This window comes from Schistocerca americana, chromosome 8 (genome assembly GCF_021461395.2).
Source record: "Schistocerca americana isolate TAMUIC-IGC-003095 chromosome 8, iqSchAmer2.1, whole genome shotgun sequence".
Lineage (NCBI taxonomy): Eukaryota > Metazoa > Arthropoda > Insecta > Orthoptera > Acrididae > Schistocerca > Schistocerca americana.
In genome coordinates, this window is record NC_060126.1 from 120,051,231 (window position 1) to 120,195,409 (window position 144,179).

At 39.6% G+C, this 144,179-nt stretch overlaps 1 protein-coding gene and 1 long non-coding RNA gene across 2 annotated transcripts; one reads left to right on the forward strand and one right to left on the reverse strand.

The window, feature by feature from the left end:
- Positions 1-13,193: 13,193 nt before the first annotated feature.
- Positions 13,194-72,910, reverse strand: LOC124545133. Its single transcript, XR_006967592.1, has 2 exons — positions 72,724-72,910; positions 13,194-13,562 (listed from the first exon to the last, which is right to left on the reverse strand). It is a non-coding gene; the product is annotated as an uncharacterized LOC124545133 (long non-coding RNA).
- A 2,056-nt stretch (positions 72,911-74,966) lies between these two features.
- Positions 74,967-109,878, forward strand: LOC124545134 (39S ribosomal protein L46, mitochondrial). Its single transcript, XM_047123959.1, has 6 exons — positions 74,967-75,126; positions 75,254-75,443; positions 76,495-76,631; positions 101,418-101,560; positions 105,648-105,776; positions 109,626-109,878. Exons 1-6 carry the CDS (start codon positions 75,057-75,059, stop codon positions 109,773-109,775), a joined length of 819 nt encoding a protein of 272 aa, XP_046979915.1. The 5' UTR covers positions 74,967-75,056; the 3' UTR covers positions 109,776-109,878.
- Positions 109,879-144,179: the final 34,301 nt, after the last annotated feature.

The window sequence follows — 144,179 nt, forward strand, 5'->3', positions numbered from 1 at the left end:
CACTCTCCCCCTCCCCTCCCTTCGTCGCCTTTTGGCAGGTCCCCGAACTCGCAGATGTCACGTCAACATTAGCGTGCTTGAAGGTCATCTCCATCAGTTGTGTGTGTGTACTGTCGTGTTTGTGCTTCAGTGTTTTTCGCCACCCACGCTCCATCGTTCACGTGTGTTGTCTTAATCATCAGTGTTTGTGTACAGTGCTAACAGTTTCTTTGTTTTTCTTTGCGTGTGAACGGCTTCGTGTTTTTTCGTTACTGCATCTACTGTTATTTGTCCACCGTTACGTTATGTGAACCATGGACGTCGCCGTTGGTGGGGAGGCTTGCGTGCCTCAGCGATACAGACAGCTGTACCGTAGGTGCAACCACAATGGAGGGGCACCTGTTGAGAGGCCAGACAAACGCGTGGTTCCTGAAGAGGGGCAGCAGCCTTTTCAGTAGTTGCAGGGGCAACAGTCTGGATGATTGACTGATCTGGCCTTGTAACACTAACCAAAATGGCCTTGCTGTGCTGTACTGTGAACGGCTGAAAGCACGGAGAAACTACAGCCGTAATTTTTCCCGAGGGCATGCAGCTTTACTGTATGGTTAAATGATGAAGGCGTCCTCTTGTGTAAAATATTCCGGAGGTAAAATAGTCCCCCATTCGGATCTCCGGGCGGGGACTACTCTGGAGGACGTCGTTATCAGGAGAAAGAAAACTGGCATTCTATGGATCGGAGCGTGGAATGTCAGTTCCCTTAATCGGGCAGGTAGGCTAGAAAATTTAAAAGGGAAATGGATAGGTTAAAGTTAGATATAGTGGGAATTAGTGAATTTCGGTGGCAGGAGGAACAAGATTTTTGGTCAGGTGAATACAGGGTTATAAATACAAAATCAAATAGGGTAATGCAGGAGTAGGTTTAATAATGAATAAAAAAATAGGAGTGCGGGTAAACTACTACAAACAGCATAGTGAACGAATTATTGTGGCCAAGATAGACATGAAGCCCACACCTACTACACTAGTACAAGTTTATATGCCAACTAGCTCTGCAGATGATGAAGAAATTGATGAAATGTATGATGAGAAAAAAGAAATTATTCAGGTAGTGAAGGGAGACGAAAATTTAATAGTCATGGGCGACTGGAATTTGGTAGTAGGAAAAGGGAGAGAAGGAAACATAGTAGGTGAATATGGATTGGGGCTAAGAAATGAAAGAGGAAGCCGTCTGGTAGAATTTTGCACAGAGCATAACTTAATCATAGCTAACACATGGTTCAAGAATCATAAAAGAAGGTTGCACACATGGAAGAATCCTGGAAATACTAGAAGGTATCAGATAGATTATATAATGGTAAGACAGAGATTTAGGAACCAGGTATTAAATTGTAAGACATTTCCAGGGGCAGATGTGGGCTCTGACCACAATCTATTGGTTATGAACTGTAGATTAAAACTGAAGAAACTGCAGAAAGGTGGGAATTTAAGGAGATGGGACTTGGACAGACTGATTAAACCAGAGGTTGTACAGAGTTTCAGGGAGAGCATAGGGGAACAATTGTCACAAATGGTGGAAAGAAATACAGTAGAAGAAGAATGGGTGGCTCTGAGGGATGAAGTAGTGAAGGCAGCAGAGGATCAAGTAGATAAAAAAATGAGGGCTAGTAGAAATCCTTGGATAACAGAAGAAATACTGAATTTAATTGATGAAAGGAGAAAATATAAAAATGCAGTAAATGAAGCAGGCAAAAAGGAATACAAACGTCTCAAAAATGAGATCGACAGGAAGTGCAAAATGGCTAAGCAGGGATGGATGGCTAGAGGACAAATGTAAGGATGTAGAGGCTTATCTCACTAGGGGTAAGATAGATACTGCCTACAGGAAAATTAAAGAGACCTTTGAAGAAAAGAGATCCACTTGTATGAATATCATTAGCTCAGGTGGAAACCCAGTTCTAAGCAAAGAAGGGAAAGCAGAAAGGTGGAAGGAGTATGTAGAGGGTCTATACAAGGGCGACGTACTTGAGGACAATATTCTGGAAATGGAAGAGAATGTAGATGAAGACAAAATGGGAGATACAATACTGCGTGAAGAGTTTGACAGAGCACTGAAAGACCTGAGTCGAAACAAGGCCCCGGGAGTAGACAACATTCCATTAGAACTACTGACGGCCTTGGGAGAGCCAGTCCTGACAAAACTCTACCATCTGGTGAGCAAGATGTATGAGACAGGCGAAATACCCTCATACTTCAAGAAGAATATAATAATTCTAATCCCAAAGAAAGCAGGTGTTGACAGATGTGAAAATTACTGAACTATCAGTTTAATAAGTCACAGCTGCAAAATACTAACGTGTATTCTTTACAGACAAATGGAAAAACTGGTAGAAGCCGACCTTGAGGAAGATCAGTTCGCATTCCGTAGAAATATTGGAACATGTGAGGCATTACTGACCTTACCACTTATCTTAGAAGAAAGATTAAGGAAAGGCAAACCTATGTTTCCAGCATTTGTAGATTTAGAGAAAGCTTTTAACAAAGTTGACTGGAATACTCTCTTTCAAATTCTGAAGGTGGCAGGGGTAAAATACATGGAGCGAAAGGCTATTTACAATTTGTACAGAAACCAGATGGCAGTTATAAGAGTCCCGGGACACGAAAGGGAAGCAGTGGTCGGGAAGGGAGTGAGACAGGGTTGTAGCCTCTCCCTGATGTTATTCAATCTGTATATTGAGCAAGCAGTAAAGGAAAAAAAAAAAGAAAAATTCGGAGTTGGTATTAAAATCCATGGAGAAGAATTAAAAACTTTGAGGTTCGCCGATGACATTGTAATTCTGTCAGAGACAGCAAAGGACTTGGAAGAGCAGTTGAACGGAATGGACAGTGTCTTGAAAGGAGGATATAAGATGAACATCAACAAAAGCAAAACAAGGATAATGGAATGTAGTCGATTTAAGTCGGGTGATACTGAGGGAATTAGATTAGGAAATGAGACACTTAAAGTAGTAAAGGAGTTTTGCTATTTGAGGAGCAAAATAACTTATGATGGTCAAAGTAGAGAGGATATAAAATGTAGACTGGCAATGGCAAAGAAAGCGTTTCTGAAGAAGAGAAATTTTGTCAACATCGAGTATAGATTTAAGTGTCAGGAAGTCGTTTCTGAAAGTATTTGTATGGAGTGTGACCTTGTATGGAAGTGAAACATGGACGATAAATAGTTTGGACAAGAAGAGAATAGAAGCTTTCGAAATGTGGTGCTGCAGAAGAATGCTGAAGATTAGATGGGTAGATCACATAACTAACGAGGAGGCATTGCATATAATTGGGGAGAAGAGAAGGGACCAATTGGTACGACATGTTCTGAGGCATCAAGGGATCACAAATTTAGCATTGGAGGGCAGCGTGGAGGGTAAAAATCGTAGAGGGAGACCAAGAGATGAATACACTAAGCAGATTCAGAAGGAAGTAGGTTGCAGTAAGTACCGAGAGATGAAGAAGCTTGCACAGGATAGAGTAGCATGGAGAGCTGCATCAAACCAGTCTCAGGACTGAAGACCACAACAACAACAACATTATGTTCATTCTGTGTCTCCATTGTTTTCTCTTGTACTGCCTGTGGCTGAAGAGCGGCGTACTGTTTCGCTGCCAGCCCACCTTGTATAAGGTGTAAAATGACAATAAAGAAAAAAAAAAAAAATAAGCTCAGCCTGCCAGTCTAACCTTGCATACATCTCAGGATATATCGCCTCGCATTAGACAGTGTTTTTACTTCTGTGTTTTCTTTACGAGTGGACGTGGTTGTCTTTTTTGGTTTTCTTGACTCTGTTATCCATTCTTCTTGTTGTCGTGAGGTCCTTCATTGGTCGTGTCTGTTCTCTCCCGTTGTGTTGTTATTCGCGGGCTGCTCAGCGGGTCCCACTGTGTTTCCGTCACTTCAACCCTGTGACTGTTCCAGTTGCCGTTACAACAAAGTCACTGAAAAACGTTCTTAGTACTGCCCAAGAGTCGATACCATGACGTCTGCACCTGTAGTGTGCTATTTAGCTACTGAAACTACAAATATAACAGTCCCGCATATTACTTTTGAACATATGTGGGATGCTACACTAATATGAAAGAAAAGTGTACAACACTTAAGCATGACAGCTGTAAACACACCGCTACTACAGGAAGAAATATTGGTGTTTAATGTCCCTTTGATGAGAGATGAAGAACAAGTTCCAGCTGAGGAAAGTTGAGGTTGGAAATTAGCAGAGGCCTTACTAGAGCAACAACACCAAAAGTGTCTTAAAAGTTTAAATGTGGTTATGTGACGGGAAATTTAGCCACCTCCCCCCCCCCCATCTCCCCCCCCCCCCCCCCCCCAAATGCAATAATAGTTTGCTACCACTTCACCAGTAGTGGAACAAGGGCGGCGTCACCCCCCTCTGCATTGTTGCCAAATTTATTCAAAATGGCGGCGATAGATATGGCAACATTGTAATGACATCATGGTGGGAAGTTCAAATTTTTGTGGGAAAAGTACGTCAATTGAGCTACCTCCGTTAACCTAACCTTTTTCCCCTTCTCCCCCATAAAATGCTGTACCTAAGAAAATTGCTGGAAAAGTTTGGCAGGAAAATAGGCCACCTGGGCTACCTCCACTAACCTAAGTCACTGGACCACCACCTCTTCCTTGGAATTGCCGGGAAAAGGACTCATCCTGCACTGGGCTGCTGGAGAGGAAAGACTGTACTTTATTTATTTTCAGTGGGAAGTTGGAACAATTTATTTAGGGATGGATTTCACGGAGTTTATTTATTACACTGATGTGTTTGGGGTCACAATACACAGCATACAGAGCTGCAAACTACATATAAATCATGGAAATAATGCAGTATATTGATGTACAGACACACAACTCATAGATTGTCAAAGTAATGCATGTAAAACGCTCTGCAGACATGCTCACTAATTACAAACAGTTGAAATAATGCATTGCCCAGCCTACAGACCTGTTCACAAAATAATGCAACAGACACATTCACTACACATAAAATTGTCAATGCGTATATAGAACTCAGCCCACATGCTCACAACACTTAAACAGCTGAAAATAATGCAGTGCGCAACCACTCACTGCACGTGAAATCACTTTCGAACTATTGTTAAGAAATTCGACTGCAGTATATCAGTAAATTGTTCCCTACAGAGGTCCAATGCGCTTGTGCACCAGTATGGCCTGACCTGCAAAGTGACGATGTAACCATCAGCTGATGGGCCAATTGGTGTCCATTCGGGTCCTGCAAGCATTAGGTTCTGGCATCCCTTTCATAAATGACACTTGCGAAATTCCTGTCAAAACACATATTTACCTGGCCACTGTGGCTGATGCATAGCTGCAGGTCCAGTGCCGAGCAAGAGATGTTTGCATAGCAGTTCACATTCGCAGGTGCAGCTAGAAGATTGTCAGGGTTACACTGACATCAGGAGTCTATGTAAATAACAGCCAAATCTCCCTCTGGATGCACTATAGAAATCTGTTGCAGTGCTTTCAGTAACTGTTTATGAAAATATCCCACAATAGCACAGGGTGCATTCTTCCTAGTGATCCTAACGGGACATCTGTCCCACATACAAGACACCTCCGGCTACATACGTGTTTACCCAGCCACCGTGACTGAGGCATCACTGTGAGATGTTTCTCTAGCAGTTCACCCGTGCAGGCGCAGCTAAAAGATTGTCTGTGTCATACTGACATCTAATGTCTTTGTAAATAACAGCCAACTCTCCCTCTTGACGTGCTATAGAAACCTTTTGAAGTGCTTCCCAGAATAACATAGGATACATTCTTCCTAGCAATTCTAACAGGGCAGCTGATCCATTACATATCAGTCCCTGCACGTAAATCGTAAAGTGTCACAGAAACAGTTAACAGTCGCTATTGTTGTAAGAGCTTTCGTGATGTCTGAGCTTGCCTGCATGGAAATTCTTGTTCTAACAGGACCTGGTTACGAAAATAGCTCGGAATAATACCAACTGCATTCTCACTGATGGTCCTAATGGCACATCACGTGTTCCCTTCCTGGAAATCGTGACGTCCTGATTTCAACATGTCTCAGAGACAGTAAACATTCTCACTGTTAAAAGCATTCATCATGCCTGTGCATGCTTTTGAAAACATTGTTAATCATAAAAGCATTCTTGTTATTTGGAAAGAGAGACAATGGTCGCATCAATCCCTTCCAGGAAATAGTGACATTCCATAAAAGCTTCTCATTATCTACCCATCCAAATGAAGCTCTCTCACTGGTCACCTCAGTCTATATATAAATCCACAACCAACCACACACCTCTGTGTGTGCGTGTGTTTTATTCTCCAAGATGAAGAGTGTAGCGGCAAGAGGCGTAGAGTTCTAGAGACAGGATTACCAACTGAGTAAATAAGTGGTATTTTGAGTGTAAATTTTTGTGTGTATGTTAAATTTGCTTTATTAATTCCATCTCCTTGTTATAGTACAGCTCCAGGAATTTATCTTGGAGTGTGAGGAGAGACAGGAGGGGGCTGGACCTTGGCAGACTCTCAACGTCCAGCCATCCATGGTGGGTTCACAGCTAGCATTGCCATATGAGTATAATTTTCCTTGTAATTTGTTCTTGTATAGTAGTGATTCAAAATCTTCTTATTTCATACTTTTTTTTCAATTTATGCATCTTGCTTTTTGTTGTTGTGAGCAAGACAAACCAATTGCCTGATGCCGATTCTGACAAGGACAGTGATATGCCTGAATGGGACAGACAAAGGGTCATTGAACCAGAGGAGGATGTAATCTGGCCCTGCTAAATGATGATGACGATGATGATGATGACTTCTTTGAGGGTGTGGTGGAGATTTCCGATGAAGTGTTAATGCCTTGCAGCAAGAGTGACAAATGTAATCACTCACTCTGCTTATAACCTTGAGATCGTCAGTATTCTTTCTTTCACTGTGCCAGCAGCGGTAAGCAATGTACTTAACTATTATTTTTTTATTTCTTCTTTTACAGCAGTCCCATCTTCACAGCCACAACACAGTGTGGCACACATACCAATGGTGGCTAAATCTTCTTCATCCCCAAAGCGGCGCCCCGTAAGGCACGCATCACCTATAAGGATGCCGCTAGTTGCCGCGAGGGAACTGCAGCCACCGCTGCCCAAAACACCACCGCTCTGGTGTCCATGAGCCAAGCAACGAGCCACCACCCCTCAAGTTATTGGGTCAGTTCTGCAGCAGCAGCAGCAACAACAGCATTGAGAACCATCACCGCAGCCTGGCTGTTCCCATCAGTCTGACCTGGTAACACTGCAGCATCCTCCTCCATCATCATCATCATCATCATCATCATCATCATATGAGCCTTGTCAGAATCGGCGTAAAGGCAAATGGATTGGTGAATACCGACTGGCCCCTCCCCAACACCATCATCAACAGGATGGACTCAGAATGAAAATGCGGGGCATGTCAATTGCCGGGTGGTTTCGTAAATCCACCTTGAGTGCTATACTGGCCCGGTTTTCCGAGATGGAGGTCGGAGGGTCAGCTAAAGCACTCAGCTGAATACTACACCTGGACATCCATATAGATGTCTATGATCTGGTAAATGGAGGGTCAAGCTATATCAAGCTCCCTAAAGATATAGCTAACAAGAGAGCATGCAATAATGTTGAAAATAAAATCAACCAGGTTTGTTTCGCATGATCAGTCCTGGCTTGTGAGAGAAATTACAATTACATAGATCATCCTCAGTATCCCAGTACACACCATGTAGGTGATAATATTCGTGGGTGTTATAACTTTGATGGTATCGATTTCCCCATCAAGATGCAGGACATACATAAATTTGAGGCACAAAATACTGGAATATTGGTTCATGTTTATGGCCTGGAGAAGAAAAGCAAGTCAGATGAGCGAGACAAGCACATTGTTGTCAGGCCCTTCCATTTCTCAAAATTTGCAGGTGAGCGTGAGCTGCATGTGAACATGCTGATCTTCTCTGAAGGTGATAATTATCACTACGTTTGGATCAAAGACATGTCTCGACCCCTTTACAGCCAGTTGTCGAAAAAGTAACATAAAAAGTGTATTTTCTTAAGGTGTCTGAATTATTTCTCCTCAGACAAGTTATTAGTGGCGTACCTAGCAGACTGCATTTCCAATGGCCCGGTAGGTGCTATCACGCCTACTGAGGAAAACAAATTCAAAAAGTTTAAGAATGCTCACCACCAGGAGCAATGCCTGTTTGTAGTGTATGTCAACTTTGAATGCCTCCTCGCTCCTGTGACGCACTGTGGAGGTAACCCTACAGCCTCACACGTCACATTTACAGAAAAACACGTACCATATTTGGCAGTGTATCAAACTGTATCGTCATATGATTCCAGTCTTAACTGCTACAAATGTTATGCCAGGTATAATCCTGAAGTTTGGCTGCTCACTGAGCTCAAAAAACTTTCAAGGGAAGTTGATAACCTTTACAGCGACAACATACCCATGACCAAATCGAAGGAGAATGAAAATTTGTATAATAATGAGGAGGAAAATGACTACTTTGAAAAAAGAAAAAGAAGAAATGGGAACTGCTTCTTCCATACATTAATTAGCTAGTGTTTTAATTTAACTCTTCAAACAGAGCATTTCAGCAACTTTATACAGACCACAACCAGCTGCCTACATACTTGCAAACATAAACACAATATATATTCTTGAGTACCCTTGAGTACACTGCACATAGAATGGCTACTACATTCTTTTATTTCAACTTTAAATATTTGGATATTTTCAGTTTCTTGTCATAAGCCAATATATAACCAATTATAACGTTTTGCACCAGAATAAATAAGCTCCATTCTGAAAACTAGAGATTTATATTTAATCTATATCAAAATTATATTTAATTCTAATATTGTGTTAGTGAATTTATGAATTCACCCTAAATTCACTTTTATCATCAACCAGAAATACCAGTATGGAGCATATGACTGACATGTAAGTAAATGAAATCTTAGCTCCCTGAAGAGGCTTCTTCAAGATATTTACTTGTCAACTTGACAAAATGTTCTTATTTCAACTTCTGTAGCAATCATATTTTTTTTTCATTTAAACTTCAACAAGTTGCAGATTATACCATAGGACAGAACTGAGTCAGACAAGTGCATGCAATGTAGTTGTAGTTGCAAATATGGAAAAACATTAGCTGTATAATGGAGTGACAACAAAAATTTTTTTGTGCTGGACCTAGAATTGTGGCAGATTTCTGGCTTATTGATAGCTGTCAGTTTACCATTAGCTACCTGTGTATTCTCCATGTATGTCGCCAACCTGCACTTGTACATCTGTTATGTATATTCCCGTACAGGAGAGATATTTTAATTGAAAGTCACTAGCCCAGTATTGGTGGATAAATAAAATACTGCAGTGGCTTTGTTGTTCTGAAGTACAATGCAATGTTCCTTTAGATGTGCATCCATGTGGAAAGGAACAGGCACACATTGGACAACCGTCAATTGTATAACTGAATGACAATAATGAAAATTTGTGCTGGACCAGGACTCAAATGCGGATTTCCCACTTATCGCGAGTGGTCACCTTACCATTAGGCTATCTGAGCCAGACCCAAATTTCCGTATGTTGTCAACCATGCGTCTGTAACCAGCATTCATATGTTAATTATGTATATTGCCATACAAGAGTGACATTTTTAATTGAAAGACACTTGCTAATTGTTGGTGGATAGTTATAGTATTGCAGTGCGTGTGTTGTTCATAATTATGATGCAATGTTCCTGAAATTTGAATGATCACATAGATAATATTTTGAGGGAGGCAAAACAAAGACTTCATTTTACTGGCAGAGAACTTAGAAGATGCAACAGGTCTACTAAGGAGATTGCCTACATTATAATTGTCCATCCTGTGCTTGGGTATGACTGTGCAGTATGGTACCCTTACCAGATGGGATTGACAGAAGACACTGAAAAAGCTCAGAGAGGGGCAGCTCATTTGGTATTATCAAAAAATAGGGGAGAGAGAGATGGACATGTTACATGACTAATGATGCCAGCTATTAAAACATACCGTTTTTCAGAGCAGTGATATCTTTTCAGCAAAGTCCGTTTTTCCCATTCACTGTTACAGAGTGGAACGGTAGAGGAATAGTAAAAGTGTTTTGATGAACCCTCTGCCAGGCACTTAAAGGTGACTTACAGAGTATTCATGCAGGTGCAGCTCAAGGTGACACTACCTCAGAGGTGCAATGAGATTTATTGTTACTTCAACTGATGTTGCTAAATAAAATGATGTACTATCGTGTAGGAGATGTGATGAGATGAACGAAAATTTTGTCATACTCCCGTGTCATCTCTCACTACAGGACCGGTACATAGAGCTATCATCACTATCTGACTGCGTATGGGCTATTCTGATGTTGTGGTAGATAATTGCAGGTGGCCTAGTGATTGTGATTGAGTATGGAAACATAATAGCAGTGTAGAATCTTACTGTGAATGGTGTTTTGCACTATCGTCAATATCTTGGCTATTTGTGTGTCAAGTCATGGCAATACAACTGTTGTGCAAACCTTATGGACAAAAAGTTCATGATTTTCACAAGATGTGTCTCTGCCAAGTAATATGGTTCAATGAAATGTGGGCCATTCATAGAAAGAATTGCTACAGTGTATTAGAGAAGGTTGCTGAAAGAAGTGCGCAATGAGAACAGAAATAACTTCATTCAAAGTCGAATTACACTAAAGTGTCCGCGTTTCATGATGGTCCCCTGGTATTACAAATGGCGGGACATGGGTCTTAATGGAATGTGTTATCACCACTGATGACAGTGCATGCTCTGTTGCATCCTCCTATGCTGACCATACGTTTGGTAATAAGTTCTTGTGACAGTGCGTTTGATTCATCTACCAGCAGGACTGACAGCTGTTGGATGGTCATTGGTGAATGTGGATATGCTGAAATATGTTTTCCTACTGGATCTCACACATGCTCGATGAAATTTACGTCACGGGACAGGCCAGCCCATTTGCCAAATATCCTCCTACTCCAAGAGCACCTCCAACAGAGCTGTTCGATGCGGCTGGACATTATTACTCATCAGGAGCCCTGTACGAAACTTAAGTGCTTTCATAGTTTTAAATAATGACAGTATTTGGGATAAGAACGTAGTTGGGATACAGATGGTTTGTGAACTGATAAAAATTCTTTAAAAATAAACCAAAAAAGTGAAATAATAATCATAAATTTATGACACACACTTTTATATATATTTCCACACAGAAAATTTGAACGAAATTGTTTCCAGAGCTTTAGTATATCTAATTGTAAATGATATATCGTATAAGAATTTGAGCTTCATGAACTTTTTATTTTTCATTTTCCTTAAGGGATACGAAAATGTTGGTTGATTTAGTTTGTCCTGAAATGGCTACATGCGACTGCCTGTAAGTAAAGAATGGATATGGTAAATACGATTTGAAACTTTGTCCCCGTAACTTGCTTACAGTGACAGCAAATGCAATTTTAATTCGCTTCTTACCTGGTATTCACTAAGACCTCAATAAATTCTAACTGTATTTCAGGATTCTGATTGCATTTCGTACTTCATGTAAGCACGTTAGGCCATAGCAGCAATACGTAAATCATAATTTATGTTGGCAGTGGCTAATATTTTTGTCATTTCGACAGGCATATTCGTATAGGAATGTCAACCTGTACAACAGGCAGAGATAATGGACTACTGCAGTGGTCTCCGTTATAGTCTATGACACTGATGTATATAAATTATCCAGTTAATAAGAAGTAATTTGTAATAAGATAAAATGAAAAGTGAGTTTCTTGTTCGTGAGTAAGAGGTTAGCTTCACAAACTACAGGTATGATGCCGGACATCTATGATGCCCTTTTGCCTACGATAGTTCAAAATTTTCGACAAATAGTAAGTCTTAGCACAAAACCGGTATGCAGTATGAGAAATGATTAAAAATTTTCTAATGATGCCTCATTCATCTCTGTATGATTAGCATGTCTTGAAGAAAAGGGATGTTGACTTGAGAAGTAATATATATGAATAAAACTGAAGCCAGTGCCGAATGCACCTTTGGAAAGACAAACGTGGGGAACAAGTATAATGTCGCAATAACATTATGCCTTTGCCCACCATTAACACCTGCACTATGAAAACAATCATGTTAGACAATGTTCCAGGATGCATTAGCTATTACCACCTCTCACCACTTGGGGGAAGATTCAACTTCCCAGAAATAGTGTTTTGGTACAGCAGTGGATATCTACTATGTGATGTGCAATACCTGACATGTATTTACATTCCCCTAAAAGCTAAAGGTATCATTTTGCTACAATGGAAGAGTAAAAATAATGTGTTTCACTTTCTGACTTTCAGTAATAGAAAAAGATCAAAAAACGTTGTGTGAAAGAGCTGTTGGCTGTGGTCCAGCTCAAAACACTGTGCTCTAGAGTTTTCCTATGTCACACCAGACTCTGGCCACCAATTGTGGAAGTTGGCTGATAGGGGCCGATGGCCAGTCATGTGACTGTGACACGTCATTTACTGAACCAATGATTTATGCTGGTGCACTCGCTCTGCCAAGCATGAAATTATTTCCTTTTTATTTTGACTTTTCATGTGAAATATCTGTGATGAAGCGAATGAATACAGTGTGGTAACTTAACTGGTGTGGCCTTTCTCAGGCAGAATATGTCAAGAGGGATGTTTAAGTGTTAAGATTTCCATGGGAAAAAAGTCAGGATTATTAGTTTGTAGCTGTGTCTGTGACGACCACAGATAAATTCTTCTCTATTATAAGTTTCTTTTCTCAGGCATTATCTCTCGATCTAGGACTGTTATACTCTGAAGATGGCTTCGAAAACATGAAGCTCTGGAAACTTTGTCTGTATTGAGAGTTCTGCCATGAAGAAATTGTGAGGTTGATGACGCATAATATACATTGCTACAGATAGGCTAAGTGGTTGGCAGTGAACGCCTTCAAGAATGCTGTTAAATTTCTGATGGAACAAGATGCTGAATGAAAGTGAATAGGCCAATGCATGTATCGTCGTGTAACTAACGCTCTAGTACAAAGCTAAAACAGATGCCCTACACTGATCTCAGTGAAGGTTGTTACGCGAACTATTAAACAATGATACGTTACTCTCAATGAGTATTCTCATGTTGCTCAAATAATTTGTTTATTGTAAACAAAAATCAGTTTTAAATGCCAGGTAAACATTTCTGACTGTACTGATGTAGCCTCACAATGATGTAATGTTTCTGTTGTGGTAACAGCAGAGCCACAGCGTCTCCAGCCAATAGGTGATGTCTTCTCTGTGCCCGTGACGTCGGCACGTGGTGCTGCTAGTGTGTTGGCTGTGCTTATAGTATGCGGATGCCCACCACAATAGAAAAAGAAAACATCGTCGATGATGAGCTGCTGTTCTCGTTGCCTGGAAGGTGGGTGTCCACCCCGATACTAATGAGTTTGTCGCTGCTGGCTGACCTGTCACAGGGGACATTAGGAGTGTCCAAGACAACCGAGCACACCTGTGGACAACAAAGACACTGATTTAAGTGCTGGTGCCTATGCCACATAAGAGAAATGTCAAATTTCAAGTTTTATGCCAAAACACATAGACCTTACACATAAAGAGTAGAGGGAGGTGCATATCACAAGGAACAGTTCATCAAAAGGAGTCAGTTTCCAAGTATGAAACAAATTTTAAACTGGAAACAATTATTACATTTTAGAAGTTTCGCCTCTTTAGCTGTTACCACGGATTTCAAATGTATAAGCTACAGTTTCTACATTTTATAGTTATATTAGGGGCATCCTCACATTTTAATCTTGTCATGTGGCTTTATGGTTAATGATACTTTGACAAAGGTAATGATATAAATTAATTTTTGCCTAGTGAAGTTGCTAGTGCCTATATTTTGTTAATTTTTGTTTGTTTCATTGTGCTCATAATGTTTGTTACTGTTTATACCATTAAGCTGCACCATAATATACAAGAGTGTGAAACTAACTATGGATGAAACTGGCTAATCGCCTAACATCTTTCAGTACAATCTTCTCGTACTTCCAGCCATGTCAAGAAGTCATACTTCCATGTGTTTCTGGACAAGTTGCTATTAGCCCACAGTGAAGCAGTAACCGACTGTTGCCTGGTTGCTGTCCTCATCTTTACTTAGCCATGGAACCAGCTGCAGCTAAGGCCATCCACATAAGACTTTGAGGATATAGCCTTGGATACAACTCGCAGAAAGTCAAGTTGCTCTTACTACCTTTTCTACAACTCATTCGCTGTCTGTTTCTTTTACAGCAATTTACAAATTATCAAGGTCCAATCTTTGAAAGAATATTGGTCTACAGCAATTCAGTGAGAACTGCTCATACATTTCTGGATCGAAGACTAGTTCAACCTGTCCAGGGCACAATGAAGGCAATCTGTAAGTACTGATGTGGGGTGGCTGTACAGTTGTTGTTGTGGGTATAAAACTTTTGTTACCATTCTGTGTTTGGTGAGAACTTGTAGCACCACTCCATGACAATTACGAGAATTATGAACGTTTTCTTGAAAGAGTCTAATATTCTCATGGCCCTTACAGTACAGTGCAAAATATAACACAGGAGCTGCGGGAAGGTGGAAGACTCGTGCCACTTATGATGATGTGCACGGCAAGCAACAGAATTTCAATCATTCTGATGACCAGTTTTAAGTAGAAAACTGGCAAGTAATAGTGAGGAACATAAATAAAGTGTATATAGCAGCTGCCACAGGTGGCCTTGGTGGGGAGGAGGTGCACTCAGTGGGGGAACAAGATTGCTGAATAGCTTGGTTGGGCAGCTGATGGGAAGTTCTATTGAACTTTGTAAGAATGGAGACACTAATGAGTGGGGGAGACATTCCTGCACCACTGAGTGTGTGTGAAGAGTCACCTGACTTGCACCCCAGTTATTATTATGACATAACTGACGGATTAAATGCTGCTGGTACTATTGGGATAGTGTGACAGTTTGACAAAAAGCAACTGACTGGAACAGGAACAATAAGAAGTAAAAATTCGTTGATGTGGCAAGTGTGAGGACTTCAGGCTCCAGAACAGTATATGAAATACTGCAAGGAAGCAAGCACTTCTGAACTGCAAGGGAGAGAATTCAAACAAGAATGTTCATTACGAAACACAAGAGTGCCTCTGGACAGCACTAATATGATTTATAAATTCGTATTTGATGGAGATGCCAAATATGACTGCCATCAAGGTTGGACAGCACTCATGCAGTGTGCTTTTAGACTCCCACACTCAATGGTGAATAGGAAGAGCAAAGATAGAAATTCGATGCCTGTGACTGAGTTGGGTAAAAAAAAAAATCCAAAATAAAAGAGTTGTTTTGTGGGGGGAGAGCTGGTGCCCATTTCAGCTGATGTCAATCCGATTGTAAAAGTAGCAGTAGGTGGCTTAGAAAGTGAGGTACTGGTTGACAGCTGTTCACAGATTTCAGTGACTTCACCTAGCAAAATGAACACAGTACTACTGCTGACCTGTAACGTTAAAATTTTTGGTGCTACAGGGATGGTGTCCAAAAACAATCCAACATGAAGTCAAACTACTCTTGCAGTTCAAAGTTGTGGTCACAGAATTGCACACGTTAGAGAATTCAGAAACTGTGTTAACATGATCATAGGTATCAATTCTTTAATATAAATTGTTGTGATGTAAATGTCGAGCGGTGTTGTATAATAATGTACATGCAGTGCTAATGTTGGTAATACGCACCTGTGTGTGGTTTTTCTGTATATTGTTTTTCTTGTTGTACGTACTTTGTGTTGAACCGGTACCTAATAAACCATATGTATTTCCAATCATCATCATCATCATTTAAGACTGATTATGCTTTTCAGCATTCAGTCTGGAGCATAGCCCCCCTTATAAAATTCCTCCATGATCCCCTATTCAGTGCTAACATTGGTGCCTCTTATGATGTTACACCTATTACTTCAAAATCATTCTTAACCGAATCCAGGTACCTTCTCCTTGGTCTGCCCCGACTCCTCCTACACTCTACTGCTGAATCCATGAGTCTCTTGGGTAACCTTGCTTCTCCCATGCGTGTAACATGACCCCACCATCTAAGCCTGTTCGCCCTGACTGCTACATCTATAGAGTTCATTCCCAGTTTTTCTTTGATTTCCTCATTGTGGACACCCTCCTGCCATTGTTCCCATCTACTAGTACCTGAAATCATCCTAGCTACTTTCATATCCGTAACCTCAACCTTGTTGATAAGGTAACCTGAATCCACCCAGCTTTCGCTCCCGTACAACAAAGTTGGTCGAAAGATTGAACGGTGCACAGATAACTTAGTCTTGGTACTGACTTCCTTCTTGTAGAAGAGAGTAGATCGTAGCTGAGCGCTCACTGCATTAGCTTTGCTACACCTCGCTTCCAGTTCTTTCACTATGTTGCCATCCTGTGAGAATATGCATCCTAAGTACTTGAAACCGTCCACCTGTTCTAACTTTGTTCCTCCTATTTGGCACTCAATCCGTTTATATTTCTTTCCCACTGACATTACTTTCATTTTGGAGATGATAATCTTCATACCATAGTCCTTACATTTCTGATCTAGCTCTGAAATATTACTTTGCAAACTTTCAATCGAATCTGCCATCACAACTAAGTCATCCGCATATGCAAGACTGCTTATTTTGTGTTCACATATCTTAATCTCACCCAGCCAGTCTATTGTTTTCAACATATGATCCATAAATAATATGAACAACAGTGGAGACAGGTTGCAGCCTTGTCTTACCCCTGAAACTACTCTGAACCATGAACTCAATTTACCATCAACTCTAACTGCTGCCTGACTATCCATGTAAAGACCTTTAATTGCTTGCAAAAGTTTGCCTCCTATTCCATAATCTTGTAGAACAGACAATAACTTCCTCCTAGGAACCCGGTCATATGCCTTTTCTAGATCTATAAAGCATAGATACAATTCCCTGTTCCACTCATAACACTTCTCCATTATTTGCCGTAAGCTAAAGATCTGGTCCTGACAACCTCTAAGAGGCCTAAACCCACACTGATTTTCATCCAATTGGTCCTCAACTAATACTCGCACTTTCCTTTCAACAATACCTGAGAAGATTTTACCCACAATGCTGATTAAAGAGATACCTCTATAGTTGTTACAATCTTTTCTGTTTCCATGTTTAAAGATTGGTGTGATTACTGCTTTTGTCCAGTCTGATGGAACCTGTCCCGACTCCCAGGCCATTTCAATTATCCTGTGTAGCCATTTAAGACCTGACATTCCACTGTATTTGATGAGTTCCGACTTAATTTCATCCACCCCAGCTGCTTTATTGCACTGCAATCTATTGACCATTTTTTCCACTTCCTCAAATGTGATCCTATTTCCATCATCATTCCTATCCCATTCTACCTTGAAATCTGAAACATTACTGATCGCATTTTCACTTACATTGAGCAACTCTTCAAAATATTCCCATCCATCTGCCCAAGGCATCCACAGGATTCACCAGCAGTTTTCCTGACCTGTCCAAAATACTTGTCATTTTCTTCTTACCTCCCTTTTGAAGACTGCTAATTACACTCCAGAATGGTTTTCCAGCAGCTTGACCCATAGCGTCCAACCTGTTCCCAAAGTCTTCCCATGATTTCTTCTTGGATGCTGCAATTATCTGTTTGGCTTTGTTTCTTTCTTCAACATAATTTTCTCTGTCTTCCTGGGTTCTGGCTTGTAGCCATTTTTGATACGCCTTCTTTTTCCTTTTACTGGCTGCCTTGACTGTATCATTCCACCAAGCTGTTTGCTTCATCCTACTTTTACACACTACTGTTCCAAGGCATTCTTTAGCCACTTCTAGTACTGTGTCCCTGTACCTTGTCCATTCCTTTTCCAATGACTGTAATTGACTACATTCAACTAACTGGTACCTTTCTGAGACCGCTGCTATGTACTTGTGCCTGATTTCCTTATCCTGAAGTTTCTCCACTCTTATCCTCCTACATATGGACCTGACCTCCTGCACTTTCAGCCTCACAATCGCAATTTCACTGCAGATTAAATAATGATCAGTGTCATCAAAGAATCCCCTGAATACACGTGTGTCCCTCACAGCCTTCCTGAATTCCTGATCTGTTATTATATAGTCAATGACAGATCTGGTTCCCCTGCCTTCCCAAGTATACCGGTGAATGTTCTTATGTTTAAAAAAGGAGTTTGTGATTACTAAGCCCATACTGGCACATAAATCCAAGAGTTGTTTCCCGTTCCTGTTGGCCTCCATATCCTCTCCAAATTTACCCATAACCTTTTCATACCCTTCTGTTCGATTTCCAATCCTGGCGTTAAAATCACCCATGAGCAGAACACTGTCCTTGTCCTTTACTCTAACAACTACATCACTGACTGCCTCATAAAAACTATCCATCTTATCTTGATCTGTCCCTTCACAATGCGAATATACTGACACAATCCTAATTTCTTGCTAGACACTGTCAAATCTATCCACATCAGTCGTTCGTTTACATACCTTATTGCAACTACGCTGGGTTCCATTTCTTTCCTGATGTAAAGCCCTACACCCCATTGTGCTATTCCTGCTTTGACTCCTGACAGGTAGACCTTGTATTCTCCCACTTCCTCTTCTTTCTCACCCCTTACCCGAATGTCACTAACAGCTAAAACGTCCAGCCCCATCTTACTTGCAGCCTCTGCCAGCTCTACCTTCTTCCCAGAGTAGCCCCCATCTCATTACCATTTGTTTGCCAAGTTGTATCTTTGGAGTCCCTGGTTTGTCAGTTAGAGGTGGGACTCCGTCACCTCCAAAGGTCCGAGGCATTTTGCTCTGATTGTTGCCAGCATCATATTTAAAGTACCAGGGAAGCAGGTTGCTAGCCTTACTTGCCCCGAGTCCCATTGGGTTTTACCCCTAACGGCTGAGGGACTAACTGGTGGATTTAGTAGTCTTTGCTGTATGAGCACAAAGGTGACCACGACTCAGAATATGTCCGAGATGCCCAGCCTTATTCCAAAGTAACTGGTATCCCGACTGTCGGGACCACTTACTTGGCCACTCATACGTTCCCCGTGGTTCATGAACTAGGACATGACTACAGGAACCCACACCATGAACCACATGTATTTCCAAATATGCAAATATTTATTTTTCTAAGAAAATCTCAGCAGGTTATGGACCCAGGTGTGTGTTAAAAGGACACTTGTACAAAAATAATAACGTAGCTCTGTGCAAAAGGTTTTTAAAGTTATCTCCAAGAAGCCGTTTCTGAAGTTGTTAATTCCATGCAACCACGATGGATTCAATGAGAATTATCATCATCGGAGTTGTGGAAGGCAAAACAAATTGGGACATTTGGAAATACAAAATAAATATTTGTCTATGAGGAATTCCTGGTGCACTTGATGTTGTGGAAGGCAGGACAGTGAAACCTAGTATCATTTCAGAAAGTGCTACCGTTGAACAAAGGGCGATCTATAAAAGTGCTTTAGAAGCTTTTAACAAAGCAGACAGCAATGCTCTACTTGTTTTGACTACAAATATGTTGGAAAAAACTTAGCAGAAAATAATGCATCTAAATACAGCGTATGAAGTGTGGACAGAATCTCACAAAATATTTGATGGTGTCTCTGAAGACAAAGTGTACAACCTTTGTTTGGAGTTCTTTAGTTACAAAAAGGCTCCTGAAGATGATATTGTGACACATATTTCCAAACAGAAATATTTGTGGAGTGAATTGAAACCAGAAATGACCAAAGATATCGTAAATAATTCAGAAATGCCTGATTTGTTTTTGATTTGTAAAATATAAGGTACACTACCAGAAGACTATTTTTTGTTTAAATCTAGTTGGATGCTAACATCTAGAGATGACAGAACAATTGATAATTTAACAAATCAATTGTGTGCATACGAAAAAGCTCTGAGTACAAAGGAGGGTGATTTTAGTAAACAAGAAGCCCTCACTACAGACTCATCAAGGCTGTCATTTCAGCAAGTAAATCCAACAGAGAAAAAGAAATTAATATGTAATTACTGCATGAAACCTAACCATACAATTAAAGTGTGCAGAAAGTGGGCAGCGGATGGCAAACCTCCAAAACCAGCTACCACAGATACAAATATGCTACTTCTTGCTATGACATCTTCTGTGATGAACTCTGAATGTAGAAATGATGACTGGTATATAGACAATGGTGCAACAAGTCATATTACAAATGACAGGAATTGTTTCAAAACATTTCAGCGTTTTCTAACAAAACAGTCAGTTACTACAGCTAATGGTGACATAATTGAAGCAATTGGAAAAAGGTTCAATAGACATTAAAGCAGCAGTTGGAGGAAAATGGAACAGAATTACCTTGACAGATGTATGGTATGTACCTCAGATTCACAACAATCTATTCTCTGTTCTTGCAGTAAAGGATAAACATCCAGAAAGTAAATTCACATCAACTGCAGAAATTTGTCATCTTAAGATTGATAATGTTACTAGATTGGCAGTTGTCTTTGATTGCTTTGTAGGCCTTTTTAAACTTGCTGTAAGAAATGTGAAACCTAGCTCCCTCAGTGCAGTTAATACCACTAGCAGAGACAATATGTTGCAGCTTTATCATGAAACATTTGGAAACCAGAACAAGCCGCCATGTGAAGTCTGTACTTTGTAGCGAGTTAAATAATGAGGTGGAAATGGACAGTGAACTTTGTGAAGGCTGTATTTATGTCAAGGCTCTTCGTTTACCATTTGGCAACAGAAAGAGGACAGCAGAACCAGGTGAGCTTATTCACGCTGATGTATGTGGTCCATTTCAAGTACCTTCTGTGTCAGGGCACTGGTATTTTGTTCTTTTCAAAGATGATTATACAAAGTTTAGGGCAACATATTTCATGCAAGAAAAGTCTGGAGTTGCAGAAAAGTTAAGGCAGTTAATAGCTGAAGCAAAAGCTGCTGGACATACCATCAAGGAACTTCTGAATGATAATGGAAAAGAATTTGACAACAAACAAGCAAAAGAGATTCTTCACAAAGAGGGTGTAATTCAACGCCTCACAATGCCTTACACTCCAGAACAAAATGGGTGCAGTGAAAGAGAGAACTGCACAGTTGTGGAAACTGCCAGGGCCATAATGCATGCACATGCAAACATTCCACAGAAACTTTGGGCAGAGATGGTGAACACCACAACCTACATTCCAAACCGAAAAGGGCCTTCCAGTATTCCAGGAACATATCCATATGAATTGTGGTATGGAAGGAAGCCAAGCCTGAAACATCCGCAGGTGATAGGATCCACTTGCTATGCTCATATTCCAAAACAACAGAGGAGGAACATGGACCGAAAAGCACTGAAATGTGTCCTTATTGGATATGATCACAATGAGGGTTACAGAATTTATTGTGGAGAGGTGTGCACACTCATTAGGTCATGAGATGTCATCTTCGAGGAGAGGCCACTGAAGAGTGAGAAAAGTTCAACTCTTCCAGTGAATGTTTTCAGTCATCAGGATCCAGTACCTCAGACTGAAGACCAATGGTATTGATAGTGAGAGTGAAGAGGATGGCAGTTCCTTGGGTGTAGATGAAGACCCTCAGGAGGAAGATCAGGAAGACACAAGTGCAGAAGCTTTACCATGTCTGCGTGATCGGTTAACCCTCAGACCTCCACAAAAGTTTAATGATTATGTAATGAACCTCTCAATATCTTTCCAAGAACCAGAAACATACAGCGATGCCATGAAGTTTGTGCAAAACGATTTCTGGAAGGAAGTTATGGATTCTGAAATTAAAGCTCTTCAAGAAAATAAAACGAGGGATGTGGTTGACCTACCATAGGCAAAGATGTCCATTCCTAATAGATCGGTGTATAAAGTCAAACAAATGCTGATGGCTCAGTCAATAAATTCAAGGCAAGATTGGTGATTAAGGGTTATTCGCAGCAGAGAGGAGTTGACTATGAGCAGACATTCAGAGCATGTTCAGAGCTCTGCTAAGTGTTGCTGCAAGGGAGAGCATGAAACTTTTACAAATTGATGTTTCAACGGCTTTTCTTTATATTGATTTAAAAGAAACCATTTATATGCAACAACCTCAAGGATGTGATGATGGGTCTGGGAGAGTATGTTGCTTGAAGAAAAGTCCATACAGACTGAAACAGGCTCTGCGTTGCTGGAATTAGAAGTACAGTAATCATCTCACTAAACTGGGCTTTCTGAGGAGTGAAGCTGATCCTTGTCTTTTTGTGAGACAGTAAGGCTGTAAGAAAATATTCCTTGTGCTTTATGTTGATGATGGTCTGATTGCAGCTCACAGTGAACAGGAATTTGAAGAGATTGTCAGTGATTTAAGAGAAGAGTTTAAAATTACTTCAGTGCCTGCATCATTTTTCTTAGGTCTGGAAATTGACCAACAAGAACGTGGAACTGTATGTGCAAGTCAGACTCATTACACAGGAAAACACCAGAGCGTTTCAACATGAAGAACTGCAAGGCTGTAACTACACCCATTATAAATGACAATGATACAGAAGAAAGTCCTTGCAACTCTGAATTTCCATACAGCCAAGCTGTTGGAGTACTGATGTTTCTGATGTGTGGGAGACGTCCTGACATTGCATATGCTGTCAGTGTTGTATCATGAAATCAACAGATTGTGATGTAGTGAAAGTTAAAAGAATCTTACAATACCTGAGAGGCACAACAAATTATGGACTTTTATATAAAAACAATTCTAAGAAGCAGGTTTTAGAGTGTTCTAGTGATGCTGACCACATTGGAGGTGATCTTGGCTCTGGGCTCTCAACATATGGTGTCCTTTGTCTGTACTCTGGGGTACCCATCACCTGGATTAGTCAAAGGCAATCTTCTGCTGCCATATCCACAACTGAAGCTGAGGTTGTGGCTGCCAGTGAAGCTGCTCGGGAAATTGTCTGGATCAAGAAGTTTCTGACAGAATTGGACCAATTGGAGGCAACACCAGTTCTGGAGGTTGACAATGAAGCTGCTATCTGGCTTGCCCAGAATCCCAAGTTTCACTGAAGAATGAAGCATATTCATATAAGGCATTTCTTTGTTTGTGAACTATTTAGTGCTTATGAAATCATAGTTGCAAAAGTAGATACTGTAGAACAACTTGCTGATATACTAAAAAAGCCTCTGTTTTCGATTAGATATCAGTATTTATGTAATAAGATTAGACTTTGCAAGTTATTAAATAAGGGAGAGTGTTAATGTATTTTACATCTTTGGTGTTCTTTAATAACTAAAGTCAGTATTTCATGTTCAGTGGTTAGTAATATGCACCTGTGTGTGGTTTCTCTGTATGTTGTTGTTGTTGTACGTGCTTTGTGTTGAACCAGTACCTAATAAACCATGTGTATTTCCAAGTATGCAAATATTCATTTTTTAACAAAATATCAGCATGCAGGAAAAGGCAGTCATCAGATCAGCGTAGTTAAACACTGTCAGAGTGAGCTAGAACTTGGACGGTCTGTTGAGCGCTGTTGGTAAGTGGGGTGTATTCAGCCCTTGTGAGGCAAACTGAGGAGCTACTTGTTGGAGAAGTAGCAGCTCCGGTCATGTAAACTGACTAACGGTCAGGAGTGCGATGTGCTGACCACATGCTCCTCCACATCCATATTCATTGATGCCTGTGGGCTGAGGATGACAAGGCGCCCATTTTGGTACCACTAGAACTTCATAGCACCTGTTCATGCTGAGTTTACTTAGGAAAAGGTAGTAGTAACACAATTTTTTTAGTAAAAGGAGCCATTTCTGGGAAATTTTGAACTTCCAAGTAGGACCAAAGGTTGTAGCAAAAAAGAAGTATGAAATATAAGTTATATAAGTTTATATTGTTTTGGAGTTCAAAGGGAAGCAGAAAAAGGATGTAAGAGTTATCCTCTGGAAGGAGGACCAGAAACAGATCCGTGGAAAGTTGATGAAGGGATGGTGGATGAGGCACATTAAAAAGGGTATGAGGTTTCCTGCTCTATGGGAAACTTCACAGTGAGGCTACTGTGCGTACTTGAGCTGGGTAGAACAATGCATTCTTTCCTTCTTCTATTCTCTTCCTCTTTTGTTTAATATATTGTTGATAATCTTCAGTATGTGCATATAGACAATTGAAGTGGGGAAGTCATTAAAATGGCAAGAGAATATGTGAAGTAAGTCAATGGTTGGATACAGGATGTCATGAAGATATCATGATAAACGTAAAATCCCAAAAGTAGAACAGTGTGAATAGAGTTTTGAAATACAGAGAAAATAACAAGGGGGACATGAAGTGAAAACAAGACAGAATTCTGGGTAAATAACAACATTGGAAGTAACACTCTGATATACAAGTATGAACAGTGTTTTTATGGTTTAAGTAAAATAGGTTACAAGAGGAATAAAAATAATACAAATGTTACTTGGAACTAAAGTAACAGTGCGGAATGTGTAATATATACGATTGCAAGGATGTGATGTTAAGAAGATGAGTGATTTGTGTCACAGACAGGTGTGTGACCTGTATATTTTATGTGATTGGCTAAGGAAATAAGAGACTGAGCAGTGTGGAGCACCAGAATAGGTGGACTCAGGAGTGTAAATATAAAAAGATCTAGTGATTGAGTAAGTGTAGCAAATGCAATCAAGAAAGTATCATTTTCAGTCTATGAAAAACAAAAAAGTACATTAATGGACAGGGAAAAAGGTCTATGGAGTCATGAGTGGTATTCCTTGGACAGAGTAAATCATAATGAGCAATAATGGTAAGCTTCCATCACTAACGTCATGACTAAAATTATTCTGAAAATATTTGGAAAAAGCAGCATAACAAATTAAACTGTGTGTAGTTAGAAAACAACCTTTGTTACATGGTGTGGAAAATGGTACCATTCAGGTGTCATTGTGAGGCTTATATTCTAAGATATATGAACCTAGCTCACATCTTGAGAAAGAGGGCTCTGGAGTAGCAATTGAAGTGGACCATGGTGTTGATGAGAAAGAAGGTGTCATGGCAGACCTGGTGGACAGCAATACTCTCTTTTGTCCCATGCCTAGGGTTAGATCTCAAGGTGGAGGAGCATAATCACTTACCTCATATCTTATAGGTTAACACACCAGCACTAGCATGTGAAACTGTGTGGTGAAGTTAGATGTGAAGTGTTAAGTGGTACGACAAAGTAACTGTGATAACTCTACATACATAGCATAAAGAGATACTCTTACTGAAATTTGTTGTATTAGAATTAACTGGTGTTACTATCAGTGCATATTTTCTTAAAATATATAGTGTTAAATGTTGGGGGGTGTTCTAAAGACTGGTAAGACTTGGTAAAGGAAATGAAAATGCCAGAATTGAAGGCTGTGAACAGTTGGGGCCAGGAGAAAACGTGAGAAAGTAAAATATACCTACACGATGTAGAAATAAAGGAAAGAGAAGTTATTCATGTACCGATATTCAGAGCTCATGGAAGTTTCAAAAACAATGTGAGAAGATTGAGACATGGCAGTGGTAGATTCTTCCACTTTGCATGCTCAGCAAACTCATAGCTAATCTCTCGATAAATTAAAATAATGAAGGAGAGTGATAAGTATATGCAGTCACAGGATGATGGACATACAATTTGATTACAGTAAGTTTTGTGAAAACATGCTTTGTGATTTGAGAGTTAGATCTCAAGATATATCAGTTTCAACTAAGCACTGACATTAGAATTTGTAGGACCACCTGAAGGCAAGAAGCTACCATTGTTGCATAGGGTGGAAAGGGAGGGGGAAGGGGGGACAAGGGCACCACGTCATTAGGGCTGGCAGGAGAGCATAGTTGCTGAAAGTTTCTGGAGAGCTGACATAAGGTTTCGCTAAGGCACAAACAATTAGTAAGACTGAATTTCTGAGGACAGATATCCCTTGGAAATTAGTGAACAGATGAGTCCAGGGAAAGGACAACCAAGGAAAGAAAAATAGTACATCCGAAAAATGCATTTTAAGACAGTAAAAATGAAACGAAAATTTTTCAGAGAGTTTTGCTAAAGAGTATCCACTGGAGAAAACAATATAAGACACTGCAGTTTTGATAGACAAATAATTGATAAATTAGCTTGTCTGCTGTCACAGCAGCCTCATATGTTCTAAGTAAGACAGACAGGCCATTGAATGGAAGAAAATGTCTTGGGGCTTGGCTGATGTCGGACCTACTTCAGACTGTAATCTGCCTTGGTTACATCATCCACATAGGCAGTCTTTTTAGTTGCCGTTTCAATATTTATTTTTCCTGGTGGCAATATCTACAGGCTTAGATGGAGGTAGTTTAAGTGAACAAAGCATATGGGAAGTCATACATCATGACTCAACCAACTGTCGGTCAGTGGGTAGAGACCTTCATTGGTATACTGGCGCATTGTTGTAACAGGATGTTGATGATGGCCGTGTGGTTGAGTCCAGGTTGTTAGTGTGATTTTTGTTCTGAAGAAATCATGTGATTTATTAAAGGCAGAGTCCAAAATGTTCCTAAGAGCCACATGGCACAACATCAAAGGGATTATCTATGAGTAACTAAATACGACACAATGGGATTGTTTTGTATCCACATTAGTTTGTCTCCCAAACTCCCTGAATTCAGATAAGTACTGTTCTCAATTTTGGATAAATGTTGTGCATTCTTAATGTCAACCTCATTGGCAAGTAAGGGGCCTCAACAAAAAAGTTAATTTTATCAGATAGTTTGTTCTTTCTGTGTTGGTACACTGACCCTTTTCCGAGTGTTATTGTAGTCATGCAAGATTCAGTGATGTGTGCAGACTGGAGTGCAGCATAAAAAGAACTGCCTCATAAGTAGGGATTGTGTTGCTGGACTTAAGGCATGCAGTCTCTTAACGTAGGTCTATGATAAAATGAAATTCTGCACTCCTGTTAGATTGTCAATTACCGTCACATGCAAGTTGTTCCATATTATGTTACCGTACTGTGTATTGCCTTGGTTGTTTCTCTCTGTGCAGTCCAGTGTACTTATTTGTATTAACATCAAATTGATAAAATATGTTCACAAAATAACCGAGAGAAGGTCAGTTTTTAGTTCTTAACAAGCATGAAACAAAAATTTGTTTAATTCACATACTGTGTAAATTCTCTTATGTCTGTAAATAAGTAAAAATCTGTTCTTATTTTTAAACACACCCAGTGTTACATTAAACTTGTTGAAACTGGCGAAATTTTCCTGTTTGTAAAAGTTAACTTCTTGAAAACTAGCAGTCATAAAGCTTTGGGCAGCGGAAATGATAACAGTGGGATATGACAATGCCAGGCTCCAAATGGTGCGCTGGAGGCGATGCCAGTGCAGCATGCTGGTTGTCAGCAGCCAACTGCTTTAAACTTGACCATATATGCCTTCTTGCCTCTATACACCCAAGATCCATATAGCATGTAGGAAGGTAGGAGATGAGGTACTGTTGGAAATGGTCCTATGAGGGGACATCATGAGTTGTGCTTGCATAGCTGAGTCAGTAGAGCACCTGCCCACAAATGGCAAAAGTTCCAGGTTCAAGTACTGGTCTGGCACACAGCCTTACTCCACAGGAACTCTCAGATCAGTTCTTGCTCTCCTGCACAGTGAGAATTCATTATGTCCTCTCCAAGGCAGGCCTTTCTCACATGTGTCATAAGGCCTATAACCTCTATCCCTCAAATAATAGTTACCAATAGGTGCTGACGTAAAGAAGAAATTGGTGCAGGATCAGCTCTTCATTGTGTCATTGTGCCCCTCATCAATAGTACTCCATGTCCCAATATATTAGGTATATATTATACAACTGTATGTTTTACATGTAATCTCACTGTGTCACTGCATTTACACAATTAAGGTTGCTGGGAACAAAACATGAGACAAACCTGAGCAGTATACAATAAAAGCATATGGGTGATACTGCAAGAATGCATGTATGCATGTTGACATCAGCAAATACTACAGGATAACTTTGGCAGTTTCTTTACAAGCCTTTAAGATTTTCCACAGTAGATGCATTAGCTTTGCTGTGAATGTATTTATTGTAGAACATTTGACAAAGGCAACTGGAACAGCATGCAAAAGAAAATACTCTGTAATGAGTCACTAGATACCAATGATTGCTTATATCAAAACACTCACTGGATAAAACTCATTGATCTTTGGAAACTTGTCAGCATAGACAGGATTCAAACCACCTAATTGTGTTTCATTGGAGAGCTGGTCACAGAGGCCATGATAATAATTAAGAATCTATTCTCTGCAAAATGGGTTTTTATTATTTCAGAGCCTCATTGCTCACTATTTTTTTAATGAGACAGAAATTAGCATCATCAACAATTTTACAAACATTGATTGTTTGATATTTATTAATGCACACCACTGCTGCTTCTCTGAGGCTTTGCAGAAATGCAGTGTCTGCCATAGACAGAGGTCATATTGGATGTGGTATACAATGAAATTAGTTAAGGCTTTCACTTCTCTGAGAGACAGATGTGCTTGTCTTGCACTGAATGACTTTTGAAATTTCTTACATGGTTATGCATTCAGAGTTAATGCCCTACACCGATGCTAACAGCATGCATCCCAGTAACAGCAATGCATTCATGTGTGAAGTCACATAAAGTTGATAACCTATTAGTGTCATTTTGATCAGGGGTATGGAATTTGGGATTCTGGTCTGCTACTCATTTTGTTTACTTAGTAGCATTTCACTTGCAAGTGCTGGAATTTTCAACACTTAATGCAACATACAGAGCTGAGAGAGATCATGGAAAAACAATGTAGAATACACTAGATGCTGAAGAAAGATACCTTTAAACAAAGGCAAATGCTTTTACTTGAGGTTGACAGATGAAGTGAATGTGTCATTGCTTACTAGGCCATTCATTCTTTTCATTGTGTTTATACATGCTGTACTGAAATAAAACTTTCACAGTTGTGAAACAACTTGAGGTGCTCATAAACAACAAAAGTACATGAGAAATTGACACTGCACACTTATTGAAAATTACCTATCAAACTATTAAGTTCTATTTGTGCTTGCACAGGTTAAGATGAACATTAAAGATTAGCTGGAAAGCTTCTACTTTATGGGAAGAAACCACTGTTAATACCACAGTTCTCTTATTACTGCTTCTTGCTTTGAATTTACAGAATTCTAGTTATAATTATCACAGAACAAGTCTGCTTTCAAGTAACACTTTTAATCACTTTTTCGCAGAAGAAGCTGACTTGCACTGTGGTGTAGTGGTTATTATACTAAACTATTGAATGGGGGGTGCTGAGTTCAAAACTCACCTGCAGTATACCATTTTAATTTCTATATTCAGTTTGAGTACATTCTAGAAGTATCCACAAATGTCAAGAATCATCGTACTGGAATGTTCTGTATATGTGTGTGTGTGTGTGTGTGTGTGTGTGTGTGTGTGCGAGTGTATACCTGTCCCTTTTTCCCCCTAAGGTAAGTCTTTCCACTCCCGGGATTGGAATGACTCCTTACCCTCTTCCTAAAAACCCACATCCTTTTGTCTTTCCCTCTCCTTCCCTCTTTCCTGATGAAGCAACAGTGGGTTGTGAAAGCTTGAATTTTGTGTGTGTGTTTGTGTTTGTTAGTGTCTCTATCAACATACCAATGCTTTCATTTGGTAAGTTACATCGTATGTGTTTTGGCCAAAGACTCTGTGCTCTTGTACGTGCAAGTGCTGAATAAATCTTCTTTAAGTGAAGTAAGTGTCCATCATTCATCTAAGTACACCTTCTTCTACATGACATTATTCTAGTGGAGATGCTGGGTATTGTGACGACACAGTTGCTCCCATCAGGCCACAACAGAGCCACCGTTAACGTGGCGAGAAACCTGAGTTTGGGCCATATTCAACAGATTGCAATCTACCGGAGACAGAAGAAGAAGAGGATATTACAATGACAGTGACTGTGTGCCACCACATGAGACATCCTTCTGGGTTCTCTGGTGATGATGGCCAAGATCCAAACAAGTGGCTGAAGGTATATGAGCGTTTGGCCAAATTTAACAAATGGGATAACACCGTGTGTTTGGCTAACGTATTTTTCTACTTGGAGGGTACTGCCAAGCAGTGGTATGAGAACAACGAGGAGAAGTTAACAAGCTGCGAAGTATTCCGGGTGGAACTGCGCAAGTATTTCAGTGACACACAGTGACAGAAAGGCAAGGCTGATGATAAATTAAAGTGCAGGGCACAGCATCCACAAGAAACTACTGCATCCTACATTCAAGACAGCTTCGAGCTGTGTAAAATAGTGGATCCTAGAATGAAGGAGGAAGATAAGGTTGCACATATCATGAAGGGTGTTGCTGAGGACACGTATCAAGCCCTACTCCTGAAGGAGGTTTCGACAGCAGACGACTTTATAAAATGGTGCCAGTATATTGAGACAATGCATCAAAAAAGAATTACATGCAAGAAGTTTGAACGGCCAGATTAGCACTGTAGACTATCAACCAATAAGCCAGAGAGCATACCATGTGTCAGCAACTGAACGTCAAATAATTTGCGATGAGATAGAGAAAATGACGAAAAATGACTTCATTCAACCTTCACAGAGCCCATGGTCATCACCTATGGCCCTTGTCAGGAAGAAGGATGGCAGTTGGTGCTTTTGTGTTCATTACAGGAAGCTTAATAAGATAACTAAAAAGAACGTTTACCCTCTTCCACAAATTGATGATACACTAGATGGTCTGAAGGAGGCTAAGTTTTTCTCAACCATGGACATGTACCTGGGATACTGGCATATTGAAGTAGATGAGGCTGATCATCAGAAAACTGCATTCATCACCCCTGAGGGCCTGTATGGGTTTAAGGTAATGCCATTTGGTTTGTGTAATGCATCAGCAACTTTTGAATGGATGATGGATAATCTTCTACGTCACCTGAAGTGGACGATTTGTCTTTGTTATTTAGATGACATTATAGTGTACTCAGAGACATGTGATGAACGTATCAAAAGACTGAGGGCTGTTCGTAAGTGTCTCCAATAAGGCAGACTGAAAGTCTGTCTTTGGAGCAAAATAAATCAAAATACTTGGACACCTAGTGTCAAACTACGGTGTGTGGCCAGACCCAGAAAAGGTGAAATCTATAATGGAATTTCCTATTCCTAAAAGTATTAGAAATGTGGGAAGCTTCCTCATATTATATTCTTATTACCATTGTTTTATCAAAGACTTTTGTATCAAAGCCAGGCCACTCCATGAGTTGTTAAAAGCTGATGCTAAATTTTTCTGGGGTGGTGCTCAACAAGATTCTTTCAATGTGCTGTGAAAAGCTCTGAAGACTGACCCTGTAATTGTTCTGTATGATGAGAGAGCACCTACAGAACTACACACAGATGCCAGCGGTTATGGGCTTGGTGTTGTTCTGGTGCAAATTTCGGATGGAAAAGAGAAGGTTATAGCCTATACTTCTAGGGCACTTACAAAAGCTGAGAGAAACTACTCAACTACAGAAAGAGAATGACTTGCTGTGATCTGGGCCATGTGCAAATTTTGACAGTATCCCTATGGAAGGCCATTCACAGTTGTTACACACCATCATTCATTTTGTTGGTTGACAGAATCGAACAGGACGACTCGCCAAGTGGGCACCATGTTTTCAAGAGTATGACATTACCGTAGTGTACAAAAGTGGAAGAAAACACCAAGATGCAGACTGCCTCTCAAGAAACCCTGTGCAAGACCATCAAGGCTTGGTGAAGATAGTGACTGTCTCACTACACTTCAGGATCTCTCTGCTTAGCAGAAGGAGGACGCCAATATATCTCAAATTATGCTTGCCCTAAATCAGTCAGAGGATGTGAAAGGACAATTTAAGGTAGTTAATGGATTACTTTGCAAGAAAAACTTTGATCCGTTTGGAAAGAGGTGGCTACCAGTGGTTCCTGAACACATGTGCTCAGATGTTCTACAGAAATTCCATGACACACCTGAGGCTGGACATTTAGGATTTGTTAAGACATATGATAGAATCCGCAAGAGATTTTTCTGGCCAGATTTATTTAGGAGTGTCCGTCACTATGTATCGTATTGCAGAGAGTGCCAGAGGAGAAAGGAAGTGTGCTCCCTGCCGCCGTTGGATAAGCAGCTGCAGCAGCAAGTCGTATACTCCTAGCTCACTCATTTGTTACATAGTTTAATTCTTAATTTCTTTGCGTGTTTTTGGTACTTGCATTGTTTAATTGATAAATTTTGAGCGTATTATAGTATTTGAGAGTTGTAGCGTCGCGTTTTAGTACCTGAATAGTGTAAATTCGCGTAGTCGTTTGTCTACTGTTTTGTTTTGAATGGCCAGTGTCGGTTGGTCGCAGTCAGTGTGCTCCCTGCCGCCGTTGGATAAGCAGCTGCAGCAGCAAGTCGTATACTCCTAGCTCACTCATTTGTTACATAGTTTACTTCTTAATTTCTTTGCGTGTTTTTGGTACTTGCATTGTGTAATTGATAAATTTCGAGCGTATTATAGTATTTGAGAGTGTAGCATCGTGTCTTAGTACCTGAATAGTGTAATTTCGCTTAGTCTCCTACCGCCGCCGAGCAGTGTCAGCAGTGCGCAAGTAGCAGCATTACTGCATTTACTAGGCAATCTTGTATTTTAATAACCGTTTAAATTTTGTCGATTTGTTTGCGCTCTCTGTAGATTAGTTCAGACGTTCTTAGCAAAACAGTTTTTAGAATGGATAGGAACTGCAACTGCTGTGTTCGGATGCAGGCTGAGTTGGCATCCCTTCGCTCCCAGCTTCAGGCAGTGTTGGCTTCGGTCACACAGCTTGAGGCTGTTGCCAATGGGCATCACTGTGGGGGTCCGGATGAGGGTTTGTCGGGGACGGCCAGCTCGTTCCACGCATCCCCTGATCGGACTACGACTGTGGTTGCCTGGGATACTGCCCGCATTGAGGCTGATCCCTCACCTGTGGTAGAGTGGGAGGTCGTTTCAAGGTGTGGCAGGGGGCGAAAGACATTCCAGAGGGCTGAACGGAAAGCCTCTCCAGTTTGTCTGACGAACCGGTTTCAGGCTCTGTCTCAGGCTGATACTGATCTTCGGCCTGACATGGCTGCTTGTCCTGTTCCAGAGGTTGCCCCTCAGTCTGCAAGATCCGGGCAGTCGCAGAGGGTGGGCTTACTGGTAGTTGGGAGCTCCAACGTCAGGCGCGTAATGGGGCCCCTTAGGGAAATGGCAGCAAGAGAGGGGAAGAAAACCAATGTGCACTCCGTGTGCATACCGGGGGGAGTCATTCCAGATGTGGAAAGGGTCCTTCCGGATGCCATGAAGGGTACAGGGTGCACCCATCTGCAGGTGGTCGCTCATGTCGGCACCAATGATGTGTGTCGCTATGGATCGGAGGAAATCCTCTCTGGCTTCCGGCGGCTATCTGATTTTGTGAAGACTGCCAGTCTCGCTAGCGGGATGAAAGCAGAGCTCACCATCTGCAGCATCGTCGACAGGACTGACTGCGGACCTTTGGTACAGAGCCGAGTGGAGGGTCTGAATCAGAGGCTGAGACGGTTCTGCGACCGTGTGGGCTGCAGATTCCTCGACTTGCGCCATAGGGTGGTGGGGTTTCGGGTTCCGCTGGATAGGTCAGGAGTCCACTACACGCAACAAGCGGCTACACAGGTAGCAGGGGTTGTGTGGCGTGGGCTGGGTGGTTTTTTAGGTTAGATGGCCTTCGGCAAGTACAGAAAGGACAACAGCCTCAACGGGTGCGGGGCAAAGTCAGGACATGCGGGGACCAAGCAGCAATCGGTATTGTAATTGTCAACTGTCGAAGCTGCGTTGGTAAAGTACCGGAACTTCAAGCGCTGATAGAAAGCACCGAAGCTGAAATCGTTATAGGTACAGAAAGCTGGCTTAAGCCAGAGATAAATTCTGCCGAAATTTTTACAAAGGTACACACGGTGTTTAGAAAGGATAGATTGCATGCAACCGGTGGTGGAGTGTTCATCGCTGTTAGTAGTAGTTTATCCTGTAGTGAAGTAGAAGTGGATAGTTCCTGTGAATTATTATGGGTGGAGGCTACACTAAACAACCGAACTAGGTTAATAATTGGCTCCTTTTACCGACCTCCCGACTCAGCAGCATTAGTGGCAGAACAACTGAGAGAAAATTTGGAATACATTTCACATAAATTTTCTCAGCATGTTATAGTTTTAGGTGGAGATTTCAATTTACCAGATATAGACTGGGACACTCAGATGTTTAGGACGGGTGGTAGGGACAGAGCATCGAGTGACATTATACTGAGTGCACTATCCGAAAATTACCTCGAGCAATTAAACAGAGAACCGACTCGTGGAGATAACATCTTGGACCTACTGATAACAAACAGACCCGAACTTTTCGAATCTGTATGTACAGAACAGGGAATCAGTGATCATAAGGCCGTTGCAGCATCCCTGAATATGGAAGTTAATAGGAATATAAAAAAAGGGAGGAAGGTTTATCTGTTTAGCAAGAGTAATAGAAGGCAGATTTCAGACTACCTAACAGATCAAAACGAAAATTTCTGTTCCGACACTGACAATGTTGAGTGTTTATGGAAAAAGTTCAAGGCAATCGTAAAATGCGTTTTAGACAGGTACGTGCCGAGTAAAACTGTGAGGGACGGAAAAAACCCACCGTGGTACAACAACAAAGTTAGGAAACTACTGCGAAAGCAAAGAGAGCTCCACTCCAAGTTTAAACGCAGCCAAAACCTCTCAGACAAACTGAAGCTAAACGATGTCAAAGTTAGCGTAAGGAGGGCTATGCGTGAAGCGTTCATTGAATTCGAAAGTAAAATTCTATGTACCGACTTGACAGAAAATCCTAGGAAGTTCTGGTCTTACGTTAAATCAGTAAGTGGCTCGAAACAGCATATCCAGACACTACGGGATGATGATGGCATTGAAACAGAGGATGACACGCGTAAAGCTGAAATACTAAACACCTTTTTCCAAAGCTGTTTCACAGAGGAAGACCGCACTGCAGTTCCTTCTCTAAATCCTCGCACAAACGGAAAAATGGCTGACATCGAAATAAGTGTCCAAGGAATAGAAAAGCTACTGGAATCACTCAATAGAGGAAAGTCCACTGGACCTGACGGGATACCAATTCGATTCTACACAGAGTATGCGAAAGAACTTGCCCCCCTTCTAACAGCCGTGTACCGCAAGTCTCTAGAGGAACGGAGGGTTCCAAATGATTGGAAAAGAGCACAGATAGTCCCAGTCTTCAAGAAGGGTCGTCGAGCAGATGCGCAAAACTATAGACCTATATCTCTTACGTCGATCTCTTGTAGAATTTTAGAACATGTTTTTTGCTCGCGTATCATGTCATTTCCGGAAACCCAGAATCTACTATGTAGGAATCAACATGGATTCCGGAAACAGCAATCGTGTGAGACCCAACTCGCCTTATTTGTTCATGAGACCCAGAAAATATTAGATACAGGCTCCCAGGTAGATGCTATTTTTCTTGACTTCCGGAAGGCGTTCGATACAGTTCCGCACTGTCGCCTGATAAACAAAGTAAGAGCCTACGGAATATCAGACCAGCTGTGTGGCTGGATTGAAGAGTTTTTAGCAAACAGAACACAGCATGTTGTTATCAATGGAGAGACGTCTACAGACGTTAAAGTAACCTCTGGCGTGCCACAGGGGAGTGTTATGGGACCATTGCTTTTCACAATATATATAAATGACTTAGTAGATAGTGTCGGAAGTTCCATGCGGCTTTTCGCGGATGATGCTGTAGTATACAGAGAAATTGCTGCATTAGAAAATTGTAGCGAAATACAGGAAGATCTGCAGCGGATAGGCACTTGGTGCAGGGAGTGGCAACTGACCCTTAACATAGACAAATGTAATGTATTGCGAATACATAGAAAGAAGGATCCTTTATTGTGTGATTATATGATAGCGGAAGAAACACTGGTAGCAGTTACTTCTGTAAAATATCTGGGAGTATGCGTACGGAACGATTTGAAGTGGAATGATCATATAAAACTAATTGTTGGTAAGGCGGGTACCAGGTTGAGATTCATTGGGAGAGTGCTTAGAAAATGTAGTCCATCAACAAAGGAGGTGGCTTACAAAACACTCGTTCGACCTGTACTTGAGTATTGCTCATCAGTGTGGGATCCGTACCAGGTCGGGTTGACGGAGGAGATAGAGAAGATCCAAAGAAGAGCGGCGCGTTTCGTCACTGGGTTATTTGGTAACCGTGATAGCGTTACGGAGATGTTTAATAAACTCAAGTGGCAGACTCTGCAAGAGAGGCGCTCTGCATCGCGGTGTAGCTTGCTCGCCAGGTTTCGAGAGGGTGCGTTTCTGGATGAGGTATCGAATATATTGCTTCCCCCTACTTATACTTCCCGAGGAGATCACGAATGTAAAATTAGAGAGATTAGAGCGCGCACGGAGGCTTTCAGACAGTCGTTCTTCCCGCGAACCATACGCGACTGGAACAGGAAAGGGAGGTAATGACAGTGGCACGTAAAGTGCCCTCCGCCACACACCGTTGGGTGGCTTGCGGAGTATCGATGTAGATGTAGTAGATGTAGAAGTTCCTCAGAAACCATCTGGCCAACTCATACCAATTCCACCAGCCGAAACACCTTACCAGCATGTTGGGATTGACCTCCTTGGATGATTTCCAACGTCTGCTAGTGGAAATAGATGGATTATTGTTTGCACTGATTATCTGACACACTATAACATTACAAAAGCTGTGAAAACAGCTGAAGCATCCGAGGTAGCCAAATTCATTGTGGAAGACACTGTATTAAAACATGGTGACCCAAGGTCGTTAATTACAGATCGAGGGAAAGTTTTTCAATCGAATCTTGTGACAGAGATAAGCTGTCAGTAACATTAATCATCACATGATGACTGCCTACCATCCGCAAACTAATGGGCTTACTGAATGCCTTAATAAGACCTTGGACAACATGCTATAAATGTTTGTTAATGTTGAGCAGAGCAACTGGGAGGGGGTGCTACCTTTCATGATGTTTGCCTACAACACCGCAAAACAAGACACCACAGGATTTACGCCATTTTTCCTGGTGCATGGGCGTGAGGCGACTATGACAATGGACACTGTGTTTCCATTACATCTTATGGTGTGGACGATGACCACATCAGCCACGTGTTAACCAGAGCTGAGGAAGCTTGGCAGTTAGCTCAACTCTGCATGTTGCAGGCTCAAGAAAATGATCGCTGAAGGTATGATGTGAGCTACCGCCCTGTTGTCTACCAGCCTAGTGACCTCGTTTGGATCTTCACTCCGTTTCAGAAAATTGGTCTCTCTGAGAAGCTCCTCAGGCCCTAATTTGGACCTTATAATGTTGTAAGACAGTTGTCTGATGTTACTTATGAAGTTGAAGATTTTGACCCTGACACAAGATTAAGAAATATCAGAGATACAGTCCAGGCCCTTCAAATGAAGCCCTACAAGGATCATGCTACCCAGGGTAAATTCAAAGTTCTGGTGACAGGCAACAAGCAGAAACATGATGAACAGCAGAGTGGCAAAAGAAGTTCTAAGAAGATCACCGCCAGGGTAAGCATCAGTCATCGAAGGTCGGGGTGTGCAGTATCGATGACTCGTTCCCGGACTAGGACAACGTAACACAGAGATGCAGTTCTCTTAAGGAGTGAGCAATATCACAGAACAAGCTGAGTAGTACTGTGGTGTAGTGGTTATGATACTAAACTGCTGAAAGGAGGGTGCTGAGTTCATAACTCATCTGGATTGTACCATTTTAATTTCTATATTCGGTTAGAGTACATTCTAGAAGTATCCACAAATGTCAAGTATCACTGTACTGGAATGTTCTGTAGTTGTACATATACTGTATGTGTTCTAGCTGGAGGCAGTCCTCTCCCCACTCTTATATGTGGAAGTGCTGAATAAACCTTCATTAAGAGAAGTTAGAGTTCATCATTCATCTAAGTTCACCTTCTTCTATATGACAGTATTGTTCTGAACAGAAGTTTTTAATCTACACAGTGGCAATGACTCACTCAGTGATTTGCACCCCACAAAATTACCAAATGTTAATTATGTGATATGTGAAGATAACCAGAAAGTCAAAACTGATAGTAAATAATGAATTATTTATCAGTAGCTCTCAGCAGTTTTGTGAGTATAATTTTTTTCAAAGGCAGTGCAAAAGTTACAGTACAGCTGGTGTATGACTGCCACACTAGTGGCTCTGCCTCAGGTAGGATAAGGTATGCCTGGGAAGATAATGGGAAGTTATGTGCTAGGTAAGAACTTAGAACTGATCTTGCACCTGGGTTTTTTGAAGGAACAGAATCCATTTGGAGATGGGTTGTATTTAAAGTAGAATAATGATGGAGCAAGATATTTTCTAGCTGTGGTGGATGGTGGAATACCACTTTGGGAGGAGTGGGAAAGAATACAGGTAGAATGTATATCAATCCCGAAACCAAAGATGCACTTTTAATAATGTTAATCAACAACATATTTATATTTCAACAGTGCCAATGTCAGTTCCATGCTAAAATTAGGACGCAAAATAGAAATCTCACATTCAGTCTGTGTTGGGAAAAACCAAGTTACATCAACTGAATATTACAGCACCACACATTAGCATACGACCTGATACCAAATGTCTCACATCACTGTATACTTTACGTAAGTGTATTACAACAAATTATATCCATCATTGCAACAATAATGACACCTGTAAAGCTTTGATTAGCTAATTAAGTAACAGAGTGGTACTTCGAAAGTAATTTCTTGAACAAATTTTAAACAAACAACATAGTTTCATATTTTGATACAACCTATTTATTTAATAAAGAAACAACTTAACGTTAATACCAAGTAATGTATTTGAATCTTAAGGAAATGTTAACTACAACATCTGAATTTTAATTAAAAAGTAAATCATCATTATATATTTTCAGTTATCGTATCCAACATAAAACACTATTTTGTACAGAAAATCACAAAATCCAAAACAATCATTACTATTTACGGATATCAAGCAACACATTGGAGTTCATGAAAACATTATTAACAAAAGCCAATTTGTAATTAAGAATAAGATCAATATTTTATATTTTGCATTATTGGGTCAGAAATAAAAGATTAAAATAATTCACAATTTCAGCCACAGAATATCTATCTGGCAATTTGTTTGATGTATAACTGTTGCAGCAAGAACTATTGTAATTAATTATTTTAGCTTTAAGTATTGTATTTGACTGTTTCAATAATTACTATTTTGTTTACTTGATTATTAAGAATATGTTTATATCTGTCAGCTGCAGAGGCAGGAGGAGAGAGATATTAGTTGTTGAGAGTTTTGTTATTTACTGTTGTGGAGTGGAGGAAATTCACAATAAATACCAAGGAGATGTAAAATGGTGTTAATTTTTAGAAAGCCTGGATTACAAAAATTATGATTATTCAGGCTGCAAAGAGAGATTTACACCCTGCATTCTACATGGAGGGTTGCCAAACATGGGATAAGTATTCCATTCTACTAAATTACTCATAGCAACAAATACCTGTTTGAAAGTTCATTGCTGGCCATATTTAGAGTGTAAAGATTCATGCTTGATTAGTAGATGGTATGCTATAAGTCCTAGATAAAGTCCTTGCAGTGGTGGTTCAATCTTGTCTCCCATTGACTTGAAAAGGAGGCTCAAAGTTAGCATCTGCATCATATGAGTTACTATCATGAATCCTAAAACAATACATAATTGGGTTTTTGTTGTTATGAAGGAGTATGTTTGAGTTTAGAAGCCTGACTGCCTCCTGGCTTGGTGTGGAAGACCAACACAGGAACAAGGTGGAGTTCCATACACTTGATCACTATAGGATGCTGAGTACGAAGCTAGGCTACTACAGGAAGTGGACTGAAATTCCTGAAAGGATTGTGGTGTTTGAGCCAGCTATAGATATGTGGCTGACTGGTGAAATGTCACTTTCCAGTGACAATATATTATTTATGAAAATTACATACAGAAGTGGTAAAAATAAAGTACATGAGGAAATCAAACTGTGCATCTTGATGACTTGAGTTCAGTGGAGTACTGCATGATATGGCGAAAACTTTAATTTTTAATGGACTTAGATCTTTATAGGTAATGATTACAAAACTTTTTAAATTATACTACTGGTAAACCAAAAATACTACTATCATAAACAATATGTCATATAAGGGCTGAACTGCAAATTGAACATGTATTGACATTGTTTGTCTGAAACTTATCTGGGTCTAGAGTATCAATGATTTGATTAAAACCACTTAAATTGAACAGAATCTTATAATGTCAACATGTGTTACTCTGTGCCCTAACCGTTCATGTAAGTGTATTTGCAATCAGATATGCAACATATTTCTGTGCCAAATTAAGTTTATATTGTTTGATTAGGTTAGGCCTCTAATTAAATCAGCTATGATTCACATGCGGTGTGCTGTGAGAAAACCAAGAGCACCATATAAATGAGCAAGAAACTGTGCTAAGTTTTCATATGCAGTGCTTATGTATGTAGAAACATTTGCTTGTGTTTGCTTGTTTTAAAAGTTTTTCATGATAGCACCATATCATTTTTTTTTTTTTTTTTTTTCATATCCAGTGTAAAAAATAGTCTCGAGTCCATATGGATGAGCCTTATTCATCTTCTCCAGAGCTAAGTTATTTTAAATGAATTTTTGTCAAGAACCTCTGAGGAAAGGTTTGATGTGACAGACAGATTCTTTAAAAAAGTAACAATGCTAGTCGCAGCAGTCAACCTGCAGTAAATCTAAATGTATTTATTTATTCAGTTTCAGAGTCTGATACTTGCCCACAGGTAAAATGAATGCCATTCAATATCTCCTTTTGAGCTGAATAGAAACTGATGGGGAGGCTGAGATTTGGAATACAATGCTCCTACTGTTTCAGTGATGCAAAATATCAACCATCATTCCACTATTGCATCAAGAAAGACTTAAAAAAGGAAGTAACTGACCAGGGTGTCTGCTAAAAACCCAACCCTCCATTCACCCCAAATGATATTCTGCATATGCATGACTACTCTGGAATTCACACTTCAGTACTTGCTCAAAGCGTTCAGTTTACAACTTTCACACGCCATCTCTAATGTTTCACTATATAACAGTGCATGGGAAAATCGAACACTTAAATCTTTTCATGCGAGCTCTATTTTTCTTATTTTGGTACAATGATCATTTCTCCCTCTGTTGGTGGGTGTCATCTAAATATTTTCACACGTTGGAGAGAATGTTGTAGATTGAAATTTTGTCAAAAGATCTCAAATCAGTGAAAAATGCCTTTGTTTTAACGATTGCCAAGCCAACTCGCATATTATACCCATGACACTCTTTCCCCTATTTTGCAATAATACAAAAGGAGCCACTCTTCTTTGAACTCCTTGATGTCCTCCATCAATACCATCTGGTAAGGATCCTATACTGCACAGCAGTACTCTTAGCAGAGGATGAACAAGCATAGTTAGGCAGTCTCCTTAGCAGAGCTGTTGCATCCTCTAAGTGCTCTGCAGATAAAATGCAGTCTTTGGTTTGTTCCTCACAACATTATCTATGTGATTATTACAATTTAAGTCATTTGTAAGTACTTAGTTAAATTGACAGCCTTCAATTTTGTCTCTTTTATAGTGTAACCGAAATTTAACTGATTTCTTTTAGTAATCATGTCAATACTTTTTATTACTTAGGGCCAATTGCTAGTTTTTGCACTGTAGAGATATTTTGTCTCAACCATTCTGCACTTGATTTTGATCTTCTGACGACTTTACTAGACACTAAATGACACTATCACCTGCAAACAGCCCAAGAGGGGCTGCTCGGATTGTCTCCTAAACTGCTTGTAAGAATTAGGAACAGCAGAGGGCCTATGAGACTTCCTTGGAGAACACCAGAAATCACCACTGTTTCACACTATGACCTGCCATCAGTTAAATTGATCTACAATCTTTCTGACAGGAATTCACAAATCCAGTCACACAACAGAGACGATACTCCATAGGGACACAATTTGTTTAGACGCCACCTGTGAGGAACAGTATCAAAAGTCTATTGGAAATCTAGATATATGGAAACAACACTTGAGATTCCCTGTTGGTAGCATTCATTACTTTGTGAGAATAAAGACATAGTTGTGTTTATCAAGAACGGTATTTTCTGAATCTGTGCTCACTGTGTGTCAGCAGATTGTTTTCCTCACAGTAACCTTCAAATGCAGTATATGTTACAGAGTCCTACTGTAAATCTATGTCTGTGATACGGACCTGTAAGCCATTGGATTACTCCTTCCTTTCTTCAGTAATAGTGTGACCTACACAACTTTCCAGTTTTTAGGAATGTATCTTTCGCATTGTGAGCTATTTTACATGGTTGTTAAGTAAGGAGCTATTATATCAGCATACTCTGGCAGAAATCTTATTGAGATACAGTCTGGACCAGAAAACTTATTAAATGATTTAAGTTGCTTCATTACACCGAGGATATCTACTTCTAAGACACTCATGTTGGCAGCAGTTCTTAATTCGAATTCTAGAATATTTACCTCATCTTCTTTGGCAAAGAAATTTTGGAAAACTGTATTTAGTAACTTAGCTTTAGTGGTGCTTTCATCGGTAACATTACCATTGTTATCACAAAGTGAAAGTATTGATGGTATATTGTCATTGGTGAACTTAACATGCGACTAGAATCTCTTTGGATTTTCTACCAGATTTTAAAACTGAGTTTTGTTGTGGGAACTATTAAAAGCATCTGCTGCTGAAGTCTGGATGAAATTCAAAGAGTTTGTAAAAGTTGGCCAAACTTGTGGGTTTTATGATTAAGGAAACTGATGTCTACATAGCAAGACATGGGTTCCAACAGCCCGTGCTCCTTATATGAATGACATGAAGTTACATCGGTTGACCTCTGTCTTTGTGGAAAACTGAGACTTTAGACATGAATCAGCATCATTAGTTGCTTATCTGATTCAGCAGACTATATGATTACAATTAATTATAGGTCTCATGACATACGAGTAGAAAATTAACCGGCAAATGACGGAAATGAAAAAATGCAACCATGTAGAAATATTTGACAACTTCTAAAATGAGAATGTGTAATATGGAGAAAACAGCTGTATATTGAAGTTAAATGACCCTACCCAACACTGGAAATAAGTCAAATCGATGAACGAAAATGTTAAGGGGTTGACACAACCAGCGTGCTCAGCTAATAAAAAGGGCATACCCAAAGCTGAGTTATGAACATCCCTGTCATTATCAAATCGGATTTTCTCTTCCAAAGTGTGGCCTACTGAGGGCCATAAACCACAAGCACCTCATACTGATGGGCCTTCTTGCCCAAAAATGGTCCCATGCTCAAACACAATTGAGTGCCCATACATGGTTTACCAGTGCGTGCGAGCAGCTGCACTGATGGCTGATTGCAGTCCCCCACTGGAATCCCCTCCTGTTGCCAGAGAGGCAGGACTCTGTGTCTCTGCAGGGAGATCAGTGCATACATGGCAAATTCACATTGCGCCACAATAGTTAAACAGTAATGAAATCCTAAACTCAGATTGGAATGTATACCGCAGAGACAGGCTGGACAGTGAAGGGGGAGGCGTGTTTATAGTGATTAGAAGTGCAATAGTATCGAAGGAAATTGACGGAGATCCGAAATGTGAAATGATTTGGGTGAAGGTCACAGTTAGAGCAGGCTCAGACATGGTAATTGGATGCCTCTATAGGCCCCCTGGCTCAACAGTTGTTGTGGCTGAGCACCTGAAGGATAATTTGGAAAATATTTTGAGTAGATTTCCCCACCATGTTATAGTTCTGGGTGGAGATTTTAATTTGTGGGATATAGACTGGGAAGCTCAAACGTTCATAACGGGTGGCTGGGACAAAGAATCCAGTGAAATTTCTTTAAGTGCTATATCTGAAAACTAACTTGAGCAGTTAAACAGAGAACTGACTCGTGGTGATAACATATTAGACCTTCTGGTGACAAACAGACCCGAACTATTTGAAACAGTTAACGCAGAACAGGGAATCAGCGATCATAAAGCGGTTACAGCATCGATGATTTCAGCCGTAAATGGAAATATTAAAAAAGGTAGGAAGATTTTTCTGTTTAGCAAAAGTGACAAAAAGCAGATTACATTGTACCTGATGGCTCAACACAAAAGTTTTGTCTCAAGTACAGATAGTGTTGAGGATCAGCGGACAAAGTTCAAAACCATCGTACAATATGCGTTAGATGAGTATGTGCCCAGCAAGATCGTAAGAGATGGAAAAGAGCCACAGTGGTACAACAACCAAGTTAGAAAACTGCTGCGGAAGCAAAGGGAACTTCACAGCAAACATAAACATAGCCAAAGCCTTGCAGACAAACAAAAATTACGCGAAGCGAAATGTAGTGTGATGAGGGCTATGGCGAGAGGCGTTCAATGAATTCAAAAGTAAAGTTCTATGTACTGACTTGGCAGAAAATCCTAAGAAATTTTGGTCTTGTGTCAAAGCAGTAGGTGGATCAAAACAAAATGTCCAGACACTCTGTGACCAAAATGGTACTGAAACAGAGGATGACAGACTAAAGGCCGAAATACTAAATGTCTTTTTCCAAAGGTGTTTCACAGAGGAAGACTGCACTGTAGTTCCTTCTCTAAATTGTCGTACAGATGACAAAATGGTAGATATAGAAATAGACGACAGAGGGATAGAGAAACAATTAAAATCGCTCAAAAGAGGAAAGGCCGCTGGACCTGATGGGATACCAGTTCGATTTTACACAGAGGACGTGAAGGAACTTGCCCCCCTTCTTGCAGCGGTGTACCGTAGGTCTCTAGAAGAGCGTAGCATTCCAAAGGATTGGAAAAGGGCGCAAGTCATCCCCGTTTTCAAGAAGGGACGTCGAACAGATGTGCAGAACTATAGACCTATATCTCTAACATCGATCAGTTTTGGAATTTTGGAACACATCCTATGTTCGAGTGTAATGACTTTTCTGGAGACTAGAAATCTACTCTGTAGGAATCAGCATGGGTTTCAAAAAAGACGGTCGTGTGAAACCCAGCTCACGCTATTCGCCCATGAGACTCAGAGGGCCATAGGCATGGGTTCACAGGTAGATGCTGTGTTTCTTGACTTCCACAAGGCATTCGATACAGTTCCCCCCAGTCATTTAATGAACAAAGTAAGAGCATATGGACTATCAGACCAATTGTGTGATTGGATTGAAGAGTTCCTAGATAACAGAACGCAGCATGTCATTCTCAATGGAGAGAAGTCTTCCGAAGTATGAGTGAATTCAGGTGTGCCGCAGGGGAGTGTCATAGGACCGTTGCTATTCACAATATACAAAAATGACCTTATGGATGGCATCGGAAGTTCACTGAGGCTTTTTGCAGATGATGCTGTGGTGTATCGAGAGGTTGTAACAAAGGAAAATTGTACTGAAATACAGGAGGATCTGCAGCGGATTGACGCATGGTGCAGGGAATGGCAATTGAGTCTCTCAATGTAGACAAGTGTAATGTACTGCGAATACATAGAAAGATAGATCCCTTATCATTTAGCTATAATATAGCAGGTCACAACTGGAAGCAGTTAATTCCATAAATTATCTGGGAGTATCCATTAGGAGTGATTTAAAATGGAATGATCATATAAAATTGATCGTCGGTAAAGCAGATGGCAGACTGAGATTCATTGGAAGAATCCTAAGGAAATGCAATCCGAAAACAAAGGAAGTAGGTTACAGTTCGCTTGTTCGCCCACTGCTTGAATACTGCTCAGCAGTATGGGATCCATACCAGATAGGGTTGATAGAAGAGATAGAGAAGATCCAAGCAATTTCAAAGACTTATCAACACAGTAATGGCAAAAAGGTGCAACAATCCAATGATCTTACAAAACATAGAGGAGCAGGCATTAACTGCCGAAGTTTTACGTGTAGTCCATAGAGTTTCTACAACACTAGCATGCTAGACTGCACTCAAGATAAGTCTGTGAAATTTAGCAGCATTTACAGTTTTCTATGTGCGAAAATATTTGTAAGGTTCTTGTAAGAAGTCTGTATGTTGTTTCTTGAAACCAGCTGCCACATGCATGGGCAGATGACGGATTTTAATTTAGGATGCATCAGAGTGTATCATTCCCATCCCAATGTTTTTGTTGTAATCCAATGGAAAGGAAGGCAGATCACAATTTAATGGCCTGTCAACAGTGAGGTCATTGGAGAAGGAGCACAAGCTTGGACCACGAAATGATGGCAAGGAAATTAGCCAAGTCCTTTTCAAAGGAACCATCCCGGCATTTCCTGGAGCAATTTAGGGAAATGAGAGAGAGCCTAAACCTGGATGGCCGAAGGAAATTTGGACCGTCATCCTCCAGAATGCAAGTCCAATGTGCTGATCACGGCACCATCTCATTTGGCGATGCCAGCATTTATAGTTTAATATATGATATGATATGAGATACATGTATACAGTATTACCTGCACATGCTAAATAGTGTATGAAGTATTTTGATTAAAGGATTTACAAAAGAAACGTAAAACAAGAATAGGGACTGTAAAAAAAGCTAAGACATGTAGTTCGCTCACAAAGGCGTCAGGGCCTCTCATCAAAAAAGGATCCCACGCACATTGGCAAGTGAGTGCACTATACAGAAGTGACAGGCAAGGCTGTGGTTTTGCCAGTGCCTGGGAGCGGCCGTACTGGGAAGATGATGTCACTAATGGCTCGATGTAGTCCCCAGTGCCAACTACTCCTCTTGCCAGAGAGGACTCTATGTTTCTGTAGAGAGATCAGTGCACATGTGGGACTTCACACCGTGCCATAGTAGCTATCCTGGGAAAGCTAGTGTCTAAGCTGTGTTAACCAGAAGTTTCAATAATCACCTACTCCATAAAACATTGCAGCTATCAGTTGTATTTAACTATTTACGTGGGACACTAGATAAGATGCAAAACTTGAAAAGAGTTATTGGACACTCAGTTCATTGCTTCCCAAAACAGATGGTAGGATAACATTGAGACAAATTTGTGTTCTTGTTCTGAATACAGAATGGAATCTGTCAAAATGTTGCTCACAGCAACAGGTATGTCACAGACACCACAAACCGGCATATCTCATTCATGCTGGAAAGGGTCATGTGCTATGGGATGCTGCATAATGTTAGTTCCATTCCATTCCCTTAGACAGATTGGAAAGATGTCCACTATTGCCTAGTAACAAGTCTTCCCCTGGCGCATCTCGCTGGTTTGTATGCCCTATCATTCGTTCTTGCACTAGCATAAAAGTGTTCTTCTGAGGTACGATATGGTAGCATGTAATCTGTCTGGTTGCTGAAAAATAACTGAAATACATGATGTGGAACATCATATTTGTTGTACTCTGTCAAATTCAAATACAATGTTAATTATTTTAAAAGCCATGAGAGAATAGCCATGGGGGTTATTAATGCCATCTCTGGATTTGGACGTTCATCTCCATCATGCCTAAGTTTGTGTGGTGTCTGTTTGACTGAATTTGAAAGGGTCTAGTTCCTGCTCCATAATCTATTAAGGCATGTCCAGCTGATATTCAAGGAACTAGATTAAATACAAATAACTGATGGAACGTCATATTATAAGCGTGTTGGAACTTTCAAAGAGCAGAGAGTGATGGCTCGCCAGCTCTGGTACTTAATGCTAAATGTATGGCTAGTTCTTCAAGCACGTGTATCTCACCAAATGCCCCATCATAGATTCTATGTAACGTTGTTAGATATGGTCTATGTTGATCCAGAGTCACACAGTGGTGGTGCACCTGGGGGTGAAGAAAGGCTGTACAAAGCAATAAAAGGGAAAACATGACTGTACCCCTTGTCTTGCCACAGAGGAATTCAACACTCAGAACCTTAACTTTTTTAAGAATTTTAAGTTTATTAACTAGCTTGGTTTCTCATAAAATGTGGAACTGAGGAATAGCTCTTATACTCTGAAACTGAGAACGGTGTCTCCCAGACTCATATCCTGTACATTATAAAGACGACGCATATAGTTAAAATTCATACACACCTATTCTTAGTGGAGAACTAAAACCCTGTAGCTTCCGTCACCAAAGTCTTTTGTCTCCTCAGCTTGAATTATATTTGATAGGTAGCGCCTGAAAGAGAGGAGCCAGGGGGGAGGATTGTTCAGTTTTCCACAACTATAGGCAATATCTGCAAAACAGAAATCAGAGTTTTCTATTACATATTGTTTTATAAAATCCGGAAAAATTCATGGTGTTAAAGCCATCACCATCTAATGGTTTCTGCTGCAGTCTTTTATTGAATTTTGAAACACTGATGAACGCAATTTTTCTTACTGATGAAATCTGCGATGCTATGTTATTTTAATCTCAAGTGTAATCTCACATTGACGACTTTGTGATGCTACCTCAATAGCAAATTCTAAGTGATCAGTTGCCATGATATTTTAAACTATAGATCCATTTCATATGATCAGTGAAAAATTTTATTTTTGTTATCGTTAGAAGTGGCTATGTTGGTTTGAGTCTAGTCTCAAACTTGAGAGCCAATTGTCTAGAAAATATCACAAAAAATCCAGAATAAAGATTTAATATGAGATTCTCTCACATACATTTTATGTTTTGTTATTACTCTTGCATGAATATCAAGAGCCCGGATGGAAACCCAGATCTAAGCAAAGAACGGAAAGCAGAAAGGTGGAAGGAGTATATAGAAGGTCAATACAAGGGTGATGTTCTTGAGGACAATATTATGGAAATGGAAGAGGATGTAGATGAAGATGAAATGGAAGATATGATACTGTGTGAAGAATTTGACAGAGCACTGAAAGACCTAAATCAAAACAAGGCCCTGGGAGTAGACAACATTCCATTAGAACTACTGATAGCCTTGGGAGAGCCACCCCTGACAAACCTCTACCATCTGGTAAGCAACATGTATGAGACAGGCGAAATACCTTCAGACTTCAAGAAGAATATAATAATTCCAACCTCAAAGAAAGCAGTTATTGACAGATGTGAAAATTACTGAACTATCCGTTTAATAAGCCATGGCTGCAAAATACTAACATGAATTCTTTACAGATGAATGGAGAAACTGGTAGAAGCCATACTGTTGGAACACGTGGGGCAATACTGACCCTACAACTTATCTCAGAAAATAGATTAAGGAAAGGCAAACCTACATTTCTGACATTTGTAGGCTGAGGGAAAGCTTTTGACAATGTTGACTGGAATAGTCTCTTTCAAATTATGAAGGTGGCAGGGGTAAAAAACAGGGAGCAAAAGGCTATTTACAATTTTTACAGAAACTAGATGGCAGTTATAAGAGTCGAGGGGCATGAAATGGAAGCAGTGGTTGGGAAGGGAAGTGAGACAGGGTTGTAGCATATCCCTGATGTTATTCAATCTGTATACTGAGCAAGCAGTAAAGGAAACAAATGAAAAATTTGGAGTAGGAATTAAAATCTATGGAGAAGAAATAAAAACTCTGAGTTTCACCGATGATACTGTAATTCTGTCAGAGACAGCAAAGGATCTGGAAGAGCAGCTGAACAGAACGGACAGTGCCTTGAAAGGAGGACATAAAATGAACATCAACAAAGGCAAAATGAGGATAATGGAATGTAATCGAATTAAATCGGGTGATGCTGAGGGAATTATATTAGGAAATGAGACCCTTAAAGTAGTAAATGAGTTTTACTATTTGGGGAGCAAAGTAACTGATGATAGTCAAGGTGGGGAGGATATAAAATGTAGACTGGCAATGGAAAGGAAAGTGTTTCTGAAGAAGAGAAATTTGTTAACATTGAGTATAGATTTAAGTGTCAGGAAATCATTTCAGAACGTATTTGTATGGAGTGTAGCCATGCATGGAAGTGAAATGTGGATGATAAATAGTTTAGACAAGAAGAGAATAGAAGCTTTAAAAAGGTGGTGCTACAGAAGAATGCTGAAGATTAGATGGGTAGATCACATAACTAATGAGGAGGTATTGGGGGAGAAGAGAAATTTGTGGCAAGAACTTGAGTAGAAGAATGGATCAGTTGGTAGGACGTATTCTGAGGCATCAAGGGATCACCAATTTAGTATTGGAGGGCAGTGTGGAGGGTAAAAATCATAGAGGGAGACCAAGAGATGAATACACTAAACAGATTCAGAAGGATGTAGGTTGCAGTACATACTGGGAGATGAAGAAGCTTGCACAAGATAGAGAAGCATGGAGAGCTGCATCAAACCAGTCTCTCGATTGAAGATCACAACAACAACATTACTCTTGTTCCCCATGTAATTAAAGTGAACTGACAGCTGGTTTTCCCATGGAAAGTTCTGAATCATGTGGGCAGTGTGAGTGGATAATGAGGAACATGTGCTGCCATCATTTAGCACTGCCACAGATCGGGATGTGCACACCGTCTGTTCTGACTGGTTCAGTCACATTAGGAAAATGTTCAGCAGTATGATGCAGATAGTATAATAGAATTCCTCTTCAGTCTACAAGATTCACTGTGCCTGTACCTATGTTTTATCACAGCTATGATGCAGAGACAATTCTCCCTGTTGTGTTTCTTATATAATTTTAAACCGTATCGTCATGAATGAAGGGCCGAAAACCTCATTAAGTGAGAGTTTTTTGTACTTAGTGGACGACAACTACGAATACCAAGTGGATGCACCATACAGAAACTTTTTATGTTTACTGCTGTACTTTCTCCCCTCCCAGTTTTAATCCCACAGGATGCTACATTTCTGAGTAACCAGGATTTACTGTGAAGGCAATGAAAATTGTCTGGACTAGAGTCTGGATTAAAATATATTTTGTAACTTCTTTGCTTCTGCATCTTTTTGAAATAATCTTTCATGTCTGTGATTTCTGTTAAAGTGTTTAGTTTCACTGTTGTAACACATTACAAAAGTGAAGGCATCCACATCATGACTTATGGTACAGGTCTGCAAGCGCTTAGCATGTTGGTATCATTGGGAAAAACTGCAAACACACATATCATTCTTTCACCTTTTTGACAGTCTGTGAAAATTATTCCACTTGTGTAAGAAACAGTTTCTGACGAATCAAGTCCTTGGTAAGATTTCAGTATGGCTTAAGTGAAATAGTACAACAGTTTGACAGACTGTTATGTGATGATCCTACGTTGGTATTCACTCTCATGCCCAGCATGTATTATGTCTGATCACTGGGACTGTTGTAAGTCTTCTAATCATCCACATTTCCTACTGATGTACATCATACAACTGTGACAGACCTTTGATGCTATGTGGCGTGTAGAATGTACAGAGCTTAATATGGAAACACTTCAAGGTATGCATATTTGAACACAAATGCAGATTGTAGTGAAGCCTGCAGACTGCAATACTGTATTTGATCATGAACTGCACCTGTGCAATATCCTCCATTCATTACAAGATTCACAGTCTGGTGCATTATGTCAGAGCTAACTAAATTCAAATGTGGTAACATTGTTGGTGCTGTTATGTTGGGTACTTCCATAACCAAAGGAGGTGAAGTGTTTGGTGTTTCGAGAGGCACCGTATCAAAGATATTTTGTACCGAATACAGGGAAAGTGAAAAAACGCCTTCTGCTAAGTCACAACGTGGACAAAAGTGTGTGGCGAGTGATCATGATGTGTGGTCTTTGAAGGGGATTTTGAAGAAAAAATAAGAGGATGACAGCTGCAAAGTCAATGCAAAACTGAATGTCACCCTCACGAACTCTGACAGCATAAAAACAACATGATGGAAGTTACATAAGCAGGGAATTGGAGGGCAAGCTAGAATTTCAAAACCACTCATAAGTGATGCAAATGCCCGTAGCATGAACATTTGGTGTCAAAGACATAATACCTGGATTATGGAGCAACGGATAAATGTCATTTTGTCTGGTGACTCAGATTTCACATTCTTTCCAACTTGGCTGAGTTTACTTCCCAAGAATGAACATGATGGGCATATGGTGATGATATGAGCAGCCATATTATGGTATTTCAAGAGCCCTATAATTACTTTGCAAGGTCTCGTTACTGCCATGGATTATGTGACCAGTTTGGCTGATCAGGTCCAAAAAATGTTCAAATGTGTGTGAAATCTTATGGGACTTAGCTGCTAAGGTCATCAGTCCCTAAGCTTACACACTACTTAACCTAAATTATCCTACAGACAAACACACACACCCATGCCCGAGGGAGGACTCGAACCTCTGCCGGAACCAGCCGCCAGGTCCATGACTGTTGCGCCTTAGACCGCACAACTAATCCCGTTCAGCTGATCAGGTCCATCACATGGCAAAATGAGTGATGCTGTGTTGCAAGACAACAGCGCCCCTGTTCTCACTGTTTGTGTAGTCCAGGACTGGTTTTATGAGCATGAGAATGAAACTTCTCTTGCCACCAAAGCCACCAGATCTCAGTATTATTGAGACTTTGGGGTCGATTTTTGAGAGAAGGAAGTTTGATTGCTATCCACAGCTATAACGATTTCCTGAATTTGCCACAATTTTGCAGGAAGGATGTTATAATATTTCCTTGATACCCATACAGGACCTGTGTTTGTCCATTCCAAGATGAATGGAAATTTCTTTCGAATGCCACCAGTTTTCTGACACTGGTGTGGTAATGTGTTGTATTTTCAGTATTTTCATATTTTTGTTCACCTCTGTACAGTACAGAAAGTCTTGATGTAAATTTTCTTGAGCAAAATAAATGTTAATTACCACGATGTTTTTATTACAATGTATTCATACGTTGACTTGAAAATGGTACTTCCTGCAGAAAGTAGTCGACAAAAATGCATTGTTCACTGCAAGCAACTTCTGGCGGTAACATGTATTTCGAGGAATAGATTAGTGCAGTGGAGAATGCTTTACAAAAAGAAATAAAAGGTTTTGTATTAAAAGGTGGTGACTGAGCCTGTCCACTACTGATATTCAAAGATATCAGGACCGCGTCGCTTGGTAATGTTTACCCCAGCGGCCTTCTAGGCGGGGTGGCAAGGCATGTGATGAGGCTTTAAAGTCCTGTATGTGCATTGGCTCGTGGTCTTGGCACCTCCACAGAATGCAAAGGTGAGTGAGTCTTTGAGTCTTGTGGGACAGCGAGGGAACTGTTCACATGTGAAGCTGACACACGGTGATACCTCTAAAGCTCGGCAGCAGCATTTATGGTAGATGTTCACAAGGTCATCTGCATGCGACGTGGAGTTCAAGCAGTACTTTCGAGTTTAAACTGAGCATTGTCTGGAAGGTGTTATGTTTGCCGGCTCAACTAATTCACCATCGAGATAATGAGCAGGTGTGTGCGCGCACGCTTGAATGAGCTGCCTGCTTCAGTTACAGGACAATGGGCACAATGAGTGCAGCTAATATCATCTGATAAATTGCCAGAATGTCATCATATTGCCTGTGGGATTTCACAGTGAGAAGATGGAAGGATCATGCAGATGAATAATCAGTGAGCATTACAGTTTGATATGGAAATATTTGTCAGCCTTGATATGAAAGTAAACAACTGATTCAGTTCATTTAAGGGGGTACACAAGAGTAGAAATTTTCTTTTTAGCCTAATTTCAATTTGCTTAAAATGTTCCCCAGAGAGTCTGTTTTTAAGATTCATTCATATAAAATGTATCATAAATGTTAACATACGTTAAAACAGTGATTTATTGCATGGCCGTCTCGCCCATCCAAGTCCTTAGCAACTGATGTAACACAGCAATAGTTACTGATGGAACAGGGGTCATGGTAGTTGTAGATAGTGCCACATATGGCATTAGTATCGACTAAAATACTGTTCTCAATGTGATTTTTCTTTGTAAAATGGTTCGTTTTGGTAAAAAGTCTGAGAGCACGTACTTGTCTATTATCTGCTTAACTTGTCATTTTGCTTGTTTTTCTATACAATGTAAAATGTGAGTGCCTGTAAATGACAAAAAAGTTAATTATACAGATAACAAAGGTTCTAAAAGTAATACTAATAGTGCAAAAAAAAGAGTTATGATTTTTGTAAGTGGATGGCAGTTAATCGATATAATTTGGCAAAATGAGATTGTTTCGACATCAGCAGAAAAAAAGCCAACTTGTACGATGTTTTGTTCAGTTTCATTATTAAAAAAGATATGTTGAAACTTTAAACACTTGTTTTTTTTTTAAAACAACATTTTTCAAGTTGGTTGGAGCTATAACTAATGGAATATACATGCAATTACACTATACCTTTTTGTAACTTGTCAGTAGTTTTTTCTACTGTAGTGCATACGATATTTGAGATATTTTTAATTTTGATTTTTGGTTCACATTTAATGACTTTTTTTTTTAAAGAATTGACTTTTATTTCAAGGTGCTGTCATTTAGTTTAAAAAAAAATTTAAAAATATCCCTATGTATTACATACTATGTCAGTTTCAAAGTAGCTTTTGAAAATTTGTTCTAGGTTGAAATTTGTGGCATTCAGGGCACCTTTTACTAATGTTGTGCTGCGTCCTCTGAGTGCAAGTTTGTTTTCTTTAAAAATGCATTATACAATTTTAAGGCTGTACAATAAAGGTCCAAAGAAAGTTATATAATCTGTTTGTTATTTTATTTTTTTAAAATCATGATTATAGGTTCCAAAATAGAGTGTCACCCTGATCTAGCCCTTAGGTGTCTCAAAGTATTTGTGAGCATTCAGTTTGGTTGTATATTGTGAGTGGTATGTTCTATATCCAGATAAATCCCTGTTTTTTGCATTTTGGTTTTGGCTGGGTGGTGTTAAGTTTGGTGTATGAATGTTGATGTTCATTGGTCCACTCTTTGTAACAAAATATACATATATGAAGAGGCTCTTTGCCTTGCTAAGCATTTCTCCTTTAAACTGTTTTGAAAGACGATATAGTTTACAGTTCTGCTCTTTGTTAAGATCAGTGATTTGTTGCCTTTAGAGAGAGAGACAGAAAGAAAGAGATTTTGGCTAACCTGTGATTCAAGTCTAGCAAGGTGTTTCTGAAATGATGTGACAAAGTTGTTTTAATCTTTTAATGCCTGGTAAAATCTTGTTGTTTAAGTCATAGTTAAGATTAGCATTTTATTCAGTGGGGCATCTGATTTAAGAGATGTTTTGGTTCTGATACTTGGTTTTCAGATCACATTACTAAGAAAGTGTTCTCCTTTTCTTATACGAGGTGCATTCAAGTTCTAAGGCCTCCGATTTTTTTTCTCCGGACTGGAAAGAGATAGAAACATGCGGATTGTTTTAAAATGAGGCCGCATTCATTGTCAATACATCCTAGAGATGGCAGCACCGTACAGCAGATGGAATTTTACCGCCAGCGGCAAGAATGAGAACTGTTTAAATACTTAAAATGGCGATGTTTTCCTTACTTGAACAGCATGCAATCATTCGTTTTCTGAATTTGCATGGTGTGAAACCAATTGAAATTCATCAACAGTTGAAGGAGACGTGGTGATGGAGTTATGGATGTGTCAAAAGTGTGTTCGTGGGTGCGACAGTTTAATGAAGGCAGAACATCGTGTGACAACAAACCGAAACAACCTCGGGCTCGCACAAGCCGGTCTGACGACATGATCGAGAAAGTGGAGAGATTTGTTTTGGGGGATCGCTGAATGACTGTTGAACAGATCGCCTCCAGAGTTGGCATTTCTATGGGTTCTGTGCACACAATCCTGCATGACGACCTGAAAATGCGAAAAGTGTCATCCATGTCGGTGCCACGAATGCTGACGGACGACCACATGGCTGCCCGTGTGGCATGTTGCCAAGCAATGTTGATGCGCAACGACAGCATGAATGGGACTTTCTTTTCGTCGGTTGTGACAATGGATGAGACGTGGATGCCATTTTTCAATCCAGAAACAAAGCGCCAGTCAGCTCAATGGAAGCACACAGATTCACCGGCACCAAAAAAATTTCGGGTAACCGCCAGTGCTGAAAAAATGATGGTGTCCATGTTCTGGGACAGCGAGGGCGTAATCCTTACCCATTGTGTTCCAAAGGACACTACGGTAACAGGTGCATCCTACGAAAATGTTTTGAAGAACAAATTCCTTCCTGCACTGCAACAAAAACGTCCGGGAAGGGCTGCGCGTGTGCTGTTTCACCAAGACAATGCACCCGCACATCGAGCTAATGTTACGCAACAGTTTCTTCGTGATAACAACTTTGAAGTGATTCCTCATGCTCCCTACTCACCTGACCTGGCTCCGAGTGACTTTTGGCTTTTTCCAACAATGAAAGACACTCTCCGTGGCCGCACATTCACCAGCCTTGCTGCTATTGCCTCAGCGATTTTCCAGTGGTCAAAACAGACTCCTAAAGGCCTTCGCCGCTGCCATGGAATCATGGCGTCAGCGTTGTGAAAAATGTGTACGTCTGCAGGGCGATTACGTTGAGAAGTAACGCCAGTTTCATCGATTTCGGGTGAGTAGTTAATTAGAAAAAAAATCGGAGGCCTTAGAACTTGAATGCACCTCGTAGTGTAAAGCACATACTGACTTCTTTCATTTTAAGACATATATTGCAACTGGTTCTTACATGTGTTTTAGATTACTGAAGAATGAGATTCTGTGTGTATCATAATTAACCTGTTTGAGACAGCCCACTGTGATTTTGTGAGGCTGGAATCTGAGGTTATTTGGAAGCTATTATGAGCAGTTAGATTTTACAAAGGAATTGTATTTAATTTAATGTTTACATTGTGCACATATTAAAGGGCAATTACTGTTATAAATTTTTATTTTTGGGACATCCACAAGTGTTCTGCAACATGTTCATGACAAACAAATCTGTCAAAGTTGTAAAATATTTTTATTGATCGAAGTCTTGCATGATGGAAGTCACTGTACACTACCATGGTGTTGGGCTCTTAGCTTCATCAGCAGCCGTATCTGAAATACAGCAGTAGCAGGACATGTCCATGTCCATACAACAAGTAGATAAATATCTACTATAGGAGGACCACCAAATAATATCCCAAAGTGTGGCTGCAAAGTGCCCCAACTTTTAATCATGGCCTTGGAAAATGCCTCTTGCAGGAAAATTGCGACCAGGAATGCAGGCAATCAAATTCAGGTACACAGCGCTTGTATGACCCATTCGCGTACGGGAAGCAGAGTACATTGACATAAGGTTTCTTTTTGTATAATTAATTGATTTCCTTACATAAACGTCAAACCTTCAGACTCTTAGCATACACTGGTTGCTGTTTCTTCGAATGTCTGAACATCGCATCTACATACTTGGGGATGACCTCAAATTCCAAACATTTTTTTTAAAACTTTGTTTCCGTACATTTGACTAATTTATAACATAGATTGAAATACTCTTCCCATAGCCCCATGGGTCACACAGGTGCGCTGTTGTCAACATTTGGCTTCATGCATTCCTGGTGACAATTTTGTGACAAGAGGAATTTTCTCAGGCTGCAATTCTTCGTAGGCACAATTTGGGATGTTATTTGATGGTCCACCTAGTAGTTCTTTGGGCATGGGCATGATGTTGTTCTACTGATAGATTTTCTGATACATCTGATGGTAGGGCTAACACCCCGAATCCATGGCAGTGTATAGTGTCTTCTGTCATGCAAGACATTGATCAATAAAAATATTTTACAGGTATGGATGAATTGCTTATCATGAACATGAAATAATTGTTATCCCTCATTATTTTTTTAAGTTGACCACTTTAATTAGAGCTATTTGATGAAATAAAATTTTGTAAAATATTGTACATGTTATTTCTTGGTGAATGCATCTGGCTCCTTCCACAACCGAGTTAAATGTTCTATCTTGGGATAATTTTGAGATAGCTAACAGTAAGAAACCTTGTATTAGAAGGTGGTCACCTGCAGTTGTAAATGACAAATGAAATACAGTTTCAATCAGAACCACAAAAAATTCGGCCACCCTTAATACAAACAGTAGTTGCAAATTGAAAATTATCAGCTAAAACAAATAAAATTAAGCAATTAAGTTTTTGATTGTTTGCAAGGACTTGTCAGCATCTCCGTGATGCAGTATCATGGCAATACTGTAGTGCAACCAAAAGAAAATAGTACCCATCTCCACTTTTATCACTGGGCTGCACCATGTTGGCTTGGCTCACCTAACTGAATGATAAGGTAGTGTGGCATGTGGCTATCAGTATGGAACAGATCTGGAGACATCCAGGAGACAGTGTTGTACCTTGGCACAATTTATAGATTTTCCCATCTATCCAGCACTGTAATAGAAGTTCAGTGTATTTCCTTATTTCATTTTGGTATGTTGGCATTCACCCTGTGCCTGTTGCAGTCTTTTTTCTGAAATTACAAAAATCACTCCATAGAATAAGGTCACTCCAGTTGTGAAAATCTGTTCCCAGGTACTACATGGTCATGTACCTAGGAATAAATAATCTACTCAAATTTAATAGTCTTTCAGTCAAGAAAATCTTGTCTGTACTAATTTAATACATCGCAACCTGGCACAGGTTCCTTACCTTTCTTGGTGCAATCAGAATGTTAATATCATTGTGTGTTAGTTTGCTGTATTATGAACCTTTAGAGCAGAGATGAGAGGGAGAAAATCTCCTGGGTTGTAGGGGGCTAGGTTACAGAAGATTGATAATTCTCGTGGATTTGGTAGAGATTTTTGCTGCAGAGGCAAGATATTACTCTTTTTTAACCAATTTGTTGTTATAACGAACACATTTGCTCAGTGAGGTGTTGGACCAAAACCACTTATCAGAATGTCAGATGCTTTCAATAATTATTAGAAAGGATCTCTCTCAGAGACAAGTGTTTGGTTGTCACTCAGTCTGCTAACTGCTGGCCACTCGGTCTAACTAATCAACACTGGGAACTGCATCACTAGTACTTACAGGCCATTTCACCCACTGTACAAGTGACAGGTACCAAGCAATAACTTGGTCCTGGTATTTGATGAAATTCCACTAGTCTAACTTTTTGGGACAGAGAGAGAGAGAGAGTGTCTCTGTTCAGCACTATTCCAATGAATGTTGTACAGCGCTACTTAACTTATATTTGCTGTGTGTTCACCAGAGTCTGTCACTATCTTCTCTTACACTTGATGAAGTGTTTACCGGTGCTGGTACAGAGCATTCCTGCCCCCTGAATGCTCTGTACTGACACTGAGAACCTCCCTACTCACTGCTGCATGACTCTTTTATAACGTTATTAACTGACTCTGATTGCACACAGCTCTCTTTAATTTCTTTCTGGATCATTCCTTTGAAACCTTCCCATGACATGTGATCTCCTTAGTTCTTGACTGTCTCTCTATATCGTACGCGAGGTTCTTCCATTACGTGTTGTGGAAAGTTCTGTACGATTCCATTGACAATGACCCTCTGCACCGTTGGTAAGATGTCAAGTATTCTGCTTGTTCACGTGTTTGACCAGCCTCAAAAAAGCAAATAGTGTGCAGCTCCTTTGTGGAGTATTATTTGCTCTCGATATACCATTCAGCTCTCCTCTATGATGCACGCAGGCTGTCTTGCATACGGTATCCAGCTAACTTCTCTTGTTATGATCTGACATGTAATATAATTTATTAAACTCTTCTAAGGTCACCACAAATAGCTTGTATTACATTATTATTATAGTGTACACCAATAACCACTAAGTGATACCAAATTAAGAAGTATTATCGGAAACCATTTTCAAGTCAAAAACTATTTTAAATAGAGCCTATTGGCAGTTAAAACGTATTTCCATTTTCAAGACAGGGAAAATTGTTATGAAATCAGAGGGACTCAGCTAGTTTACAAATATTTTGTGTTTCATTGTTGAAAAACTTCTTCTGTTTCAGTTTACTATATAGTGTACGACTGACCAAGTATGGCTTCACTGCCTACACATTACGTAACTAGTTTCAAAATTACACTGAATTTTACGAGCAATGAAAGTATGTAACTGAATAATTAAAATACACTCCAAATAGCTTAAATGTATTTCACAGCCCTTAATGTGCAGATCTTGTAATACTGGCAAATGCTGCTCAAACATAGCCTCATGTCTCACTCCAACAAAAACTGTAGAAAATGACGGAAACTGCTGATAGTGCTTCCTACTGTGTATACCTTCACATGATTCTAAAATCAGTCACAGTCACCGACCAGTCAGGTGTACTATCCTTCAGCTACAACTCTCTTCCCTCCTTGTATTGTCTATAGTGTTGATATAGTAAGTGACAAAAGGTGAAGAGATTTGTGACACAAATTGCACCATGGCATCAGGATTGTCAGAACAAAAATCACTAGGCACATTGCTTCCAACGTAGCTGTGTAGTGTCACAGGCCAATCATGATATAAGGGAGATAGCCACACACATATGTGGAGTGCAGCTCAACTGAACTTCAGAGCACCAGGCAGATAACTAGTCCCAGGAGACATTATGTTAACACTGTGTGATACTGCCTCTAGACTTGATAATGTCCTCAATTCAGCACAGAAGAGAGTCAACAAGTTTTCTCAGTTACGCCATGTCCAGGTGAAACCCCTGACGGATTAGGTTCCATAGAGTCAAGGGTATGCAGGGATATTGATCCTTCGTTTCACCTTTTTTATCCAGCCAGCCCCAGGCATTTTCAGTGGAACTAAGATTGAGTTATTTAGCTTTCACCTGGACACGCCGTAAGTGAGAAAAGTTGTTGACTCTTTTCCGTGCTGAATTGGGGACATTATCAAGCCTAGAAGCGGTATCACACAGTGCAACAGTGCCTCCTCTAATTATTCTTTACATATTATTGAACTTATTGATATATGATTATGAACTTTATTCATTTTATAGTGTTGTAACATTTCTGCCGGTGTGTACCCGGTTTGGTTTGGATACATGGGTCAGTCCACACATTGTAAGCATAAGCCCTAATATTTTTCATTATTTTCTCTTCTCATGAGCCAACATATCCTTACATACTCTGGTTTATGTACCTGATTAATTTTGTGCTATACTCCTACTTGTGATCAAGTATATTCTTCTGGGCAGTACCCATCATTGAGAGTTTTTGAGCTGGCTCACTCATCATACACTTAGACTCCGAAATTTTTTCTTCTCTTTTGATGATTTTGAAGGTGTAACTTCATAGATGTAAACTTGCAATTTTTAATTCTAGTACATCAAGTTGTCTCTGCACTTATTTCTATAGTTTAGTGTTGCAATGTTGCAGTTTTGACTTTGTTTAATTTGTTATGGAACAGAATGTTCCATAGGTCTGAAAATTTGAATGCAATGTCCTTACATAAGTATAGATTGTGACGTGCATAGTAGATATTTTTGTTATGTTTTGCGCAACTTCATGTGAATTTTGCCCACAATTTTGGAAATTGTTGCCATATGTTAATTTTACCATTTCACTACTCAGGTTTCACACTTATTTGGACTATAGACAAATTGTATGCAACAAGAACTCTGTTTATTGTAAGCAGAAATTTGTCAGATGCCTTTTGCAGTTTTTTGTAAGCTAACCTATACTTGTGTTCATAGGGAAGTGATGATCATTCAACCTTAAATTTTCTTGTAATTTCAGAATTTAACTTTGAGAATCTGTATTCTACCTTTTGGCATTATTTTGCGCACCATTTGGCAAACCTTACAGTAGGTCACAAAATATTGTAAACACATTATTTCCATATTATATCAGGGGGATGTTGTAATGGCAACTACTGCTGTAGATATACTTTTCCTCAACAGTAGTTGTTGATATAAGTATTATTTTTTGAATTTTGGACAGGTCAATAATATCTCAGCTGCTTTTCTGAAAACTTCCATATAAGTTTATACACAGTAGCATACCATATGTTATAGTTCAAGATAAAATTTAAGAAAAGGAATTACTTAACAAAATATTTTAGTTTTGATGTTATAACCTGTAAGTACAGTTGAAATTATTTTCTTTGAAACATGCGAAATTACGAATTATTGGCACACTTAAAATTTGTATTATTAATTACACAATCCTGTACTGTTTAGTATGTTTATTTCTGGATTCATTTATGATATAATAATTGAAATTAATAATGTAACAGAAACTAATAGAAATTCATTTGATAAGAAAAACTGTAGGCCCTTTGGAATATTTTTATTTCCACTCAGTGTGAGAGTCCTAAACATGTCTCTGAGGTGCAATCAGATGTATTTTTGCGCGAACAATGTAATTCCAGCTCTGTTAACATGAAAAATAAAAATACTGTATGGTATACTAAAATATGAGAAAATATATTTACATAAAAAAGCAGCAACAACAATCTTCAGATTTATTTAATTCAAACAAACCTTGAGGACCTGAGGGGTTTTTTTCAGTTTCAACAATCAGAACCCTAGACAAGAACAACTGGAGCCAACTCAACATGACAAGCCCTCTCAAACCATCATAAAAGACTTTGATGGACATTGTTTAATGTTGAAAATAAATTGGAATCAGGAAGGAGGCAGGGGGGGAGATTAAAGGCTCCCCATGTTACTCTATCCTGTGCAAGTATCTTGATCTCTAAGTAACTGCTGCAACCTACATCCTCCTATCCTTCTGAATCTGCCTAGTATATTCATCTCTTGGTCTCCCTATATGATTTTTACCCTCCACACTTCCCTTCAATACTACATTGAGGAGACCTTGATGCCTTAGAACAAGTCCTACCAACTGATCCATTCTCCTAGTCAAGTTGTGCCACAAATTCCTCTTATCCTCAATTCTATTCAGTACCTCTTCATTAGTTACATCATCTACCCATCTAACCTTCAGCATTTTTCTGTAGTACTACATTTTGAAAGCTTCTATTCTCATCTTGTATAAACTATTTATTGCCCATGTTTCACTTCCATACACGGCTATACCCCATACAAATACTTTCAGAAAGGACTTCCTCACTCTTATATCTATACCAAATTTCTCTTCTTCAGAACGCTTTCCTTGCCATGTCCAGTCTACATTTTATATCCTCTCTACTTTGATCGTCCTCAGTTATTTTGCTTCACAAATAGCAAAACTCATCTAATACTTTAAGTGGCTCATTTCCTTATTCAATTCCCTCAGCATCACCTGATTTAATTCAACTACATTCCATTATCCTCATTTTGTTATTGCTGATGTTCATCTTACATTCTCCTTTCAAGACACTGTCCATTTTGTTCAAATGCTCTTCCAGATCCTTTTCTGTCTGTGACAGAATTACAGTGTCATTGGTAAACGTCAAAGATTTTATTTCTTCTCCGTGGATTTTAATTCCTACTCTGAATTTTTCTTTAGTTTCCTTCACTGCTTGCTCAATATACAGACTGAATAACATGAGGGATAGGCTACAACCCTCTCTCACTCCTTCTCTACCACTATTTTGTTTTCATGCTCCTCAACTCTTATAACTGCCATCTGATTTCTGAACAAATTGTAAATAGCCATTTAATCTCTGTATTTCACCCCTGCCACCTTCAGAATTTGAAAGGGAGTAAATTTCATCAACATTGTCAAAAGCTTTCTCCAAGTTAGCAAATGCTAGAAATGTAAGTTTGCTTTCCTTAGCTTATGTTCTAAAGTATGTCACAGGGTCAGTATTGCCTTGTGTGTTCCAATATTTCTATGGAATCTAAACTGATCTTCCCTTATGTTGGCTTCTAACTGTTTTTCCATTCATCTGTGAAGAATTTGTGTCAGTATTTTGCAATCATGACTTATTAAACTGATATTCAGTAATTTTCACACCTGTCAACACTTGCTTTCCTTGGGATTGGAATTATTTTATTCTTCCTGAAGTGTGAGGGTATTTCGCCTGTCTCATACATCTTGCCCACCAGATAGAAAAGCTTGGTCATGGCTGGCTCTCCCAAGGCTATCAGTAGTTCTAACAGAATGCTGTCCACTCCTGGGTCCTTGTTTCTCCTTAGGTCTTTCAGTACTCTGTCAGATTCTTCACGCAGTATCATATCTCCCATCTCATCTTCATCTATGTCCTCTTCTGTGTCCTTAATAGTGTCCTCAAGTACATCATCCTTGTATAGACCCTCTATGTACTTCTTCCACTTTTCAGCTTTCCCTTTTTTGCTTAGGACTTGTTTACCAGCTGAGCTCTTGATATTCATACAGGTGGTTCCCTTTTCCCTAAAGGTCTCTCTAATTTCTTCATAGGTAGCATCAATGTTACCCCTAGTGATATATGCTTCTACATAATTACATTTGTCCTCTAGCCATTCCCACTTAGCCATTTAGCATTTCCTGTTGATCTCATTTTAGAGACATTTGTATTCCTTTTGGCCTGTTTCATTTACTACATTTTATAGTTTCTCCTTTCATCAATTTAATTCAGTACCTCTAGCCCTCATCCTCTTACCTACTTCATCCTCTGCTGCCATCACTATTTTATCTGTCAAAAGTAGCCATTCTTCTTTCATGGTATTCCTTTCCTCTGTTCTTGTCAATTGTTCCCTAATGCTCCCTCTGAAACTTCATACAACCTCTAGTTCCTACCTTTCTGCAGTCTCTTCAGTTTTAACCTTTAGTTATAACCAATAAACTGTGGTCAGAGTTGACATCTGCCCCTGGAAATGTCTCACAATTTAAAACCTGGTTCCTAAATCTCTATCTTACCATTATATAATCTATCTGACACTTTCCAGTGCCTCCAGGTCTCTTCCACATATACAACCTTCTTTTGTGACTCTTAAACAAAGTGTTAGCAATGATTAAGTTACACTCTGTGCAAAATTCTACTAGACAGCTTCTTCTTTCATTCCTTACCCTCAGTCCATATTCACCTACAACTTGTCCTACTGTCAAATTCCAGTCATCCATGACTATTAAATTTTTATCTCCCTTAACTACTTGAATAATGTCTTTTATCTCATCATACATTTCTTCAATTTCTTCATCATCTGTGGAGGTAGTTGGCATATAACTGGATTACCCATATTTGATTTATAACCATGTATTCACCTAACCTGAAGTCTTTTTTCTCCAGCCACCAAACTTCACTAATTCCTATTATATCTAACTTTAACCTATCCATTTCCCTTTTTACATTTTCTTACCTACCTTCCCAATTAAGGGATCTTACATTCCATGCTCCAATCCATAGAATGCCAGTTTTGTTTCTCCTGATAACGACATCCTCTTGAGTAGTCCCTGCCTGGAGATCTGAATGGGAGACTTTTTTACTCTAGAATATTTTACCCAATAGGATGCCGTCATCATTTAACCACACAGTAAAGCTGCATGCCCTCTGGAAAAATTAGGACTGTACTTTCTCCTTGCTTTCAGCTGTTTACAGTACCAGCACAGCAAGGCTGTTTTGGTTGATGTTACAAGGCCAGATCAGTCAATCATCCACACTGCTGCCCTTGCTACTACTGAAAAGGCTGCTGCCCCTCTTCAGGAACCACGCATTTGTCTGGCCTCTTAACAGATACTGTTCCATTGTGGTTGCACGTACGGTATGGCTATCTGCATCACTGAGGCATGCAAGCCTTCCCACCAACGGCAAGTTCCATGTTTCATGGGGGTTACTGAATCATATCTGGGGAAAACTGGAAGTATCAAGAGAGAGGTGGTCAGGTGGCTGTGGTTGGGGTGGGGAAGAGAGAGAGAAAAAGAGAGAAAGAGAGAGAGTGAGAGAGAGAGAGAGAGATAAAATTGTTTGGATTTTTACTACAATTACCATTGTTCAGTAAGTTAATTCTACCTGTTGCTGAACAAATGACAGCGTCCTAAATTTTTTAAAGTTCAACCATGGCACTGAAGAAGCAAGAATTCATTTGTGTTTTTAGGCTTTCCTGGCAGATGATAGTATGTGGTGCGGATGGCCATGGCTACCTGAAAATGGACAGTTAGCATCCTGAAATATTGGACCATTTGGATGATGGCACCTGGTTTAATACCTGAGATTCTGAGAGTTTATTTAACTAAAATGTCAACAGTGTGTACTGTGAAACACATTGTGTATTATATCCATTTGCAGTGATCTGGAAAGTATTCTTATTACAATATGGAGAAAAAGATCTCTCAAGTAGTACGCTGAATAGCAAAGTACTCTGTTACAAGTCTTTAGAAATTCAGAGGTACTAATAACACAACACTCTGGAAATAAACCTAATTATTAGTGAAGCTAGATGTCAGGGAGGAGGTGGCAGTCTTAATATAATTTACTGAACAAAAAATTTTAATGTAAAATCTTTTAACGCATAGACCACAATTTTCAATTCATAGTTAAAGGACAGTGACTAGTTTTGGTTGTTCTTCACGAACATCTCAGATCATAACTTCACAAGATGATGATAATAGAGGTTGAAAACGCCCAGTGTCACTAACAAAAATTTGCATCGCAGGCCCATGATTTGCAACTGTATAGCATGTGTTATAGTGAGAGCAGTACAAGCAAGGGTAACAAGAATTGTCAGCTGTTCCATAGCCTAGCTAGCAGAGGAGTGATCCAGCATGGCATATAAAATAGTCATCTGCAGTGGTATTTTGGAACATATACTACGTTTGAACATTATGAATTACCTCAAATAACATGACTTATTAACAAATAGCTACAATATATTCAGAAAATACTGTTCTTGTAAAATATAATTAGCTCTTCATTCTCATGAGGTAATGAGTGCTATCAATAGCAGATGTCAGACTTATGACATATATTTTAGATTTCTAGAAGGCTTTTGACACCATTCCTCACAATTGTCTTCTAAACAAATTCTATGCCTAATGAGTATTGCTTTCGTTGTGTGAACTTGGTACATGAGTTCCAGTCAGAAAGATAACAGTTCATAGTAACTGACAGAAAGTCATCGAGTAAATCAGAAGTAATAACTGGCATTTCCCAAGGAAATGTGATAGATCTTCTGCTGTTCCTGATCTACATAAATGACGTACGAGACAATCTGAGCAGCCCTCTTAGATTGTTTGCAGATGATGCTGTCATTTACCATCAGTAAGGTCATCAGCTGATGAAAACCAAATGTGTAATGATTTATACAAGACATCTATATCATGTAAAAAGTGGTAACTGACTCATAATAATAAAAAAGTATGAAGTCACCCACGTGGGTACTAAAAGACATCTGCTAAATTTTGATTACACGATTGTTGTTGTTGTTGTTGTGGTCTTCAGTCCTGAGACTGGTTTGATGCAGCTCTCCATGCTACTCTATCCTGTGCAAGCCTCTTCATCTCCCAGTACCTACTGCAAACTACATCCTTCTGAATCTGCTTAGTGTATTCATCTCTTGGTCTCCCTCTATGATTTTTACCCTCCACGCTGCCCTCCAATACTAAATTGGTGATCCCTTGATGCCTCAGAACATGTCCTACCAACCGATCCCTTCTTCTGGTCAAGTTGCGCCACAAACTTCTCCCCAAATCCTATTCAATACTTCCTCATTATTTATGTGATCTACCCACCTAATCTTCAGCATTCTTCTGTAGCACCACATTTTGAAAGCTTCTATTCTCTTCTTGTCCAAACTATTTATTGTCCATGTTTCACTTCCATACATGGCTACACTCCATACAAATACTTTACAAAATGACTTCCTGACACTTAAATCTATACTCGATGTTAACAAATTTCTCTTCTTCAGAAACGCTTTCCTTGCCACTGCCAGTCTACATTTTATATCCTCTCTACTTCGACCATCATCAGTTATTTTGCTCCCCAAATAGCAAAACTCCTTTACTACTTTAAGTGTCTCATTTCCTAATATAATTCCCTCAGCATCACCCGATTTAATTCGACTACATTCCATTATCCTCATTTTGCTTTTGTTGATGTTCATCTTATATCCTCCTTTCAAGACACTGTCCATTCCATTCAACTGCTCTTCCAAGTCCTTTGCTGTCTCTGACAGAATTACAATGTCATCGGCGAACCTCAAAGTTTTTATTTCTTCTCCATGGATTTTAATACCTACTCCGAATTTTTCTTTTGTTTCCTTTACTGCTTGCTCAATATACAGATTGAATAACATCAGGGAGATGCTACAACCCTGTCTTACTCCCTTCCCAACCACTGCTTCCCTTGCATGTCCCTCGACTCTTATAACTGCCATCTTGTTTCTGTACAAATTGTAAATAGCCTTTTGCTCCCTGTATTTTACCCCTGCCACCTTTAGAATTTGAAAGAGAGTATTCCAGTCAACATTGTCAAACGCTTTCTCTAAGTTTACAAATGCTAGAAACGTAGGTTTGCCTTTCCTTAATCTTTCTTCTAAGATAAGTCGTAAGGTCAGTATTGCCTCACGTGTTCCAGTGTTTCTACGGAATCCAAACTGATCTTCCCCGAGGTCGGCTTCTACTAGTTTTTCCATTCGTCTGTAAAGAATTTGCGTTAGTATTTTGCAGCTGTGGGTTATTAAACTGATAGTTCGGTAATTTTCACATCTGTCAACACCTGCTTTATTCTTCTTGAAGTCTGAGGGTATGTCGCCTGTTTCATACATCTTGCACACCAGATGGTAGAGTTTTGTCAGGACTGGCTCTCCCAAGGCCGTCAGTAGTTCCAATGGAATGTTGTCTACTCCCGGGGCCTTGTTTCGACTCAGGTCTTTCAGTGCTCTGTCAAACTCTTCACGCAGTATCGTATCTCCCATTTCATCTTCATCTACATCCTCTTCCATTTCCATAATATTGTCCTCAAGTACATCGCCCTTGTATAGACCCTCTATATACTCCTTCCACCTTTCTGCTTTCCCTTCTTTGCTTAGAACTGGGTTTCCATCTGAGCTCTTGATATTCATACAAGTGGTTCTCTTATCTCCAAAGGTCTCTTTAATTTTCCTGTAGGCAGTATCTATCTTACCCCTAGTGAGATAAGCCTCTACATCCTTACATTTGTCCTCTAGCCATCCCTGCTTAGCCATTTTGCACTTCCTGTCGATATCATTTTTGAGATGTTTGTATTCCATTTTGCCTGCTTCATTTACTGCATTTTTATATTTTCTCCTTTCATCTATTAAATTCAGTATTTCTTCTGTCATCCAAGGATTTCTACTAGCCCTCGTCCTTTTACCTACTTGATCCTCTGCTGCCTTCACTACTTCATCCCTCAAAGCTACCCATTCTTCTTCTACTGTATTTCTTTCCCCCATTCCTGTCAATTGTTCTCTTATGCTCTCCCTGAAACTCTGTACAACCTCTGGTTCTTTCAGTTTATCCAGGTCCCATCTCCTTAAATTCCCACCTTTTTGCAGTTTCTTCAGTTTTAATCTACAGGTCATAACCAATAGATTGTGGTCAGAGTCCACATCTGCCCCTGGAAATGTCTTACAATTTAAAACCTGGTTCCTAAATCTCTGTCTTACCATTATATAATCTATCTGATACCTTTTAGTATCTCCAGGGTTCTTCCATGTATACAACCTTCTTTCATGATTCTTAAACCAAGTGTTAGCTATGATTATGTTGTGCTCTGTGCAAAATTCTACCAGGCGGCTTCCTCTTTCATTTCTTAGCCCCAATCCATATTCACCTACTACGTTTCCTTCTCTCCCTTTTCCTACACTCGAATTCCAGTCAGCCATGACTATTAAATTTTCGTCTCCCTTCACTATCTGAATAATTTCTTTTATTTCATCATACATTTCTTCAATTTCTTCGTCATCTGCAGAGCTAGTTGGCATATAAACTTGTACTACTGTAGTAGGTGTGGGCTTCGTATCTATCTTGGCCACAATAATGCGTTCACTATGCTGTTTGTGGTAGCTTACCCCCATTCCTATTTTCCAATTCATTATTAAACATACTCCTGCATTACCCCTATTTGATTTGGTGTTTATAACCCTGTAGTCACCTGACCAGAAGTCTTGTTCCTCCTGCCACCGAACTTCACTAATTCCCACTATATCTAACTTTAACCTCTCCATTTCCCTTTTTAAATTTTCTAACCTACCTGCCCGATTAAGGGATCTGACATTCCACGCTCCGATCCGTAGAACGCCAGTTTTCTTTCTCCTGATAACGACATCCTCTTGAGTAGTCTCTGCCCGGAGATCCGAATGGGCGACTATTTTACCTCCGGAATATTTTACCCAAGAGGACGCCATCATCATTTAATCATACAGTAAAGCTGCATGCCCTCGGGAAAAATTATGGCTGTAGTTTCCCCTTGCTTTCAGCCGTTCGCAGTACCAGCACAGCAAGGCCGTTTTGGTTATTGTTACAAGGCCAGATCAGTCAATCATCCAGACTGTTGCCCTTGCAACTACTGAAAAGGCTGCTGCCCGTCTTCAGGAACCATATGTTTGTCTGGCCTCTCAACAGATACCCCTCCGTTGTGGTTGCACCTACGGTACGGCTATCTGTATCGCTGAGGCACGCAAGTCTCCCCACCAACGGCAAGGTCCATGGTTCATTACACGATAAGCAACAGAAATCTAAAGACCATAAATTCAACTAAATACTTAGAGATCACAATTACAAATATCTTAAATTGGAACAATCACATAGACAATGTTGAGAAGAGAGCAAACCAAGAACTGCAGCAGTTTATTGGCAGAACACTTAGGAAGTGCAACAGGTGTACGAGACTGGTTACACATGCTTGCCTGTCCACTTCTGGAGTACTGATGTGTGGTGTGGGATCTACATCAGCTGGGACTGGTGGAAGACATCAAAAAAATTCAAGAAGGGCAGCTGAGTTTGTATTATTGCAAAATAGAGGAGAGAGTGCTATTGACATATGTCAACTGGGTTGGTTATCATTAAAAGAAGGGCATTGTTTACTGTGTCAGGATCTTCTCATGAAATTTCTTTCTTTTGAATTACTTCAGTATCCCTCTTTCCATTTAAAATTAAAGTTTCTGATCCATAAGACATTTAGGTTTGATTACAGTGGTTAAAAGCCTACGTTCACTGAATTTAAAAAGCTATTTTTTATTATAAATATGTTTTTCATGCCTCAAATGAGCATGTATAGCAAATTTATGCCCTGAATGCATAAATGTTCATACCATATGGTCGATGGGTAATACTTTTTTGAAAATAAATTGCATTGAAGATAAACCAATAAAACTGAATAACTAATAACAGAAGGCCATTTCCCAGCAGCTCAGTTCATTTCGCAAGTGGAGGAAAGTAAATAACTGTGGTTAATGTAAACTCGCCTGACTGTATTCAGTTTCTGGCAGTGACAATATAATCTGGTCATAAGAGCACTTAAAGGGCTGAAAATTATGGTTACAGAAGAACGTCTTGAAGGCTAGATTCAAGCTAAACATATTACGATTAAGAAAGGCTAAATATCAGGTGTATGCAATACTTTGTATCAAAGATGTAGCCATTAAGGGGCAGGGGAAGGTAGTTGCCCCTCTCTTCTTGCCTACAAAAAATCACCACAAATCAAACTTGCACCATTCCTAACCAAGCAGACAGATGCCACAACATGTTGTGAATATTCATTGAGGTGTGGGGGAGTAGCCATGTATGTGAAAAACGTTATCCCATTTGAGTCAATTGATGTTTCAAAGTACTGCACTGAAAAGGTGTTTGAATGTTGTGCAGGTGTGGTTAAATTTAGTGGAGCTAAACTTCTTACTGTTGTTATTTATAGATCCCCAGACTCCGATTACACAACATTTTTGCTAAAGCTAGAGGAGATTCTTGGTTCACTTTATAGGAAATACAAAAAGTTAGTTATATGTGGTGACTTCAATATTAATTGTATAAGTGATTGTGCAAGGAAAAGGATGCTGGTAGACCTCCTTAATTCATATAATCTTATGCAAACCGTATTCTTTCCAACGAGAGTGCAAGGGAACAGTAGAACAACCATAGACAATATTTTTGTTCATTCGTCATCATTAGAAGGGCATTCTGTTGCCAAAAAGGTGAATGGCCTTTCAGATCATGATGCACAAATTTTAAGTCTAAAAGATTTTTGTGCTGCAACACATGTTAAATATAGTTACCAACTTTTTAGGAAAGCTGATCCAGTTGCTGTACAGACTTTTGTAAACCTTATCAAGGAACAAGAGTGGCAAGATGTTTATAGTGCTGATACAGTAGACGATAAATATAATGCTTTCCTCAAGACTTTTCTCGTGCTCTTTGAAAGTTGCTTTCTGTTAGAACGTTCAAAACAGGGTACTAGCACAAACAGGCAGCCTGGGTGGCTGACTAAAGGGATAAGAATATCTTGTAGAACGAAGTGGCAATTATATCAAAACGTTAGAAACAGTCAAAATCTAAATGCAGCACCCCATTACAAACAGTATTGTAAGCTGCTTAAAAAAGTTATTAGGAAGGCAAAAAGTATGTGGTATGCAGATAGAATAGCTAAGTCTCAGGATAAAATTAAAACCATATGGTCAGTCGTAAAGGAAGTGGCTGGTCTGCAGAGACAGGTCGAGAATATAGAATCAGTGCATAGTGGGGATGTACGTGTTACTGATAAGTCGCATATATGTACAGTACTTAATAATCACTTTCTGAATATAGCAGGTGAACTAAATAGAAACCTAGTCCCAACAGGGAATCATATAGCGCTCTTACAAGGGAACCTCCCCATCACACCCCCCTCAGATTTAATTATACGTTGGCACAGTAGATAGGCCTTGAAAAACTGAACACAGATCAATCGAGAAAACAGGAAGAAGTTGTGTGGAACTATGAAAAAAATTAGTAAAATATACAAACTGAGTAGTCCTTGCGAAGATAAGCAACATCAAGGAGGCTGAAAGTCAAGCAGCGCCGTGGTCTCAGTTCCGTTTCAGCCGCGCTCGCGAGTGGCCGCTGTTAACTGTTGCGCTGCACTTCAGTGTTTACATCGCTGTACTTGTGCTTTGCCGAGTGCCGTCCGTCCGTTAATCTCCGTGTTCGTTCCTGTTCCTTGTGATCTGATCGCTCTTTCTGGTCTTGCTGCTGCTACTTGGAATTTCGGTTGTTTAACCGAAATTGCTTCGCTGGATTAACCATGGCTACAAACCTCAGGAAGAATACTCTGGTATTTGCTTTTGACAAAGAATCCCGTCCTGTTCAGCCGACATCCCTGGCAATAGATGACTGGATTACACAGGTAATTGGTCTAAATTCTGAAACCGTTCATACCTGGCAACTGGATCAGGAAAAATACTGTGTTTTTGTCAAGTTAATCAGTGCTTCGTGGTTAGCGAGAGCAGCTACGAAACGAGAGGTGTTAGGTTCAAGTCTTCCCTCGAGTGAAAAATTTAATTTTTTATTTTCAGTTTATGTGACAAACTCTTAAGTTTTCATCACTTTTTTGGGCGTGATTATCACATCCACAAGAAAACCTAAATCGTGCAAGGTAGAAGAATCTTTTTACCCATTCGCCAAGTGTACAATTAGGTGGGTCGACAACATATTCCTGTCATGTGATGCACATGCCGTCACCAGTGTCGTATAGAATATATCAGACGTGTTTTCCCGTGGAGGAATCGGTAGACCTATGACCTTGCGATCAAATGTTTTTGGTTCCCATTGGAGAGGCACGTCCTTTTGTCTACTAATCGCACGATTTTGCGGTGCGGCCTCAAAACACAGACACTAAACTTATTGCAGTGAACATAGACGTCAATGAACGAACGGACAGATCGTAACTTTGCGAAAATAAAATTTTCAGTTGAGGGAAGACTTGAACCCAAGACTTCTCGTTCCGCAGCTACTCACGCTAACCACGGGACCACGGCGCTCCTTAGCTTAAGGGCTCCTTGATATTGTTTACGTTTCACATGGACTAACATGGACTACTCAGTTCGTATTTTTACTAATTTTTTTCACGGTTCCACACAACTTCTTCCTGTTTCCTCGATTGATCTGTGTACAGTTTTCCAAGGCCTATCCACTGTGCCAACTTATAACTAAATCTGAGGGGGGTGCGATGGGGAGGTTCCCTTGTTAGAAAAAAGTGTTCCGAGACTGTTACCTGAAATGCTCCTCCATGATACTGACAAGAGGGAGATTGAGTTAACAATTAAATCACTAAAGACCAAGAACTCTCATGGATATGACGGGGTATCTAGCAGAATACTGAAGTATTGTTCCACGTATGTTAGCTCAGTACTTAGCCATATCTGTAACTTTTCCTTTAGGAGTGGTCGGTTTCCTGACCGATTAAAGTACTCCTTAGTGAAGCCACTTTCCTATCGAAGTCCAGGCTTAGATCATTACATTAATCACTGTGTTGTCGTATTACCCTGTAAATTTCTGTTCTTTGCCACGCTGAATGTCATTTGGTAGGTACAATTTAAAAAGAAAGCAGATGTGGAAATTGCAATAGGCCTGACAATCTTAAATTCAGTTCTGTTCCTTCGTAATTTAACGTATTTTTCACTTTGTTGACATGACAGCTGGCTTGTTTATATCATCCCTGCATACATCTATGGGACACCAAAGGAAATAAGGTAAGTTTCTTGCAAATGTGAACATTTAAAATTTGCATTTGACTTGAAAATGCAACGAATACAAATCGGTGCCTCTAAACTATCAATCATTGTTTTTGGAGTTCTGGCTTTATCAATTATCGCCACAAACACAATGAAAGTGAATAGAAATGGATTACAAAAGCACGCTTTTCATAGCACATACGTCTCTTCTCGGTCATTCTAAGTGTATAAACAAAAATGAATTACAGTACTGAGGCAAGAAGCGTAATATTTTTACGTATTACTGTATCGAATACGCATTTAAGACCAGAAAAACGTTTGAAGTTGCGTTCCTTATGCTGTGTTGTTCACTAAAACCGAGTAACATTTACTATATAAAACAAATATCACGTGCACACGACATAAATAACGAACAAGAAGCAATTGTAAACACTCGTCTGCTAATGTTTTGGGGGATCCAAGATGGCGGCAGGCCCCGCCCACTGCCTTCAAAACAACGTACAGCGCAAGTCTGTAGCGCCATCTCCCCTTATTCTACACCTGCGTCAGGTGTAATGGAGTATCTTCGAGATTTATAACCAGTGTTTCTGGCGGGTGTTCGGATGTTTACGTTTGAAGTTAGTAAACATGAAAATGATAAACTCGCGTGTGTTTTCCTTACTACGAGTCTGTGTAGGAACTCGCGTTACTTGCAAAGGTAAATTTCTGTTTCGCATCAAATTCTCTCGTACGGAGTTGCTGATAAGAATTTGCGTTTAGTGTTTTTGGTTATCACAGTTCGTAACGTGGTAAATAATTCACTTTTGCAACTTCTTGGTTTAAAGGAAATATTAGATGTTGCAGTACTTCAGGAAAAGAAAGATGGGATTTGCTGAGCGGCGTATGTTTGGAGAGAGACCCGATTATTACAGCTGATATGACGGACATAGAGAAACGATTTTCGGAGTACTTGCAAACTATTGAGTTCGAGAACAGCATGAAAAGCGATCATGAAATACGTCACGAGCGAGACAGGTACTTTGCATGGAATATATTAACGTGTTTCAGTCACAGTAACACATTGCTGTATTAACTGTAAACAAACGTATCTGCACCTTTTAAAGAACATGGAGTATCTGTGTTGGCCCTTTTCAGTTGGATGAACTGCTTTAAATCACCTTGAAATTCTTCTTGCACGTAACTCTAAGTAAATATTAAAAATTAAAGTATAGCATGAAAAGGTGAACTGGTCATGTATTGTCATAGCTTTTTGAATATTTCAGTGAGATTGTATGTTCTTTTACTACGTTTTATAGTTGCCCTGAAAAGTAGCAGAAATAATTATATGTATAGCCTGAACGCATGGACAATAATTGCTCATCAAAACCAATTCCGTTTCAACATTGTTATTAAGTTATTTTTTAAAAAAAATTATTGTAAGTGTGCCAAATCTTCCTTGTATATTTCTAACTTGCTGTGTGGAAGTAGCTACATCTTATGGACTATACATTGATCATAAAAATGCGTGTGAGACATGGTTGCTGATTTACAAATATTTTGAATTTTGTTACTGTGAGGACTGGTTTGATATAGCTCTCCAACCTTGTCCATCCTGTGTAAGGTCCTTCATCCTACATAACTGTTGCATCCTACATCCATTTGAACATGCTCGCTGCAGTCAAGCCTTAGCCATCACTACAATTGATTCTTCCCACTTCTCTTATAACCGAATTGACTATTTCTTGATGCCTCAGGACATATCCTGTCAAACTATTTCTCCTTTTAGTCAAGTTGTGCCATAAATTTGTTTTCCTCCTGTTTTGATTCAGTACTGTATGTCTTTATTAGTTATCTGTTCTAGGCCTACCCATGTAATGTTATCTTTCAACTATAGAATTCATCATTTCATAATGTACTGAAGTATGCCAACTATAGGCCTGTAAGCTTTTAAAATATATCTTGTTGTAACTTTGAAATTAACTTCTGTAGAACACCTAGAAAAAAAATATTGGTGTATAGGTCTATAACTGAATTACAGGCTTTTGGCATTATTACTACTTTTTTTATTGTTGTTGTTTTAAATCAGGAAACAAGCTGAGCTGTTGAAAAAAGGTGATATTAAAGATGTAGACTTAGATCAGGTGGTGAAGCAAACTGCACAAGACTTTGAAGATGCATGCCAAGAAGAACTGAATAAATTTCAGTCTGCATCTAGGTTAACAGGTTAGTAAAAGAAAAGTGGCGGAAAATTTATATTGTGGACTTCTGTATAATAGAAAAAGTGAATAGTTTTCATTTAATTGTCTATTATAACCAACATTAATTATGCTATCCAGTTGTTTACCGTAGTATTTCCTTGTGTGTTCTTTTTTTGGAGTCACCATTCTGTGAACAAACCTGCATTGAACTTGAGTTTTGTAGATTTTCTCCATTAAGCAAAGCATTCCATGTTTATTTTAAAAAAATATTCAACATGTTTAAATGGAACATTAGAAGAAACTTAATTTATTGAGAGGTAAGGTTAATTACTATAGGCCTATTTTCATCTCCCTCCTATGTCAATGCAGTGGCCATAAGTGAATAAATATCTGTCCGGTTTTGGCTCCTTTTAAAAACTGATATAAAACTTATGTAATATAGAATTGTACTGCATCAACGGTTTTCAAACTTTTTGGGCCAATGGCTCCCTTGATCTGAACATAGGTTCCTTTGGCTCATTTTGCGCACTAAATCTGTCTTGAAATGTGGGATAAAAATTTCTTTGTCAAATGTTGAAGTAACACACTTTGATCATCTTGTAATATTTTTACTCTGAAGTCTTGCAACAAAGTCAGTGGGAAAAATGAGCTTCCTTCTTCATATTCAGTTCTTCAAATTTTGACACAAAATTGGAAGTTGCTACATGCATCTTTTTCTCCACATTCATTTGCAATATATATTTCGTGTTGATGACTTCAAATGCTGAAAAACCTAGCTCATATAAGTAGGATGTTGCAGAAGGCATCCCAGCTTGTAGGTAGGGTCTTGTTCCCTACTTGCAGATACTCCTACTTCACTAAACGCCAAAACTCAGACAGTGATGAAGAAGTAAACTTCAATTTCAGTGTAGAATCTGGAGAAACATAATAGATTGCTCTCGCTCTTCAGTGATGAATGTTGATGGAAGTTCTGCATTAAAAGCATCTGTGTTGCTGTTGTGTTGATCAACTTGTTTTAAAAAGTACTTCAGAAAGTCATCACTGAGTTTGGTTAAATGACCCACAAACACAGGCTTCAATTCTTCACATAACTGAAAGTTACTGTCTGCTGAAACCGTGTGAAGAGTGGAGAAAGTGTAATGTACATATTTATCATCCACCATTTCTTCCACTGTAGTAGATGCGTTCTAAAAGCTGAAATTTTTTTTCTGGAAGCTGCAGAATTCTCATTACCTTGAAGGGATACATTCAATGAATTTAGTTTTTCAAAGATGCCACAAAGATACGCCAGCATGAAAACGGTCACTGTCTGCAAACTTCTCATTAGTCAGATGTTTCTCTTGAACAATATTCCTTAAAGCCAACTAGAGTTGCTGTAGTAAATTAGGAAAATGTGCTCAGTCCCCACGTCAGTACACATTTGTTGGAAACGTCTCGATGTAAGTGGTTGTTATTTAATAAAGGTCAACACAGATCACAGAGGACAAACAACAATTAAAAATGACGTGCATTCAACAAAACTAATCTTTATTATTACTGAATAAAAACAAGTGACCTGCTTAGTATGATGAACCAAAATGTAACACAGCCATAGCAACCACACCTTTTTTTCTCCACATCTAGATATCAGTACTGGTACACACATTGTTCCTTCATTCAGAAAGCTAATAAACCAAATTATTATTTTTGTGGAACCACTGTGACACCATGATGTAAGGCTGCAACATCCCAGGGAGCCGCAACACTCAATTTGAATTTATTTTATTTAAGCAAGATTATTTGAAATACTTGTGGTACTTTTTTATACCATCTTAGAACTAATTCATAGCACTGCCTCGACATATCATATTAATTGATCTATGCTTGTAACATAGAACAATATGCAGTAAGAACTATGAAAAATATACCGTTTTTAACTCAAGGTCTTTGTGTTTTACTTATATGAAAAGTAAGTTAGCCAAAGAATAAGAGATTTCAGTATTCTCCCAGTAGAGATAAAAATGTGCTAGAAGTTATTGTTGAGAGACAGTTGTACAACACTTCAAGAACACCATTAGGAAATACAATTTCTGGTATATCTTCAATAAAGTTTACTGGGTACTGTGGCACACATTCTTAAGAGAGAGAAAAAGGATTGGTTGACTTTGCGTAAGTTAGTTTAAGTTAGATTAAGTAGTGTGTAAGCCTAGGGACCGACGACCTTAGCAGTTTGGTCCCTTAGGACCTTACCACCAACACCTGGCTCCTAAAGGGGAATTAGTCATAGATCCTCAGGGCTGTCAAGCTTATGATGAGTCTTCTAACTCTGATTCAGATCATTGTTTGCAGTGATTGGTACTAGAGGATATGCACATTAGAAAAATGGAAAATGGACAGATGAGCTGTGAAAGTTCCTTCAAGCACACAAAGAATGTATTTAACTCATTCTTGAAAGAAACTGAGATTCCCCAGCCTGCTGTAATATTTGAGACAGACTGACTCTCCATTTGAGCAGATATTGCTGGAAAAACCACATCATATTTCCCACTTTACATCCCAATTCTGTACATATCTTACATCTACTAGATGTAGCAGTCTTTGGACTAATGAAAAAAAAAACTATTTCAGACATTGTGTTCTGACAACAAGAGGTTTAATATTTCAAAATCTGAGGTACCTGCTATTTTGTTACAAATTATTTCAGAATGTAAAACGGAGCAAATGTTCAAGCAGGCTTCAGAGCAACTAATTTGATTCCATTTGATGCAAACAGTGTGAATTATACCAATATAGTTGCTTGTCATATGCCAGCTTCAGCTACAGTCCAGTCAGCTATGGAGCTTAAGATTCATTTTATGTATATAAAAAACAAATTGATGCTGTCCTTCTAGATGAGTTTAAAGTAACCGAGAGAAGGAATTTTGACTGGGGAGGAAATCTGGAGGCATTATTACTTTTAAAGTTCTAGAACAAAATAGCTGATGACGTAGAAATGCTTGCTGCTAGTGGTTTTCATGGTTCTTATTGTATAATTTACTATGTTACAAACAAAGATAAATTGATATGAGATGTCCAGGAAATGGTATTAATTAATTTGATCAGAGTCTACTAGCTGAGGCCCTTTGATGACAATCCATCAAAGAAAATTTCAGTACATGAAGATAGGCATAATCCTTCATCCATCCAGAGTCTTGGTACTATTCAGATATCTTCATCACATAGTAGCAGTTTACATAATAGTGATACTACTTGATGGCCCACCAAAAGTCTTGTTCCTTTCTAAATATTGGTGACTCTAAATAACACTTCACAGAATTTGGATACTTCAACATCTTTCCAAAATCTTTTGTCTTTGATGATATTCAGTCATCACAACCAAAATCAATAGCAATAATTTTTGGAAATGTTATTTATCACTGTGATCAGAATCTGAGCAACGAAGCACAAAGAGAAAGAAAGAACACACACCTAGTGTTGTGACTAGTGATGGAACATCATGAATTCAAGGAAAAAGAGAAGCAGGAGAGGAACATGAAAAAGGAACAGAAAAGATATGAAGGAGATAAAGTGAAGGAAAAACTATTGGCAGATTTTCATTCAAAAAGGTGTTAAACAAGAAACAGACTGCAATTAGCTGATGGGCAAACAAGTTCTTCGGAGTAAGCAGATTAGATGACAGCATAGAAGAAGAAAAGGATAAAATGCATGTTGTTGTTGTGGTCTTCAGTCCTGAGACTGGTTTGATGCAGCTCTCCATGCTACTCTATCCTGTGCAAGCTTCTTCATCTCCCAATACGTACTGCAGCCTACATCCTTCTGAATCTGTTTAGTGTATTCATCTCTTGGTCTCCCTCTATGATTTTTACCCTCCACACTGCCCTCCAATACTAAATTGGTGATCCTTTGATGCCTCAGAACATGTCCTACCAACCGATCCCTTCTTCTTGTCAAGTTGTGCCACAAACTCCTCTTCTCCCCAATCCTATTCAACACTACCTCATTAGTTACGTGATCTATCCATGTAATCTTCAGCATTCTTCTGTAGCACCACATTTCAAAGGCTTCTATTCTCTTCTTGTCCAAACTATTTATCGTCCATGTTTCACTTCCATACAAATACTTTCAGAAACGACTTCCTGACATTTAAATCTATACTCGATGTTAACAAATTTCTCTTCTTCAGAAACACTTTCCTTGCTATTGCCAGTCTACATTTTATATCCTCTCTACTTTGACCATCATCAGTTACTTTGCTCCCCAAATAGCAAAACTCCTTTACTACTTTAATTGTCTCATTTCCTAATCTAATTCCCTCAGCATCGCCTGACTTAATTCGACTACATTCCATTATCCTCGTTTTGCTTTTGTTGATGTTCATCTTATATTCTCCCTTCAAGACACTGTCCATTCCATTCAACTGCTCTTCCAAGTCCTTTGCTGTCTCTGACAGAATTACAATGTTATCGGCGAACCTCAAAGTTTTTATTTCTTCTCCATGGATTTTAATACCTACTCCGAATTTTTGTTTTGTTTCCTTTACTGCTTGCTCAATATACAGATTGAATAACATCGGGGAGAGGCTACAACCCTGTCTCACTCCCTTCCGAACCACTGCTTCCCCTTCATGTCCCTTGACTCTTATAACTGCCATCTGGTTTCTGTACAAATTGTAAATAGCCTTTCGCTCCCTGTATTTTACCCCTGCCACCTTCAGAATTTGAAAGAGAGTATTCCAGTCAACATTGTCAAAAGCTTTCTCCAAGTCTACAAATGCTAGAAACGTAGGTTTTCCTTTTCTTAATCTAGCTTCTAAGATAAGTCGTAAGGTCAGTATTGCCTCACGTGTTCCCATATTTCTACGGAATCCAAACTGATCTTCCCCGAGGTCGGCTTCTACCAGTTTTTCCATTTGTCTGTAAAGAATTTGCATTAGTATTTTGCAGCCGTGACTTAAAACTGATAGTTCGGTAATTTTCACATCTGTCAATGCCTGCTTTCTTTGGGATTGCAATTATTATATTCTTCTTTAAGTCTGAGGGTATTTCGCCTGTCTCATACGTCTTGCTCACCAAATGGTAGAGTTTTGTCAGGACTGGCTCTCCCAAGGCTGCCAGTAGTTCTAATGGAATGTTGTCTACTCCCGGGGCCTTGTTTCGGCTTAGGTCTTTCAGTGCTCTATCAAATTCTTCACGCAGTATCATATCTCCCATTTCATCTTCATCTACATCCTCTTCCATTTCCATAATATTATCCTCAAGAACATCGCCCTTGTATAGTTCCTCTATATACTCCTTCCACCTTTCTGCTTTTCCTTCTTTGCTTAGAACTGGGTTGCCATCTGAGCCCTTGATATTCATACAAGTGGTTCTCTTTTCTCCAAAGGTCTCTTTAATTTTCCTGTAGGCAGTATCTGTCTTACCCCTAGTGAGGTAAGCCTCTACATCCTTACATTTGTCCTCTAGCCATGCCTGCTTAGCCATTTTGCACTTCCTGTCGATCTCATTTTTGAGATGTTTGTATTCCTTTTTGCCTGCTTCATTTACTGCATTTTTATATTTTCTCCTTTCATCTATTAAATTCAGTATTTCTTCTGTCATCCAAGGATTTCTACTAGCCCTCGTCTTTTTACCTGCTTGATCCTCTGCTGCCTTCACCACTTCATCCCTAAAAGCTATCCATTCTTCTTCTACTGTATTTCTTTCCTCCATTCTTGTCAATTGTTCCTTTATGCTCTTCCTGAAATTCTCTACAACCTCTGGTTCTTTCAGTTTATCCAGGTCCCATCTCCTCAAATTCCCACCTTTTTGCAGTTTCTTCAGTTTTAATCTACAGTTCATAACCAATAGATTGTGGTCAGAGTCCACATCTGCCCCTGGAAATGTCGTACAGTTCAAAACCTGGTTCCTAAATCTCTGCCTTACCATTATATAATCTATCTGACACCTTCCAGTATCTCCAGGCATCTTCCATGTATACAACCTCCTTTTATGATTCTTGAACCAAGTGTTAGCTATGATTAAGTTGTGCTCTGTGCAAAATTCTACCAGGCGGCTTCCTCTCTCATTTCTTACCCCCAATCCATATTCACCTACTACGTTTCCTTCTCTTCCTTCTCCTACTATCGAATTCCAGTCACCCATGACTATTAAATTTTCGTCTCCCTTCACTATCTGAATAATTTCTTTTATCTCATCATACATTTCTTCAATTTCTTTGTCATCTGCAGAGCTAGTTGGCATATAGACTTGTACTACTGTTGTAGGTGTGGGCCTCGTGTCTATCTTGGCCACAATAATGTGTTCACTATGCTGTTTGTAGTAGCTTACCCGAACTCCTATTTTTTTTTAATTCATTATTAAACCCACTCCTGCACTACCCCTATTTGATTTTGTATTTATAACACGGTATTCACCTGACCAAAAGTCTTGTTGCTCCTAAAATGCATGAGAAAGTGAAATTGTGTTCCAGTGGGAACTTGGAAATAGGGGTAACTGTTCTGGTAAAATTTTGTTCAGTTTGGGAGAGAACAACAAGGCCTGCAATTTTTAAGTAGGTGGCTCTTATTTTGGAAGTGGCATCTGATTCCGAATATGGAATTCAATGTCTAAAAAAGTTCTAATGCTCAGAAAATTCATTTTGATTACAATGAAAATGATGTTTCAACCATAACAACCAAAGAAATTTTAGGGAAACTGCCAGGACCAGTTTTGATGCAAGGAGTACAGGTACTAAAAACAAAGTTACCCAAATCTGTTGACACATGTGAGAGATAAACTTGTCTAGAGGTTGATTTAAGTAGTTTGAAGGCCAGTGATTATCATATTTATTATTAATTGTTTTCTGATGCACTCAGTTCACTTTTAATTACTTTATTTGTGTTTATTATCTTTTTTGCTTGAATAAAGGTCAAATTTCTTTGTAGAAAATAGATTCTATAATTATTAAAGCCCCAATTTTATTGTAATATGTAGTCTTCAAAAGTGAGGAAATGATTAGCCATAGCTAGGGTTAACATGGCGAATACTGGGGAAGTACACTAACTTAGAACACTTGATCCAACTTGATTGTAACATACAGATTTTGAAACAATAGACACTTTTTTTAAAGTAATACGTAAACTTTTTTCGTATACTAAACATATTGTCTAAAATATCTCATTCATTGAACAGTAATTTGTATTCAAACACACCTTGCCAAAAGGGGCAATTGTATGAACATAGAAGTTGTGAATACTCGACATTTTAAAACCACTGTGCATGATCCACTTCTGTAATCTCTGATTTAGGCTGCCTGTGGGAAAGCAGTAGTTGGAACTACAACCTCATTTATGGGCTTCGAGATGTTAGGCACCTCAGGAAAATTCACCCCAAACTGATGTGGAATGTTTTGTGAGTCCCCTGTAGCTGGTCAGCACTTACTCAGTGGAAGATGAACAATTCAATTTTCAGAGTAGTTTGCAGTTAAGATTTTGCTACTTGTTAGGCAGTATAATGTGCCTCAAATGCACTAAACTCATTATTGCACAGCTTACACTTTCATTCATCTTAATGAAATTTTTAGTAACAGACTATCTCAGTGCTTTTTGATATTTTTACTAGTCTCTTTTGCATGATAAATTATTCTGAAAACTAGGTCTTTTTTTTTTCTAGTTTCTTTCTCCCCCTCTATACCCTCCCTTACCATTGTCTTCAAAGAAAAGCTCTGTATTATACAAATTTTGGACCAAGAGTGTGAATGCCATCAGAATTCAGTTCTTGTCACTCCAGATTCTGTTTTCTTATTGTTCCAGATTCTGTTTTCTTATTGTTCCAGTTTCTGTTTTCTTATTGTTCCAGTTTCTGTTTTCTTATTGTTCCAGTTTCTGTTTTCTTATTGTTCCAGTTTCTTTTTCAATTCATTTGACTTGAGGAAATTTAAAATGGTTTCTTGTGCAAAGCATCTTTTTTCCACATAGTTTATGAACTGTTGCAAACCACTGTAGCACTTTACCTGTTGAGTGGGTCCAGGTATCACTATTTAATCCTTTGAGTCCCAGCAGTAAGAAAACTTAGATAATTTTTAAAAATTTGCAAAATTAATGTTTATTATTGTAGTGAGCAATGAATACACGAAGGAATTGGTAAAAGTAAACAATCAGTAGTTTTATGAAGATGGTTTTACTTTTGAACCATCAGTGCATGCAATGAAAACTTTGTCCATCCATAATATCAAGGAGATGTTTGAAAGAAAATTTGCGTTTTTTTAGACACAGTCCCACATATCGAAATTTCCAGAATAATGATACCTAAAACAAATCTTAAACCTAAATAATAAGCAAAAATAGGCCTAAAATTTAGTAGTTATGTATCAACAGTACATACTGTCTCAGTAGTTTCATTTCAAAACCATCATAAAAGCAATAGTACAAACTCAAATTTACATTACAGCAATTGTAGATATAGTTACTTTTGCTGTGAGTGATCACAGTAAGGTCACTGACAAAAAGCTACATATCACAATCTCCTACAATCACGTAGCATATCTGCACCAACTATTGCACTGAACGTTATATCTGACTATTACTGTACATTATATTCGTAGACGTATCTCTGTATGCTACTAGATGTTTCTGTCTTGCAACAGCATTGGCAGTTTCCTGACAAAGGTACTGGTACTTCACAACAAGCTTAATAAAATGGTGGTTTCAGGCAGAAACCATTGGTACTCAACGGTTTGATGTAGATGATGGTAATGAATGCACAAGTTGTGTGATATTGTATTATCTTATGTAGGAGAGAGAGAGAGAGAGAGAGAGAGAGAGAGAGAAGTTGGTTAGTTAGTTACATGTTCCTTGTAAACGTTATGATGTGTGACGTATCAGCATAACAAACCTAAAGCCCATACTCAAAAAAAATTATGTGGCTACATGCTGCTCATTTACAGATTTTTTGCCGTATAAATGACTAATCAATTTTATTCAAGACTTCCTCAGTGGTCTAGAATAAGCTATTAAGCCATTGTCAGCCCATAACATCCTACTCTTGGACAGGTAATGAAAATGTCTTCCATCCTTGGAGTCAAACCAGTTACGTCTGGTCTAGCATCTGATGATCTTTATCACATTTCAATAACTGTTCCAGTCCTAGTGATTATTTTTGATGACCTCAGTGTCATTGGGGTCATTGAATTCCAAGTGACATAGGAGTTCAAGCTCAACCATCCTTCATTTTGTTGAAATTTTTACAGATTACACTTGATGGACCAGCAGAATATTTACTAACTTTCATCTCTGTCTGTAAGATTATTTAGCTACTAGAGCCATTTTCACAAGGGCTACTTCATTTGAAACTGCTGTTATGCTGTAAAATCCTTGTTTGGCTGCCATTGTTGCTGTCCTAGTAGAGATAGGATCCTCGGACCTAGCAGAGATGGGATCCTGCTACCTACTATTCTGACACAACATTTTGTGCAGAATACAGACATAATGTAAATGAAAATCTGAAAGCAATGCTCGTGGCACTATCTCTCTTCAGACTTATTGAAAAATTTTGTAGTGACAGTTTTCACCTGATGTTAACAAAGAATAGATAATGACTAGAAGTTACTGGAAATGTGATCATTTGTCAGTGTTTTGTCTGCTTACCTGTCAGAAAATTAGAGAATTATGCCTTATCTGTCAGAAGTTAAGAGGATTATGAACTTTCCTAGAAATGTGTTCACTCTGTTGCCAGTCTCTGAACTTATCAAATATACCAAATTTTGCCGATCTTAAAACCACGTATTTCGAAATTCACAATGCTGATATTACAGTTATTGAAAATACTAATAAATGCATTTAAGGGTGTCGGAAACATTTAAATTATAATGTCATTTGCATTAAGATGTGCAAATTCGGCTCAAATTGTGGTGTTTTATCAGTAACTGTACATTTTTAATTTAGTGTTAGATAACATTTACATTACTTTTTGTGGTTCAGGAGGGAAGCGCCAGACTGTATATCCAAAGGTCTGGGGCTGGATTCCTTGTCAATAATAGGATTTTTGCCTGTTGCTTCCAGTCTATCATCTCTGGCACTGTTTGTTACTGTGGAAATTACAGAGCTGCAGCGTGGTTTGAAATTTATACTATAGATCTCCCTGTAATTGACTGAATAAATAAGTCCTAAAGGTCAGAGAAAGGCAAGTGCATCCTATCTCCAATAGGCCTATGTCTGTTACAGCATATGTGAAATAAGTGATAAGTGACAAAAAATAAAAATCCCAGGACTGACGAGATCAAAACCATAGTCTGGCAGTTAACCACTGAAATACATGCAACTAATGGGAATGCTATCAGGCTCTAAATTAACCCAAAAATTTGAGCCAAATTTGTACTTCTTAACCAAACAACATCAAAATTAAAATGCTCCTCATAGACTTAAATGCACTCTTTTTTTGGTAGTGTCAGCATTTATAAAATCAGTGGTGACTATATTAAGACACATGCCGTTAACGGTAAGCAAAATTTCGTACATTTGGTATTTTTGGTAAATTTAAGAGGCTGATGATAGTGGTTACATTTGTAAGTAAGTTCATGATTCACTCATTTTATGACAGAATGTTGGCAAATGAAGATATTCCCAATACCTTTCACTAATTAGTTACTCCTGATTAAAATGTAGGGAAAATTGTCACTACAAAATTTTGTAGCAAGTTTTCTATGAACAATGCTTTATGATTTTCATTTATATGATAAAGGAAAACCCTTTTATTTGATTTGCACAGCAAGACAAAAACAAGTGGTCTTGGTCCACTATTGCCCACATCGAAACTGAGTTTATTGTGCAGTTTCACTCCCTATGATTCTAGTAAAGCCAGCCAAGCACCCTTGAAGATAGTAGGAGCCCTTTTAATAATTCATTATTAGACATGGATTCTTCACAACTTAATGAACTGAATATTTTGTGTATTTTGACATCCAACACTTTGTACTGGAAGATTAGGTTTGGTGCAGTTTCATAACCCTCACCACATAGTCTCCACTTAGGGGCTTCTTTCTCTATACTCATCACATGTAGGTGTCTCTTAAAGTCCCATAGCCAGTCATTAACCCTGCAATGAATTTAATCTGCCTCCTGTTCAAGTTCAGGATTACAGAACTTCTCTTGAAACATGGCTTTCTCATCATTAGCTTACCATGTTTTTGTTTTCGACTATATTTCAATATCCTACTTGCTGCTTCCTCACTCAGCTGCGCAATTTTGATTGTACCATCACCTTGATGATGATTAGCACAGTTTCTGGTCCAATATAGGGAGTCATCACACCTGCCCTGGCCAGCTATGAGCATTTTAATAGCCATGGAGCTTTCCTATGCTTTCCCATTGTCTGACAAGGGCATCATGGTATGCTGCTACAATCTCTGATCTCATTGCAGGGGCTGGTAGGTATTTCAGAGCTGCTTGTTTGTCTAAATAAATGTAGATGCTATGATCCTCGTAGCATGTTGTACATGTTGTACATAAATTGAAATTGTCCTACACTACACACACACACACACACACACACACACACACACACACACACACACGCTCATAGCAGATACAGAAAACCCTTGGTGGAATATAAATAATTTAAAGTGTGAAGGAACAACTTACAAGTAGTAGAATCACAAAGTAGTTGAAAGGGACAGTCTTCTACATATAACTGAGCATCCCTAATATACATTTGTTATTTCTGTATTCTGAAAAAAAAAGTTTTCAATATGGCAGGTTGCAAGGTGTATTAAACCAGAAAGAATGGCTTGCCAAACTTCAGAATTTTATAGACATCTGCAGTTTCAAAGAACGTGGCCCTTGTGAACAGGCTGAAGTACCTACATCAAATTACAGACGGAGACAAAAGCTGGCAGAACTTCATGTGGATCCCATGAATATGTTCTCTACACATTTCATCAAAATTGAAGATGATAGAGATGGGGAATGATCTATTATGGATCAAATTGCAACTTTAATTTTCTTTTCATTTGATTTATCTTCTGGCCAGACATCTCCCATTGCACTTCTCTAACCATTCTTTTCTTATAATAATAGTGATTTGCTCATGGATGTGTGGAACATTAAGTAAAATAAATATTTGTCCTCGAGATTCCTTACTCTATCATGCATTTCGACATTCAGTTTTCAGTCTTGTCTGTTGCATTACGTTTGTTGGAATTGGTGTAATTAATACTGATGGACTTAATAATTCTGATTAATCTGATACCAAAGGATTAAGGCGAGATACTGGCAGAAGTAAAGCTGTGAGTACCGGGCGTGAGTCGTGCTTCGGTAGCTCAGGTGGTAGAGCACTTGCCCGCGAAAGGCAAAGGTCCCGAGTTAGAGTCTCGGTCGGGCACACAGTTTTAATCTGCCAGGAAGTTTCACCAAAGGATTAAGCTTGACAGGAAACCCTTTATTCAGTGAAAACAGGAAGCTAATGAATTGTAATCCAGAGCAACAGTACAGAATAAAAAAAAGAACATGGAACATGAAAAACACAGGAATAAATCCAGAATGAGATTTGCACTCTGCAGCGGAGTGTGCGCTGATATGAAACTTCCTGGCAGATTAAAACTGTGTGCCAGACTGAGACTTGAACTCGGGACCTTTGCCTTTCACGGGCAAGTGCTCTACCAACTGAGCTACCCAAGCATGAGTCACAACCCATCCTCACAGCTTTAATTCTGCCACTACCTTGTCTCCTACCTTCCAAACTTCACAGAAGCTCTTCTGTGAACCTTTCATGCTTGCCCGTGAAAGGCAAAGGTCCCGACTTCGAGTCTCGGTCCAGCACACAGTTTTAATCTGCCAGGAAGTTTCACAGAAATAAATATTGCACATGGAGAATGGAGAATAACACATGAAAAATAAAAAACCAGCACCCCAGCCAATTGGACATAGAAGCCTCTGACAGCTGCAATTCACTTATTACATGCAAAACACAGCACCTTGATCAGCCTGTTTAGCTCTTTATAACTACCTCGACAGCCGCAATTCAGCTGTTACATCACACGACACTGCACATACACAGACTATGTGACACATCATGCCTCCACACTAGCAGTTAACAGCTATTGTGTTGGGCTTTGTATCAGCCCCATTGATTGAAGTGGAAAATTGGTATCAAGAAAACGGGCAGGGAACTGGACACAGCATCCAGAGTTCCTCATGTGGCCAGAGCATAGAAGTCAATGGGATTCATCACACTGCTCACACATGAAAGACAGTCCGCCACAACATTACCAGTTCCCAAAATGTGTCAGTAGTGAACTGGGCTACAAACTCTAGATGCTTGAATTGGCAAGAAGGGCAGTTGACACTTTCATGTTTGAACGCAAAGGTCATTCGTTTATGGTCCGTGAATATAAGGAACACTTGCACTTCAATTTTAGGGTGGAAGTATTTCACTGTTTCACATACTGCCAGGAGTTTGCGATTGTAGGCGCTCCACTTTCTCTGAGATGGTGACAATTTTCAAAATAAGTATGTCAATAGTAGCCATGAACTGTCTGACCACTGCTGTAGCACCACGCCGATAGCCATCTGGCTTGCATCCACCAGTACTGCTAGAGGTGCATTGAGCTTAGAATCAGCTAGAAGTGGTATGTCTGCCATGCTCTGTTTGGCGGCCTTGAAAGCAGAATACACAAACTCGGTCCACTGCACTGGGGAGTTGCCCTTCTTCTGAGGACTAGTCAGTGCTGCAGTCAATGGTTCCTGCTGGTTTTTTATCTGCTGTACATATGAGGCCAAATATGCCTTTGTGTGGTTATCTGAGAGCACTGTCTCTACTTCCTTGTTTGTGTAGTAATTATCAAGTTGAGTTAGAATACTCGTAGACGTCTTCAAATATCCAACTTCTGCAGTAAGATTTTTTTTTACTTTTTTTCTTAGATGTAGTTTAGTGACATACTTATTTAAGTGTGTTAAAATGTTCATATATTTGTCCTTTGTAGCAAGATTATTTAGTTTTTTTGTAAACATCGTATGGTGACTGCATCATAATAAATTAATGGATCAATTACATCTACGAGCCTTTAGCCTTCTATGTTTAAAAGAAATACAACCCTCATTTGTTTTGAGGATCTTACTCAATTCTGTTTCTAAATGCTTTTTGTTCACTACAGCATGTTGCATGAGGCAGGTGGCAGTGATAAAGATTCAACATACCAAAGAACCGACAAATTCCTTGATTGTGATTGGCCTAGGTAACTGTAAAATTGTGTCCACTTTCTGTGTCGGAGATAGGGAGCCCACAGTAGAGATTCTGTGTCCCAAGAAGGTCACTTCAGATTGTCCAAAAACACACTTGGTGACATTCATCCTGACTCCACAATGCTCCAAACTCTTCAACACCTCTTGTAGATATTGTTGCTGTTGTTCTTCAGTCTCCGAGAACATGAGCACATTGTCCAGGTACGCAAAACAGAATGGGTGGCCTTGAATAACAGAGTCACTGAATCTTTGCCATGTCTGCGTTGCATTTCGTAATCTGAAGGTCATGCCCCCCATACACTCAAACAGAGTGAATGGTGTCGTAATTGCAGTCTTTGGAATGTCCTCTTTAGCCACAGTATCTGAGTATAGGCTGTAGCATAGTGTAAGATGTTGAATATCATCGCACCATGTAATGCGTAGTTGTAGTCTTTAGAAATGGCACTGTTCTCACATTCAGTACCCAGTAATCTCACACAGGTGCCAGGCCTCACCTTCTTTTGGCACCAGATGTAAGGCAGAGGACTACACACTGTTCAATGGTCTAATAATGCCGTCTCACTGCATGCTGTCAGATTCAGCTTTTGCGGTTTCAATATGGCTCAGTGCTAAACTTATACATTGGCACGACACTGATGGTCCATCTGCGGTCCTGATGCAATGCGTTGTATTGTGTTGAATGTGTTCAGGTGTACTGGGTGGTCTGATCGAATAAGGAAACTGCTTTAACATGTACTGCATTCACCCTCAGGTGCCTGCATGACCTTTGCACTACAGATGGTTTCATTGCGATGACAACTGATGACAGTTAAATCAGTAATGCTGTCCACTAATTGGGCATTTGCCAATATCCAGGAACTGGTTGTAACGTGCCAGGAGATATTCACTGATGGTGGTGTCTGTGATGTTTGCAACAGTGAAGTTCCATGTGAACATATGACGTTGCCCTAACATCAGCTCCATTCTCTGTGTTCCATAGGTTGCAATAGTCGAGTTATTGTCAGCCGTAGACAGTTGGTTGCCTACAGTGATCCAACAAAGACTGGCAGAATACTGATGTTCAAACCAGTTTCTATAACAAATTTCAAGCCAGAATCTCTTTTGCTGATGAACAGCCACCTGGATGGTGACAGGCGCCTACGATTGACTGCCGCTGGTATTTGGGTGGAAGCACAGTGATGTACATTTTCATGCATTCTCGGCAAATCTGCAATGGTACCAACACAGAGGCTGCTTACCTTGTGGAGATGTAGTGTTGCTCAAAGACCAGTTCCTCCAATGTCTGCGGTAACACACTCTGTTGTTTTCTGTCAGTTTGTAATGCCACTACGCCATAATTTGTGCTGGTAATCTACTGCTTCATGATGTACCGGTATGCAATAAGTTGTCTGGCACTGTGACAGTTTTCACTTTACTGTGCAGATACCTCAGATATTGTGACGGCTTACGATCACCGACGTCTTCTTGTGTAAGAAAAACAAATTCAGTCTTCCTGTGAAGCAGCAATTCTTCGTATTAGCTCTGCCTTGAGTTTCTTTTAGAAATGTCCCTCTGGGGTGCATTGAAAATTTCTTGCACTTTGGTGACGAAACGGTGGTCCGACTGGCTAACAACAAGTGTGAACTTCATGGTATCGGCTGTAATTCCAGCACAACAAAAACTTGTTTCCATAAGATGGGGTTATCAGGCCAAAACGATGCGAAGTGGACTGCTAGTCTTGATACAGTAAATTCTCCAGACATCCCCTGGCCTCAGTAGGGAAAACAGCTGTAGTTAATTTCCTTCAGCATGAGTATCGTGTCAGAGTCACCACTTGCCAGGTTCGGTGTAATTAGAACGGATCATCTTAATCATTATTATTAATCAGACACCACAGGAGTAAGCTTCACAAGAAACTCTTTATTCACTGAAAACAGGAAGCTAATGAATTGTAACCCAAAGTGACAAAAAAAGAAAAAAAAAGAGGAACATAGATAACTCAGAAATAAATATCACGCAGGGAGAAATACACAAGCACACACAAAGAGTAAAAAAAAAAAAAACATCCCACCTGTTGGCCAAGTGTTGGCTGAAGTGGAACTACCATAACAGCTGCGGTTCAGCTGTTACAACACGAGAACATTGCATGTACACACACTATGCAACACTTTACTTCTCCACACTAGCGTGCAGCAGCTGTCATGTCGGACGCTATATGTTGTTTGTGCCAGGATATTATAACATCAGATCAGTAAACTTCTCTATATTTTAACCATTCAGAGCAGCATCCACTGCCATAATTGTATTGTAGTCAACAAGAGTTCACATAGAAGGGCACCTTCATTGAACTGAACAAGTGTTAAAATTGAAAACAAGACAAGAAAATAGTTTTTTTTTTTTTTTTTCCCCAAAAGTAAAATAAAAGGGAACCTGGCTAGCGATACAGGCTGCCAAAGGTGGCACCTCAGTTGACATTTTTGACATGCAATTTTTGGTTAAATATACACATCAAAAAAAGTTTTGCATCTCCCTGGTGCCCAGAACTCCTGAAGATAGACATTGACAGTGGATATTGTATCACAGACACAGTACCTTTGACTGTTCAGAGATGTCACTAAACCTGCCCAAAGATGTAAACAACGATGCATGAGCAGCGCCTGTTAGACGGAGGGGTCTAACAGCAAAACAGTTCCAGCATTCCACCAGGAAGGAGGTGCACGGCTCGTGTTGTCTGTAGTTCAACCATGCCTAGGTGGTCACACATTGTTACTTTGTGCCAGAAAGGGCTCTCAACAGGGGAAGTGTCCAGGCATGTCGGAGTGAACCAAAGCGATGTTGTTCGGACATTGAGGAGATAGAGAGAGACAGGAACTGTTGATGACATGCCTCGCTCAGGCCACCCAAGGGCTACTACTGCAGTGGTTGACCACTACCTGCGGATTATGGCAAGGAGGAACCCTGACAGCAACACAACAATTCTGAATAATGCTTTTTGTGCAGCCACAGGATGTCTTGTTATGACTCAAACTCTGCACAATAGGCTGCATGATGCCCAACTCCACTCCCGATGTCCATGGTGAGGTCCACCTTTGCAACCACAACACCATGCAGCGCGATACAGCTGGGCCCAACAACATGCCGCATGGACCGCTCAGGATTGGCGTCATGTTCTCTTCACCGATGAGTGTTGCATAAGGCTTCAACCAGACAATTCTCGGAGACATGTTTGGAGGCAACCTGGTCAGGCTGAACGCCTTAGGCACTCTGTCCAACGAGTGCAGCAAGGTGGAGATTCCCTGCTGTTTGGGCTGATGTATGCTGTTGGTGATCATGGAAGGTGCTGTAATGGCTGTATGGTACGTGATTGCCATCCTCTGACTGATAGTGCAACCATATCAGCGGCATATTGGCGTCTTCATGGACGACAGTTCACGCAACCATGATGCACATCTTGTGAATGACTTCCTTCAAGATAACGACATCGCTCAACTAGTGCAGCCAGCATGTTCTCCAGACATGAACCTTATTGACTGTGCCTGGGATAGATTGAAAAGGGCTGTTTAGGGACGATGTGACACATCAACCACTCTGAGGGATCTATGCCAAACCGCAGATGAAGAGTGGCACAGTCTGGACTGAGAGTGCCTTAATGAACTTGTGGATAGTATGCCATGACGAATACAGGCATGCATCAATGCAAGAGGATGTGCTACTGGGTATAAGAGGTACCGGTGTGTGCAGCAATCTGGACCACCACTTCTGAAGATCTCGCTGTATGGTGGTACAAACATGAGCATTAGAAAGGGCAGAAATGATGTTTATGTTGATCTCTGTTCCAATTTTCTGTACAGTTTCCGGAACTCTTGGAACTGAGGTGATGCAAAACTTTTTTTGATGTGTGTATTAAAATGCATTAACTCTGTATTGGCTCAGAATATTCGTTCTTTGTTTTGGGTACCATAGCAATGGGTCTATTAAAAGAAAGTGGCATTTTCTAATTTTGCTGGTAAATGTCTTTAAAATACATTTACATTCCCATCATTATTTTATATTCGGAGAGTAATATGATGTATTGTATTTTGTACAGAATGACAATATCACTTGAGAATGGCCTAGAAGGCTGAAACTAGTCATGCACAAGTAAAATTAATACGTTAAAAGTGGGAAACGCCATCTTGTTTCAAAATATTTTGTTACTTGTAATTTTATTTCAGATATGATGCTCTGAGTAGTTTGGAAATGTTTTTCTCGAATAATCTCATTTCATTTTATTAAAGTTCAAAAATAATTCCTTCATAAAGTGCCATTTTTCCTGTTAATCATTATCAACAGTAAGAACAGAAAAGAACTCCCCTTTTCCAGTTTAACAGTTTTTTAACCGGTGTTTGTGTTTTAACTTCCTTATCTAATGCCTTTATTGCTATTATTTTATAAATCAAAATAACCAATCCCAGAAATTCAGATAATTTTACAAGAACTGTATATCAAAGGCTACTACATATCTAGAAAAGGGAAACGCACCATCTTGTTCTGGAATATCTCACAAACATTCTTCAAATTAACCCTTGGACTAATATGGTGGAATAAAAACAATAAATCAAATAAAGTTTTATCTTGGTGAATAGAACCCTACAAAGTGTCAGTCTTTGAAATAGTATGCAAGCTTTGAGATCATTTCAGAACGTAACAGAATCTTCTAGAATAATCTGAAAGTGTCTGGATGATTCTGCATGTTTGGTCAAGTGTATAAAGGTGAGGATACATGGACTTACAGTTCACTTTCTTTTCCCCCCTGACTGGTTTGATGTGGCCCACCCCGAATTTTTTTCCTGTGCCAACCTCTCCATCTCATCTCAGTGTAGCACTTGCAACCTACATCCTCAATTATTTGCTGAATGTATTCTAATCTGTGTCTTCCTCTAAAGTTTTTACCATGTGCAGCTCCCTTTAGTACCATGTAACTTATTCCCTGATGCCTTAAAAGCTATCCTACCATCCTGTCTCTTCTTTTCCCTGTTTCCGTATATTCCTTTCCTCACCGATTCTCCAGAGAACCTCCTCATTCCTTAACCTCTTGGCTCTTGTACATGTTATATATTTCCCATCTTTCCCTATAGCTTAACCCTATTTTTCGCAGAATTTCAAACATCTTCCACCAGTTTACATTGTCGGGCGCTTTCTCGAGGTCGACAAACACTAAAAAAGCATCTTGATTTTTCTTTGGTCTGGTGTCTTAACTCTTACTAAAGCCAGACTGATTATAATCTAACACATCTTCAGTTTTCTTTTGTATTCTTCTGTATATTATTCAATTATCAATAGACAAACTAAGGTATCAGTTAACAAAATAATGTTGTATGTTAAACTCAATAAGCTTTTGTGAAATTACTGTTTTATTTTATTTTTATGTGATTGCATTTGAAGTACACTACTGCCCATTAAAATTGCTACACCACAAAGATGACATGCTACAGATGCGAAATTTAACTGACAGGAAGAAGATGCTGTGATATGCAAATGATTAGCTTTTCAGAACATTCACACAAGGTTGGAGCCGGTGGCGACACCTACAACATGCTGACATGAGGAAATTTTCCAACCAATTTCTCATACACAAACAACAGTTGACCGACGCTGCCTGGTGAAACGTTGTTGTGATGCCTCGTGTAAGGAGGAGAAATGCATACCATCATGTTTCCGACTTTAATAAAGATCAGATTGTAGCCCATCGTGATTGCAGTTTATCGTACCGCGACTTTGCTGCTCGAGTTGGTCGACATCCATTGACTGTTAGCAGAATATGGAATCGGCGGGTTCAGGAAGGTAATACAGAATGCCGTGCTGGATCCCAACGGCCTCATATCACTAGCAGTCGAAGGCGTCTTACCCGGATGGCTGCAACGGATCGTGCAGCCACGTCTCGATCCCCGAGTCAACAGATGGGGACGTTTGTAAGACAGCAACCATCTGCATGAACAGTTCGACGACGTTTGCAGGAGCATGCACTATCAGCTCAGACACCATGGCTGTGGTTACCCTTGAAGCTGCAGGAGCGCCTGTGATGGTGTACTCAACGATGAACCTGGGTGCACAAATGGCAAAACGTCATTTTTTCGGATGAATCCAGGTTCTGTTTACAGCATTATGATGGTCGCATCCGTGTTTGGCGACATTGCGGTGAACGCACATTGGAAGCGTGTATTCGTCATCGCCATACTGGCGTATCACCCGGCATCATGGTATGGGGTGCCATTGGTTACATGTCTCGGTCACCTCTTGTTCGCATTGACGGCACTTTGAACAGTGGATGTTACATTTCAGATGTAGCTGTACCCTTCATTCGACCCCTGCGAAACCCTACATTTCAGCAGGATAATGCACGACCGCATGTCGCAGGTCCTGTACGGGCCTTTCTGGATACGTAAAATGTTCGACTGCTGCCCTGATCAGCACATTCTTCAGATCTCTCACCAATAAAAATGTCAGGGTCAATGGTGGCCGAACAACTGGCTCATCACAATACGCCAGTCACTACTCTTGATGAACTGTGGTATCATGTTGAAGCTGTATGGGCAGCTGTACCTGTACACACCATCCAAGCTCTGTTTGACTCAATGCCCAGGCATATCAAGGCCGTTATTATGGCCAGAGTTGGTTGTTCTGGTTGTTCTGGGGACTGATTTCTCAGGATCTATGCACCCAAATTGCGTGAAACTGTAATCACATGTCAGTACTAATATAATGTATTTGTCCAATGAATGCCCGTTAATCATGTGCATTTCTTCTTGGTGTAGCAATTTTAATGGCCATTAGTGTATGTTCTGCTAGAGAGTGAACCGTACTGATTATTTGCATGTTCATAAAAAGAGAGATGTATAACACTAGCAAAAAGTGAGACTGACTTTAGGTTGGGAGTACAAGTCCTGTTTTAAGTAAATATGATTCCAGTGAGAAAACTTCCTCTGTTCCAGATGCTTTGACAGAATATCAATAATGACAGCAAGTGGACAAGTAATTTCCCATAGTATGGACAATATAGATTTTGTGTCTGTAAACGTGTATATTAAAAGGCCAGAGAATTTACTGATGCTGTGGATGATTTCATCAAAACAAAGCTGACCAATCTCTTCAGAATAGAAGTTCTGTCTTCATAAGAAAATAAACCAAACTATCCTAGTACAGATTGTCAGGGATTTTCCTCAAACATCATTTCAGTTGTTCAGTTGCATGCATTGTACAGTGAAAAGGTGAAAGTTCTATCAGTTATCCCAGTATCCACTTTGAAGAAAACTAGCTTGCACCAAATTTCACGTGCATTAAAACACGTGGTGTAAAAAGCAAGATGTGCCCAGATAGTCAGTTCCACACCTATTACTTATTACTAGAGATATTTGTGTATGTGTTTATTGCAAATTTTGAACTTCAAAATGGCTCTGAGCGTTATGGGGCTCAACTTCTGAGGTCATTAGTCTTTTGAACTTCACTTGTTAGCTTTTAAGAACTTGCTTGATTAGTGACATGACAAATGCGAAATCATTTGTAATATGTGATGCAGAGTCAGGTATCTGTTGGCTTCAGGAATGTGGATACTGCTCTCACAGACATTTGGTTTGGAAAATATAACAAATGACTATAAAGTTACATATGGAGGAGGTTAACTGCATTAACAGGACGTATGTGAATTACTGTCAAAAAATTGATTCTCTGTATTTTACTGAACTAGAAAAAGCTTACTTCCAGGAAAATGGACGACAGAAAGTACCGTAATTAGAGGAATTTAAAAGTGTCTGCACACACCACAACATCCCCATGGTGCACAGTCAACTCTGTTAAAAATAAAGTTTCGCTCTCATTTGTTTTGTTTTTATGACCTTTCAGTACCTTAAGGGGCCCACACCCTGTGTATCTAACCCATGTTAATGTAGGCAAGTATTTGACCCATTCTTGAAAAAACTATTTGATGTAGGATCTTAATATTTGTACTGTATGTTACATGATGCTAATAGTGTCAACTGTACTAAAATCTAATTTGTCCATTTTATAGTTATTAAGAAATATTTTTTGTGAACTTTCTAATGGGGGAATATTAATGAATGTAGTACCAGAGGTAGCTTTTTTGTTATGCAGAGTCTCTGAAAATTTCATTCATTTGTCTATGATAGTTTCTGATATGATGGAGCATATGTACTGAAAATTTTAGTTTGTGGGAAATTGACTTTAAAGAAAAAAACTTTTGAAATTTGTTACTTACAGTTAATTAAAACTGTCCTGCTGCATATGATAGCCCTTCTTTAGCCTCTAGCATGTCTTTCGGTTTCCTTTTCACATTCCTGGATGTTTGTCTTGCTTTCTTGGCCATATTAGATGCAGACCTGTTTGCACTGGCTATCCTCATTTAATTGCAGTGTTGCAGCCCAGTGATCATATTTTCACCAGGATTAATTCCCAGCTTGTTCAGTACCCAACACATTCCGGCACTACCACAATTGAATGTAATAACAGCATCATGAACCCCTAGTTTCATTGTATGCATGTCTACAAATACAGTTTTAGGAAGGCGGTTCCAAATTATGCTGTTGAAACATTCATTTGGGTTCTGTGCCTGCCCGTGCAGACATTTCCTTAGAAGGTCAGGATGAGCCAAGTCTCTGAAAATAGGTTTAACTGCAGTAATAACAGTAGCAGGAAGAGAATGCTGGTGAGAATAAGATTCTCCAGTTGCCTGAGCCCTGTTGTATTAGCACCACAAATGTTTTCCTGATGGACACAATCCATGACATGGCTTATCATCAGTAGAGGACTTACTGGAGAATATGTCCCAAACATCTCTCTTCATTGCCTCCAAAGGTCCCGAGTTCAAGTCTCGGTCCAGCACACAGTTTTAATCTGCCAGGAAGTTTCATATCAGCGAACACTCTGCTGTAGAGTGAAAATTCCATTCTTTCTAAACTTGTTTCCTCTAAATTGTCGTTTCTTGAAAATGCCTTTATGTTTCATCATCTTCAGTAAACACAACTAAACACGTGTAAACAAGCACTACAAATGTAATTATAACAACTACTCACAATCACACTTGAACAAAACTAACTTCGTGTTTGAAAGCATGTTGTTTACAAACAGCAGAAACAAAAGAGTACCGATCGTTGCATTCCAAGGATAGCCAACACAAAAAAACCCTAACATGCAATGTAGGGGATATGTTGTGTTGTTGCTGTGGTCTTCAGTCCTGAGACTGGTTTGATGCAACTCCTCCATCCTACTCTATCCTGTGCTAGCTTCTTCATCTCCCAGTACCTACTGCAACCTACATCCTTCTGAATCTGCTTAGTGTATTCACCTCATGGTCTCCCTCTATAATTTTTACCCTCCACACTGCCCTCCAATACTAAATTGGTGATCCCCTGATGCCTTAGAACATGTCCTACCAACCGATCCCTTCTTCTTGTCAAGTTGTACCACAAACTCCTCCCCAATTCTGTTCAATACATCCTCATTAGTTATGTGATCTACCCATCTAATCTTCAGTATTTTTTTGTAGCACCACTTTCGAAAGCTTCTTTTCTCTTCTTGTCCGAACTATTTATTGTCCATGTTTCGCTTCCATACATGCCTACACTCCATACAAATACTTTCAGACACGACTTCCTGACACTTAAATCGATACTCGATGTTAACAAATTTCTCTTCTTCAGAAACACTTTTCTTGCCATTGCCAGTCTACATTGTATATCCTCTCTACTTCAACCATCATCAGTTATTTTGCTCCCCAAATAGCAAAACTCCTTTACTACTTTAAGTGTCTCATTTCCTAATCTAATTCCCTCAGCATCACCCGACTTAATTTGACTATATTCTATTATCCTCGTTTTGCTTTTGTTGATGTTCATCTTGTATCCTCCTTTCAAGACATTTTCCATTCTGTTCAAGTGGTCTTCCAAGTCCTTTGCTGTCTCTGACAGAATTACAATGTCGTCGGCAAACTTCAAAGTTTTTATTTCTTCTCCATGGATTTTAATGCCTACTCCGAATTTTTGTTTTGTTTCCTTTACTGCTTGCTCAACACACAGATTGAATAACATGAGGGAGAGATTACAACCCTGTCTTACTCCCTTCCGAACCACTGCTTTCCTTTCATGTCCCTCAACTCTTTTAACTGCCATCTGGTTTCTGTACAAACTGTAATTCTTCATACTAGTCATGGACCGAGCGAGGTGGCGCAGTGGTCAGCACACTGGACTCGCATTTGGGAGGACGACGGTTAAATCCCACGTCCGGCCATCCTGATTTAGGTTTTCCGTGATTTCCCTAAATCGATCCAGGCAAATGCCGGGATGGTACCTTTGAAAGGGCACGGCTGACATCCTTCTCTAATCCGATGAGACCGATGACCTTGCTGTTTGGTCTCTTCCTCCCAAACAAACAACAACAACAACAACAACATACTAGTCAAGGACAATATTTTAATATTAGTAGTATGTGATTATAGATTTTTTCTTTCGTTACTTGAATGTCAAAGATTTTTAACTTGTCTGTTGTATGTTACATTTGATGATTAAGAGAAAATATTTTTGGAAATAATGTGGTGAAATTATCAATTTTTGTTAATGAGTGTGGTATACTAAATTAAAATTTTTCCCACAGATGCAGATCGTAAAGGCAATAAGAAATCACTGGAACGTTGTTTATCAACAACTTTAATGCTTTTGGGACAAATGAAAATTGGTAATGGCCATGTGTGGGCATTTCCTCAAGGCGTGCGTGTTGAAGGTGAAACAATGCGACAGGTATTTTTACACATACAGTTCTCAGAAACATATTCATTTTTAAATATATTAATAAATTGAAAATGAAATTAACATAACAGTACAAGATGATGATTACAATACATTGAAGATAGGTGAGGCAATACTCACTAATGATGCTGGTAGATTTCCCATATAATTATTGAATAACTCCAAAATGAATGATAGGTATGAATTTAAGCAAAAGAGGGCAAAATTTTGTTGCACAAAAATCAATATTGTCTCCACATATCACAATCCATTACCTGTTTTGCCAAATTTCAATTAACCGGCCACACAGTTTCATGAGTTTACGATATTTCAAGTGTAGTACATCAGTGTAACTGATTATAAAATATCATCACTTTGATAAAAATAATCTCGCGCATATTTCTTGGAGAAATAACTTTACCTCACCTACAATGAAAGAGTAATGCAAACAAGAGAGATTGACAAAATTTGAAATTTTGAGGCTTTGGAGAACTTAAGTTCCTAGAGAAATGAACAAGGAAAATACTAGAGGCCTAATAACTGTGTTACATGCTAGTTTCATTGGTAGCTTACCAGATGAGATATGTGCTGAAACTTAATATTTTGTTTTGTGTCAGGACTTCAACCTATTGTTTTATTGCTTTTAACCACACTTGTCTCTCCAGATTTTTGTGAGAACGCTAAAGTTGTCATGCAACTAACCCAACATACCATGAAGATTACCATTTTATTTTTCTGAAAACTTATGTAACATAACTGTCATTGCATCTGTTTTTCTACAGTTCTATCACATACTTAAGAAAAATTAATCCAAATGTAAAGATACAAGGGTTGCAAATCAACTTGTTGAATGATCGTTTTTTAAAGCATTTTGAATGTTATGAAATTAAGCTTTTAATGCCAACAGACAGAAGTATAACTTTTATGCTGATGTCATATAGAGCCTGGTGTTGCATCCAGCACAACAGTGACAACAGGAACATATGGTTTCATTGTATGTTCCATGTTCATACTTTCTATCTGTAGTGGAACATCACAGTTTCGTACAGTCCCATCTCTCATCCCCTACTCACACTTACCCATTGTTTTTTACCATTTCTCTATCCATATTCTACACTCTTACCTGTGCATCTTCCTCCACCTCTTTCCATTCCATGAACAGGGGTGGCAGAAAGGTGTGGGGGTGGGGGGGTGGGGGGGGGGGGGAGTGGGAGGTGCTGGTGCTAACCTAAATAAAAAATATGGAAGATACAATTCCAATTGGTTACTGTTATGAAGAGTTTCATCCCATTGAATATAGCTGGAATACTATATATGTAATGTTGTGCCATCTCTATATCACTGAAAATGGCATGTTCTTGCTTTACACTGTTCCTCACTTGTTATAGTTGGTAGTTGAAATATCTACTATTACATACTGATCAAGTATACTAAGATCTTTAATGGATGACCAGTCAGAGGACTTCGTAGTCCAAGATGGCACAGTAACGTATCATAATTGGGTGTCACTAATACTCTCTGAGACTCAGCAGTATTCTGTTGGAGTATGTAGATCGTGTACTACTCTAGAAAGAGGAGGAGCTTTGACTGCAGCTTTTTATGGCTGTGCAGTAATGATGATTTCCGTTTCTGCAGTCTGGCTTAAAAACTGTGCCATTATGCCGATGCCTCTTCTTAAGTCTTTCTCTTCTTGTATATCCCGGCTTCTTGAGATCCCTTGTGAAGAGACATGATACAACAAGTTCCGCAGTGGTGTTGAACAATCACTGAAGTTACACAACAGTTAATAATTTAACTTTTGAAATTGCCGGTTTATTGGCATTTGTGGAAAGAAAAACACTCTCATGCAGTCAGCAAACTTTGTGTAACATTTTGTGTGTGTAATGGGCTTTACTACATCGCAAATCATTCTAATGAATTAATTAAGCTGCCTTACAGTGTTGCTAGGCAACATAATCAATAAAGTGGTACATGTCTCAATTTAAACTGGACCTCGATATTTTGAATAAACTTTTGCTTAATTTTTGTCAAAATCAGCACTTGTCTCAAAATTAATTTCCAACTTCGTGCTTTAAGTCCACACACATTTGCAACTATTGTACGTGATTTACTGGACAGCTCAATCACGCGCTGATGTGTAACATATTTCAAACCGAGCATGCAGGTTTCAGTTTTCCCCAATGGGGTAAACGACTCTTTTGTAATAACTTGGTGTGTCTTATCTTATGTAAAGTTTAAATGAAACTGGATTTACTCTCCATTCAGGTCAAGGTCACAAAATAAAATTCACCACACAGGTCAGCGAACTGTACACATGCACTTTTAGCACTCTTAAGTGATAACTCGTCTCAGAGTAAAAGCCGCACATAAATTCACACTTTTTTTATGCATACAAAATTCAAAACACCTTTATATTAAACAAATAAATTATGGCATGTAATTACTAATTAAACATTTCCAATTCTGAATAAACTTCAAGAACTTGTATTTCATAATCAATAAAATTTTATTGCCTGAGAGAAACTATTAGTTTGCTAAAACGGATTCAGATTACAGTCAACTCTTGTCTAGATGATGACATCATGAACGACTCTTGCTTGGAATAAATGAAATACCTGTACTGAAAAATACTGTCCATTGAGTAATTTACTGATTTTCATAACAAATTTGGTGCCCCTTCCACTGCTACACCATTTCAGATGAGGCCTTCTTGGTGTGTAGTTGGCAGACCTGTATGCTTTGATACTCTGTAGTATTATACATGAAATTCCCAGAAATGATTTCTTATTCTTAATTCATTCTTCCAGGCATACATTATAATGCGTAGGTTTTTCAGTACTGTTTCGAAACGCCTTGAATGTAGTGCATAATATTATAATTTATCGTTGATAAACTGTGCATGAAGCTCAAAACAGTGAATTTGTTATGCAGAGAATTGGAACACGCAGTGTTAGAGAGAAAAGTGTAACCCTAAAATTTTGATTTAAGGATGTGTACTTGTTCCACAAATGACAAATTGACTAGTCAAATGAAAACAAGACAGATGGAAAAAAGTAAGTAAACTGTTTGTTTTTTCAAGTGTAATTGCAATAACTGTTACAACATTTATCCCATTTTGAGAAAAGATGATCAATGCCTTCATGGAAAAATGTTTGTAGTTGCCTACAAAACTGTGATAGTACCCATGTGTACACCTCTTCATCTGAAGCAAATCGTTGGCTGTGAATGTCTTTCTTTAGGGCTCCAAAAATATGGCAATTGCATGGGGAGAGATTAGGATTGTATGGAGGACATGTAAAGGCTTTCCTGAGTAACTACCGCTTTGTAGTCAAAACAGTATTTGGAGGTGGGGTGCTGGGGGGGGGGGGGGAAGCACATATTGCCAAGCTGCAAAAATTTCTTTAGTAAGCCCCCAACACATCCACTATAGAGTCCCGGTATCTCCCCATCTGATGTTTTAGGAGCCCTGAAATAAGACATTCATAGCTTCAGACAAAGAGATGCATGCCTGTGTACAATCATGGTTCTGTAGACAACTGCAAGCATTTTTCTATGAAGGCATTGGCCATTTTATCTCACAGTGGGATAAATGTAGTAACAGTTATGGTAATTACTTTTTAAATAATACACAGTTTTTTTACCTTTTTCTGTCTGTCGCCTTTTTATTTGACTGCTGCTTATACTAAAGGTGGGCAAAATGTGTTTTGTAAATGAAGATCTTAGGAGAACAGAAGCAAATGTAAGACAAGTAGGAATGATTCCAGAAATACACATGTGATGGGAAGAGCTCTTGGGAATGGGGAAGTAACCAGTGGTAAAGACATCTTAGAACTTTGGGGAAAGTTGATCATTTTACTTATTTTCAGTAAGAATCTTTGCTTGAGTATATTTTCACGTAATAGTCTTCATAACTAAAACTCATATTTATTTATTTATTGAAAAAAAAGAAAACAGCACTTTGCTGTGCTGTTCAGGTACTAAATCAAAATATTTATCATTTTACTTGAAAATGTTTTCAAGTGTACTTAAAATGACTTGTTTAAAAGACACTTAGGAAATTCTGAGAAAGTTATTTTTTTTTTCCCTTCTTGTTCTGTAGGCTGCAGAGCGAGTCCTTAAGGAAAGTTGCGGAAATAATTTAAGGGTTCAGTTCATTGGAAATGCTCCATGTGGATTCTATAAGTATAGGTACCCAACAGCAGTTCGCAATGAATCAGTTGGAGCTAAGGTAAGGTATTTGAAGCTTCACAAACCAGAATTTTGTTTGAGGAACAAGTAGGTAGTACATTAATAATGAAATAGTGTAATTTGTTTTATTACATGCAGGACATTTAGAACTCATCCATAAGGTTCTACTGATATATTCCCATGTAGTAGCGAGCAACTGTTGACACTGAAGCCCTAGCTCATACCACATCATTAAGAAGGTGCTGTTTGTTTTGTCTTAGAACTATGTACCGTATGACTAAATAAGGGTTCCTACCTTTTTACTCAGTCTGAAAAAGAAAGCAAACATTAAGTGTTCTTCCTTTTTGTATTCCATGAGGTCAAATTTCACTGTGTTGAGTCTGCATATTTAACTGATTTCATAATTTCTCCAGTAATTTTATTTGTGATTTCCCTTACATTTTAATATAATAACTTACGTTGTTGTAAATGCCCTTGGAGGGGGGGGGGGGGGGAGGAGGAGGAGGAAGTTGCCTGTAATATGAGGGGAATAAGAGGTTAGTGACTTTAAATCATCATGCCATATTGCTTGCAAAGTATTGGTGTGCTCACTTTCATGAATCTGGTATTTAATCACTACATAAGCAGAAAGTCGAGAGTTGGAAGACTTAATCACGGTAGACAAGCAATATCAATTTATTTACTGTACCATTTTAGCCCAGACAGAGTATTACTAGCATTTGTCCTTTTGTGTTATTATTATTATTATTATTTCTCTGGGACCATTTAAAACCATGTTAAATCCTCTTACATTTGACATTGAGCTTTGCTTTCTTTGAAGCCCAGATTTCTTTCCTTCACTCTTTGTGAGTGGACTTCTTTACACACCTCCATCTAAGGGCACAATGTCTACTTTTTGGTTGCTCATCTTGGTGTAGCATGTTCGACGCTATATTCTTACGGAAGCTATCTGTCTCACAGGTGTTGTCAGGCTTTATTTGTGCGTTTGGAAGTATTCTCAGTATTTTTAAACAAGGGCATTGTTGTGGTTATGGGATTTGAATAAAAAAAGTGGAGGATCTTCTTGATCAACCTGTTCCTTCCATTTGTTTGAGATGACTACCAAATTGCACACATTTTTTGGAGATTGAGTCTGTAATTTTTTGTATTTTGCCTTAAACTTCCGTATTGGATCTTTTGTGGTGGATACTATTCTTGTAATAGGATCCGATGATCACCATAATGATATTGCACTCTTTTCTCTCAAGTTCTTCAAGGAGGTCTTTATTTGCATTAAGAGATAATGTTTCAGCTGCATACATAACTACTGGCTTCAGAACCATTTCAGAGTGAAGTATCTTAGTGTTTAGTGAAAGACGTTTTTTATTGTCGATATAGGTGACATTTGGTAGGTGCTTCAAGTTTGTTTATTCATTCCTTTAGTGCTTCCTTGTCCAGTCCATTTTTCATGCAGATCTCACACAGTTACTTAAATTTGTCTGCACAGCTAAAATTTTTCTTCACTGCTAATGTCTTCATATTTCGTCTAGGGATGTTGGAGGCATCTCTGATGTTAGTTGTTCTGTTTTTTTCAAATTATGTCTGCAGGCCAATTCATTCGTTGGTTTCCTTAAACAGTTTGATTTGAATCCTAGCAGTTTATGTGTCATTATTCTTGGATATAAGGTCCATCCTTTATGCAAAAAACTGTTTTTTTCATGTGACCAAAACACCTCTGTGCCATTATCAGTGGGTTTTCTGTATTCAAATCTAACAAATCTGAATATATTGTAAGTGATAACTCATCTACGAAAACTAGGCCTAAAGACAGTTTTTGTTTGATTTTGTCAGTACCTTAATTTTACATTCCGAGGTTATGTCAGACAATTTATACATTATCCTATACTTATAGCTTGCCATCTGCAACCAAATGATTTTAACATGAATTTTGTTGGTGAAAAGTTATAAATGAATACACTACACTCTACACTCTGCACATGCACACTTTTGAACACATTAAAGGGACCTTATGAAAAGATAACGCAAACAGCTAAAAATTGTGCGCACTTACACACACACACACACACACACACACACACACACACACACACACACACACACACAACCTACCTTGTCAGTAAAGTACAGTGTACTAAAACTGAACACCTGTTTGCAGAAGAACGTTAGGAATGAAATAGGAACAAAACATTATGAGTAATACTAGTAATTTAATACTGTTTAAGAAGCAGTTTAAAACATGAGAACTGTTTTTGGTTTTCGCAAACAGATTCGAAAGAAAAACTATGTTATTACAATGATCACTAAAGATAATTTAATATAAAGCGTGAAAGATGTGGTCTAATCAAGATTTTTGTTATAGTTTGGAAAGACATTACATAACCTATATTACTTGAAAACATTTCTGCCTACGGGAGAGTTTTCATTTCTCATTTTGAGAAACTATTTTACTAATAAGAGGAACCTTTCTAAGTCCTTAATGGGCCTACACACCACCTGCTGTTTGTGGCAAAATGGCATCATGCAAGGTTAAATGCTTACTGGCTAACGTTTATGATGTCATAAGAAAGGCAGCTTGGTCATTCAGCATGAACCAGTAAATATCTGTGCAACCAATATTTTGTAATCCCACGCATTAGAGACAGAGTAAAGCAACAGCTCATTAAATCTTCAAATGGTACTTTCATTGCAATTTTAGATTCAGTTACTTCCTTTTCTGTCCTTGTAACTGAAAATCTGCCAACTTCGTTATCATGACTTACATGAGTTTTATAGGAAGAAATAATTTATTCACTAAACTATGAGAGTGTGTTTATTGGTAGTACCTATCATGTTTGAACTATTCTGCTTTGGTGTAACATTCATTTATTTTTTATTTATCACTTCTTTTCATCACTGGCAGTGATTTGTTAAAGTGGAGAACGTCATGTTGCGACATGGTACAGAGTCTCCATTAAACTGGATAAGCCAGTCTAAGGTTAAATTATTATCCTCTGTTATGTGTATTTAGTTTAGTGTAAGTCCCACGTGCTTGGGAAATATTCAAAGATGGGACAAAGAATGAGTGTTTTGTAGGTGTCTCCTACGTAAATGCCCTCAGAGCATGCCAAGTTACAAACCTGAAATTAGTTTCTTTTCTAGTTTGGGACTTCCACTTTTTAGAATGTTGTGCTGTCTAATCTCGAGGTGTCTATCTCCATAATAATCCCATATTACCGGCAATGTTGTGAAATGTATTTCAGATGTAATTTACATCTGCAAACTGGATATATCAGTTCTTTCACAGGCATTGTCTATTTTATGTGCTGAAAAAAACACGGCTTTTCAAATCAATATCATGGGCGCTTTTAGGACAAACAAAACTGGGTAGCTATAAGTAGTTTGATCCATTTAATATATAATGCAAGTGTTTGAAAACTTATGAATCTCTTTCAATACTTTGCTATGAAAACTATTCAGAATATTACTGCTAGGAAGGGCCATGGTACTGTGAGCAAACTGCAGAGATTCAGAGACATCTGTCGGTTCATGCTGAGTGACCAAGCTGCCTTTCTTATTATGCACCTTAGCCAATCAGCAGACTGAGTGGATTACAGAAACACGTAACAGGAAGCAGCATTCACTCTAGCTTTGGAGCTCTTGCACTTTTTCTAGCTAAAGTACACACATTCACTCACAAATCATCAGATGCACTCAACACACACTGATGAGGGCACTTAAATCACTCCTTTAGAAGAACCGTGTGTCTAATTTTGCATTCCTTCCTCTCACTTATGTTAACATAACAATTTTTTTTATAACAACTCTATTTTCATATCATCATGCATGAAATAAAATTTATCAGTTTTATTACATTCTGAAAAGTATATTATATGCCATTTTTCTCCGACAGGTGTTTTTCTTCAAAGCTCGGTACCTTTCTGGTGACGTCAAAACAAATAAGAATAAGTTAAATGATTTTCAGTGGCTCAATAATGATGAACTTCAGTCCATTTTGCACAGAGATTACTATCGCAGCATCAGTCAGTTTCTTGTAGTTTGATTAGAATGCAGAGAATGTGAATGGTTCTCATTTTACAGTATTTATTTTGTAAATATGTGTTTAATAAAGTTTGTTTGTAAATAAAAGGATTTGGATACTGTTACAGTGTGTTTTTAATAATGAGTGCTTTGTATATGATTCCTTCTTTGTATGCACCCTTTTAGATAATTTCGCAGTTTCCTTCTCCACATATTATATACTATATGCATTTAAGTATATTTACGAAAATACGTACAAATGTCTATCTTTATGAAGCGCCATTTGAGTTTCATTTTGTTCATGTAGTAGAATTTTCTGCAGTCATGTTGAGACAACCCTTATTTTTCTGTCTGTAGTGATCATATATTTTAGTGATAGGGGATATGAACTGTCTGAAATATATACTTATTATTTGGAAAGTGCTAATTATTTTCTTATAATGATTCCCAACTCCCAATTTGAATGTTGATGTAACTGTTTGTACCTATGAAGTGACTCAAGACACATGAACAAATAGAACCTACGGTTGACGGAAACATTAATTTGTAAATCTTACTTACTTTTTTTTGTATACTCAGTTTGTTAAACCAGCTTCAAAGAATTAAATGCGGTTCAGGAATTAAATAGCAAAGGTCCTCCCCACCCAACCACTTAAATGTTTTCTCCCAGAACAAGGGAACATTATTATGAAAACTGTGTATATGACATCAGAAAGCATGTAGGAACAAGATGGATGTGTACCACTGATGTCTGAAATGCCTAGAAAAGTGTAGAGGAAACCTTTGTCCAGCATTTAGTTGATGCTGGTGAAGTTTTATATCTTCCCTGTACCACTTTTCTGTGGGTGTCTTGTTTTAGTCAGTATCATACAAATGAAAGTGGAGAATTTTGTCTGATATGGCAGTAAATTTTCGTCCTGTAGGATTTATTGCCTCTGAATTTAATTGGGTTCTGCTAGGGGCTGGCTGTAGGGTTGGAAAATTGCTGCTGACCTTATATATAATAGCTTCTGCACTGTTGTCAATCAGATGATCAATAAAAACTCGTGAAACTGTGCTGATAAAAACTAACAGTTTCATACTTGTGTAATATCTTCAGTGAGATAGTTACTCAACAGGTCAGTGGATATTATTCCTTCATTAGCACATCAGAAATGAGATAAACATATCACTGAATGCCATTAAAGTAGGTATATAACTTGACAAGAGTAGCAATGTGAGAATGAGGTTAGAAAACTCACTCTTTGATCGCCACATGAAGTAAGGGAGAAAGTAGCTGTTTAATAGAAGAGAAATTAAATTCCAGTACACACAAGGAAAGGAAATGATGAAGCAATTGTATAATGATAGAAGCAATAAAAATTATTCATACAATATTTGAAACTACAGAACGCCTCGAGGTCTGTTACTTGAATTTTTTGGGTGTAGAAAAACTTCTGTTTTGAGATGCTTAGATGCCAAGACGTCAGTCTCTCTCTCTCTCTCTCTCTCTCTCTCTCTCTCTCTCTCTCATCTCTCTCTCTCTCTCCCCCTCCCTACCTCTTGACAGTCTTCTGAAACATCTCATTGGTCCCTTGATGCCACTAGAGGTTTGATGAGGAACTCAAGAGTATACTCTGTGTTTCGCTATTGCTTATATAGCTTAGGCCACTAACTCTGCCACAACATACAACTTGAGGATTAAGATACTGTAGTCAAACTACTATAAGATGAGAACTTAGAGAGTCAGCACATATTCTGGATAAAACAGCAACAGCAATATCATACCTAAAACTCATGCTTTTTCATTTAACTGTTAGCATTAATGCACTGCTCACATCTAAATATTCACCAAATTTCACACATTAACATTAAGATCACTCTGAGTGTACTTTCAATTTATTTTATAAAATGCTAAAATAACTGACGATTTGGTCATTTTACAGCAATATACCTGAGACCATAGACTAATTTAGTTAGGAGTCATGGGAATGGGTGCTTAAGTTAGTGTGTGTGTGTGTGTGTGTGTGTGTGTGTGTGTGTGTGTGTGTGTATTTTAAATGAACACATCACCGTTTTACTGTATTGTTTATTATATGGCATTTTATGCCATTTTCAGGTGATTGCTAAAAGCAAAAATTGCTTACAGTAAGGCCATGTGAAATTTCAAAAGTTGTAAAGTGGCTTAATTAATGTATGTAAATTAGTGTATAATTACGAAATACTGGAATGTACTTACAGTTTATGTTGTTAACATATTTTGCAGGACATCGAGCTCAAAATTGGCCATAAATTGAGAAAAATATTTACTCCCAACAAAATGCCAGATGTAAAATGATCATCTTGTAAAAAGATCAGTAAATACTAGTGAGTCGTAATTATAGCGAAATCAAAGAGTATGGGCAATAGAACAACTGAATACTAAAATTGGCAATAAACATGTATACAACAAATTGTCAACAACTGTAAGTGAACCCACATTAAGTTGGGTGAGGAACTTAAGTGTAAAAGGAGCAAAATAAAATAAAATTCAAAGACAATTAATCACTAAAAGATATAGTAAGTGCTATTGATAATAAAAATATGAAAGTTAACAACAGGAGTTGAAACAGCGATGGGAGGGTAGTGTTGGGGTGGGAAGGGGGTAAATGATAGTTGGAAAGGTGTGTGTGTGTTGGTGATACAGATTTGGGGGGAGGGGGGGGGTTGGATAAAATGACAGAAGGGACATGTTAAAGCAGGAAAGATCAAAATGAGAGTGCAGATGTGGGATAAAGTTGGGGTGGTAGATGGGGGGTGGGGGATAGAACAGGTAAGTGATTGAAAGCTCCAAAATAGGGGGAGGGGGGGGGGGGGTGTTACAAGAGACTGAGATATAGACCCCCAACAAAGCATTAAGGAACAGGGGGCAGTGGGGGGTGGGGCAGCTGGGTGGAGGAGAATGGTAATGCATTGGATTACATTGGTATAATAATACTGTCCGGCTGGAGAGCTGGGGATGATGGAATGGGAGAGAGACCAGAAGACACAGGAGGGATGGGAGGGAGTAGGGGTGTGGGATGGGATAGGAAATATGAGACTGCAGTCACAGTGCAATATTTATGAAATATAGTAAAACTAGGAAAATATGTAGTAATCATACTATGCTTGTGGAAATGTAAACATGCATTGCACTTGCTTGAAGTAGAGTGGTCGTCCCTTAGTAGGGAAAAATCCTAATGAAATCTATTTTGGTGTTACATACTGTAAATAGATTCATGTATGTGTACAGTCTATCTTAATTACAATAGATACAGATCTTATTCATTACAAGGATGTTAACTAAGGACAGTACAATGACGGAATTTACAAACTTTGACTTGACTTAGAGGCTATGTATATAATACTTGTTGTATGTTTAGCTTGTGGATGTAAGAGTAATAGTGAACTGGAAGGGAAGGAAATGTAGTATTAGAACTAGGTATTAGAGGGAGGGGAGTGGGGGTGGTTGGTTAAAAAATGTGTGGAGAGTAGGGAAGGTGGGGAGCCAAGGGAGATAAATGGGAATAGAGAATAAGGGACTGTAACTGCACCACAACAGTGCAGCATCCACACTTGCATATGATGCAAAATACATAAATAAAATATACAGGGTGTTACAAAAAGGTACGGCCAAACTTTCAGGAAACATTCCTCACACACAAATAAAGAAAAGCTGTTATGTGGACATGTGTCTGGAAACACTTAATTTGCATGTCAGAGCTCATTTTAGTTTCTTCCACCTACGCTCAATGGAGCATGCTATCATGATTTCGTACAGGATACTCTACCTATGCTGCAAGAACATGTGCCTTTGCAAGTACAACACAACATGTGGTTTATGCACGATGGAGCTCCTGCACATTTCAGTTGAAGTGTTTGTACGCTTCTCAACAACAGATTCGGTGACTGATGGATTGGTAGAGACGGACCAATTCCATGGTCTCCACGCTCTCCTGACCTCAACCCTCTTGACTTTCATTTATGGGGGCATTTGAAAGCTCTTGCCTACGCAACCCCGGTACCAAATGTAGAGACTCTTCGTGCTCGTATTGTGGATGGCTGTGACACAATACGCCATTCTCCAGGGCTGCATCAGTGCATCAGGGATTCCATGCGACGGAGGGTGGATGCATGTATCCTCGCTAACGGAGGACATTTTGAACATTTCCCGTAACAAAGTGTTTGAAGTCACACTGGTACGTTCTGTTGCTGTGTGTTTCCATTCCAGGATTAATGTGATTTGAAGAGAAGTAATAAAATGAGCTCTAACATGGAAAGTAAGCATTTCCGGACACATGTCCAGGTAACATATTTTCTTTCTTTGTGTGTGAGGAACGTTTCCTGAAAGTTTGGCCGTACCTTTTTGTAACACCCTGTATAACAGCTGTGATGGAAAGTAAGCGTTTCCGGACACATGTCCACATAACATATTTTCTTTCTTTGTGTGTGTGAGGAATGTTTCCTGAAAGTTTGGCCGTACCTTGTTATAACACCCTGTATAACAGCTGTGATACGCCTTCAGAAATGTAATAATGTGTTATAAATTCCATAGTCTGCAGTAACTGGTCCTTAGTAGGAAAATACTTAAATAAAACAAATCTGGTTTAATTAAGCAGTAATACATCAGTACACATGTACATAATATCTTATTAGCAACGAACATAAAACCATTAAACATAGATATGATGTGACTCAAGGAAGGTGTAACATACATATTGCCAATCACAGAAGCAACAAAAAGATGCATTTGTACATACAAGCCACAGTACAGCATCTAATATATACAATATTCATACAGCTCATGTACATGGGTTTTTTCTTTTCTTTTATTTTTTTAAATTTTTTAATGTTGTTCATTGGTTCATAATACCTTTGTCACACTTACTGATATTGGAAGACCATGGGCTATATAGAAGTAAAATGCCTCATACTATTTCTTATTGTAACAAATAGCAAGACAATTAAATATTGTGGGTATGATGCAAGTCTACAGACACAGTGTATCAGAAAGTATTACGACATTTTCTGAGGTTAAAAGAATTGTTTGTGCTTTTAGCAATCACTTGAAAATGGCATAAAAGGCTGACCAAAAGCCATGTCGTAATTAAACAAACAACATTGCAGTCAAATGGCAATGTGTTCATTTAAAAATTATTGTGTAACTGTTGTTCTGCAGCGACATCAGAAATCAGTATATTGTATTTTTAACAGTGCCATAAAGTCACTGATATCAAAGTTTTGGCCCTAAAATACCACTGTTGACTACATGGATCATTTGGCTTCTGAATGTGATTAACTGGTAGCCCACTGCAGATCAACAAGCTTACAGGAGGCATGTTGTCCTGTTCTTAGTTGTGGAAAGACAATGCATGTGATGTTTGTGTAACTGATTGTGGCTATGGCTAGTGAGGCTGTTGTTCACCAAGGCTCATCAAATTGGGATTGCTGGCAATCAGGACATTGCAAGACTGTAAATGTCCTCTCTATGGATGTTGTTAGGTTTCTTCAGGTCTTCCATTGCTCCTCTTATGTTGCGTGTGTGCAGTCATGGGTGTCTCACAAGTATTGTGGGTGCCTGGAACTGTATAAGCTGCCCATAATCACAGTGGTGCTCTGGTAGTACCGATATTTTGTGCTGACCCAATCAAACATAGAATTCATGTTGTACTGTGAGGGTGCTAACAGGCATTCTTATCTCTGCAGTATATCTGGTATGCTCACAATGTATCTCAATTACACCTGCAGTGTTGAGAACTTACAACAGTGTATGTGGACCCTAAGAATTTCTGCACAATTACTGCAACTTACTTCCTCATCAAATAACAGAAAAATCATATTAAAAAAAAATTCTGCCATCTGGATTTAATTTCAGATAATCAAAATGACTCTATTGTGACTGCACACTAAAAAAAAACTGGAGACTAAATAGCAAATTGTAAGCTCAAATATTGGATTACTGTGATTGAAAAGAAGTGTCACTCAACTGATCAGTATGAATTCAAGAATAACCACTCTGTGAAAGTTTACTGTATTCATACACAAGAACAGGTAGGTTTTGTCTTTCAAGATTTCCAAAATGTGTTTGATACTGTACCATATCATCTTATTAAATTTAAACATCCTATTGAGTGCAAGAATTAAATGACAAGCATGCGCAGCCCTGTTAAGAGAGAGGTTATGTTATACAATATGGAAACTGCAAATGGTGTCCATGAAATTACTATCACTGCATCTAAAGATTTCTTCAAATATTTCAGCTGCATTCTGGGATTGGGTAGATAGTGCTGCGTGGGTGCTAGCTGACTGATCTCAACAACAAGCTAAGGCTCACTGAATATCCAAGTAAAGTTGTCTCGAGGCCCAACCGCAAGAAGGGAATGCAGGACATAGATGCACCATGTTCAGTCTTATGGGCAGGATGCTGTATTATTATGTGTTTTCAGTGGTCGAGAAAAGTAACTACGCACTGAGATCTGGGACATACCCTATATGAGAGTGACAGCTGGCGTAGAAGAGGCAATTTTGAAATTACCTAGTGACATTGCAGAAGAGATTAGGAGGGACACCTGTCAAATTTTAACATGAGCTCCACCAAAAGGTTTTAATATCAGTTCAGCAGAAAGGAAGGCTCTGCTAGACTTGAAGGTGGACAAAGACTTTGTCATTCTATCTGCTGACAAGCAGAACGTGACTGTCCTTCTTACAGGAATTGAATACAACGGCAAGACAGAGGTGCTACTCGATGATCGTGTTTATAGCAAGCAAAGAGAGGATCTGATGTGCAAGATCCATAGCAAAACATTAGACCTTCTCAAGAAGAGATCTATTCTAACTAAAGACATTAAGGGCCTGCACCAAAAGGTTTCAGTTCCCCCAAGACTGTTCTGTCTACTGAAGATACATAAGGACGAATCTCCTCTTCGCTCAATAATGAGCAACATTGGAGTTCCTACTACTTATTTCCTGGCTAAACATCTGACTTCATTTTTGGGACCTCTCATAGGCGAAAGTGACCACCATATCCAAATTCAGAGGACATTTAGCGAACCTGAATTCACTTAAGCTACAAGTGTCAGATATTTTGGTTAGCTTCGACGTCCTATCTTTATTTATGAAAAGTGCCTCTGCAGGACTCATTAGCATTTATCAGTGTAAGAAAGACGTTGTATTGTTTAACCATGTTCTTACCTCAACTTATTTCTTATTCCATAACCAATATTTTGAACAAATGGACCGTGTCACCATGGGAAGTCCTATTTCTCCCACAGTGGCCAACTATTTTATGGAAGATTTTGAGAAGAAAGCGCTGCAGTTGGCGAGTCACCAACTTTCCCGCTTCTGGAGGTACGTAGACAATACATTTGTGGTGTGTCCCCACAGAATAGAGCCGTTACCTATGTGTATCCGGCATCTTAACTCGCTCCATCCAAATAAACAGTTCATCATAGTAGTGGAGAAAAATGGCACATCACCAATCCTAGATGACATGGTCAAAAGAAAAGCTGATGGTACACTGGGCCATAATGTCTACTGAAAATCAACTCACACAGAGCTATATTTGAAGGCCACAAGCTGTCGTCATCCTTTGCAATGCGGTAGTGTCTTACCTTTTGGTACGTAGAGCACGTGTGGTCTCAAATGCTGACAGTTTGCCGAAGGGCAGTATTCCAACAGAACGGCTGTTCTGGTAGATACGCCATGCTCTCCTTTCTGAGCAAGTTCAGAGCAGTGATGTAAATGAAGATGTGGAGGCACCCATTGTAATGGCGCTATTGCCATATTTTGGTGGCATGTCTTCAAGAATATAAAGAATCCTGAAGAGACACGACATGAAGTATGTGTTTCAACCATCAGAAAAATTGAGGAAGTATTTTGTTTGGTCAAAGACGCATCTTGGCTTAGGAAACATGGTGTATATAAGATTCCCTGCCATTGGGGGAAATATATTGGGCATACATGTCGAACTGTGCAGCAACATTGTGTTGAATGTCTCGTCATACACGCTTGGGGCAACCTAATAAATCAACAATAGCAGAGCATTGCCTGGACACAGGGCATTGCATGTTTTACGAGAAGACTGAAGTTTTGTTGGCAGCATAATCTCTTGAGAAGGCCATGCATATCTGTACAACAGACAGTCTCATCAATAGGGATGCAAGTTTTCAATTAAGTGCCATCTGGAATCGAGCACTGGCTGCCATTAAACTGAAACCGAAGAAACAAGAACTTTAAAGTGCCTGGTAGCACAGTCTTTGCCCACAGTGCAAGTGCGGAAGGCCTTTCTGCGGCTCCCCGCAGGGGACAGTGTCATCGTCACTTTCCTCCATCAGCGAGCCTCTTCTTGCGTCGTGGCGTGATAAATGTCGATGCCACCGCTCGATTATCACCAGTTGCTTCTTGCAGCAGTGACAACAGCATCTACCACCATCTGAATATGTCAAACAGTTGTATCGATGGAATATTGTGGGATTTCCACAATACGATCTGGCGGCAAACACGAGAAGTGTATTTATTACAACACCTGTTTCATCTTGTGGCGGTTGGTGTTGGATTAACTTCTTATTTATTATAGGCTTTAAATTGAACCAGCTGAATACTTATAACTAACATGTGCAGTGGGTTCATCAAACAACAAAATAAAATAGTCTGAATATCAACCCTGAAATTCTATCCTACTAGATAAGGTAATGAAAACTTACACTCAATATTTTAAGTTAATCACTTCTTTAGATTATAATCATTTTCCTCTCTTAAGTAATTTAGCAACGAAAATATGTAAATGACTGATACATGTAATGGCAATATTATGAAAAAGGATAGATTGCTACTCACCATATAGAGGAAATGTTGAGTCACAGACAGGTACAACAAAGAGACTGCTGCACATGTGACCTTTTGGACACAAGACCTTCTCCTAATATTGAAAATGTACACATATTCACTCAAGCACAACTCACACACACATAACCACTGTCTGTGTTCACTGAGGCTGGACTGCAAGCAACTGCACCTGATGGAAGAAGCAATTTAAGTGGTGGGGGTTAATGAGAAGGTTGGCGTGGGTATAAGGTAGGATATCAGGGTAGGGGTGGGGGAGGGTGTAGTGCTACTTGTTGGAGTATGTAGGGACATAGTGGGAGCAGAGTAAGGTCGCTAGATGCAGTTGGGAAGTTTGCAGGGGAGAAATGAGAGATGTTTGGGGGGGGGGGGGGGGGGGGGGGGGGAGACTGATGGGTATATTGGTGCAATAGAAGGCTGTGTAGTGAGGGAGTGGGAGGGGAGGAGGGATAAGTGGGTGAAGGATAGGGACAAGCGAAGGTTGAGCTCAGGGGTTTATGGGAACATAGGATATACGGGATGAGTCACCTAACATTACCGCTGGATATATTTCGTAAACCACATCAAATACTGACAAATCGATTCCACAGACCGAATGTGAGGAGAGGGGCTAGTGTAACTAGTTAACACAAACCATAAAAAAATGCACGCAAGTATGTTTTTAACACAAACCTACGTTTTTTTAAAATGGAACCCCGTTAGTTTTGTTAGCACATCTGAACATATAAACAAATACGTAATCAGTGCCGTTTGTTGCATTGTAAAATGTTAATTACATCCGGAGATATTGTAACCTAAAGTTGACGCTTGAGTACCACTCCTCCGTTGTTCGATCGTGTGTATCGGAGACCACCGAATTACGTAGGGTTCCAAGGGGAACAGTGATGGACCTTAGGTACAGAAGAGACTGGAACAGCACATTACGTCCACATGCTAACATCTTTTTATTGGTCTTTTTCACTGACGCACATGTACATTACCATGAGGGGTGTGGTACACGTTCGACGGGCGTTTCATAGGACGTGGAGGACGCATAAATTGGCCAGCCCGTTCTCCTGATCTTACGCCTCTGGACTTCTTTCTGTGGGGTACGTTAAAGGAGAATGTGTACCGTAATGTGCCTACAACCCCTGAGGATATGAAACAACGTATTGTGGCAGCCAGCAGCGACATTACACCGGAAGTACTGCGACGTGTACGACATTCATTATGCCAGAGATTGCAATTGTGTGCAGCAAATGATGGCCACCACATTGAACATCTATTGGCCTGACATGTCAGGACACACTCTATTCCACTCCATAATTGAAAACGGAAACCACGTGTGTACGTGTACCTCACCCCTCATGGTAATGTACATATGTGTCAGTGAAAAAGACCAATAAAAAGGTGTTAGAATGTGGACGTAATGTGCCATTCCAGTCTGTTCTGTACCTAAGGTCCATCACCGTTCCCTTTGGATCCCTACATAATTCGGTGCTCTCCGATACACACGATCGAACAGCGGAGGAGTGGTACTCAAGCGTCAACTTTAGGTTACAATATCTCTGGATGTAATTAACATTTTACAATGCAACAAACGGCACTGATTACGTATTTGTTTATATGTTCAGATGTGCTAACAAAACTAACGGGGTTCCATTTAAAAAACATAGGTTTGTGTTAAAAAACATACTTGCGTGCATTTTTTTATGGTTTGTATTAACCAATTACACTAGCCCCTCTCCTCATGTTCGGTCTTTGGAATCGATTCGTCAGTATTTGATGTGGTTTACGAAATATATCCAGCGGTAACATTAGGTGACTCACCCTGTATTGCAGGGAGAGTTCCTACCTGTGCATTTCAGACAAGCTGGGATTGATGGGAACAATTCAGATGGCACAGACTGTGAAGCAGTCATTGAAGTGAAGCATGTTGTGTTGGGCAGCATGTTCAGTAATGAGGTGGTCCACCTGTCTCTTGGCCATAGTTTATTGGTGGCCATTCATTCGGACAGATGGCTTGTTGGTTGTAATGTGCACATAAAAGCAGACAGTAGTTGCAGCTTGCTTTCACACATATCCCTGCCTTTGTGGGATGAATGATGCTTGTGACTGGACGGAAGTAGGTGGTACCCGGAGGATGTATGGGACAGATATTGCATCTAAGTCGATTACAGGGATATGAGGCAAGGGGCTGTTAGCAGGCATGTTTGATTAATAAACATCAGTAATAGCAGTTATCTATGGCAATTATTTACTGAAAACTTGCATTACCTTAGAATGTATTCTGACTGACTGAATAAGCTCTAAAGCTGAAGGAAGACCTAAGCAACATTTTTTGCAGAATTGGGGTTCTTAAAATGGCAGTTATGCATTTTATATTTTCTAACAGTCAGTGAGTAGACTAAAAATGACTGCAGTGATCTTTGAACTAAGTGCGCAAGCGTACCTGGAATCTAACTCGACTGACAATCAAAGATGTGGAAACTGCAGAAAAAATGACTTGAAATAAAATATATTACAGAGCTCCTAATGGTAACAGACTTTATTTACTAAGTACACAAGCATGTTACCATTTTAATTATGCTAACCTGTTGTTTTCTTTCATGTGATTTTCATTAATTTTTATTTTTCATCTAGCCATGTTATTACTTTGGGACTTTTACTGTGGACGATCAGTTGGGGTACTATATTTTTATTTTCCTTTCTTGCACTCAGGTGCTCTTTTTGTTTTCTTTCTTTGGACTTGTCACAAATTTCTGGTTGACGTTTGTTTACATGGTTTGTGTTGTTTATACAGATTGGAATGGCTTACAGTAAAGTTATTATTCTATTGCTTGACATTATACTGTTGCATGAGAATGAATGACAATATTTTACAGATTGATTTTTAGCACTTTACATTATGTCATTAAAACGTTTTGGATAATACATACATCAGCATAAAATCATTGTCATTTTTCTGTATTGAGGTTGGATTCTAGTGTTACCCGACTTCAAATTTATAATTTCACCCTCCTACTCTGGTGTATTCCCTGCAAACCCAAGGAAATCTGAGGTGGGGCCTTCAGCTGTGTAAAATATCTATTGATTTTATAAGTTTTGGATGATTTATAACATTCATTTTAGGTATGTGTGGCTTTGCTTACGTAAAGTATAATTTTTACAACACAATTACCTTTTGTTATAGTTCTTTAACTTTAGTTTTGTTGTTGAAGGTACAACAATATTGTCCTTTACTATGGTTTTTAGACAAGTCTATTTCTAAAAGTTACCGTTTGTTCATTGGTTACAATATTGTTGCTTTTAGTTGTTATAGAATGTCGGTAATGCAAAGGTATTGCACTAAGTATCTTGCTTAGCAATTTTGCTGAGCAATAATGGGTATAGCAGATGATTTGTTGATTGAGCAGCAAAGCCAAGGATGCAATTCTTGGATCCAACAACTAGGCCCTCAATACAATTGGCAATGCTACTTGCAGAATTGCCATGCAGGTGCACATGAAACAGTCTTACAAAAGTCTCAGGATCAAAGAATTTGAGACAGAGGTGTGCCTCTCAACAAAACATAACATCCTAACACAACTACATATAAGGAATGATCAAAACGTTTCTGTTTGAAGGCATTGCTGGAGTGTATGCTGTAACGTAAATGTTACATTGATGGCCCAGAACAGTTGTTAAATGAAAACATGATTTTTTGTTTTAGAAGTAGCTGGATTGGTTAGTTATTCTGTGACTGTGAAATTTTAATTATTTTATCTGCACCGATCATATTCGCACTGTTGCATCAGAGTCTGTGATTTTAAAAATGTCAAGCAGGTTCTGTATAATTACTGCAATTATTAGTTATCTGTATGAGGTAATCATAATGGTGGCTAAACAGATTACCTCCAGGCTCGCTAATTCTGGTCATGTGACAAGCTCACTGACACTTACGAAGTATAAGCTGTTAAAGTACATACATAGCAGTAGTGACATGGTAGAGATAGCCACAATATATGTGTCTAATTGATTGTACTTATTATTATTCTTCTTCAAAACAATAACTTACATAATTAATGATATGAATATAATAGAGGGAAACATTCCGCATGGGAAAAATATATCTAAAAAAAAAGATGATGTGACCTACCAAACAAAAGCGCTGGCAGGTTGATAGACACACAAACAAACACAAACATACACACAGAATTCAAGCTTTCGCAACCAACGGTTGCTTCATCAGGAAAGAGGGAAGGAGAGGGAAAGACAAAAGGATGTGGGTTTTAAGGGAGAGGGTAAGGAGTCATTCCAATCCCGGAAGGGGGGAAAAGGACAGGTATACACTCGCACACACACACATATCCATCCGCACATACACAGACACAAGCAGACATTTGTAAAGGCAAAGAGTTTGGGCAGAGATGTCAGTTGAGGCACAAGTACAGAGGCAAAGATGTTGTTGAAAGACAGGTGAGGTATGAGTGGCGGCAACTTGAAACTAGCGGAGGTTGAGGCCTGGCGGATAACGAGAAGAGAGGATATACTGAAGGGCAAGTTCCCATCTCCGGAGTTCTGACTGGTTGGTGTTAGTGGGAAGTATCCAGATAACCCGGACGGTGTAACACTGTGCCAAGATGTGCTGGCCGTGCACCAAGGCATGTTTAGCCACAAGGTGATCCTCATTACCAACAAACGCTGTCTGCCTGTGTCCATTCATGCGAATGGACAGTTTGTTGCTGGTCATTCCCACATAGAAAGCTTCACAGTGTAGGCAGGTCAGTTGGTAAATCACATGGGTGCTTTCACACGTGGCTCTGCCTTTGATCGTGTACGCCTTCTGGGTTACAGGACTGGAGTAGGTGGTGGTGGGAGGGTGCATGGGAAAGACAAAACCACTCCTTTCAATACATTTACACGCAGTTTTTTCGAAATTTTCCCGAATTTCTCCACCCTTTAACATGTTTTGCCGGCAACACAACCACCTAACCTTTGTGCACATCGTTGTCTACCAACCCAAGTTCACCACAGGATCAACATAGCCCAGCTTAACCAACACTTGTTCGTATTTTTTCACACCAGATCTCCAGTTGCTTTCTAGTTCCCCTTTATCTCTCCCCACATATTTTTATTTTCATTTTCATTTCAGCCTCGTGTTACACTTTCCCCCTTCTAATACCATGTCACCCTCACAACACCCCCACAACGACCCCATTAAGTTTTATTTACATTCCCTCCGCAAACATGCCTTTGCCCTAGCCAGATTACGCTCCCATATTTTATTTTCTCAGGCTTGTCTGACATTTGGCGTTACCCCCAAAGGCCTCACACTTAAAGTTCCCATCTCTGGCTGTAACCCTTCTTTCCATCAGTCCCTATACCAGTTCCAAACTGAACAATCCATTGCCCTCACCCACCTAATCCTTCACCTACACATTAACTCAGCCAATGAACACACCCGTCAACTCCTATCCTTAATAAAAGTCCTCAATGTTTCCTCTCCCACATCCACACCGGCTGTTCAGAGCATCCTCCTACAGGCCAACTGAAAATTAGAACAGCATGCCACCCTCCACCTCAAAAAACTGTCCAATCTCCTGGTTTCCCACCTCCGGAAAGGCAACTCACTCATCCTTCACAACCTTTCCAGCAAACCTCAACCTCCTCTCATTGCACATAGACCCAGTCTCTCCCATCTACTCAATCTCCCACTTCCAGCTCCACTCCCCCCAAAACCTCAAAATTCCAATCAACACAATCTGGAACCACAACACCGTAATTCAGTAGTTAACCTTTCCTTCAAACCTCTCTCCTAATCCGAAACCTCTGTCCTATCCAAAGGCCTCACCTTCAGCCCCACTCCCAGATTCAACCAAACAGCCCTCGTCAAAGATTTACTGTCCTACACTCATACTCTCTGCTGGAAATATCACTTTGCCACGAAGAAAAATGATCCTGATCCTACTCTTAATGATTCAACTCCCCAAGACACTATCCAAATTGAACCCTGCCTGTAACAGTTCCGCCCTCCATCACAGCGGGACCCACCTCCTCTTTCTCAAAATCACCCTATCCAAACCTTCCAGGAATTCTGACTTCCAGCCTTGCCTCTCAATCCTTCTTAAAAAACCTTAATCCTACTCCCAACATCACCACTGCCGAAGCCCAGGCTATCCGTGATCTGAAGGCTGACCGATCCATTGTCATTCTTCCGGCAGACAAAGGTTCCACGACCGTGGTACTTGATCGTCGGGAGTATCTGGCTGAAGGACTGTGTCAGCTTTCAGACAACACTACATACAAAGTTTGCCAAGGTAATCCCATTCCTGATGTCCAGGCAGAGCTTCAAGGAATCCTCAGAACCTTAGGCCTCCTACAAAACCTTTCACCTGACTCCATCAACCTCCTGACCCCACTGACACTGAGCACCTCTACCTTCTACCTTCTTCCTAAAATTCACAAACCCAATCATCCCGGCCACCCCATTGCAGCCGGTTACCAAGCCCCCACAGAACGTATCTCTGCCTACGTAGATCAACACCTTCAACCCATTACATGCAGTCTCCCATCCTTCATCAAGGGCACCAACCACTTTCTCGAACGCCTGGAATCCTTACCCAATCTGTTACCCCCAGAAACCATCCTTGTAACCATTGATGCCACTTCCTTATACACAAATATTCCACACGTCCAGGGCCTCGCTGCGATGGAGCATTTCCTTTCACGCCGATCACCTGCCACCCTACCTAAAACCTCTTTCCTCATTACCTGAGCCAACTTCATCCTGACCCACAACTTCTTCACTTTCGAAGGCCAGACATACCAACAATTAAAGGGAACAGCCATGGGTACCAGGATGGCCCCCTCGTACGCCAACCTATTCATGGGTCGCTTAGAGGAAACCTTCTTGGTTACCCAGGCCTGCCAACCCAAAGTTTGGTACAGATTTATTGATGACATCTTCATGATCTGGACTCACAGTGAAGAAGAACTCCAGAATTTCCTCTCCAACCTCAATTCCTTTGGTTCCATCAGATTCATCTGGTCCTACTCCAAATCCCATGCCACTTTCGTTGACGTTGACCTCCATCTGTCCAATGGCCAGCTTCACAAGTCCGTCCACATCAAACCCACCAACAAGCAACAGTACCTCCATTATGACAGCTGCCACCCATTCCACATCAAACGGTCCCTTCCCTACAGCCTAGGTCTTCATGGCAAACGAATCTGCTCCAGTCCGGAATCCCTAAACCATTACACCAACAACCTGAAAACAGCTTTCACATCCTGCAACTACCCTCCCAACCTGGTACAGAAGCAAATAACCAGAGCCACTTCCTCATCCCCTCAAACCCAGAACCTCCCACAGAAGAACCCCAAAAGTGCCCCACTTGTGACAGGATACTTTCCGGGACTGGATCAGACTCTGAATGTGGCTCTCCAGCAGGGATACGACTTCCTCAAATCCTGCCCGGAAATGAGATCCATCCTTCATGAAATCCTCCCCACTCCACCAAGAGTGTCTTTCTGCCGTCCACCTAACCTTCGTAACCTCTTAATTCATCCCTATGAAATCCCCAAGCCACCTTCCCTACCCTCTGGCTCCTACCCTTGTAACCGCCCCCGGTGTAAAACTTGTCCCATGCACCCTCCCACCACCACCTACTCCAGTCCTGTAACCCAGAAGGCGTACACGATCAAAGGCAGAGCCACGTGTGAAAGCACCCATGTGATTTACCAACTGACCTGCCTACACTGTGAAGCTTTCTATGTGGGAATGACCAGCAACAAACTGTCCATTCGCATGAATGGACACAGGCAGACAGCGTTTGTTGGTAATGAGGATCACCTTGTGGCTAAACATGCCTTGGTGCACGGCCAGCACATCTTGGCACAGTGTTACACCGTCCGGGTTATCTGGATACTTCCCACTAACACCAACCAGTCAGAACTCCGGAGATGGGAACTTGCCCTTCAGTATATCCTCTCTTCTCGTTATCCGCCAGGCCTCAACCTCCGCTAGTTTCAAGTTGCCGCCACTCATACCTCACCTGTCTTTCAACAACATCTTTGCCTCTGTACTTGTGCCTCAACTGACATCTCTGCCCAAACTCTTTGCCTTTACAAATGTCTGCTTGTGTCTGTGTATGTGCGGATGGATATGTGTGTGTGTGCGAGTGTATACCTGTCCTTTTCCCCCCTTCCGGGATTGGAATGACTCCTTACCCTCTCCCTTAAAACCCACATCCTTTTGTCTTTCCCTCTCCTTCCCTCTTTCCTGATGAAGCAACCGTTGGTTGTGAAAGCTTGAATTTTGTGTGTATGTTTGTGTTTGTTTGTGTGTCTATCAACCTGCCAGCACTTTCATTTGGTAAGTCACATCATCTTTGTTTTTAGATATAACTTACATAATTATATGCATCTGCCCAGAGAGAGAGAGAGAGAGAGAGAGAGAGAGAGAGTAGGAGGAGAACAGGTAACACACTAAATGACAAGAAAACGTAGCAAGGGTGGGAAAAAAAAAGATGGTTGCATGTTATGCAACAGTCTTTTTCATCATAAAAGGAAATATTAATTGTCCTCCTAAAATTAAGTCACAAAAGAAAATTGTCTTTACACTGTCTCTTTGATTTAGGCTTGAAAATGATCTGATTTTTGTCGTGAACTCAACAATAGATACTTTTCAGTATGAAAACGTCCATGGTTCACAAACATGTTGTGGGATATGTGATTTACAAAAGCTTATCCATTGCAAATATGAAAATCTTCTATTTAAATTGGATCATTGTATTAGACTCATTCGCTTAATTGATTATTGTCCCCCCATAGGGGCATAGGCCAGCAGAAAAGCAAATAAATACTGTGGTGGGACCTTCACACTTTACTGCTTTCATACAAATGTTCAATTTTGGGCCAAATCAGTTCATGTAAGTGTGCGATTCTGCGCTAAAGCCAAGTCTTTTATGGTGTCTTTTGTCAACCCATTCACTGTAAATACATATATACATAGATAATGATAAAGTTTTTGGCACATTTAGTTTTTCAACTTGCTAAAAGTTTTTAAATTTTCAGAACTGATGTCAGTTGCATAAGTATCACAAGGAAACAAGTAATTTTGTTATTCATTTAGCTTATTTGAACACTCATTACATAACACAGGGTATTAGGTTTTATAGAAGTTTGATTTGGAAGGAATTGGTGATGATTGCATTGATTAAAACGGTCAGGGCATGGACAACTGCCAGTTCCGTTGCATGATGACCCAGGACCTATTATCAGAAGTCAGGACCCTCCAGGAAAGGTTTTCAGAGTCAGTGGACAGGACACCTCAGGGCTGTTTAGGATTGCATTCCAGGAGGTTATACCAAGCAAGATGGCGCAGTGGTTAGCACACTGGACTCGCATTCGGGAGGACGACGGTTCAATCCTGTCTCCAGCCATCCTGATTTAGGTTTTCCGTGATTTCCCTAAATCGTTTCAGGCAAATGCCGAGATGGTTCCTTTGAAAGGGCACGGCCGATTTCCTTCCACATCCTTCCGTAACCCGAGCTTGCACTCCGTCTCTAATGACCTCGTTGCCGACGGGACGTTAAACACTAATCGCCACCACCTCCAGGAGATTATAATATCATCCACATTTAGTGGATTACATGGAAGGATACATAGATAGGATTAGAATATTTACACACACAAGATACACATGTGTGGAGAAGGAGAAGTTCACTTTAGGAGACAGTTCATCTGTTTCCTCTAATTGACACAAATCGAGATCATTGTAGCTCAAAATTTTTGGAAATCTTTGGTGGTTAACTAAAAGCCAGTATATCATTTCATGACCATGGCAGTTACAACTTCAGCACAATTTCAAATAATATTTATTAGCTAATGACCTGCCTGTAGTTAACCAATCACAGGTACAATCCACAGTGTCTGTGTGTTTGATTTTGTCAGTTTTCAATCTCCTTTTATGTGTTGGTTGAATGTTAAGAATACAGATGTTTGGACCAGAATGCCAACAACAATTGAATGTAAATCACTGCACAGGGTGGCTCACAGTCCAGATTGCACTACACTGACCAGCAAGTAAATTCTCAGTGTTGATCTGGACATGTGTGTGTTATCAGCTACTTTGCTACATCTGTTGTTACGGGAAGAACTGAGGATGTTTTGCATCTCAAATTACTGTCTATCCCCACAACATTCCAGCACTTGTTATTAAAACATACTTTCATTACCAACTAGCTTTTCCAGAAAGTGATACAGTTATTTTGCATCATTACCTACCACCGTTTCACCTTTTGTTCACTTTCACCAAAAGTCCTGAACATACGTGTCACAGCTATTTATTTAGACTGGATGAGTCAAATTTGCTCTCCCCCTTGCTTTACTCATAAAGTACTTTGTACATGGTTAGGCCTCACTCATGAGTAACCTAATTGCTAATCGATTAAAAAATACAGTTTACAATTATTTACACATTTATAATTGTCTTTTCTTGTGCACTGAGGTTGTACAATCAACCAAGTGATAATAGTTCATGTTTTTATATTATTCAAACTGGAACAGTGTTCAGCATTGTCAAATATATAAAGCAAGGCAGTGCCACTGATACATCTACTAAGCTGTAATTTCAATAGTTTTCAGTATGTGAAGTGGCATACAATGGACACTAATACATGCAGATATCATTCTCAACCAAAGGAGACAAAAAATAATCTTCACTGCGAAATTTACTGAGTAAAACCCATTTGCTTGAGACCTATACATGAAATTGTACAATATGTCTTATTAGGTTATCTAGTCATAAAAAATAAGTAACTAAAATTAATTTAATGTGCAACTACCACCACATGTTTCATAGCCACAGTGCTTTTCTTTTACTCACTAAGATAGCAAATTGTAATTCAGTTATTATTCACTTACTACTGACAAAAATATTTATTTTTAGATACAAATTTCCTGATAAGAGAAATCTAAGTACCATGTGCTTCTCTAATTTTGCACTTTTTTAAGTTTCTGCCAATCAACAGATTATAATAATATTTAGAAAGTGTATTTTTTGTGCAAACATACATGTTTTTAAATGGAATAATGCTTTTTCATATGATCAATCTAAAAGTAGGGTAAATTGGAATGTCAATGGTGTTTGTTGCAGGATTCTAGTGCGAGTCGTTTACAAGATAACAGTATTTTGAAAAGTTGCAGCACTGATTCTTGTACAACACCTGTGATAGCACACACTAAAGAACAATGTAAGTGCATACAGAGTTATCTGGATTCTGACCTCCATCGAAACAACTGACCACCACAGGTTATGTTCAAAATGACTACCACCAGCAACAATTCACTCTTCCAGTCTGGTATGAAACAACTGCTGCACACATGCTAGCATTTCAGTGGAGATATCTGAGGAGACTGCACTAATACGCCATTCCGTATCATCAGATGTTGTTGATATGCCCTTGTAAACAGCATCTTTCAGCATTACACATAAAAAAAAGTCTACGGACATCAAATCCAGGTAACCGGCCAGCCAAGTGTACAGGTCCTTTGTGTCCAATCCAATGATTTGGAAACAATTTGTGAAGACATGCTGTAGCATGTCATGCACTATGGGTTGGACAGCCATCATGTTGATATGAAAGGTTCTTCCTAGTCTGCAGAGGAACATCTTCCAGCATCTATGGAAGATGGTCTGTTAGGAGTCTGCGATACAGTGTTCCGTCTATGAGCAACGGGCCTATGAACTGATGATTCACTATCCCACACCATACATTTACACTCCATGGACACCGATGTTCCACCTGATGAAGCAATCAGGGATTGTCAACAGACCAATATTGCATGTTTTGCAGTTTACCTGGCCATGATTGGTAAATGTGCTTCATCAATAAACAAAATACGTGATACAATTGAAGTATCCTGTCTTGATGCCCACATACAGAAGTTAACATGAGTCACATAATCGTTACCATGCAGCTCTTGAAGTATTAGGGATGGAACCTATGTCAATGGAGAATGCTTAGGACACTTGCCTGATTCATGTCACTTCCTCGTGTGATTGCGTGGGAGCTAATGTGCGGATCAACTGCAACAGCAGCAAGAGTATTAATTTCCCCCTCTTTTGTCTTCACTTATTTCCTCGTATTACATTGTCTAAGTGTTACACTAACAATTTCATGTAACTGGTTGAAGAGGTTGATAAATAACTGCTGAGATGATTATTGTCTTTTGGGATATCTTGCTGCGTGCACTGTACAAGAATTAACTGCATTTTTCCTACACTCTCCATACAAAATGAGCATGTTGACACTTTCTGCATTGCTAAATCCCATTGTCCACTCACAATCTACTGCTTGGACTGTCACACACTGAATAGCAAGTCACAATGCACTCAAGGAACAGACAAGCACTCTGTAAGTAAATGTAACAGCATAGTAGTTAGCAACTGCACAGGTTGAATGGCACAAACAAGTTTCAGTGTCAAAAGTTATCAAAATATGATTCTCGTAAAGAACTCGCACTAGAATCCTGCAACACTCACCGTTGACATTCTAATTTATCCCACTTTTAATTTTTTTAATGTCAATAGGCATTATTCCATTTTAAAAATGTATATGTTTGTACAATAATACACTTCCTAAGTGTTATGACACATGAGCTTCTGACTACCTGTCCATTCTGTGAAAACCACGCATCAATAGCATTTTCATTGCTGCAATATGTGCTTTGCAAGTTTTAAGTGATTCATCCTGTATATAACTCATGGTAGCACAAGGTAAGGTTGCCTCTACACCAAAAAAGAACTTACCAAATGAGTTACCAGTTTGTAGTTCATCTGTGATATTGCTTCAACTACATATAGGTAATTAACCTTGCAACTAGGCGGTGGGAAAAATACTTTCCATTACATCACATAAAAAGAATGCTTTCATATTAAACCTATGAATGCACAGTACTTGAAGTTCTATACTCAAAGTTTCAGGTTAAAGTATACATACTTATTCCAGTATTCAGCATAGTTAAGCTTTCACTTTCATGAGTGTATGCCACAACATTATTTATTTATCTTGTTCTCTGGAAATGCTCATATTTAGCTTTTATTTTTTAAGGTACTTCATATTATCAATTTAGCTTTTAGTTCATGTGAACAAATTACCTGCTTCTACCTGAGTCAGTACTTGTTTTACTGCTTATATATTACAAAACATCTTTAGACCTGTTACTTATCCCTCATTGAAATTCCATACCTATTGGAAGATTATCCCGAACATACTGTATTTAACTATCTCTTAGAGCTGCCCCAATTGTTCAGTTTCCTTTAATAAATCTAACCTGATTTTCAGTGTGGTCATAACACTTTTCATGACACTATAACAAGTGCATTTCTGTTGATGTGTAGCAACTAGTTACTAGTGTAATCTGGTTACTTAATAACAGTAACAGCAACAACAATAATAATAATATTAATATTATTTTTATTATTATTAATAATAATAATCACATTGGGTAACAGAAGTAAAGCATTTCACATATAGTAACAGGGTGTTGCTTATTCCACAGAAGTAGAGTAATAGCTATGTGCTTTTACTTCATTGGATTTCAGTTATGGTTTGAAAGAACTCATTGGTATCTGACTGTATACCCAATAATCATGACATCACATAAAATGTTATAGTGCAGGAGCACTGGGTTGATCTTTCATCTCCATTAACTGCTTGCAAGCATTAGTGAAACTATTTCTTTATGTGCTTATGAGAATATAACCCTTATGTTCTTATTAGATGGATAAACTAATAAGTAACTGCCATCGTGAGGAATTCTTACTATTAGTAATTAAACTGGCCCCCCTCCTCCTCCCTGCTCCCCCTTTTGGTAATCCTAGTATGTGTAGCATGACATACGAGGTGTGGCTAGAAAAAAACCGCACTAGTACTGGTGAAACAATAAAACGAATGCAATAAGGCTGAAAGTAGCGTGGCCTGTCACGTGACTCTCGCTCCGCCTACTGCTCGAGTTTCATCTGCCTCCTGCACTCAGTCTGCCCGTGGCGTCTGTTTTAAGTAGTTGACGTTTTGTCTGTGCGTCGGAAAATGTTGAGTGTACAGAAAGAACAGCGTGTTAACATCAAATTTTGTTTCAAACTAGGAAAATCTGCAAGTGAAACGTTTGTAATGTTACAACAAGTGTACGGTGATGATTGTTTATCGCGAACACAAGTGTTTGAGTGGTTTAAACGATTTAAAGATGGCCGCGAAGACACCAGTGATGACACTAGCACTGGCAGACCATTGTCAGCAAAAACTGATGCAAACATTGAAAAAATCGGTAAACTTGTTCGACAAGATCGCCGTTTAACAATCAGAGCAGCGTCTGAGTTAACAGGAGTTGACAAGGAAAGTGTTAGGCAGATTCTTCATGAAAGTTTCAACATGAACAAAGTGTGTTCAAAAATGGTTCCAAAGTGTCTCACAATTGAACAGAAGGAACGCCGAAGAATGATTTGTTCTGACATCCTGGAAAACATTGAAAGTGATCCCACCTTCTTACAAAATGTTATTACTTGCGATGAATCGTGGTTTTTTTTACGATCCCGAAACTAAACGCCAATCGATGCATTGGAAAACTCCTGGTTCTCCACGACAAAAAAAAGCACGAATGTCAAAATCGAAATTCAAGGCAATGATGATGGTTTTTTTTGACATCAAAGGGATTGTGCACATTGATTGGGTACCAGAGGGACAAACAGTGAATCAGCATTACTACATTAGCGTCCTGGCTACCCTACGTGAGCGAGTACGGAGAAAACGGAACGATTTGTGAAGAAAAAAGTCATGGATTCTTCACCAAGACAATGCCCCAGCTTACAGTGCGTTGTCAGTGAAGACGTTTTTGGCAAAACACAACATTCCCATCTTAGATCATCCACCCTACTCACCTGATTTGGCCCCCTGTGACTTTTTTCTTTTCCCTAAAGTCAAGTCAGCTTTGAAAGGAACTAGATTTGAGACTGTTGAAGCAGTAAAAGAAAAAGCGACGGAAGTAATGTATGGACTTACCGAAAATGATCTGCAGCATTGCTCTGAACAGTGGAAAATTCGTATGGAGCGGTGTAGAGACCGAGGAGGAGAGTACATTGAAGGAGATAACATGAAATTGTAAATAATTGTAAATAAATGTTTTTTCCTGCATCAGTCCGGTTTTTTTCTAGCCGCACCTCGTATGTTGGGATCATATCATGTTGTGAACTACCTCTTGTAACTGCGACCTGAACGGTCGCGGGGTGACCGTGAACAAAGAGCATGGCAGGACCGAATGGGAGCAGTCTGCAAACAACAAGACAGACGAACGGGAAAGGATGGAAACACACAATGACAGATGACTGAGCAAGATACCCAGAACAGCCATATGCAAGAAGCAATGGTGTCACAAGCAAAAACCTCACGAAATCAACAACATCTACTCAGACAAGGAAACAAGCAAGGTCAACACAATGTCTGTAAGCGAGTAATCGAGAGACTCATGGAAATATCAGACTGCCTCGCTGAGTGAGAGGCAGCCACTTAAATGCATGATAAGGTACATAGCTATTGGCTGCTGGGACCACATGCTCCACAGTGGTGTGCTCACATTATATGCGGGCCAGGAGCACGTGCAGCCACAGCTTACGGAGCGACCTCTAGTGGTAATCGAGGTCCATGCTGTGTGGTGTGGATTCAAAACCCACAGCACTCAGTACCAGATCCCTCCCTCCTGAAACTTGCACATAGGGGCAGAAACGCCCCTGATGGGTCCGCGGTGGTCAGCAGATGGGAGAAGACCCAGGCTCGTCAACCACCATTGACGGAGAGGAAGGGACGTCTGAGGTGCCCATGATGGCTGACTCAGAGGCCAGGGTGGTGGAGGGAGCTGCTAATCCACCTGGTGGCAGGGAGGGCCGGTGCCAGTCTTGCGGGGAGGCAGCAACCGGGGGGCAGTGGACTCAAGGACCACGTCTGTACCTGAAGGAGGCAGTGGAGGCGGAGGCAGCAGCAGGAGTCCTGCGGAGGTACACGGGCAGAGCTGGTTATGATGGCGGTGCTCCAACCCTTTCGATGTCCGCACTGATGTCACATGCCGCCCATGGGCCGCGATGAGTGTGGCGGGCGCCCAACCCACCTTGCTCCCATCTGCATGGGTCCACATGGCTGCACTGGGGTGTAACGCTGAGAGGGCTGGAAGCAGGGGTGGGAGGAGGAGGATGGCATCAGCAAATGGAGCAGGGTCCACAGGTGTCGCCCATGGGGGAGCTCCGCCGGACTACGTCCATCAATTGGCGTGGTGCTATAGGTGCTCAAGAACAGGGTGAGGGCCGTAGTGGTGGGAGATGTTTTGACTGCCTTCGTCAACTGTGGTTTAAATGTGTGGACAAGCCTCTCCACCGTGTGAGGTGGGCTATGGACATGTTAGATACAGTGAACCTGACAGAAGTTGTGGATGGAGGATGCCATGAATTGGGAGCCATTATCAGAGACCAGTGTGTGAGGCAGGCCCTCAATGGTGAGAACCTGGGCCTGGGCCATGAGAGTGGCCTCCATGGTGGCAGACACCATAGGGATGACATATGAGTATTTGGAGTAGGCACATGGACCCAAAAAATGGGCCCGCTAAATCGAGATGGTTGCGATCCCAGGGCCGGCGAGACAGAGGCCAGGGTGCGAACGATTGAGGCGGGCTTGCCTGGTGACACACACACACAATGCACCCATGGACCAGGTGGTGAATATCGCCATCGATGCCAGGTCAGTACACATGCAGGTGAGCCAAAATTTTAATGCGGGACATATCCCAGTGCCCGTGGTGCAACAAACTGAGCACTTGATGCCACAAATCCAGATGGATGACCATCCAATGGGCATCTGACTCCATGGCCAACAGAAGGACATCATCGACCATGTGGGACAGATGGCACCAGGGACTGAAGTCAGTCTGCATCCGAAGAGTAATATTGGAGGGCCACCCGTGGACCATTTAGCAGAGATCCTGCCGCAAGATAGGGTCTCGGTGTGTAGCCATGGCAATGTGAGCAGCCATAAGAGGTAGACCGTCCAGCACATCTCAGCGGGTGGAATCAATGCGAAAGCAGAGGACCTCCTGTTGGTCAGATCGAGGCTTGCTGGGAGACACGACAAAGTGTCCATATTAGCATGGTGGGCGGTGGGCTTATACCAGATGGTGTAAGCATAACGCCCAGCACTGGAGACATTGAGCCATCTGCTCTGGAAGGTGAGAGGGGGTCCAAAAAGCATAACTAAGGGTTTATGGTCTGTCAGAAGGGTGAACTTTGCCCCAAAGAGATAGGTGTGAAATTTTTGGATGGGGAACACTATCGCCAGGGCATCCTTTTCAATCTGGGAGTAGTTCCGTTGTGCCAGGGTCAATGTCTTAGATCATAAGCGATGGGCTGTTCCGAACCATCAGCATTACAATGCATGAGGACCGCCCCGAATGCCATATGCCGACGCATCAGCCACCACAACCAAGGGGCGGTCCGGATAGAAGGGAGTAAGGCAAGGGGCAGACTTCAGCATTGCCTTTAAACAGAGAAAGCCTGGTCACAGGCAGGAGACCAATCAAAAGTAACCCCTTTGCAATGCAAGTGATTGAGGGGTTGAGCAACAGAGGTGGCCTGGGGTAAGAACTTTAAGTAATAATTAACCTTGCCCAAAAACACCTGGAGTTCAGATAAGTCCTTGGGATGAGGAAGGGTCTCAATGGCCACGACGTTATGACCTAAAGGGCAAATGCCATCTTTTCTAAGCCAGTGGCCTAAGTATTCCACTTGCGGTTGAAAAAAGCAACACTTGTCCAGCTGACAGCATAAACCTTCATATTGCAGAGCATAAAATAAGGCACTGAGGTTTTGCAAATGTTCCTGACAGAAATGCCCGGTGACCAAGATGTCATCCAGATAATTCACACAGGTGGGGATAGGATGCGTAAGCTGCTCCAGGAATGCTGGAAAGTGGCCAGCACCTAAGAGACCCCAAAGGGAAGGTGCTTGTACTTGTATAATTCGAAGGGTGTGTTGATAACCAAGACGTTCTGGGAATTGGCATCCATGGATAACTTGTGGTATGCCTCAGCCAGGCTGATCTTTGAAAAGTACTCTCTCCTGGCAAGCTTGGTGAGAAGGTCTTCCTGTTGGGGAATGGAGTAAGTGTCTACGGGGGACTGAGCACTGACAGTAGCCCCAAAGTCCCCACACAGCTGAAGGAACCCATTGGGTTTCCGTATGACCACCATTGGTGTCGTCCAGGCACTGTATGTCACATGCTCCAGAACGCCAGCAGCCTGGAGCCGATCAAGTTCCCACTTGACTGCACATCTGAGATCCGTACAAACAATGATGCAAAAGCTGAGTACAGATCGTACAAGTCCTGAAAAGGAACAGCTGTAGAAAAGATCTTACCTTCATCAGAAATTGAAAAGCCAAACAGTTGAAATGCATCCAGGACCAAAATATTTAAAGCCAACAGATGGTCAACAACAAATTGGGTAAAAAGCCAGGGAACATGTTTGTACATCACCTGGATGACTAACTGCCCATGTAGGGGAATGGAACCATCGCCGTAAGCGACCAAACACCAAGAGAGAGGTGGCAACTCAGTAGATCCGTCGGGCATATGTCACCATATTAATCAGTGAGACAGTGGCCCCAGTGTCGAACTAAAAACTGTCATCCTCAGTGAAAAGGCAGAGTGTGAGGAAAAGCGTCTGTGCTGATGGATCATCCAGTGGAACGACCGATTGCAGAGCATGTACAGTATCTTGAGGCCCATGAGGGTCAGGACTGGAATGAGTCGAGCGACTATGACAAACTGATCGGTTGTGGGCCTCCTTGTCACATTTTCCAGTGGTGGGGACAATCAGCTCAAGAATGTGTGGTAAAGCACTGTGGGTAAGATGGAAGTGGGCCGCGTGACCAGCGGCGCCGATGCCATAGAGATGTCGGACAATGAGGAGTCCCAACAGCGCTGGCCCCATTGATTTCATGAGGGCAGAACCCACCAAGATGCATTGATCACCGTCACTTGCGGTTGCGCCCTGGGACGCTCGTTAGCTCCCCGAGCAATCTCAAACTAGTGGCCAATGCAGAGAATCTCTTCCAACGAGGGGTTATCTAGCTTTAACGCAGCAGTGCTGACCTCAGGATCGGGAGCCAGCTGAACCACCACATCCCGGATCAGAGAGTCCTTATACGAAGTTTTACGCTGCTGCTTGGTGCGTGTAAAATCACATCAATGGCTGAGGCCCTGCAAGTCCGTGACCCAGGAATGATATGATTGACCAGGTTGTTTATGGTACTGATGGATCCCCAGCTGTGAGGCGAGCACATGGTAGCATTGTGAATAATAGTTTGTCAGCAAAAGGCATATCTCCTGGAAAGAGAGAGCCACAGGATCGGGCAACAGTGCCAACTTGCAGAGAAGAAAGAATGAGTCTGGGGAGGCCCAAGACAAGAACAATGACTGCTGCAAGGAGTCATCCGTGACTTGAAAAGCCATTAAATATTGTTTCAGCCGTCTTTGTTAGCATCATTAAATGGGGGGAACGACGGTGGACATGGGAAAGAATCGGACAGCCAAGGACTCTGAAGCTGTTGTGGTAGTGCATCCTTTTCATCAACTTTGTCCGTTAGCAACCGCAGAAACTGCTGTAAGATGTCTAACTGGAGCTACTGCTGTTGCTCCAGAAGACAGATCAATTGCTTTCCTCTCTCTGCCACATTGCACTTCAAAAGAACATGTGTTTTTGAATTTTGTCATCAGTTTCTTCAGTCCCTTAGCAGATGATGGACCAATGCCATTTTTCATACCCTTGAGAGTCCAGAATTTCTGCAGGACTACTGGTGCTTAGTCACCGTTTTGCAAGATGTTTCCCCATGTGTCAAAAATATACTGTTCAAATTTGATGTCATTGTGAGCAGTGGTTCTCTTTTGACAACTGTTTGAAACTGAAGCTTTAATTATGGAAATCCTGTACTTCGTCAGTATACAAGTTTTGATACATTGAACTGTGACAAACGTCACTAGTCCCAACTGCATGGCACATACCATTCCTTACTTGTTCCTTAACAGCATTTCATTACTTTTTCATGTCATCTATCTGTGAACTAAGCTGAGTTTGTCCACACTTCTTCAGCTGAGGCAAATATTGTGTTAAGTTTTTCTGTGTTTATTCCAAATTGGTCATAAGTATCTGTACTGAAGTGTCCTGCTCAATAAATATTTCAGTTGACTGTTCCATTTACTCTTTATCCTCTTCAGTAATGTGTACATTCTGACTAGCCAAATGATCTTTGTTTTGAATTGTAGTACTTATTTTATGTTTCATATATCATATCTTTGATGTCTAGTAATAAGCACTTTAGCCATAACCTATTGCAGTTTTTAATTCATGTGAGCTATACATAACAAGATCAGGTGTTGTAACAATAGACCAGCAGTAGGTGAATTTACCTCACTTGCTGAAGTGGGAAAACCATCTACTTTTTCACTGGTGAATTTGCCCACAGGTATTTGATCTGATACATTTTCTGCATTTATTGAGTACCGGTACATTATGATATGTTGAGTTCTCATCCTGACCATATTACTGTACAAGAAAAATTTGTCAAAGATGCAGCTGATCATATTGCTATGAATGTATGAAAAAGTCTAAGATGGCATTTGTATGTAGCACACCTTAACAGTCAATAAATAGTTGAAAACAGTTGCAGATCACTTCCAGTACTGCAAACTGTGTGTTCCTAATTACGAACATCCGGCATCTTGTGGCTGTTGTACAAAATGTAAAATAATTGTATATTAATTACAAATTTTGGAAATTATCAAATATCCTTACAAAAAAGGATTCAAATAAATGAATTGTACTGGTATGGAAGCTGGCATTTACCATTACTGTGGAATGAGTGAAACAATGCCTTATGTTGTTTTTGTTGTAGGTGATAGCTTTGTTATTTCAACAGATTTTTATATTCTGTATTTTACCAGGGCCTTGTACTTTATCATTTTATTTTATGCAGAAACAGAAGTACTACTGTGAATTGCGAAGATAGCTATTGCACTGCATTTATTGTGATGACATGGGTTCTGCAAACTACGTTGTCATCATCAGATCTGTAAAACAGCAAGTCAAGCATAAAATAACTAGTACATTAAACAATGTACAAATTACACTGATTATACTAGCTCATATTCATACATTAGCAGAATGAAGACTCACTGAATGAAGACATGAGTCTTCATTCTGCTAATGTATGAATGTGAACTCCTATAATCAGTTCAATATGTACATTGTTTTATGTACTGTAATAGTTACTTTATGCTTAACTTGCTGATGTACTATTGTTTCCATCTTGATGAAATATTGTTTTGTGATATGGTATACGATGCATTTGGTCAAGATTCAGTTAAATGTACTGCAGAAGATGTTGATTTATGCTGATGATGGCAACTTAAGTTTTCTGAAACTACATGATGGCAATAAATGCTGTACAATAGCAGTCTTGGCTGTCTGAAGTAGTACTTCTACTTCTGCATTAATCTAGAGTGCCCCTAACTTGCTTGACAATGTAAAGCATATAAGTTTTATTCGTGTTGTATGGTTACATGAAAAAGATAGTCATAAAATGTACATATTTTTGAATAACATTATACATATGGGAAAATATTTTTACAATTACAGTCCTAGTTTCAGTCGCCACTGTAACATAAATGCTGAATTGATGGCCCAGATTAAATGGTAAATGAAAAACATGATATATTGCATTTTGGAAGTATTGGTTTGGTTAATTATTCTGTGACCATCAGTTCTAAATATTTTATGTGTGCCAATTCTTACTTGCAATCTTACATTGATCTTCTTCATGGCCCCAGTCTCTGACTTGTCTGTTTATGGATGACTTACCTGCTCAGGAATCAAACAGTCCTCCCACCTCACATTCTCCTGCCAGTTCAACAACTACCCTCAAGTTGTAATCAAATAACCTTATTGCACAATTCTTCAATAGAGGACTCTTGTTTAGGCTCAGTGTTCACTAAGATTACATCTTAGTCTCGATTAGCTAGGTGATTCATTTGAGCTTGGATCCTAAACACCTAGGCTCACATAGAGTCACTTCCCTGTAATAGCTCAGTGCTGACTTGCACACCTGCCAGGAGGCAGCCTCTTAAAGAACAAGCATCACTTACCTTATTGCTGGCCACTGTGGCTGAGTGGTTCTAGGTGCTTCAGTCCAGAACCACACTGCTACTATGGTCACAGGTTTGAATCCTGCCTCGGGCATGAATGTGTGTGATGTCTTTAGGTTAGTTAGGCTTAAGTAGTTCTAATTCTAGAGGACTGATGACCTCAGATGTTAAGTCCCATAGTGCTTAGAGCTATTTGAACCATTCGAACTTATCAATGGTGTCTGCTGTAACAATTAGGCTGGAGCCCAGTGCTTCCCACAAGTGTTGACTGCTCGGCCATGGTGCCTTCAGCTTCCACACCCCATATAGGCTACATGTACTTCAGCTGCTTCTTAGTCAGGTATGAGATCAGCAGGACTCCTCTCCGATCCATGGCTGACTGTGATTTCACAATTACTTGAAACTAAAATAAAATATGCAATACACAGCAAAATTTACTTTTCCTTAAATGAGATCACAGCCTGGCCACTGTAACATAACTGTGCTCTGCTACCACTGAGGTGGCAGGGAGCTGATAGGGTTAGTGGCAAGGTGCTTGGCCAATGCAAGCATACAAAATTTTAACAATAATTTATTAACATCAAGAACCACTATTTAATGTGGAAGCTCTTATCATTCTCAAAAAACATCTTGCAAGACAGGGTAAATAATATTACAATTCTCCACCAAGAAAGAAATTCAGAGATAAAATTGGTTACTGTTTTTTAGCACCACAGACAAATCCAAGTTTAATAACAACTTGAATGCCTCATGATAATATTAAAAAAAAGAAAAATTTTAAAAAAAAGCAAAAAATTGTTGACCTAAATTTTTAAAACTGGCCAAGAGCTTCTGGCAAATGAATAAATAACAACAAAATGTTAAAAAATGAAATTTTATTGTGCAGATACTGTGTATTTGGAGAATTTGTATCTGATTTGGAGGTATACGGGGTGCAAAATCTAGTGGATGGTGAGTAGTGGTGTGCCAGTCTATTGGCAACTCATTACCAGATGTGTTTAATGAGCGAGCAGTCTGGAAATCATGCTGACCAGGACAGTAGTCAAAGGCCCTCTGTGCTACAGAATATTAAGACAGCAAGGGTATTGAGTTATCTCGTTGAATGATAACACTACAGAAATCTTGGAGTTGTGCAAAGCCATTGGCTTTAATGTATTGGAAATGTAACTGCTACTTTCCAGATCATCAAATATACAGAACAGAGCTGATTGTGTTTGTACCTAATGGCAGCCCATACCATCATGCCAGGTGCTGAACCAGTATGATGATCATGATATAGTCTGGCAGTGTTCCTTCTGCTTGGAGCCCCCACACATTGATATATCCATCAAAATGCTGTATGCAGAACTAGGACTTATGCAAAAAAGATGATTTGGTGTCACTCCTGTGTCTAATATTGACATTGGGACCTTAACTACCAGTGCACCTCTCTCTGTGACCATGTCAAGGAAAGCCACAAAAATGGTTGCTGTGTTAACAACCCATTGCGTTCCAGACATCGTTGTACTGACTGCATGGAAACTTACCTTGCTATAAACAAGCCTAATTCCTAACTCACGGTATGTGATTTTGATGAATGATTATGCATGGTTGAAGGCTGGTCAAACAATGTTTCCATCCTCTTGCAGGCCTATGCTAGTCTCAGGGGGTGACTGAGCTCATTTATCACACTGAATATCGCCTTAATAAACTCATTGATTCATCATTCACCTGATGTTGTGGGATTCCAGCCAAAGCGAGCAGAAAACATATAGAACAACAAACATTCAAATGCAATTTCTGAATGAGAAACCACTGTGTAGGCTTTCCTTACATACAAAATGTAAATGTTGTTACCTTACCTACTTTGTTTGGTTGCACTGAAATGCTAATCATTTGCATATCCAATCTTTTAGCTCACATGAAGCCAATCTGATGCTTGTTATGTGGTGCTTTCATAGGACTGCAATTTTACTACCCACCAGTGAAAATGCAGATCCTTAGAGTACAAAGTATTGCCATTTTAGCTTAATCTTGTATTTGATGGATTTTATAGTATAAAGTATGTCCTATAAACAAATGTTGTTTCAGATATTGAGAATCTCCAGACATTGTGTCGGTCTTTGTACGTCTATAATTAAGTGTAAGGTAAGGAGAATTCGGTAGTTAAGAGCCCTCAGGAGGTGTAAATAAAGGATTTTGTGTGTCCACAGAATGTAGTGGATAGAGGCGTCGAATTGCGAAGTGAGATATAGATGGTGTGCTAATGCTAAATCAACAGAAGCATGAAGAAAGCAAATGTGGCATCCCTAGAGCAGATTTCTTTGTTTTTCTTGACAGGCCATTGGTTTATTTACAAATTTAAAAAAAAGTTCATTTACTATAGTTTTCTGATGTGAGCTGTAGTTTTACAGCCCTGAATTCATAATTCCAGCTCTTCGAGTGCCTAAGAGAGTTAACAAACGTTAGTTGAAAGGAATAGGTAGGTTTAAGGTACATGATGTAAAGTCTGCAAAATGGTGTCATATTGGGGAATTTTTTTGCCTGCTATGGGGGAATTTCGAAAACTCAGTCTGGAAATGCTGGGTGCCGCAGTGAGGGAAGCCGCAATAGTGGTTGCTGTGCCAGCCAGTCCGTGGTGCTCTAGACTTCGTCGCACTGTCCTTCTCGATAAGTTACTTGTCTTTCTGCAAACAAACCCATTTTTTGACTTAAGGAACGTGATATAGCTCTACGATCATGCATGGCTGAGTGAACAATATATAAGGCGTCTAGTACCAAAACTGGCCAAATCACAAATTTTTCCAAAATAAATTCAAGTTATTACTTTAGAGTAGAAGTATATCACTATCAGGTGAAACAAGAATATGAATCAAAATTAGCCATCTCTTTGTGTTACAGAGCACTGAATTCTTGGTTGTGTAACATATTGGGTCAAGTGTTGCAGGTAGTGAGTTCATTGAATTCCTAATGGCCATGTCAAAGAATGACCAACCTTCATGTCGTAGCATTTTTGTCTGGGATCTTGTATTTTTAGATTACGCAACAATTTAACCATACCTGTATGCAAAATAATTCACTATAGTGTATATTCTTTGAAATCATAATATTTCATTTGTGGGTTGAGAACACCCGTCTTCAGCACTCATTTCCGTATTTGTGTGCCTCTTTCTGTAACTGGTGCGAAAGGAATAATATTTCCTCTATGCTAATATTTTGTCATTATTGTGAAATGTAACGTGTATATTGTTCCTCCTACATTGATCATAAGCATGCCTCTTCCAGTCTTCAAAACAAAAGACAAAAAATCTTCTGCAGTAATTCTTTGGCCCAATATGGAAAAACCTTCAGTCATTGCAGTTTTATGAAACAGTAATATCAGCTAGCGAAACGGGTAACGATTTTTTTAA

Coding starts and splice junctions, on each gene's coding strand:
- LOC124545134 (XM_047123959.1), top strand. CDS start 75,057: ATGAAAATGATAAACTCGCGTGTGTTTTCCTTACTACGAGTCTGTGTA. Junction 75,127..75,253: donor AACTCGCGTTACTTGCAAAG/GTAAATTTCTGT, acceptor CTTGGTTTAAAG/GAAATATTAGATGTTGCAGT. Junction 76,632..101,417: donor GTCTGCATCTAGGTTAACAG/GTTAGTAAAAGA, acceptor TTTTTCCCACAG/ATGCAGATCGTAAAGGCAAT.